The sequence below is a fragment of the Ranitomeya variabilis genome, chromosome 2, assembly GCF_051348905.1.
Source record: "Ranitomeya variabilis isolate aRanVar5 chromosome 2, aRanVar5.hap1, whole genome shotgun sequence".
NCBI classification, from domain to species: Eukaryota; Metazoa; Chordata; class Amphibia; order Anura; family Dendrobatidae; genus Ranitomeya; species Ranitomeya variabilis.
In genome coordinates, this window is record NC_135233.1 from 332,828,296 (window position 1) to 332,972,474 (window position 144,179).

Genomic DNA, 144,179 nt, shown 5'->3' on the forward strand with positions numbered 1-144,179 from the left:
CCCTGACAGGGACCCTCTGTCTGCAGCTCAGATGTTCCTCCTTTTCCCCCTGTCTGCCTGACAGGTCCTCCCTGGGTCAAACCCAGGCAGCTTCTAACTGACTTCCTATCCAACCCACCAGTTTTACCCGTGTGTGAGGAGTGCCCTAATAGATAGAAGCAAGGCTCCCCCTGGTGGACTGGAGTGTGAAGTGTAGTGTGTGACTTGTGATACCTGGCAAGGTGAACTCCTTTAATACCATCAGACGTAATATCACTCCCCCTGGAGGAAGAGCGACATTACTGCAGCAACCAGGACTCTGGGGCGCTGCATGTGCAAGCACCTAGACGAATTGATGCTGTTCTAAAGGCAAAGGCGGTCACGCCAAATATTGATTTAATGTAGATTTCTCTTTTTTTATTCACTTTGCAGTATGCTAATTGCTAGTAATACTTTTGCTATATATGTATATTTAATAAAAATGTTAATTTCTACCAAATTACATATATGTATGTATGCAGTTTATAAACTGTATATGTTGTAGGGGTTCACTCCCTCAGGCATTGGAGTTCACACAGGCCCCGGATTATTGTGCCAAAACAGAGTGAGGTTTATTGAACTCCATAAACTTGCACCGCTCTTTAAATGAAACAACAGCCTTTTCCCAGCACACACATCATTTTTCAATAATGAAAAATTAATCACAGTCTGACCCAGACAGGTCCTGCTTTAGGTTCAGTGTGCTCACCTTCACTGGTTACTCCCCAGCTCCAACATCTCACACTGCTTAGCTGCCCCAGCTGACAGCCACCAGTGAGCACTTGGACTGGGACTAGTTGCAGCTAGCCAGGTGCCTCTAATCAGAACCTCTAGTGCTAAGCTTTATCCCTATCCTACCATATATATATATTTGTGGTTAATTCACTAATGTTATATATTTAGATATGTGACATTCGTCATATGTGCACTTTATTCACGGAGGCAATGTTTATTTTTATATGAAGTTTATTCACACCTGGTATATCATTTTGTGTGTGGTTTATTTTCTAGCTTTATATATGTTTCCTAGAGAAGTGCATTTTGATATTGTACAGTATTTTTGTATGTACTTCTTACTATTTATTTTTATGGGTGGACCATTTTAAAGTCAGAGCTGAGGGCACGGTTACAGCTGCTGCATACAGCAGATGTATGGTATGGTTTTTTTCTAAGGGAGAAGTGTATTATGCTTGGAAACGCGTCGAATAAAACTGCATGTCTAATTAATTTTCTGAAATTGGTGTCTTCAATAATCAGCAGCGCGAATAAGTCCACAAATCTTTCCTGGTTTCTATTGAACTGGGCTTGGTATTGACATGACATATCAATTCTCAGCTGTATTCAGAGGCCAAACAGATTGTCTGGCTATAATGAGTCCACCCTATGGCATCTAAAAAAATTGAATGGAGCAGATTGGAAGGAAAGGTGCGAATGTATTTCCTAGTTTTCCCGTCCTACTGTATTAGTGCATTATTCTCAAGTCCACTGTTTTACAATCATACATATAAAGTTTGTATGAGGCTTTAAGTAACTAATTATTGACTATTTATGAAATTACGAACACTTTCATAATAATTTGTGTGGTACTGAGTACATAATGCTAGATGGTGTGGTAGGAATAAATCCAAGCTGACCTACAGCAAGATCCAAATTATTAGCCTTACATTCAGGCAATGTATGTAGGTGCACACTAATTGGAACAAGTGCCCTCTCCCATTTGTTTTATTGCTACATATGGCAGCACCTGAGTAATGGCCTCTGCCAAGTTGTCATAAAAATGTGTCATCCGTGCCTGAGATGAATTAGTTTTGTCGCTCTATTGGAAATATATATTGCACAGAATGCCCAAATAATGCATAATTATGATGCTTTTAGGGAATATTTTGTCATATACCGCAGTGGTGACACCTTCTATGTCTTGTAACTGAACATGGTGATACAGCAGGCTGCCTGTTCCCTGGGTCAGGATTACTGATGAGCGCACGAGATAAGATGTTATTCGAGTATTCTGGGTGTGCTCAAATCATATGTTCGAGTCTCCGTGGCTGCATGTCGACAGCTGCAACACAAGCAGGCATTGTCTAACAAACAGGTAATGCATACATGTGTTGAGGCTGTCGAACAGCCGCGCGCAGGTGCGGGGACTCAAACATAGTATTTGAGGACGCTGAAGACACTCGGCTAGCACCAAAGCATGCGAAAATAACACCTTATCCCAGCACCAGCACGTTCGCTCATCACTAGGCAGGATATATGAAAAAGTAAAGATAAGCAATACAGAGGAGGTGTTGTGAAACGCGTGGGAGCCAACATATTGCACCATGAATATCTTACAGGGATATTCTGAGGAGAAAAAATAACGTTGCTTGAAATATTTCAAGTTCTGAGACCTTGTCATCCTGCCATTAACACAGAATATGATCCAAAGATATGTTGGATTTCATCACTGGGTGCTGTATACCACATATATACTATAAGGACAGAAGTATTTGGACACACTTCAAAATCATTGAAATCAGGTTTTCCATTGATTTCCACAGATGTATAAAACCCAGCCAGTAGCCATACAGCCGGCCTTCACTAACAGTCGTGAATGTATAAGTCATTCTATAAAGGACACTGAATATGGTCTGTGACAGAATGCCGCTGTTATCACAAGCCAGTTGATAAAACTTCTTCCTTCCTAAATAGTCCTCATCCAGCTGTCACTAGCACAGTTGATCAGTAGTGATGAGTGAATATACTGGTTACTCGAGATTTCTCGAGCACGCTCGGGGGTCCTCCGAGTATTTTTTAGTGCTCGGAGATTTAGTTTTTCTTGCCGCAGCTGAATGATTTACAGCTACTAGCCAGCTTGATTACATGTGGTGATTCCCTATCAACCAGGCAACCCCCACATGTACTTATGCTGGCTAACAGATGTAAATCATCCAGCTGAGGCGATGAAAACTAAATCTCCGAGCACTAAAAAATACTCAGAGGACACCCGAGTGTGCTCAGGAAATCTCAAGTAACGAGAATATTCTCTCATCACTCTTGATCAGATTCAATGCGAATCAAATGTGAGTCAAATTTTAGGAAATTCAAACAATTTGCGAGTCCATTTTTGTGAATCACCCCCCCAAAAAATACCTGCCTTAACACATTGCAGAAGATTGTATCGGTCACTGAATGCTGACATGACCTCAAGCGCAACTTTGCGGGCTTCCCCATAATGCCTTGTAGCCATCACATCATTTGGTATGGCGGAGCTAATCAGCAGTTACATCAAATTGTCCATAAAAGCTTAAAGGAATCTATCACCAGATTTTTGTACCTAATGTGAAAGTAGCATGATGTTGGGGCAGAGACCTCGATTCCAGTTATGTGTCACTTACTGAACAGCTTGCTGTCATTTTGGTAAAATTACTATTTTATTTGCTGCAGATCTACCAATTATCAGACTGTTGATCTTTGTATAACTCCGCCTACATGATTGATTGGCAGCTTTTTGCTCATGTACAGTGCATACAGAAAGCTGCCATTGAGTGTCTTCTACTGATAATCTCCTGCTGATAAAACTCTGATTTTATGAAAACTTCTGCAAGCAGCCCAGTAAGTGACACATCACTGGAATCAGAATTTCTGTCTCTATGTCATGCTGATCTCAGATTACATGGAAGCAACCTGGGGACAGGTTCCCTTTAGTAAGAGAATGGAGCTTCCTATTCAGGGTTATTTTAAAATATTGAAAGATCGTAATAGCTCAAAGATCAGCAATAAACATAAGAAAAGCATTGAACTAATATTCCAAACAGTAATATGTCTGAAGACGACTAATGTAGTGGTTTGGGAATAATATAGAAATTCAATTGATAAGGGGAAAAAGAGATCGGCGAGTGGTACCAGTAGCAGTTTAAGACTCCGTGTGACTCATTAGTGATATGGTGTGTCTGGCATCTGCTTGGACGCATTTGAATTACAGTTAGATATTTTTTCTTCATTCTTCATGTACTAGAAAGCAGCAGCAAGACAGCACAACCGTTTTTACAGGAAAAATAACATCTTAAATTAGTGTCAGATGATGTTCTTGCTTGTCACTATCAACTGTAGTGTGTTTCTGCTTTAATTGTACAATTGTTTTTGTATAGCAGGAACTATTTTTTAAAAATGCAAAAGAAAATTCCCCAAAACTCCAAAGATTTAATTGCGGCTGTCTACCTCACAAGGTGTTCATGTTGCAAACAAATTTGGTATATCTGTTTTACTAGTGAAATTTTACATCCGTATACGCCTAACCAATATAGCACTCTGTTGCTAGTGCTGATGTTTCGGTACCTCCCTAACATTTATTATTTTGTCATTTTTGGGAAGGGGCTGAGCTTTGCTGAAAAAAAGAAAATAAATAAGTAAATAAAATTGTAGACATTTAACTCTGCGTGTCTGTTTTTGCACATTTGTTTTAGAAGTCCAATTTGACAACTTTGCACGCCAGTCCTATACTGACACATGTTGCCTTCTGTACATGTATCTACCTGCCTAGCTTTACTAACTGTGCACTTTTTGACTATGGTTGAATAATTGAGGATGAAAAGATTGTCAAAGGTTATTTATAGTTTTTTACACAAAATATGCTTAAAGAAAAAGTGGCAACGGCAGTGGATGGGATAGTGTAAAAGAAAAAAAAACATATCACGTCTAAGAATGTGGGAGCTGCTAGCAGGAGCAGAAGAATCACCAGCACCACTGACACCAGCCATCTGGGTGGTATTACTACCAAATGCAGACCCCAATTAACCTCCTTTTGCCTATAGCAAGTGTAATAGTTGAGAGGAAACAAAGGGCCAACTTGGTGGGAATAGTTTGGAGAAGGCTTTTTTTTTATTCCAGCATGCCTGTACCCAAGGGCAGAAAACAAGGGGCATAAAGGCATGTTTGGAGGACTTTGGTATGGAAGAACTAGGCCTGTCTGCACAGAACCAGGATCTCAACCCCATCCAACACCTTTGTGATAAACTAAAATGGAGATTGTGAGCCTGGCCCTCTTGTGCATCAACTGTGACTGACCTCACATATGCTGTTTTAGATGAATGGAAATAAATTCCAAACTCTTGTAGAAAGCCTTCCCTGAAGAATGGAAATGTTTTACGTATCTACAAAAGGGGACCAAGTCAATATATTAATGCCTGTGGATTTAGAATGCAATGTCATAAAAGCTCCTATAGGTGTAAAATCTAAATGTCCTAATGGTTTTGTCCATGTGATGTAAGACAGGATATAGAAACACAAAAATGTTTATAACAGTTGAATTTGCATGGTTAAGGTTTATTAATAAGCTGTCAATACTTACTTAAATTTAGTTCATAGTGACCTTATGTACAGCTGCATTTCCAAATGTGTTACACAGGGTTGAGATCAACTTCACATGCATACGATACAGCCACAGTGAACCCCCTGCCTGCTTTACCTTAGCTTGGAGAAGCCTATACCATGTTTACTCAGACCATGGCCAATGGGCCCTGACGTCTGATCAGATTTGCCTGGTGTTGTCTGGCACACTGTGGTTAGTCCATATGAAATAATGAAAAATGTTTGACCACTTGCAAGTTACTGCAGTCAGTTACTGCCGACCTAAAGCTACGAGTTGTAGTCACAATGGGATTGGCCCACAACCAGCATAAGACCAGACTGACAGTCAACAAATATAACGTCAACTAGTGAGTATAAGATTTGTATAGTAGAGGAATAGGTTGCTTTTTCTAGAAACAGGGACAGTTTTGTATATGGGCTGTGTGTAGTTTTGCATCTCAGCTACATTGACTTAGAGAAAGAAGCCATGTTCTCTTTAATTCCATTCATCCCCTTTAAAAGTATGGAGGCAAGCAAGAAGACAAATCACTTACAGTCCATAGATTACCTTCTCAATCATGAATGTATAAAGGTACTTAACACTTCAATTAATAAATAATTCTTGAATATTTTATTGGGAAGTTATCCAATAAGCATAATACCAATAGCGACTACTGACGCAATTCCAAAGTGCTACTTCAACTTCTTTACTCTACTCGGCTATAGTCCATGTCTGATGAAGGTCCATATTTTGTGACCGAAACGTTACTGTTTGTATTGTACTTATTATATTGCTTCACATTAAAATATCAATGCATCATCCATCAGTTTGAGTGCCGAGTACCTTTATACATTTATTAATACAGCATGAAACTCTTCTTAAGGACCCTTCTACTCACAGGAGTTCTAAACCAAGGCCCACAGAATAATAGTCATTACAAAAAAGTGGTCAGATGTTAAAATTATAGAAGTCTTACATTTTGAATTCTATAATTCATCTTAATTATGTATGTAACGGATTCTGTGTGTATTAAAATTTATTTTCCCCGATTTCCAGTGCCACTTCGGTAATTTTCTAGCTCACAAAACCTAAAATATGACTAGCTGGCTCATGTTGGTTTATGTAAGGACCGGAAGTCATTTTATCAATGTAAATCTTCGGATACTCATTCGGAGTCTCAGACTTAAACTGGGAAAGTAGCTGCAGCCCCACACAGTAGACCTTGTGTGAACCGGCAAAGATCATTTGCTGACTCAAAAAGATCATTTCAACTGATGTATGAACATTTTGCTAGTTTTTCACAGCGGTGCTTCAAAATTTGCAAATCGTTCACAATTTTCAATATTTCTGCACTTATATGATCTAAAAGTAGAGAGAGAACCAAATCAATCAGAACCATACAAAGTCCAAAATATTAGACTTTGTAATTTTTTTTAACTGAGGAAAAGGATCCAACATCACATGTCTTTGAGTGGTAAAAGCATGTGAACCTTTGGGATTAGTAGATAACTTGAAGGTGAAAAGAGTGTCTGGTGTTTTCAGTCAATGAGATGATAATCAGGTGTGAGTGGGCAACCTGTTTTATTTAAAGAACAGGGATCTATCAACGTCTGATCTTCGCAACACATTTGTGGAAGTGTATGATGGCACAAACAAAGGAGATTTCTGAGGACCTCAGAAGAAGAGTTATTGATTGTCATGAGGCTGTGAAAGATTAACAAACCATCTTTAAAGAGTTGTCATCCCAATGAAATGTCAGCGGTTCTTGAGTTTTTTGGGGAAGGATTTCATTATTAGTAAGAATCCCATTGTGTTTTTTCAACTATTACTTAGTTCAGTAAATGAAGAAGGTCCCTTTAAATTTGTATCATCATATTTACTAAAATATGTTGTTTAGTATATGGCAATAAATCTCCTAATAATGTCTTCATTATGGTGAATTGTTAGTTATTACTCATCTCTAGGCTTGACTCTAGAAATTCTGCAGATGCAGAATTTTTAAGGAAGATGCAAAATGCAGAGTCAGTAAAAATATATGTATGTCAATTATTAAAATCACGTGAGCATATTCAGGATCTATGATGTGTTTTTCTGGAATACGCTTCACATTGTAATCTATGGCCTCCTGCTGACACTAACAGTCTGCTGATGAGTATGAACATCACTACTTAGTATACTATAGGAAAGATCCCAGGAAGGAGTATGTGCACATGGCATCTTAAAGATGCTGGAACACCTGCTTAATTTTTCGAAGCGGAAGACACTTTATCATTATTTCTGCAGAGGCATTGCCACCAACGTCTTTTTTAAAAATGTTTAAGTCAATGTTTCAGACTTTTCCAACAAATTAAACTCCTTTTTAGTGAGGCAGCATCACTTCTTGGAAGTCAAACATGTCAAAGAGCTTGTTCATGGTGGGTTCTTTATTTTTTATGCATTTTGTTTCTGCAGACAAATAGAAGTATTTTACTATTGTTCCCACCTAGTGTAAATGCTGCTTTTTTTGCTGTGTTTATTCTGCAGGTATCCACACTAAAACACCCAATAGCAATCTACTCTGGTTGTTTCATTTTTGTTTTTAATACTTTTTTGGTGCAGATGAGAGACAGCATTTTTGTGATTTTTAAATGCAAAAACAGCAGATAAATGTGAATCAGATAAGCAAAGGGCAAAAATTCATAACAAGTTGGACACTTTGCAACATGCCATGGCAACAACAATGCGACTCCATTCACTTGCATCATGTTGTTGTCACTATTTCTCCCCTCAGTTTGTCATGGGCAGAGAGAATGACAGCTCAGTCATCCAATCAGAGACTGGGAAGTGCTGGGTTTCTAGCAGGTGCTCCCTGTTTCTAATTAATTCCTTGCTAGGTAGCGTAGCTCTTAATCCAGATCTCTGTCAATTATAGCATTCGCTCTATGGTGCTTCTCACCTGGTTCTGTGCTCTATTCATTGATTCATTGCTGTCTGACTTTGGACCTGGTTCTGACTATTCGCTTGCTCAACCTCTCTGCTCTGATATGCTTTTCTCCCGGTATTTTGACTTCGGATAGTGACCTGACTTTGTCTTTGCCCTTTTGCTTTTAACATGCTCTCTTGGTATCTGACCCCAGAATGTTTGACAATTCTGTGGGCTTGTGTCATGAGGGCTTGTCCGTGAATGGTGACTAGCGTTGCAGCTGTACCTGTTGTGAATTTGGATTCTGGGCTCCCCCGGTGGCCGCTTGTGGAATTGGACTTGTCATCCTCTTTCCTGTTTCACCTGATTCCATCAGTAGTGGGTGTCGCTATTTAAGCTCATTTCTCTGGTGGTTTCTTGCCGGTCAACAATGTTATCTGATGCCTCTCAGTGCTTGTTCCTGCTTCTAGACAACTACTGATAAGTTGGACTTTTGTCCATGTTTTGTTTTGCCTATTTGTTCCAGTTCGCAGCTGAAGTTTTGTTACTGTGTCTGGAAAGCTCTCGTCGATCAGGGATTGCTACTCTGGCGTTATGAGTTAATGCCAGAGTTTAAGGTAATCTCTGGATGGTGTTTTGTTAGTATTTTTCTGCTGACCATGAAAGTATACTATCTGTCTTCTGCTATCTAGTAAGCGGACCTCAAATTTGCTAAGACTATTTTCCTGCTGCGTTTGTTGTTTCATCTGAACTCACCGTCATTATATGTGGGGGGCTACTGTCTTCTTTGGAATATTTCTCTAGAGGTGAGCCAGGTCTTATATTTCCCTCTGCTAGCTATTTAGGTCTTAGGCCAGAGCTGGGCATCTAGCTATAAATAGGAAATGCTACCTGGCTATTTCTAGTTGCGCGGCAGGCTTAGTTCATGGTCAGTATAGTTCCATCTTCCGAGAGCTTGTCCCTCTATAGGCTTGCTATGATCTCTGCCTGCAGAGATCATGACAGTTTGACCGGCCGGTAAAGTGTTAAAGACCCAGGTTGAGAAAGGAGAGTTATAAGAAGTCTGCTGGAATTTTTTTTTTTTTTTTTTTTCCTCCAGTCTGCCTTGCTGCAGTCTTTTTTCTCTCTCTCCTCCTAATCTCTGTGTGCTCTGTGTGCACCTGACAATGGTGGATCTCCAGAGTGTAACTGCGGGTTTGAATAATCTCATCACGAAAGTACAAAATTTACAAGATTTTGTGGTACATGCTCCGGTATCTGAGCCGAGAATTCCTTTGCCGGAGTTCTTCACAGGGAATAGAGCTAGCTTCCAGAATTTCCGAAATAATTGTAAGCTTTATTTGTCCCTGAAGTCTCGTTCAGCTGGAGACCCTGCTCAGCAGGTTAGGATTGTGATTTCCTTGCTCAGGGGTGACCCTCAAGATTGGGCCTTCTCATTGCCAGCAGGGGATCCTGCGTTACGCGATGTGGATGCGTTTTTTCTGGCCTTGGGCTTGCTTTATGAGGAACCTCATTTGGAACTTCAGGCAGAAAAAACTTTGATGGCACTATCTCAGGGGCAAGACGAAGCTGAAGTTTTCTGCCAAAAATTCCGTAAATGGTCTGTGCTTACTCAGTGGAATGAGTGCGCCTTGGCGGCAACTTTCAGAGAAGGTCTCTCTGATGCCGTTAAGGATGTTATGGTGGGGTTCCCTTTGCCTGCAGGTCTGAATGAGTCCATGACAATGGCTATTCAGATTGATAGGCGTCTGCGGGAGCGCAAACCGATGCACCATCTGGCGGTGTCTATGGAAAAGACGCCAGAAAGTATGCAGTGTGATAGAATTCTGTCCAGGAGTGAGCGACAGAATTTTAGACGGAAGAATGGATTGTGTTTCTATTGTGGGGATTCTACTCATGTTATATCGGCATGCTCTAGGCGTACAAAGAAGCTTGATAAGTCTGTTTCCATTGGCACCATTCAGTCTAAGTTTATTTTGTCTGTAACCCTGATTTGCTCTTTGTCATCCATTGCCACGGACGCCTATATTGACTCTGGCGCCGCTCTGAGTCTTATGGATTGGTCCTTTGCCAATCGTTGTGGTTTTGATTTAGAGCCTTTGGAGACTCTTATTCCTCTGAAGGGGATTGACTCCACCCCATTGGCTAATAATAAACCACAATACTGGACACAAGTAACCATGCGTATCAATCCGGATCACCAGGAGATTATTCGTTTCCTGGTGCTGTATAATTTACATGACGATTTGGTACTGGGATTGCCATGGTTGCAGTCTCACAACCCAGTCTTGGACTGGAGAGCTATGTCTGTGTTGAGCTGGGGATGTAAGGGTATTCATGGGGACGTACCTTTGGTTTCTATTTCGTCGTCCATTCCCTCTGAAGTCCCTGAGTTCCTCTCTGATTATCAAGACGTCTTTGACGAACCCAAGCTTGGGTCGTTACCTCCGCACCGTGAGTGCGATTGTGCCATAGATTTGATACCGGGTTGTAAATATCCAAAGGGTCGTTTGTTTAATTTGTCTGTGCCGGAACATGCTGCTATGCGGGAATATATAAAGGAGTCTTTGGAAAAGGGACATATTCGTCCATCTTCTTCTCCCTTGGGAGCTGGGTTTTTCTTTGTCTCAAAAAAAGACGGCTCTTTGAGACCATGTATTGATTATCGGCTTCTGAATAAGATCACTGTTAAGTATCAATACCCATTGCCATTGCTTACTGATTTGTTTGCTCGTATAGAGGGTGCTAAGTGGTTCTCTAAAATTGATCTTCGTGGGGCGTATAATTTGGTGCGGATCAGGCAGGGGGATGAGTGGAAGACCGCATTTAATACGCCCGAGGGCCACTTTGAGTATTTGGTCATGCCTTTTGGTCTTTCTAATGCCCCTTCAGTTTTCCAGTCTTTTATGCATGATATTTTCCGCGATTTTCTGGATAAATTTATGATAATATATCTGGATGATATTCTGATTTTTTCTGATGACTGGGACTCTCATGTCCAGCAGGTCAGGAGAGTTTTTCAGGTTCTGCGGTCTAATTCTTTATGTGTGAAGGGGTCTAAGTGCGTTTTTGGGGTCCAGAAAATTTCCTTTTTGGGGTATATTTTTTCTCCCTCTTCCATTGAGATGGATCCCGTCAAGGTGCAAGCTATTTGTGACTGGACTCAGCCCTCCTCTCTTAAGGGTCTTCAGAGATTTTTGGGCTTTGCCAACTTTTACCGCCGATTTATTGCTGGTTTTTCGGATGTCGTTAAACCACTGACTGATTTGACCAGACAAGGCGCTGATGTTGCTAATTGGTCCCCTCATGCTGTAGAGGCCTTTCAGGAGCTTAAGCGCCGTTTTGCCTCTGCCCCTGTGTTGCGTCAGCCTGATGTGAATCTGCCTTTTCAGGTTGAGGTTGACGCTTCGGAGATCGGAGCTGGGGCAGTGTTGTCGCAGAAAGGTTCCGACTGCTCCGTCATTAGGCCTTGTGCCTTCTTTTCTCGCAAATTTTCGCCCGCAGAGCGGAATTATGATGTTGGGAATCGGGAGCTTTTGGCCATGAAGTGGGCGTTTGAGGAGTGGCGCCATTGGCTCGAGGGGGCTAGGCATCAGGTGGTGGTATTGACTGACCACAAAAATTTGATTTATCTTGAGACTGCCAGACGCCTGAATCCTAGACAGGCGCGCTGGTCTTTATTTTTTTCTCGCTTTAATTTTGTGGTGTCATACCTACCGGGTTCTAAGAATGTTAAGGCAGATGCCCTTTCTAGGAGTTTTGACCCGGACTCTCCTGGTAATTCTGAACCCACAGGTATCCTTAGGGAGGGAGTAATTTTGTCGGCCGTTTCTCCTGATCTGCGGCGGTCCTTGCAAGAGTTTCAGGCGGATAGACCGGATCGTTGTCCGCCTGATAGACTGTTTGTTCCGGATGATTGGACCAGCAGAGTCATCTCTGAGGTACATTCTTCTGCATTGGCAGGTCATCCCGGAATTTTTGGTACCAGGGATTTGGTGGCAAGATCCTTCTGGTGGCCTTCTCTGTCACGAGATGTGCGAGTCTTTGTGCAGTCATGTGACGTTTGTGCTCGGGCCAAGTCTTGTAGTTCTCGGGCTAGCGGACTGCTGTTGCCCTTGCCTATTCCTAAGAGGCCTTGGACACACATCTCGATGGATTTTATTTCAGATCTGCCTGTTTCCCAGAAGATGTCTGTCATCTGGGTGGTCTGTGACCGTTTCTCTAAAATGGTCCATTTGGTTCCTCTGCCCAAGTTGCCTTCTTCTTCTGAGTTGGTTCCTCTGTTTTTTCAGAATGTTGTCCGATTGCACGGTATTCCTGAGAATATTGTTTCTGACAGAGGTACCCAATTTGTGTCTAGATTTTGGCGGGCATTCTGTGCTAGGATGGGCATAGATTTGTCTTTTTCATCTGCTTTTCACCCTCAGACTAATGGCCAGACCGAGCGGACTAATCAGACCCTTGAGACATATCTGAGGTGTTTTGTCTCTGCTGACCAGGATGATTGGGTTGCTTTTTTGCCATTGGCAGAGTTCGCCCTCAATAATCGGGCCAGTTCTTCCACCTTGGTGTCCCCGTTTTTCTGTAATTCGGGGTTTCACCCTCGATTTTCCTCCGGTCAGGTGGAATCCTCGGATTGTCCTGGAGTGGATGCGGTGGTGGAGAGATTGCATCATATCTGGGGGCAGGTTATGGACAATTTGAAGTTGTCACAGGAGAAGACTCAGCGTTTTGCCAACCGTCATCGTCGTGTTGGTTCTCGGCTTTGTGTTGGAGATTTAGTGTGGTTGTCTTCTCGTTTTGTCCCTATGAGGGTCTCTTCTCCTAAGTTTAAACCTCGGTTCATCGGCCCTTATAGAATATTGGAGATTCTTAATCCTGTTTCTTTCCGTTTGGACCTCCCTGCGTCCTTTTCCATTCATAACGTTTTTCATCGGTCGTTATTGCGCAGGTATGAGGTACCTGTTGTACCTTCTCTTGAGCCTCCTGCTCCGGTGTTGGTTGAGGGTGAGTTGGAGTACGTTGTGGAGAAAATTTTGGACTCTCGTGTTTCCAGACGGAAACTCCAGTATCTGGTCAACTGGAAGGGTTACGGCCAGGAGGATAATTCTTGGGTCAATGCATCTGATGTTCATGCTTCTGATCTTGTTCGTGCCTTCCATAGGGCTCATCCTGGTCGCCCTGGTGGATCTGGTGAGGGTTCGGTGCCCCCTCCTTGAGGGGGGGGTACTGTTGTGAATTTGGATTCTGGGCTCCCCCGGTGGCCGCTTGTGGAATTGGACTTGTCATCCTCTTTCCTGTTTCACCTGATTCCATCAGTAGTGGGTGTCGCTATTTAAGCTCATTTCTCTGGTGGTTTCTTGCCGGTCAACAATGTTATCTGATGCCTCTCAGTGCTTGTTCCTGCTTCTAGACAACTACTGATAAGTTGGACTTTTGTCCATGTTTTGTTTTGCCTATTTGTTCCAGTTCGCAGCTGAAGTTTTGTTACTGTGTCTGGAAAGCTCTCGTCGATCAGGGATTGCTACTCTGGCGTTATGAGTTAATGCCAGAGTTTAAGGTAATCTCTGGATGGTGTTTTGTTAGTATTTTTCTGCTGACCATGAAAGTATACTATCTGTCTTCTGCTATCTAGTAAGCGGACCTCAAATTTGCTAAGACTATTTTCCTGCTGCGTTTGTTGTTTCATCTGAACTCACCGTCATTATATGTGGGGGGCTACTGTCTTCTTTGGAATATTTCTCTAGAGGTGAGCCAGGTCTTATATTTCCCTCTGCTAGCTATTTAGGTCTTAGGCCAGAGCTGGGCATCTAGCTATAAATAGGAAATGCTACCTGGCTATTTCTAGTTGCGCGGCAGGCTTAGTTCATGGTCAGTATAGTTCCATCTTCCGAGAGCTTGTCCCTCTATAGGCTTGCTATGATCTCTGCCTGCAGAGATCATGACATGTACCATTAATTGATCTTTCATTAAGTCATGGCCAAATTCACTGTGTGGCCCCAGCCATGGCACAAATGTTTTCTTTTTATTTGTCAATACTTTTTTATTGAGCATAATAAAAATATAACATACAAGTTGACCCGCAATCAGGGTCAGTGATACAAAGGATGCCAGCTCAGGTTGGCGAATTAGTACAAACCGGTAAAAACAACAAAATTATTACATTAATTTGAGTACAAACGTAAAGAAAAGTTTACTAGCATGTCGAGAAGGAGGATGTATGGAAGGGAAATAGTGATGGATTTGGAGAGGGACGTGTGGTGTAACATTAGGGAGAAGCAATTAATATCAAGTGGAAGGTGAAGAGGTCCAAAGATCCCAATTTCGAAGCACTTTGCTTTTTGACTACAGGTCGGGGGAAGGAAGGTATTCGTGTTAAAAGTGAGTATTTATTTTCTCACACATTTCCGACAGAGTGTATATGGGGGATTTCCATTTTGCAGCTAAGCACTGTGTAGCCAAGGTATGGCACAAATCTTTTGAGTGTTGAATATTTATTAAAACAGAGGCCCACAACCTTTTGAGAGCTGCATTCTGCTATTAAAGAGGGTCACGAGCCATATTCAGCTCTAATATAGGGCCGTGAGCCACATCCAGCGCGTGCCCCACTCACAGTAGTGACAAACAGAGCCCCCATTACTGGTATAATGACAGTCAAAGCTTTTCCACTGAAATCACACCAAGGCAGTATGCCAGTCTTCTGGGTTTCCTATCTTACCCCCACTGAGCTCTGCTCTTCTGTGCAGCGCTAAACACAAAAGTCACCATCTACAGTAGAGATCTGCTCCTAATATCTGTTTTTAGCTGGTGCTAATGCACCAAGCTGACAGCCAACCATGAGCCACACATCACGGGCCCGCGAGCCACAGGTGGCTCTCGAGTTACAGGTTGGGGATTCCTATATTAAAGTGTTCTCAGTGTCCCAATCTGAATTTTGTTATGAAGTCTTATGAGTTTTGTATGTACTTGGATCCAGTTGGATGAACACATGGGTGGGCTGCGCTGCTTAAGTGAATCAATTTTTCAGACATGTTGAGGAAAAGGCTTTTTATTCACAATGCATTTCAACAATGTATTGGCATCTTTTTCAAGTGAAAAAGTTGATTTTTTTTAAACTTGAAAAATATGCCACTACACGTTGTGAATAAAAAGTATTTTCCTAATTATGTCTGAAAAATTGATTCACTCCAGCAGCGCATTCCACCGACGTGTTCATCCAACTGGATCCAATATCTCCTGAAGGATTTATCCACCGGCCACGAGGCGGTAGCAGCTATTTTTCTTCATGCCTACATAGGAGTTGTACCTGTTACAACACCACCAGGTGAGCGTTACCTTCACTTACCCACTCTCCCTCCATAGGGTATTTCCCTACTGTGCGCTGTTTCCCACTTCTACATTTACACATTTTGTATGTACTTGACATAGAATCATGATGCTCACTTGATAACCTCCTCTACTAATCCACATATATAAAAGCTCTATTGACCAGTGTAAGTTTTTTTTCTCCCTAGAAAATTACTCAATGGGCAGATTTCTTATCGCAACAGATAATGTCCAACACAAGCTGCCATTTACCCACCGTGCCAGCCCACTCACATTAACTATATTATAGGACTGTTTAATTCCAAGATTTTGTAAGTGCCCTGAGCACACACGCAAGAGCCACGGGATGAGAATTTTAATGGTTCGTTTTTCAAATAAAACCTTTTACGTTAAACCCCATTCATCGCCTTACAGAACCGCCATTAACCAAATGGGCTAAAAAAAAAATTTTGCACCATAAAATAGATTAGAATTTTTTTCATTATGCGGTCTATTTGCTTTACTAGGTTTTATCTATCATGTTTAGATGGATACCTCATCTTCTGTGTTGCTGCATTGTGCTCCCTTTATGCAGAAGTGTCAAATGCATTTATGTAAAAAGTGGTGATAAACTCGTGGTAATAACCTACAGGAGAGGAGCTATAATCGCTTTGATGTCACAGTAATCTCTTGTGATCTGTGTTCAATGCAGACGAGAATCCATTCTCTGCAGAAACATATTAATCCGTTTCCTGCCAGAAGAGCCAATGCTGTATTACTCATACACATTTCTATGAGCTACTGCTTCAAGGCACAGGAAAAGCGCTAGTCTGGAGGAGGAAAACCTGGCCAAAGTATTCATTCCAGAGCATGATACATCGCACAGTACAGATAGCCATATAGCTGATGACTTACAATCAGGCCTTATGGCAAAAATTGTCGATAAGCATGAGATTAACTTAAACCTTGCATTCAATGTTTTTACCAATATTTTTTTTCATATACAAATAATACATTCAGAGTGCAATTAAAAAATTGCAGACAATGTTGTAATAACATCTTGCAAATTGCATCTAATGGAGGAAAACCTATTGTAATTAGGCCCGAACAAAGGATTAAAGAAGCTCAGCTAGAAAAGTAAAAAAGTGCAGCCAACAGATCTATGGATAGTACCAGATAAGTAATTCAATGTATTTACAAAGTTACTAATCTATTTCTGATGTAGATTTTGGATCTATGCAAAATTTTATTGAACATGGATAATGCCTATAAAGTGGATCTGTCACTAGATTTCATAATACAAACTGCCTTCATTACAAGGGTGTTCTCAAGTTATTAAATTGCCTTAGTTAGGCAGAATAAAAATAAGCAAGTTTGCTAATGACTTGCTTTTTTCCTAGCTGTTGCCATTCTCCTTCAATGAGAGCTTTTATCTTTCATAGTGTTCAGCTGGTTTTCACGGAGCTTGACTTCCAGACCCTGGCAGAGAATGTGCATTATGCCTCGTTCACATGTTCAGTATTTGGTCAGTATGTTACATCAGTATTTGTAAGTAGTGGAAAAATTGGAGGAAAGGTATAATAGAAACGAGCACAAATATTGCATTTTTCCACCACTTCTGATTTTGGCTTACAAATACTGATGTAAATTACTGACCAAATACTGAATATGTGAACGTGGCCTTTCTTGCATTCCAGGAAAAGGGTTAACTCTTCACATCCCAGGCACCTCTTTCCAGCCCATTGATTTCTATAAGGCAGTTAGCTGTTCACCTCCCTTCCCTAGCGTTTTACCTTCTGACAAGTTGATGTTAAAAGTCTTGCAAAATCCCCAGCCACTGGAACTTTCAGATCAGGTCTGCTAATCATGGGTTTCAGCTCTCGCTTTCCAGAGTGGTTTGCTTGTTCAAATGCCCCCTTGTTATCTTTATCTGTAAATACAGAGATAACAGTATACACACTAGAACAATCCACTGAGAGATGATTGTGTTATAGCAGAACTTGTGCTGAGTTTTATAGTTCTACTTATACAACAACTCTGCTACTCATCAGAACTGTCACTCAATGAGGAGAGCCCACCCTGACAGGAAGTAAGGAGACTGTATATCTCTGAGCAGCTCAAGAGACAATTTGAGAAGACCACAAAATTCAGACTTCTCAGAATCCAAATTTTTCTGTAATTTGTTTCAGGCAAATCCAGAAAAATACCTTTTGGCTGTCATTTTGCTAGGTTATTGAGGGCCAAAATGGGATTAAAAACCCTCCCTGTTTCTGTTCTGCTGCAGCCGGTCCTCAGATCTACTCATCTATCTTCTGTCTTCTATCTCCCTTAGAGCCTGGTCCTCCATTCGTTGTACCCCACAACATTACACCGAGGGTGACACACATCAGCGACATGCGTTATGCCACCTGCAGTCGCATGGGATGATTAGAAGTTACTGATGTGCATTATGCCCCACATGACGGTATTAGGACTACTAAGTGAAAGGCTTGGTCAGAAGAAAGATAGAAGAAAAAAAAATAAAAGACACATGGTAGAAAATAGATGATAAGAGATAATTGGTGGACCCAACTTGTTACCCCTTCCAGTCCAGTTCCATTGATCTAACTGATTCTATGCAAATGAAATTTCCACCATGAATTAAACAAGACTAGCTCAGTCGAATTTTCGTAGACTTGCTCAACTCTTTTATATAATTGTGATATTGAATTGAGCAGTTTATGAAAGAGTTAGAAAGCTCATGAGTCTGAATGTATGTAGCCTCTGCCCACCCAGCCTGACAGCTGAAGCTTGAACTGAGCGGTGTGAGTTCTCAGCAGGGAGGAGAGACTCTGAGGTGCTATCATTCAGGCTAAGTAGGTTATGTTGAAGGAGCTGTCAAGGTTGATGTGTGATGCCCCAGGGTCCTGGTCATCACAGTAGCATTGCTTTCCTCATGGGGAGGGTGATGTCACGCTTGGAAGCAATGAAGGATATCTTTTATAAGGTAATCACATACACACAACACGTTCATACTCCAGGCCAGAAGGGGGAGCTCTAAACCTGGTTTAGGGTGAACTCCCCTATAAATACATTCTGGTCTGGAGGGGAAGAGTCAGTTAGTGCCAGACAGGAGTCTGAGACAGACAGAGAAGAGAGCAGGCAGACATAGAGTGTCAGAAGGTCTGAAGGGGCCCTGCAGTCTGAGGTACTACAGCCCCTGGAGAAAGAGAACAGAAGGAAAGAACAACTTGTAGAAAGTGTGCAGGAGAGAAAAGGCACCGGAGAGTGACACCAGGGGAGCAGAGCAGTAATTTGGCTACCTTCCTGGCTAGCGCAGATTCTGGTAGCTGGAAGACCGAGGCCGTGTCGCACTCTAAGAGGCACAACAGAAACCGGCAGGACAGCTGAACTGCAAGTTACCTGTCCACCTTACACCCAGGAGGCACAGTGACACATAGAGCCCAGGTTGTGATAGAGACCCTATAAAAAGGCTTGAGTCACCTGTCATACGGGTTTGTGTCCGAACCTTTATGGGGGACAGAGAAGAACTGTGAGGACCTTTTCAGAAGCCATAGGCAGTAAGGGACTAAAACACCACCGCACTTTGAGGAAGGCTTTCATCTCCACCTGGTAAAGGGGACTCTGGATTCGCTTCCGAGCCGGCCGGACCCTGCCCGCCCTGTGATCTGGTGCCCTGGACAGCGGTTGCCTGAAGCTTCAGTAAACCAGGTAAAAGACTGCAAACCTGTGACCTCATTCTTCACTGCACCATTCACCATCTCCACCTACACACCGGGAGCCCTGGGGACCTATTTCACCTGTGGGAAGTTATACCATCTAGCTGCCACACCATCACCCAAGAGGACCCCTTTAAGCAGCGTCAGTCCCTACTGACCGAATACCACAGGTGGCATCATGAACATAAACTTTAATCAATATCCCTTTTACATGGGTGCCCAGGGCCACGGACCGGGTCGCCGCTGTGACACGTCCCCTTAAGTACTGGACCCAGTACCGAGTGCCCCACGGACCTGGTGGGTGTTCCAGATGACACACACCAGTGAGGAAGGCAGAGGACCTCATGTATAGCTCTCCTTTGGGAAGAAATAGACTGCACTGCAAGGATCCAGCCACCTCATAGAGAAATCGAAAGTGCCTTAGAGCCCACCCTAAGGCGAGAGATAAAGTGGCTGCCGAAGAAGGCTGACCAGCAACATGAAGGATCTTCCTGTGCCCTATGGATAAATGTTAAACATGTCCCCTTAAGTACTGGACCGGGATGGAGTGCCCCACGGCCCTGGTGGGCGTTCCATTTTGGCATCACGAACAGGATGGACTGACCCTGAGAATCAGGTCATGTGTGCCTAAGAGACTGTGATTTGTTGTGAGACTGTGGACTGTAAATTGCGCCCAAACCGCCGCCATTATTGCACCATGTGGCGTGCAGGAGTAAATGGGCGCGTTGTCGTGGGCAGCACCTGGAGGATTCCCCCAGCCGGAGACTGCAAGAGCTGTACCCGTCATCGATGCTGGATCCGGACCTCCTGCGGAGAGAGGTAGAAGAACTCACCTGGCAGCTCGTGCGGACACAGCTGGAAGGAGACCTTCATCGCAAGCCTTACCGGACGTTCATCTGCAGCCTCATCTGGTCTGGAGTGGGAAAGAAGATTTGATGCTCCAGAAGAGAAGGTAAGGGGCATGACCCTGACCCCACAAGCGGAAGGCCCGACAGCTAGGCCCGAGTCACCATCACCGTGGTACTCCCCTGATCAGGCCGGCAGCCCCGCAGCAATCCCTAGGCTAGATGACACCCTGCTGGGCCCCTTACCAACCCCGCCGACGCTGAGCCTCGCAGAGTAGGGTATGGTTGCACTCCAAGGGGAAATCCCTATGATAACCTGGAGGGAGCATTGTAGAAGGCGGGAGGAGAAAGAGAGACAGGAGTCCCGGGCCCGCAAAGAAAAGAACTTAGAAGGGAAGGCCCGAATGTGCAAACTCCCTCAGGCAGAAAGGGGACCACTGCGACAGGGGGAAGTAGTGGTCTTCACCCAGCGGAGAGGCTGGGGCTTCATAAAAGAAACTGCTATGATAAATGGGATCTATGTCAACCGGATGGATAAAGAATCCCATCTAATGGAGGGACACCCTGACAGGGACCTAAGCGCTGGTGACCAAGTAACCTATACCCGCCATATCGGCCAAAAGGGGTGGTATGCTCTGGACTGCAAAAGATGTGTACCAACCTCAGTCCCTGCAGCAGCAGCAGGCCAGGCCAACCCAACTACCAAATGCCACCAATCCACCCAGACACCAGTGGTGGAACCAGCCAGCAGGCCCTGGTATGCCATCCCAATGGAACATTATGATCCAAAGTTTTCCCAGTCAGGAAACAGTAGCCACCAGGACCTACCCTGGTCGTGATAGAGACCCTATAAAAAGGCTCGAGTCACCTGTCATACGGGTTTGTGTCCGAACCTTTATGGGGGACAGAGAAGAACTGTGAAGACCTTATCAGAAGCCATAGGCAGTAAGGGACTAAAACACCACCGCGCTTTGAGGAAGGCTTTCATATCCACCTGGTAAAGGGGCTCTGGCTTCACTTCCGAGCCAGCCAGACCCTGCCTGCCCTGTGATCTGGTGCCCTGGACTGCGGTTGCCTGAAGCTTCAGCAAACCAGGTAAAAGACTGCAAACCTGTGTCCTCGTTCTTCACTGCACCATTCACCATCTCCACCTACACACCGGGAGCCCTGGGGACCTACTGTACTTTACCTGTGGGAAGTTATGCCATCTAGCTGCCATACCATCACCCCAGAGGACCCCTTTAAGCACACAAGTGGCGTCACGAACATAAACTTTAATCAATATCCCTTTTACATGGGCGCCCAGGGCCACAGACCAGGTCGCCGCCGTGACACGTCACCTTAAGTACTGGACCCGGTACCGAGTTCCCCATGGCCCTGGTGGGCATTCCAGATGACACACACCAGTGAGGAAGGCAGAGGACCTCATGTATAGCTCTTCTTTGGGAAGAATTAGACTGCACTGCAAGGATCCAGCCAACTCATGAAGAAATCGAAAGTGCCTTAGAGCCCACCCTAAGGCGAGAGATAAAGTGACTGCTGAAGAAGGCTGACCAGCAGCATGAAGGATCTTCCTGTGCCCTATGGATAAATGTTAAGGGGTTTGACCACTACTCAGACGACCCCTTCTTAATTACTATGTTCCCTCATATAAAATAAAAACAGCCTGCACTCAATTCCAGTGTTGGCACCGTTCCAGCGGCCCAGGTTTCCCAAGGCTCGTATGACATTATGTACCATGAGCCCTTCAACTAATCTAATAGACTGCTTCACACTCATTTCCTTTGGACGAAACTGATATGTCGAAAGGTGAGAGCTGCTATTGCTTCCTAAGTCTTTCCGGATACGTCCGAAGGAAGTGAGAGAGAAACATTATAAAGTTTTATTCACCTGTTATGTCCCCTTCTGTCCCAGCTTTGCTGATTCAGTGCCTCCCTATCAGTTTTTATTTTCTTGGCTGCACAGTCATATCTGGAGAAGGGGAAGTCAGTCTTACAAACAAGTATCCAAAAATGGTGCGGGCACTGAAGCAACAGGGCTGGAGCAAAGTGGAATATAATGGGTCAGTATTTGTTTGTGATTTGACTTGACCAAGGCGTAAGGTCAGGGATTTAACGGTCTTGAACTATACTCCACTGAGGCCAGCAATTGGCTGCAGCCATCAAAATTATGGATGGCATGACATTTTTTGCAGCAAAGTTAACAAAGACTAGAAACAATGAATACTGTTATCCAGTATAATAGAGATACTGCATATAAAATTGCCAGCTGATTCTTCTTCTTTTTATAATATTGTTTTTGATGGACGACTGTTAAGTCATGCAGAAATATTGGAATTTCAAGGAACCGAGGATTGGCATGGGCCCCGAATAAAGAACCTTCCTAGCGCTTTTTGTGAATTCTTCAAATTTTGCTTTCGTTGTTATTTTCTGACCTGGTCACGAGAGCTGCTGTTAATAAACTGGATGTGAGCATTGAATAATATGTCCTGATAAATGCCAGCGTCCGTGTATGAATTTATTAGACTTTTTTTATGTTGCGCTGGACAACAGAGAACAACAGACTCAGGTCACGCAGCTCTCGCCTGCTGTCACTCATACCGATGAGAAAAGGAAGATTGACTTTTTAAGAGACCCTTGGTGCCCGTGGTTTGCAAAAATACCCAACCTCTTAGGTGTGTAGCCATGATGATGTCCTCCCGCAAAGGACATTTCTTTGAAGTGGCATAGTTAAACTAATGTAAAATTTTGCATCTGAAGGACAGTCTGTGATCCACTCCATTGACTCCTGATTTCATTTAAACTGCAATTCATTATTTTCTTCCTGTGCTCATTCAAGAATCCATTGTTCATTACTCTTTCATCACTATATGATTGGAACGATTTGTATCTGTCGTTTCAGCGCTGATCAGATAATGAAATAATCATCTGTGCATCTGCGCAGTGCGTTATATTGGTTTCACGCTGTTGTACACCACGCTGGGTCATTTTGTCATTCAGGAGGAAGGCAGCTTTTAACCCTTTAAACAACGTCTCAGAGCCGTTTTGCAGCAAAAAGAGTTAATTTCATTTGGTAGCGGTATTTGCCAATGTCAATATGAAGAGGCTTTAAAAGAACATCACTTCTCAGGAAATTAACTGGTGTAATTTAGTTGATTTAATTAAAAATTGATTATCAGGCAGAGATAACAGTTTGCTTTGCAGATATTGTAACCTCTTCTCCTCCGGCGTAGGGGGGGATTGGGTGGTGGTAAATAGGGGCTGTACATGTAAGAGAAATAATGATGCTGGTATAATTTGTAATTTAAATTAATATTGAAAAATGTTGCATATCCGAGTTACATGTTATGTATCATTGACATACTGGGCACAGTTTGCAACTTTTTAGGAATTGTCTCATCTCACCAATGCTTTTAATAGTAGGGCAAGATCATATACTCTTATTAGAGAAGCTCTTGCCCTAGTGGGCTTGGTTCTTCCATATATTACATGGATGGCAATTTATCTGAATGGTTCCATGTAATACTGAATTCTCTCTATGGTAGCCATTGGAGGTAAAATGAGCAAACTTTAAGGCTACGTTCACACGATCCGTTTTTTGCTGCGGATCCGTAGCGGAATTGCAGCTACGGATCCGCAGCCGTTTTCCATGCAGGGTACAGTACAATGTTACCCTATGGAAAACAAAACCCGCTGTGCCGACGATCCTTTTTTTCGCTGGAAAATCCGCGCGGATTTGCCAACGGAAAAAAGAAGTACCATGTCAATTCTTTCAGCGGATTCCGCTGCGGGTTTCCAACAGCACCAATAGGAAACTGCAGTTGGAAACCCGCAGTGGAATCCGCAGAAGAAAAAGGACACAAATCCGCCGAGAGAAGCACCGCCGTTTTCCACTGCGGATTTCCCCGAAAAAGGACCGGAAAAATCCGCAGTGAAAAACGGATCGTGTGAACGTAGCCTAAGGATTAGTGCACACATTGAACAAACTGAGATTGGCAAGCAGAAGACTTTAAGAAAATGTTGTTTGTGTTTTTCCTACAACGCTTTTTTTGGCATCTTTTTGGTTGTCTTCTGTTGAGTCGCTGGCTTTTATTTTTATACCTGCATGTATAAAACAGTGAGCGGTCTCCAAGCAGAAACTGCCTGAAGAATGACCAGGTAAATTTTAAGTGTGAAGCAGTCAATAGAAGCTCACAAGATGGAACATATGCACAGCAGGTGATTTTTAGAGCAAAAAAAGGATCCATCCTTGTTCCTGGCTACGCTTCTGAGAAGCAACCGTCCATTCATCACTCGGCAAGGCTTATTTCCTAACTTCTACTTTTTTCTTTAGATCATTTTTACATTTCAATACATATGTTAATTTTTTAGCTTATTCAGTGTTTTTGTCAGGCGGATTAGGAAGCAGACCTACTCAAAAAAGATGCTGTGCACATATACCCTAATCGTCAAGGGAAATGGACCCATGGTTCTCGTATTAGAGGAGTTGTATGTGATGCTGGTTACAGAAGATACTCATGTCTATGGAATGAGGCTCCTTCCCGTACAGAACAGCATTGTCATCTCCCTTCTTCTACTATTGGAAAGTCCATGTTTAGTTTTCAGTCCAGGAGTTTCCCTACCACTGCCCCAGAATCACCTGCTTTTTTGGTGCTGTGAGACTAATCAGCCTTGTAACACTTCCAATCTCTAGATGTGAACAGTTTTCCATACAGTTGCATTGGGAAAGGTGTTGGCATAGTCCGATGGAGGCCCACTTGGAAGTGATGGCCTGACTTGGCTTTCAACATTTTCAGTACATGTCACTCCATGGTTTAAGCTAGTCATCTGTACTTCTTAATTCATGAAATTTGGAAGGAACTTAAAAACCAAGTCATTTTTTGGTATATTTTTAAAGGGGATATTAGCTAAAAAAAACAAACCCTTAACTGTGTTTTAGAATACAAAATTATGCAACTTGCCATTATTGTTAATTTGTGAAAGATGCTACAATTTGCAGTTACCCAGTCCTGGCTCCCAGTAGGTCTACTTCTTGCTTGTGCAGATGAGAGCATTTCTCCTGCCAGCATGCCATCAGTGCTATGTTAGAAGAAGACTGGCTAATTTCAGTAGCTAAGACAACCTCATTCCCTGTCTATACATCCAGGGAGATAGCTTCTGTAAGGAAATTAGGCAGTCAATCTGCCCACTTCATAAGCATTAAGTATTTCACGATTGATTGTGAATGGTAATATTGAAAAGTGTAAGAATTTTGGAACTGCAGCAAATTAGCCACGATGTGTCCACCACATAAATATACAGAGCAATTTCACCAAATGCTGCAGAAAGAGTGCATAAAAGTCACCAACGCACTGTTGACTCCATAACTGCTGAGTCCACACCTCCTCTGGCATTAACATCGGTACAATAATTGTACGACAGGAGCTTCATGGAATGGGTTATGGAATTTCATTGGTTTCCATGATAGCTGCATGCAAGAAATCCCAATTGATCAGTATACCAAGACATTTTGGACAAATATAATTCCCACTTTGTAGGAACAGTTTGGGGAAGGCTCTTTTCAGTTCTTCATGACAGAGCCCGGTTCAAGGTCCATAAAGGCATGGTTGGGGGAGTTTGCTGTGGAAGACCATGACAGGCCTCACAGAACCCTGATGTCAGCCCCATCCAGCACCTTTGAGATGAAATAGAATGGATATTGAAGGTCCTCTCCTTCAACACCAGTGTCTGACCTCACAAATGCTCTTCTGGATGAATGAGCAAACAAATTCCACAACCAACTATAAAATCTTGTAGAAGTTTTCCCAAAAGAGTGGAAGCTGTTATACAGTAATTGAAAAGGGGAAACCAAATCCATATTAAAGGGAACCTGTCACCAAGTTTTCCCAATATAAAGTAGAGCCACCACCTTTGAGGCCTCTTTTAAAGTATTTTAGTAAGCTGTGTGTATGTTCCCAATCCTCTTTATATAGCACAAAAAATACCTTTCATTACACTCACAGACTGGGATCCGGTCTGATGGGTGTTTCTGGTCTTGATTTGCACCTCCTTTTTTACAATCATCGTCATCCATCCCTGCTTCATATGTTTGATGCCTCCTACGTCAACCACCCTGTGTGCAGTTCTCTCTGCTCTACTGAGGACAGAGCAGATCACTGTAGTGTGCATACGCCGGCTTTACTTCCAGGTGATTGGCGTTCTTTGCCTTTCCTGGGCATGTGCACTACAGTACTTTGCTGTGTTCTCGGCAGCGCAGAGAGAAGTGGGCTTGCGGTCTTTTTTGTGCTATGCAGAGGGGATTGTGGACATAAAAACAGCATACTAGAATGCTGTAAAATAGGCATTAAATGTGTTGGCCATATTTTATATTGGGAAGACCTGGTGACAGATTCTCTTTAATATCTCTGGATTTGGAACAGAATGTCATAAAAGCTCTTGCAGGTGGGTTATGGAGGGGACACAATACTCATGCCCATAGGGAGTATGTATGTGTGTTTATAGATACCATTATACTATTCAAGATTGGACCATGTGATGCTAACTATGTTTCCATATGTTCAGTCATTTTCTTTGTCTTATTGATATGTCAGCTACGTCATTAAGCAGAGAGAAAGATCATTAGCATCCTTTGGGTCTCTTGGTGAAAAGCTGCTATTGACCTACTGTAGGTGGTCAAGGCTTCAGGCTAGAGCCGTGCTTAAATAGTCAATCAATGACACCATGTATTTCATAAGTTTCTTTTACAAATAGTGATGATTAGCACATTCATCTTCCCCTTCTCATACAATAATAACGCTGTGAAGAATTGATGTCAGTAATCTCTAGTGTAATAGCTATAGGTTAATGGTTAAGGCTACCAATTGTGGGGTTTCTTAATAAAAGATCCAACAGATTGAACAACTGATGCATAAAATGTACTCCTACAACTTGTCCTTGTAAATTATGGATTTTGTTGAGGAATTGTGATAAAGAAGGAAATAGAATAACCATAAAAACACCGAAACTGGTTCCTCAGTTGATGTTGACAGAGCCAAAAGCAAAAGAAAAAAGTTAAATCCATTCATAAATCAATTCCTCATAATTACAATAAATGCTAAAGAATGTCACAAAGGTAATTCAAGGCGTGGACTTAATTACTAAATGTTTTGGTGGATTTCCATTGCAATCTTCTAAGATTAAAAAGAAATGTAGAATGCAAACAGAAAACTTACCAGTATGTCTCCATTGACAAAATAGGGATATTTGCTCCCTGCCCAGGAAAGCCAATAAACCGTGTGAGAACATCCAGATTTTGGTAGTAGACTCCATCCCTTATGACCCAAAATTCAGGACAATCCCAACAAATTTAGGACTATCGAAAACTGTGAAATAGCTGAACTAATGGTTATATTTTTGTATCAGCCATACTTCACTCCTCATTTCATGCACCAAAAGGTGTATGAAAGGTATGAACCACTGAGGCAATACCCCTAGATCATAAGAGGCCAAAGTGGTTATCTTCCTGTGCAGGAAATAAGTATGAAATTAGATGTTTTTAATGTAAAGTAACCTCCGACATTGCACAAGAAGTTTGATCGACAGGCCCATGCTATAGAGGAGACACTGAGCAGATTGATATATGATTTTGTGGGGAAAGATTTGGTACAACTTGTATTTTATTCATTGAAATCCCTGCTCATTCTTGGCTCAGAGGTCCAGTGGGCGGTCCAACTCAGTGACTTACCGATATCTCTATATACATGCTCACACGGGGATCCCTGTCAATCACTGATAGGACTTAGCAAAATACAAGACATAGTGAATCTTTTCCTACAAACCTAAATATCAATCTGCTCTGCTCTTCCTCCTGTATAACATGATGCCAGAATATTAGACAGCATTTCTTGGCTACAGATTCATATTAATAATTACAGCACATAGGGGGCTGGAGGTTAAGAGCAAAAATAAGATGTTCCCGATTACTTATATTGGGCAGAATGCCAATGAGTGTGCTTTTGATATCCATTTTGGTTTGACTGTATAGAAATAAAGCAGAAAACTATGCTCACTAAAAAGGGAACCTACCAAAAAGTATATGGCATGGTTTGAATGGTTTTACAATACTAGGTATTTGGGCCTCTAATGTTAGTGAACATACATTAGACTAATGTTGGCTAGACCCGCTGATATCATCGGGTTCAGATGACACCCTAATGTGCACGGGGCACCAGAAATGTTATTGTAGGGCGAGTTAAGTTCCTATTTTGAACTGCTGATCCTTTTGTTCTCCTGGAGATAAGCCACTGCCAGATATGACTGGTGGCAGCTCTCTCATAGACCAGGGGAGCACCTCCTGTGTAGTTGAGAACCACCCAAGATGACTACCAGCTGAACGATCGGATGATAGCCACCATCTAATGTGTATGGGGGCTTTAGGACTATATGTTTGGGAGATGTGTTTCAGTGTATAAACTAAATATGGTGTGAACAGAACCTAAACTGAGATAATGCAGAATGTCGAATAACTATTAAAGACTAATAAGGATAATGAGGTCAGCCATTTTTTTGATTAGTGCAGAATTCCTCACATACTGACGAGCACTTCTGGCCACACATTGGCTGCTTCTGGAGGAGCATGTGGATTTTTCAGTCCATCAGCTTCCTCCAATGTAAACCATCTCACATGGGAAAGTTCCTTTTTTATTGGAGGAGACTGGATTGGTCAGTTGCTCCTTCATCGGCAATCATTGTATGGCCAGTGGTGCTGGTCAGTGTGTGAGGAAAGCTGCACCAACAAGAGAAAGTGGACATCCCCTTTAAGGGGATTACTTACATTACATTTCCTAGCATACTCCATACTAAACATATTAAAAGGGGTTTCCATTTTCAATTTGTTTCACTACATCGGCTTGCCTTATGTGAAAATAACAAAATCAGTTATACTCACCTTCCTCTGCTCTATTGCTGACTCTCCTCCACTGTTCCTGACGGTTGTTTATAGGCTGAAACGGTGATGTCACGACTATAGCACACATGACCGCTGCAGCCAATTACTGATCTCAGTAGTTTTGCTGATGTAGATGGCACAAGCCAGTGATTGGATGCAGTGGTCATGTGTGTTGTAATTGGGAGAAATCGATGCAGAAGCAAGGGAGGACAAGTGCAGCTGATTTTATTATTTTTACATAGGGCAAGCTGATACGGCAAAACATTTTAAAGACAGATCTCCCCTTTAAGAGACCTATAGGGAGAGGGAGAGTATTGTGCAAATAAGATATAATGTTTTCTAATGATGGAATAGTGAAAACAGAATTGTCCTCCTTTTTTCACACCATGGGATGAATGTAATGTTCATGGGGATGACTTATGTTTTTTACAGCTTCACCACCATCATATAAGGGTGACTTTAAGGTCTCATTAATCTACCGTTCAGTTATTGGACAAGTTGTATTAAGGGATAGTTTCTTAAGCCAGCACCAATCTTCCTGTATTAAATTATTCAAGCTACCATTTGCTCCACTGTATAAGTTAATTAATGATCTCTTAGGTTGGCTTTTCCTGGCATAGGCTGTCATATCTTCAGCTGTGAATTTAATTTCTACTTAGGCATATAGAATTTTTTTTTAATCTGAACGTATCAGGTTCAGCCTTGGCTCTCCATTCTGGTCAGAATTTGCAGTGTAAATTAGTTTCTAATGAGCGTTTCCTGTAAAGCCAGAAATATGATCTAATTGACGTCGTGTTATATGTCTTTAAGAAGAGTTATTGCTCTACTGCCTGTCGGATATCAGTTTCTTTATCTTTGCCCATTCATTCCAATAGCAGAAAATGCAGATAGCAAAAAATATATATATATTTATGAGTGTTTTCATCTCTGCTGCACAATTACATTCTCATGATGTGTAATAAATATCCCGTCGTGCAATTCCTCATGTGTAAAAACACCATGTATTATTTTCCCCAATATCATTATTATCTCCCGTGTCACTTGCTCATTAACGGTTCTTGGGTCAGTAGTACATTTCCTAAATTCATTTTCTGGATCAATAAAGAACATCAGCTCCTGTTTATCATGATCTTTGCAGAGTGGAGCTTCGCTAATTGGCAAACAGTGATCTATAGCGCCATTTCGGGTCTGGTCATGTTTATTATGCAGAAGGCGTCTACAGAAAAAAAACACAGGGCATTGGTTGATATAGTAAGAAATAGCCCTATTTTTTCATCTCAGTATTGGCTAAGTTTGGACTTCAGCCACCATGCTTTATGTTGAGTCGATAAAGCTTGTTAAATAGGATTAAATATCAGCTAAAAATTTGGCGACACCCTGGTCCAGTAGTCCAGTTTATACTTTAATTGGAACATCTGGCACCGGTGACTCCTCCTTTGACTAGTTGGCCCACTGCAACTTTGTGAGTGAGATATACCGCAATAATGATGTCACTCCAGAGGAACTGGAGATACCGGCACGAAGGAGCCAGTTTCCAGGGCTCAGGACCAGCGGCCACAAAATATTGACCTGGCCGCTGGACCAGGGTTCTGTGAATTGATTCACTCATCTCTGCCTAGAATCCTTCTAGAGGCTGAGGATTGTAGCTGTCCTCGTCACTGGAAGTTTACAAGATCACGCAATATAATGAAGGAATTTGGAGGAGTACAAACACAGTCTTTGATGTGTCAATGATTGCTCTCTTCAATTCCAGAGAGGGTTAATTATGTATATCATGGCTACCGAAACTGGAAACCAATATAAAGATTTGTCTGATTTTATTGAAAATTTGACAGAAGGTCCAAATAAATTGTAATTTTCAGCTAAATGGAGAGTACTCACAGTTAGCCGTATGGTTATCTACTGAAAGGATAAGAAATAACTTCTACCTTTCGTCTCGGCTCAATGCTCTCTCTTTTCCAAAGACTTTGGGAGGGAAGGAAGGAGAACCAAGCTATGAGAAATTGTTATTCAAATGGTACTGTGAAGGATGGTATTGGAAACTCTATGTACATTAGCTGTCGGTGAATGATTGCTATCTCCCCTGAATCACTGATACACAGGAACTCAGCTTGGTTGCGCTGTCCTGTGTTACTAGTGCTGTACTCTAGGATCTCATCTTCACAGTGCCCACTCACACAACCGGATGGTTCCCTCCTGGTCACTGGTGCTTTATTCTAGGCTCTCCTCCTCTGAGTGACCACTCACAAAATTGGAAATCCTCTCCTGGTCTCTAATGTTGTATTCTACTTTCTCGTCCTCATAGTACCCATTAACACAACCGGATGTCCCCTCCTGGTCTCTAATTCTATATTCTAGGTTCCCATCCCCACAGTGCCCACTTACACAATCAGATATCCCTCCTGGTCTCTCTTTTTGTATTCTAGGTTGTCGTCCTCATATTAACCAGTAACACAACCGGATGTCCCCTCCTGGTCTGGGTTTCTAATTTTGTATTCTCTGTTCTTGTCCTCACAGTACCCAGTCACAGAACTGGATGTCCCCTCCTGGTTTACTGTGTTGCATTTGGTTAACCCCACACTTGCTATATTTTCACTGAAAATCAGGCACTGGTGGCATGTAAAGACATACCTAATTCATAGATGTAAATCTGAGCATGGAAAGTGCATAGTGAAGCATAAATGACAGTGCAAATAAGCAGTCATCCATACCTTTATGTGCTCTCTCAATGAAAAATCACTATCTTTATACATATGCAAATGAAGGTTAAGTTCTCTGTGAGTGTGAAAGCACTTACCAACTTTCAGCCTTCTTGGTTCTATTTCGCACCCAACCGCACCTTTGTTCACTTGATTGTATAGTGAAGCCAACAAGCTGTCGGTCAAGCATCGGAAAGTGGGTCATGGTGGGGAATAAAGCCAGGGAGGCTGGGGTTTTGGAAGTGCTTTGAGCATGTCCTTTAAGATCTAAACCATATGACAATAATGGCAAGTTCATGTGAAATACTTGATATGTGTTATAGGTGGAAGCTGTGCCACTTTGGATTTCCAACGAGTGGCCCAAACCATATTGGGACAGAGTACAGCCGCTTTAATTAGCCTCCTCGGTCCATTATTGGATTGTCTATCGTAATGCCGTTAGTAACCCAACCAAAGTGTTACATAACTTTAATAGCCTTCATTTCCTGGAGGTGCAGCCCACCCTCAGAATTGCTCTGCCTTAGAGGCATAAGCAATAGGCATAATCCCTAATTTTCCCGAGTCACCTGCTAAATCTGAGATTTCTAACAGAAATATATATGTAAATTGTTCCCTTGAACATAAAAAAAATGTGCATGCGAAAATGTAATTTCTCCGGTAGGGTCATTGCGTCACTTAATAGTTTTATAACCCTAGACAGCGGCATTTTGCTCTCCACCCCTGCACACATACACAGGTATAGAAACCCCTGTAGAGTAGAACACGTTTTGTCATCCTATTTCAGTGTAATAGAAGGTTGATTTTATCTGATTGGATGGCTCTTGTGTGTTTTTTTTTCTTGCATAAGACAGAATGCAAATCCCCGTACTTGGCAAGAGAAAAAAAAATACAAAAAACGAGCACCACTTCAAATGAATTGAATTCCTTTCCTTGTTTCATTAAGTAAGAAGTATAGTGAGGGCTAAAAATGATTTATGTGATACATTTTTTACAGTAATGTGAGTTTTTAGAGATATTGATTCCTGCTTATGCTTTAGAATAATCACAGGATAAATCCACACTGAAAAATGTTTTCACTGAAGCTGAAGAAATAAAAAGAAGGCAAACAAGCTGCATTTATTTATTGCATTTGGTATTTCCCGTGAATCTGGAGACGCCCGTCTAGGGGAGAATTCCAATGAGAAGATTCTTGATAAGGAGAGGCTTTAACAGAACTCGGGCTTTGTCTTCTATTTGACGTACAAATGACCGTGATGAAGCCTCATCGAATTCATGAAGCTTTGCCTTATTTTATATCATTTTATGCATCATTCTCAATGAAATAAAAGAAGAAAAATGAAAATGAACGATAACATGATTCTATCACATCGTTGAAAAAAAAAAAAAATCAATACCAACCAAGGTGATGGGTTACGTCATGGAGCACCAAGTTATTTAAACCCAGTCCGAGCTGACATTTACTGCCTAAATGTCAATGTTTTCTGATTGACCCGTTGTAATGTCCATTCAAATGTTTCCAATTTGGATCTATCCTTTGGCTTCAAATTCCAACTCTTGATTTTTTTTCTGTCTCGAACTTTATAAAGCTAAATATTTACCAACTAGTGTAGGATATATCTATTTTTTTTCCCTGTAGAAAAATATGGTCTTGGTGCCAATGTCTCCCACATCAAGTCAGAAGTGTTCTGTACATAAACAAGTCTAATATGTCCAAATTGTCCAATTTCTCTTGTTCTATAACTTGTTACTCACAGTGAATGGATTCCTTTCCTTTGCATTCTGCCAGCATCATATGTACTGGGACTTTCTTCTTCTTCCCTTCCCAGGACGCATTGTGCCTGCAATTTTCCAATGGCTTCCCTTCATCCAAACTGAAAGCCCGCCTCTCTGTCATGCCTGTTTGCAGTTTAACAGACAGAAAATCAGGCCTGAAAAAAAAACTTCTCACTTCTTGTAATCCGCTTTGATATCTCAAGCGCTTGAGATGGATTACACTTTACGACAGGCAGTGTTTTACAGAGAAGGCAGACATTTAGTTTTGAGTAAAGTCAACATAATTTTTTAAATAAAGTGATTTTTTTAAATTTTCCATAATCTGAAAGTACCGTGGTCATTTTAGTCCATACAACGCTAGTTTCTGGTTCCAACTTTACAGCTTGACTATGCCTACTGTCCCATTTCTAGCTGACTTGCGTCCCCAGGCAGCTAGTGCATAATTTGTGAATACCCATACAATGTACTTTTTTGCAGTGTGATGCCCAAGGAGTCTTTCAGAATGGCCACTTAGCATGAAGTTTAGCAAACTCTATATTTATTATTGAATGGTGTGTAGATCTAGAGCTGGCAATTGTTAAAATTAGGTTAATTAACTCTTAGGTGGACACATCGTGCAAATGTTCTAGTTTAGTATTATGTAAACCAGAGCTGATCAACCTTTTATAGCCAATTTCCAAAAGGAATCGAATTGCTAACAATAGTATCTATCTACAGCTGCCAAAAGCCATATGCAGGAGATCGGATGGAGAACACTGACATAAGGGATGGATTGTGTATTATAATTAGTGTCCATCAAATATGTCCATGGATACAAATATAGTAGAAATATCAAGCAAGCACCACATTGGTGTCAGAATATCAAATGTTAATCAGCACACTGCATATGTTCTGTAGAGTAAGTGATGGCCTCCACCTCCTCCCACTAAGTCTATATATATGTTATAAACAGATGGTCACGAGGTTTATATGTGAAGTGAAGCATGCCTTACATATACAAGAAAGCAATATTTTTATTCCTGTGCAAAACTGTTTTTTTAATCTATTGAGAAATGTTTTGTCCTGCTTTGCTCATTAACATAATGCTAGTCTGTACAATTTGTGGAAATGGATCATGTTCACTTCAAATGGGTTCCAAAATAACGTATATTCCATACATAATCAGTGATTATTCCTCAGGTTCTTTAAAGGGTTAGATATTACATTTCTCTTTTAGATCACGCAGGACAACAATTTTCAATGGGCAAAATGCTAAACAAATACTCCTATGTCTATATATTGCTGTTATGTAATTGCTATGGTGCCCCTTTGTTTCTCTATCAAAACGTCCACCCAATGTGTCTAGTGTTGGTAGTCACATGTACCCAAAAGCTCAGCTCCACCACCTACATCCTCTTATACATAAAGGATGATTCCTGCTATTGCCCAGGCCACCCAGAGAGGAAATCGGTGTCAGATTGGTGGGCCTCTGAAATATGGCACCTCCGTCGTTCAGCTCTTACTAAGTCCCAAGACCACCACATCAAAGGTTCCCAGTCTACAGAGTAGAAACACACAGATCTGTATGGTATAGTGGCCACGCTCAGATACTGCACATTAACTCCACTTCAATAAATGTTGAGTTGCAATAGTGCAGAACAAACACTACACAGTGAATGAAGCTGTGGGGGTCCAACTCTGTACACTATGTACTTCCAGTGGCCCTTGTAAGAACTGAATGGTGACGACGCTGCTATGGACTGACCTGGGTTGGAGTAGTGGTATTGCAACCACTAGGGGCAGCACCGGCAGGTAGCGTAGTCAGGGATAGCCAAGCAGTTGGTACACAGGAACAGCAATGTAGTTTAAAGGAGCAGCACGAACATAGTCAGGGATTGCCAAGGAGTCAGTACACAAGAGCAGCAATGTAGCGTAAAGGAGCAGCACGTAGCATAGTCGCGGATAGCCAAGGAGGCAGTACAAAAGAGCAGCAATGTCATCTTAGAATGATGTAGCAGGTGACAGGAAGCTTGACTAGAGGCTGGTAGCTCAATAATCTTGCAAGGAAGGGATTGCTATACCAGGTTTAAATAAGGAGTTCAATCAGGGTGGAGCCAATCAGGAACTCAGGGTGAAGCCAATCAGAAACTCAGGGTGGAGCCAATGAGAAACAATACAGGTACAAGTATCTGGGTTAGCACAGAACTGTCCAGCTAGCTAAGTAGCTCGGAGGGAAGAGCTACTGCCTGGTGCTCAAGAGTTGCTGGGTTCGAGTTTTGACAGATGCCCAGTGTCAGAGCTGTAACTGTTCTAGAAATGAGCGGATCAGGCAAAATTTGATTTCTCCTGTTCACATGTTTTTTTCCAGATACATTTTTATTTGCGGGCAGGTTATACTCCATGAATTTAATAGTACTTTTCCATCATCTAGATTCCAGAACAAAATAAACATAAAATGTAAAAAAACAAACACTAATATTCACTTCACTGTTCACCTCTCTGTTCTCTATGGTCACCATCACCCTTCCAGTTCTCACCACATCATCAGGTCACCAATTTTGCGCATTTATGCAGAACTATGAAGGGCTCACATCAAAGCTGGAAGTATCAATCTGGCATGAAGGGCCCCGCGAATGACGAATTAAAGATGTGGCAAGGGCAGGATGGGTGATGGTCAGGAGCGAAAGGGCCAGAGAGGCCAGACATAAGGTATTTACAAGGATGGTTTTTTTACCATTTTAATGATCCTTTATGGTAGAGAAAAATGGTAGCCAGCAGCAGGCATTTTTTTAATCCGAGTGCAAGCGAATTGGTCCACATTATGGTGAACATAGATTTTTGTAAAATTCAAGTAGCACTCAAATTTATTTGCTCATCTCTTCTGATGACCTATACTTGTGTACAATTAATGCCATTAGAGCTTTAATACATACAGCATATATGCCATACACTAGAACGTTTTGGGGGTATAACACTGTTTCAACCACAGAACTCGTCTCGGAATTTCAATCTCCAATTGATTTTCAGCGGCATAATAATGTTTCCCCTAGTGCACAAATACAGGGCTGTACATTTATGGCTCTGCAAAGCAGAAGGAGAATCAGTAATCATGTATTTGTAGCCACAGGGCTTGAGGCATCTTTCCTATATTTTAGATAGCGGGGCATGCTTTTTTCATCAGCGTGAAGCTGCATGATGTTTTTCCCACTCTTGAGTTTACAATTAAATAGATTAACACATAAAACATCTATATCATCTTTCAGTTATTTATTAATGCCAAAATTGAGTCAACAACCAATGCAAATATTCTCCCAGCGGATGAAATATAGTTTTAATATTTGTGATAAATGGATGTCCCCAATGGTCTATGTATTTCATCTGTCTGCGCCCTATTTTTTAGCATGAACAATTTTGTAATGAAATTACTAATTTATGTAGTGATTAGTCATGGTAGCCACCACGAATAATTAAATTATATGAGCATTTCAAATTAAAAAATGTTATTAGGTGGATATCCAACTCCGTTAACTTTATAATGGAGTTTTAGGCAGTGATGCATTTAAGGATTTTAGCATCTATGTTAATGTTAGGCTCTACTTTTAGAGTAACTTTATGAAAGCTGTCCTTTTTAGACGATCCTGTTAAAAACTCACCAGCCTCTGATTCAGGGTTGATTGACAATGTCAAGTGCTGCCATTTTGCTCCCAGGGGTGGTGCTTATAAATATGCACAAATGGCCGATCAGGTGGTTTGGCTGACTGCACAATCAAGTGACAAGTTGTCACGTTACTGGTGGAATCCAATGGCCGGAGGAACACAAGCAGGGAACAGCAAGTGGTAGTTGGAGTTCTTCGTAATAGCAATAGGAATCATAGGAACAATCCAGAGAGGAGTGAGAACAAGGTGAGTAAGACAGTTCCCAAGAGCAGGAGACTGGAACTAGTAACCAAGGACGAAATGCGGGATTTGCAGTATTAGCATGCGCTGTGTACCAGTGGGCTAACTCTGGTAGACATTTGGTATTTTCTTGTGGGCCAACTAATTATACTGCATGCCAGTTTGGGTGCCCGGTGTTTGACATCTATGAACTTGACAAACAGCTAAACACAATGCTCAAGCAATGAGTGGGTGTTCCATGTGGTTTTGAGTAGGCCCAAACAGGAAACAAGATGGCTTCCACAGATTCAGAATCTGCCATCTTACTAAAGAGCAATTGCAGAATGCAACCGCAGCCTCCAGTGGTAAGGAGTGGAAATGCAGCACAATTTTCAAAATAAAGTAATGACAGCCGCAAGTGGTCAATTTGCAGAAGAACAACAGAATCCTGATACTGCTACCCTAAAATTAGCGGGCATGTTCCTGCTGTCTTTTAAATATATATGATAGCACTAGTACATTTCATAGCTCACATTTACTGGTGGATTGGTAGAGAGACATAAGGAGGGCATGCTATGATAAGCTATTTTAAGATCATGGGCCCTCTTACTGTTTATGCATCAGGGCCTGTTTTTAACATTGTCCTTTCCTGGTTGGAACCTCATAAACAGAAAAAGGGCTTTCTCACATGAGCGTATAACATGCTCGAGTGGTATCCGATGTTTTATCACATAACAATTGGCCTAGTGGGGCAGCTTAGATCTGCAATTTTTTTCTCATGTCGATTCGGCTGCGAGATTCAACTCACACGCACCCATACAAGTCTACAGGTGCATGTGAAACATCGAACTGCATTCGCATGTCATCCGACCGCAGTCTGATAACCATGGGCACAGACAATGGAGAAGATGGAGAAATAACTTTTTCCGCTTTCTCCGCACCTGTGCTGCGATTGTCTCATGTGCGAGAATCAGAGCACAGTGTACTGACACTCGGATCAAACTCTAACAGAGTTTGATCCGAGAGTATTTGCATAATCGGCGCCAATTCTCTCACAAGTGAGAATTGATGGTCATAGGACCCTGATCTAACAGAAGCAACTGGAAGTGATGAAAAATCAGTTTGAAGCCAGTGACTGGATATCATATGTATAATACCAGCACGGTAGAGGCCACATAATCTGGAGGTCATTGGCTCTATATCTATCCTTGTATAGCCGGTGTCCTTTTTTTCCTCACATTCCTAGAGAAAGCAGATACAAGCAGTAAGCTCTTTACATCCACTCTCTTGGATGGCAGCCATTGTTCCTTATCTCGGCCTACAATCTGACAGTGATTCCTAAGCTGACGAGCTGATTGTTATCTTCTCCTGCAGCTCTCGCAGCCCCGTTTCAGCCTATATCTGCAAGTGCTGGTAAACCCATGTACACGCTGAGTGTGCACAGGCAATGTTAGATCATTAAATCAATGACACCGAGGATATTAGTCACACTCGTCTACCTGACACTGTAATGATATTCTATTTTTACATCTATCCTGTTATTTCCACCAAGGGTAAGGAAATTATGCACAGAATATTAATATCTTTGAAATTTTAACGAGAAAAAGACAATGGAAAAAAATTAGAAATAACGCCCTCTATAAATCTATGATTCCTTTAGATAGAATAGCGCAAAATGAGCTTTAACTCTTAACTGTCCTGTAGTGTCTTCCAAGATATGAAAAAGAAAATGTTCACACTTTAAAGAGTTTTCTGGAATCAAGGAATATGTCCTAAATTCCTTATCCTCATCATTCATAGGCTTTTTCAAATGTACTTGCTACGGTGATTCTCCTTGGTTCTGTGGCTGCAGAAATGCCGGTGATGATCCGATCTCACACTGTGTAATAAGCTATGGCCTGGATATACCAAGCCGTATTGCCAACTCTTAGGGATTATTAACAATTATCAGCTGGAAGAGTGTATCCCAATTAGTTAAAACATAACTTTTACTGAGGAGTATTAAAATATGAACAAACCATAACAAACAAATAAAGTGCTCACGCCGAAAACTGTGCTCAAGATAAAAAACTGGTTTGGTCTCACCAATTATGGACAAGGGATCTCCAGAACGGTGAATCGGATGATCCCAGGGAGGGTCCACACAGTAGAGTAGTGAAGGGGACAGGAACCTATTACCCTGTCGTGCCCCAGTATCAGACTCCTGTCCTTACAAGGACAGGCCCAAGTATGCTCTACTCTGGACACCCCCCACCAAATGTATATGACGCCTCCCTACGCGTTTCTTCACCAATAGCGGAGATTCATCAGGGGAGATATTTTGGCCTTTCAGGCCTGGACCTCGGTTTCAGAGTCCATAGATAAAGTCCACTCAAGCATTCAAGAATACAGGGTATACGCAGTGGCTGTATAGCATCCTGAAGATAAACGATATGGCACTCCACCCTGGTAAGTGAGTCAGCCCAGAGTGGTAAAAACCATCCCTTTATATATACAACATCTTTACAAGATCCCTCCTCCACCAGGCAAATGTATGGCAACCAATGCCCACCCCCATCCGGTTCTGCTGCTTACCGGGTATTCCTATGCACCATTATTAGAACGCACGCCGTCTGACCATGTGTTCAATGGTCGCCGGTCTTCTCCCAGTGCATATCGCGCAACCGGAAGTGCCGACGCCATATTGGGTGCCTCACTTCCGGTGCGCGGTTGCAGCTATGCGCTTCAACATGGAACGCAAGCTGCTGCAGACAGCCTGGCGACGGTCACCTCCCAATGCACGTCGCGCAGCCGGAAGTACCGACGCCATCATAGGTGCCTCACTTCTGGTGCGTCGTTACCGCTGTGCGCTTCAGTGTGGAACGCAAGCCGCTCCACACAGCCTAGCGCAACAAGGTGACATAGTCCTGTATATGAAACCAAGCTGGACCAAAGCACTCAGGACCCATGGCACCTGTGTAGTTCATAAATATATATATATCTACGGCAAGTAAACCATGTTAGGCAGGTGGTTATTATTCAGGCAAGTGCACCCCAAATCACTAGGTATCTAATAAATAGACTACTAGAGTAAAAACATAGTCCATTTACATGAGCTGGAAGTGTCCAGACAATATGATAGATTATAGGTGCATTCCTTGTTATACAGAGAAGTGTCCCAACATAACGGCAAATATATCAGAAATAATAAATATTACCATGCCTCATGTAAAATAAAATAGCCGCAGAAGATGGTGTGCTGCCAAAACGTCGCTTCATATAGGGAAGGGTGCAAACAAAGAGGCACAACCCCCCATATGGTGCTCCCAGATGGAAAATACAAGAAGGCACCATATGGAGACAGAGCATGCTGCATTCTGAGAACCAGGGGGTCTATAGTGGGGAGATTTAAGGGATGGTCACTTAATCAACTTCTGTGCCACATGCATGTGTATTTAGTTTGTTCAAAATAAGATTGTAGTTCCCCTAATCTCTGGAACCTAACCAAGTTTCCAGATAAGGTCCTAATCTGGCGAGACCAGAGATATAGTAACAAATAGGGAACCCTAAACAGGGTAATAGCCCTGCGCGTGAATATGCAAATGTTTTGTTTATTATAGCTGGTTTATTGGACCGGAAGTCCAAGACAATTATCGAGAGATACCCCAATTTCAAAGGTTAGAACCGACAGAAAATACAACAGAAAAAAGGACCAAAGACAATTATAAGGAGGGAGGGGAGTCCAAAGTAGAGACATTATATTTATATATGCAGGGAACAGCCCTGCTTGGCGTGTGAGTGAGTCCCACTAGGGAGTACCAAACACTACAGGAAGCAGCTAAAGTTCAATTGTTCATTGAGTCCATGGGGATGACAGGTGTCCAACATAAAGATCCACCTGGTTTCCCTTTGTAATAGGGCTTTATCAAAGTTACCTCCTCTGGGGGATGGAGATACCTTGTCAATCCCCATGAAACTCATGACATCCACATTGCCTCCATGGTTAGTTACCACATGTCTGGCAATTGGGGTATCCCTCTCATTACGGATATCCCCCAAATGTTCTCCCACTCGTCTTCTGAGTTCTCTGACAAGGCAATGGACCTGAGATCTAGGTTTTTGGATAGGGGGTACCCTGACCGGGTGCTGAGGGAGGCCTACCATCATGCTAGGGCCCAGGTTAGAAATAGCCTGTTGGTACCGCATAAAAAGGAGAGTGGTAACCAGAATCTTATCAGAATGATTTGTGCATTTGACAATGGCGCCTCCTCGGTGAGGACGATTCTTGAGAAACACTGGGGCATCCTCAGTATGGATGAGGATCTCAGGGAGGTTGTGGGCACACGCCCTCAGATAACATATAGGAAATGTAAGACCTTGGGAGATCGACTAGTGCATAGTCATCTTACCGTACCCATTAAAACAACCTGGTTACCACAGAGACCGAGAGGATGCTACAGATGTGGAGGATGTGTTGCTTGTGAGTCAATACGGGTGGGTAAGGATTTCTTTGATGTCCACACTCAAAGAACATATACCATCAAGGAATTTATTAACTGTAAATCAAAAGGGGTGGTATACAGAGCAGCATGTATTTGCGGTATGACATATATCGGCAAAACTGTCAGAGAACTCAGAAGACGAGTGGGAGAACATTTGGGGGATATCCGTAATGAGAGGGATACCCCAATTGCCAGACATGTGGTAACTAACCATGGAGGCAATGTGGATGTCATGAGTTTCATGGGGATTGACAAGGTATCTCCATCCCCCAGAGGAGGTAACTTTGATAAAGCCCTATTACAAAGGGAAACCAGGTGGATCTTTATGTTGGACACCTGTCATCCCCATGGACTCAATGAACAATTGAACTTTAGCTGCTTCCTGTAGTGTTTGGTACTCCCTAGTGGGACTCACTCACACGCCAAGCAGGGCTGTTCCCTGCATATATAAATATAATATCTCTACTTTGGACTCCCCTCCCTCCTTATAATTGTCTTTGGTCCTTTTTTCTGTTGTATTTTCTGTCGGTTCTAACCTTTGAAATTGGGGTATCTCTCGATAATTGTCTTGGACTTCCGGTCCAATAAACCAGCTATAATAAACAAAACATTTGCATATTCACGCGCAGGGCTATTACCCTGTTTAGGGTTCCCTATTTGTTACTATATCTCTGGTCTCGCCAGATTAGGACCTTATCTGGAAACTTGGTTAGGTTCCAGAGATTAGGGGAACTACAATCTTATTTTGAACAAACTAAATACACATGCATGTGGCACAGAAGTTGATTAAGTGACCATCCCTTAAATCTCCCCACTATAGACCCCCTGGTTCTCAGAATGCAGCATGCTCTGTCTCCATATGGTGCCTTCTTGTATTTTCCATCTGGGAGCACCATATGGGGGGTTGTGCCTCTTTGTTTGCACCCTTCCCTATATGAAGCGACGTTTTGGCAGCACACCATCTTCTGCGGCTATTTTATTTTACATGAGGCATGGTAATATTTATTATTTCTGATATATTTGCCGTTATGTTGGGACACTTCTCTGTATAACAAGGAATGCACCTATAATCTATCATATTGTCTGGACACTTCCAGCTCATGTAAATGGACTATGTTTTTACTCTAGTAGTCTATTTATTAGATACCTAGTGATTTGGGGTGCACTTGCCTGAATAATATCCACCTGCCTAACATGGTTTACTTGCCGTAGATATATATATATTTATGAACTACACAGGTGCCATGGGTCCTGAGTGCTTTGGTCCAGCTTGGTTTCATATACAGGACTATGTCACCTTGTTGCGCTAGGCTGTGTGGAGCGGCTTGCGTTCCACACTGAAGCGCACAGCGGTAACGACGCACCAGAAGTGAGGCACCTATGATGGCGTCGGTACTTCCGGCTGCGCGACGTGCATTGGGAGGTGACCGTCGCCAGGCTGTCTGCAGCAGCTTGCGTTCCATGTTGAAGCGCATAGCTGCAACCGCGCACCGGAAGTGAGGCACCCAATATGGCGTCGGCACTTCCGGTTGCGCGATATGCACTGGGAGAAGACCGGCGACCATTGAACACATGGTCAGACGGCGTGCGTTCTAATAATGGTGCATAGGAATACCCGGTAAGCAGCAGAACCGGATGGGGGTGGGCATTGGTTGCCATACATTTGCCTGGTGGAGGAGGGATCTTGTAAAGATGTTGTATATATAAAGGGATGGTTTTTACCACTCTGGGCTGACTCACTTACCAGGGTGGAGTGCCATATCGTTTATCTTCAGGATGCTATACAGCCACTGCGTATACCCTGTATTCTTGAATGCTTGAGTGGACTTTATCTATGGACTCTGAAACCGAGGTCCAGGCCTGAAAGGCCAAAATATCTCCCCTGATGAATCTCCGCTATTGGTGAAGAAACGCGTAGGGAGGCGTCATATACATTTGGTGGGGGGTGTCCAGAGTAGAGCATACTTGGGCCTGTCCTTGTAAGGACAGGAGTCTGATACTGGGGCACGACAGGGTAATAGGTTCCTGTCCCCTTCACTACTCTACTGTGTGGACCCTCCCTGGGATCATCCGATTCACCGTTCTGGAGATCCCTTGTCCATAATTGGTGAGACCAAACCAGTTTTTTATCTTGAGCACAGTTTTCGGCGTGAGCACTTTATTTGTTTGTTATGGTTTGTTCATATTTTAATACTCCTCAGTAAAAGTTATGTTTTAACTAATTGGGATACACTCTTCCAGCTGATAATTGATCTCACACTGTGCCCTGTATTTCTGTCCAGACCTTGGATTGGCATGTCACAAGTCACGTGCACACGCTGCTTTACTGAAGGAGATCTAGAGCAGCTCAGCGCTGGTGCAGGAGAAGTCAATCATCTAAGGGAGTGTTACCAGTGGGTGATCAAGCCCAGTATCCCAGGAGCATTTCCAGTGGTCAGTATGGCCCATCACTGTGCTACAGACATCAGTCTTCATGGGGGATGGTTATAAGACCAGCAAGTCTCCCTGTGTATTGTAGCATGAATGGGTGTGCTAGGGAAGAATAATCCATGATAGGTTGGAGTGTAGCCATTGTCTTAGGCTAGTTTCACATTTGCGGTTGAATCTGCAGCATATCTTCCACAACCTGAAACGCACGATGAACCGCATGCAAACGCGTGCAAATGCAGCGGTTTTTAGACGCATAAGCTTACGCATGCAGTCAAAAAAATGCAGCTTTTGCATGCTTTTTCATGCGTTTTGCATGAGTTTTCGTTTTTTGTGTGCTTGGTGGAAAATGTTACAGAAGAAAAATCTAGATAAACATACACCGCCAATGGGACAACAGTGGGAGTGTGTTATGGGATATCTTTATATAATCCCTTGGTCAGCTGAAATCTTCAGATTTTGCTACGGTATCCTGTGTCACGATGGATTTTCGCATGGAGAGCTTTTATTTCAACCTGGATTTAAGTATAAAGCTGTTTTTTGCCTATGTGTTTGCTTGTGAGCAACAAAGAAATAGAGAAAGACAGAGAAGAACATGGCATCGGCGTTATTGGAGACACTCCATTATTGAAGTCCCGCAGAGCCGTGGAGCCTACCACCACCTATACAGCGAGCTGAATGCCAACCCAGACAAATTTCCGGAATATACCAGGATGTCTCAAGAGACCTTTCAGGATTTGCTTGGTCGTGTCCAAGGAGCCATCCGGAGACAGGACACCCAGCTCCGTAGAGCGATTCCTGCAGAGGAACGTCTCTTGGTCACATTAACGTACGTAATAATTCTAAACAAATGCCTGTCATAATTATTGTTGTTCTGTCATGTATTATTTGTTTCTCCTTTGTGTGTTTAGCAAAACCCCATCATAAATATAATTGTTTGTAATTTGTTTATTTATTTTTTGGGGAGTTTCCTGGCTACCGGAGAGAGCTTATCATCGCTCCATTTTCAGCACCGGCTTGTCTGGAATAGTTGCGGACACCTGCCAGGCTTTGTGGAACGTTCTCCGGGATGAATTTATCCCCTACCCACAGTGGAAATGTGGCTGGAAATTGCCGACAAATTTTGGAGAGTGTGTAATTTCCCCAACTGTTTGGGAGCAGTGGATGGAAAGCACTTATGGATTACCAAACCCGCCAGGTCTGGATCCGAGTACTTTAACCACAAGAAGTCCAACAGCACTTGGCATGGTGGTGGTGCTGTACTGGTGTCCGGCAGTGCTTGGAATGGTGGTGGCCGTGCAGTGGTATGCAGCAGAGTTCGGCATTGAGGTCAAGCGTGCCAGTGTTGGCACAGGTGGAAATGCCACCACTGACTGCTGAAAATACCGAGTCTGCTGCATAGCATTGATCAATAATACACACCCACTATACGAGCTGTTCTTGAAGTAGAAGAGCACATTCAGCAGCCGCCTAATCCTACTAAGGTGTAAGAAGGAAAAATTCAGGAAATCATTTGTACTTACTGCTATGGGGATGTATAATAATTTCCTAAGGGTGGTAGACAACAATGACTGATTACTGGTGCACTAATGTTAATTAACAGTGACTTATATACCTGAACTACCCACATTTATTTGTTATGTAATGTTGGCATACTTGTACAAGATTTGTGTCCTAATATTTTATGTACTGCTGTTTGTATTGCTGCTGCAATAACGTAATTTCCCCCGGGATCAATAAACTGTATCGTATCGTAATACAACACAATCCAATACACCACAAAAATACTTACATTCTCTGGGCAAGGACCGGTCTCAAAAATGCCAGCATGCAGTAATATTTATATTTTCTGATCCTTGCTCCAGAACCACTGGGAACCCGGCTCTCTTGGCGAAGGTCCTTGTTGAAGCGATCCTTCATTGAACGCCAACTTGTTCTGACTTTGAGCACTGTTTTTTTAAAAAAAAAAAATGGTTAGACAATGCAATTTTGGCTGGGATCACACAACTGTGTGTGATGAGAGAAACTCTCAGGAGTTTCTCTCACCACACACAGTTGTGTGATCCCGGCCAAGAACACTGCTGCATCACACCGCATTGCAATACTTACTAAATGCCTTGCGGACCCGAGCTGGGGTGTCATCCCAGCCATCCATCATCGCTTGGGCCACCTCATTCCATAGTCACCGGATCGTCACGTTGTCTGAGTGCTGCGGAATCTGGGTGTCCCACAACGGGACTCGCTCATGGACCAGGGAGATGAGGATATCATTATCAATGAGGTCCTCATCACGTTTCTGGAACCTAGAAAAGAAAGAAATACATTAATGTTGGAGAGATTAAAATAAGGAAAAGAAAGAAAAGAACAGAGACATAAAACAGGCAAGAATAATTGAAGTCAAGAAAAAAAAAGGAGTCAAGAACAAAAAGGTAAAGAAATAAGCAAAGTGAAGAAATGAACAGTCAAGAATAGTACGGTCAGGATACAATAAACAGAGTTCAATCAGTCAGGTATACTTACACGCCGCCTTGCCACATGACTTGTGCATGCTGCTCCTGCACTGCCTCAGCTGCAGTTGAAGAACTGTTCTGAAAAAGAAAAAAACTGTCACATGTGTAGATGTGACAGAGAATACTTACCAATCTGAAGAGGTGAGTACTCACTTCAATTTCGTTTTCACCATGTTCAGGGCCAAGACGCTCCTTGGAAGAAGACGACGACATTCTGATGAATGCAGCAAGAAAAAAAGAGACAGAATTTATTAGTACATATAAATAGAGAAAAAATTTACAGACATTGGCTTTTATACTCACATTGTCCAAAGTGGAGATTCCTCACAGGTTCTTTCCAGCATCTGATCTTCTTCCCAGTCTGCAGAGTTGTGGACTGCAAATGCCCACTCCCTCTTTTTATCAGTTTGTATGTGGGGGGTGGCTAATCAGTGTTTAGACAGGTTTACTGTGGAAAAACACATGCGTTCACATAGACTGAAATGCATTTTTTTACGCATTCCTTCCGCAAACAACCGCACACGTTTCTAGGTGGCAAATTCACGCCTCCCTAATTGCAACATGTTGCATTTACCACGCCAAGACACAGACAACGAAACGACGCATGCGTCATCAATTGCGGCAAAAAGCTTCCAATCACATGTACCTGTGTCACTAATGTTAAAGATAAGAATAAACAATGCATGCAGAAGTATGCGGCATAAACGCTGCGGACACAACCGCAAATGTGAAACCAGCCTTAGATGTAGACGTTGTACTGCAGGCTGGAGCTCAGAGAGATGGTAACGGCACTGTCTATGAGGTGAGCACTATGAATTATGGAACATATCCTTTTTAGCTTCAGACCAGAAGTACTCACTACATTTCAACAAACTAGGCAACTGGAAGTGGCTTCAGAACGCCATGACGGGACTGAAAAACTGTCTAAATTGTATAAGGGTGGCTTTGTGGGCACAGCACAAAAGGGTGTTTTTGTTTATTTTATTTTGATAATGAGCTCGGAAAACCTATTTATGGGGTTATTCAATTCTTACAGGCCTTCCATATGAGATTGTAGGCCGGTGCGAATGCTTTTTCTCTTCATGTAATCCCAAACAGACTGGATGATGCTGAGATCAGGGCACTTACAAGTCTCCATTTCCTTATTTATGCTGAAGATATTTCTTAATGACCTTGATTGTGTGAGGGGTCATATCATCATTAGTGATGAGCGAATATACTCATTACTCGAGATTTCCCGAGCACGCTCAGGTGTCCTCCGAGTATTTTTTAGTGCCCGCAGATTTAGTTTTTTTCGCCGCAGCTGGATGATTTACAGCTACTAGCCAGCTTGATTATGTGTGGGGATTCCCTAGCAACCAGGCAACCCCCACATCTACTTAGCCTGGCTAATAGCTGTAAATCATTCAGCTGAGGCGATGAAAACTAAATCTCCGAGCAGAAAAAAATACTTGGGAAATCTCGAGTAACGAGTATATTCGCTCATCACTAATCATCATGATTAGTGATGAGCGAATATACTCGTTACTTGAGATTTCCTGAGCACGCTCGGGTGTCCTCCGAGCATTTTTTAGTGCTCGGAGATTTAGTTTTCATCGCAGCAGCTGAATGATTTACATCTGTTAACCAGCATAAGTACATGTGGGGGTTGCCTGGTTGGTAAGGAATCATTCACCACATGTAATCAAGCTGGCTAACAGATGTAAATCATTCAGCTGAGGGGAGGAAAACTAAATCTCCAAGCACTAAAAGATACTCGGAGGTCACCCGAGTGTGCTCGGGAAATCTCGAGTAATGAGTATATTCGCTCATCACTAATCATGATGCTTCTTCATTAGTTGTACTAAGTGTCCTTGGTCATCAGTGTTGCTCATTTCTCTGTAATCTTAAAGTCACCAGGGGAACAGCGCAGATCGCGCTCTTTTTCCTGTCCAGTGGATTCGGCAGTTGGGCATGCGCAAACCACTACGCCACCAACGGAAAAATAAGCAAGATCTGGGGGAAGAAACAGAGATATCACCACGCCCATTTGACCTGACCAGCCTGATTGACAGGCGAAAACGGCGACTTTGGTAACGTATTTCGGCAGCATAGGTGGGGAATCAGGGTACACAAAATACACTATTGTAATGCACAGCTCAGGCCCTATTTAACGGTATTTTTATCTCATACGGAAAAAACGGGGTGACAGGTTCCCTTTAAGTATTTGACTTGTCAGGATGATCAACACAATCATTAATTAACTTCTTTCTGGTGCTCATCCCCAATTTTGTATATCTATGCTTGTTCTGTTAGATTTTTACTCTCCTACTTTAATCGCATTCATCAATAAAGACTTCTACTATTTGTATTAAGAGTATATTTCCTTTTTTTTGGTTCTCTTAAATATTACAAAAGGAAAACAATATGAAACATATGATCTAGTGAGGAATTATACCTCTGCACTGAGCACTAGAAGTGGTAGGTTGGATAGGAGTAGCGGATGCACGTATTTAAATCTGCCAATATCTGAGGAACTCTATGCAAGTCCCTGAGAGCCACAATTGGCCTTTAAGCTTCCGGTTGGGGACACACGACCATGAGGCAGCCGATACAATTCTAGAATATTTATTGTTTTATGGCATTAAATAGTTTGACCCAGTCTCCTGATTAATGTCTGCAGTCACGCTATGTCACTGCAGACTCCTGAAGACAACCTATTTAAAGAAAAGAAAAACATATACCTACTACTACTAATAATGAATGTATGGTGATAACCTTGAGGCGTACTACATTATTTTGGTTAACACAGTGCATAATCTATAAAATGCATTAAATTCAGATACACTCGATTAAATCTATCTACGTAATTGTATAATAAATACACTAAAGAACATTATGTATATATGGCTCTCCTTCACGCATGGCATTATACAATCTAATATTATAATAATTTCACTTTTATGTTGTTTTTTTACAGTTTAATAGAAGCCTAGCCGGCCCATCTGTGGTTGACAATTACAATTATTGCACGCCATCATCACCATTTACAGTTTGTCTCATACGTGCGTTTGATGTATTACCGGTGATTTCATTTACTGTTCTAACTTCATTACCATTAACCTCATTTTAGGATATATTGACGTCTTGTAACTCACGGCCTCAATTCATTCTCATTTTGATGTCATTATGTTATCAATAATCCATATTTCCTAATGCAATTTACAATAAACGTGCATGTTATATTGCTCTTTTCTTCTCGCCCACATCTTTGAAATTTTACTTTACAATTCTTGATCTTCACACTTACAGTTAACACTTTGACTACGCTGACAAACTACAGGAAATAGAGTTATTTTGCAGTAGGCTACGTTCTCATGATGAGCTTTTGGTGAGTTTTTGATATTACAGATTTTCTGCAGCATTTCTGTACCAATTAGGTAAATTAGGTTATTTGTGTTTTTTTATCATTGCTTTTTTAAGTGTTTTTATCTTATTTTTAACACTGCAGATATTTTGAGTATGTCTTGTTTTAAATAAAGCTGCTTTGCTTTTAATACCCCCCTGACAATTGACTTTGACAAATTACACACTCTTTCAGTGCATTTCCGCACCAGAAACACACTAAAAATACATATGCATTTTTGTGGACTTTCTAATGGAATTCTATGGGGGAAAGTCTGCACGTTAAACTCAGCGCACTCTGCAGAGAAATTAAAATGTTGCGGATTCCAAACGTACAGCCGGTCATTTCAAGCAGCATGAAAAAAAAACAGTGGGCATGAGGTCACTATAAATCCCATGGTAAAAAACACAGTGGGCATGAGATCACTATAAATCCCATCATAAAAAAGCACAGTGGGTATGTGATCACTATAAATCCCTTTGTAAAAAAAATTAAAAAGTGGGTATGAGTGTCACGACCCACAAAGGTCGGTCCACCGGATGGCGCAACGAACACCAACAACGGGGATGGAAAAAGGAGAGGAAGGCCCTAACAATAGGGAAAGAGGGATGGGGCACCTCCTAACACAGCCTGTGCCTATCCCTAAGCTCCCCAAAATCCCTATGGGGGTCCTTTCCCCCTCCGCCATCACATGCCTAGTCCGTAGCTGTCACCTCACTATACCCTGGCTAGTGCACTGGCCGGCAAGGATGCTAGCCTCACCACTGCAAATGGTGTAAACACAGGGGGTAAAGACAAGCACGAGACAAAGACAGGGAACAAAAAACTTAGCTTTCAGGCTTCTGCTGCAAGCTCTACACAGCAGAGGATACAAAACCAGGACCTCAAGCAGCTGATACATGCTGGCACTGGAGAGCTCCCAACTCCTTGGCTGGTCTCCAGAGAAAAACTCTATTACCAACAATCAGCTGATGCATCAGGTGACTATTTAAAGGATGGTGGAAGTGGTCACCAACCTCATCACCTGACCAGCAAACACAGCAGCTGCGAGCAAGGAAATTGACATTAACCTTTGCTGGCCCAAAAGGAAAAACCACATTTAAATTAAAGCAGAACCAGAGCTGTCATGACTTCCACAAAATGAATCGTGACAATGAGATCACTATAAATCCCATCGTAAAAAAAACCTAACACAGTAGGCATGAGATCACTATAAAGCCCATTGTAAAAAAAAACCAAAACAAAACACAGTGAGCATGAGATGACTATAAAGCCCATTTTAAAGCCCACTATAAATCCATATAAAGATGTTTTTTGTTCAACACACAGCATTAAAAGCTCACCAAAACTCATTGTGGGAACTTAGCCTTACAAAGACCCCTTCTATCTATCTTTTAAAAGATTATCATTGACAAAAAAACCAACATAAAACTAAAAACCCTGTGTAAGGTCTGAGTATGGCTATGAGCAGGGCTGGCTCCAGGTTTTTGAGGGCCCCGGGCAAAAGAGTCTCAGTGGGCCCCCCTTTAAAACATACCATGATTCATGAGGCACAGATACAGCAGAGAAATATAGCACAGCCACGTAGCATATAAAACAGCCCACATAGTATATAACACAGCCCACGTAGCATATAGCACAGCCACATAGCATATAACACAGCCACGTAGTATATAACACAGCCACGTAGTATATAACACAGCCCACGCAGTATATAACACAGCCACGTAGTATATAACAGCCCATGTAGTATATAACAGCCCACGTAGTATATAACAGGCCACGTAGTATGTAACACAGCCCAAGTAGTATATCACACAGCCCATGTAGTATATAGCACAGCCCCGTGATGTAGTATATAAAACAGCCCTGTATAGCACAGACAGCCCATGCAGTATATAGCACAGCCAGCCATGCAGTATATAGTCTATAAGTTCCACCCACACCCAGCTTCACTGAGATGCCATACTGTAGGTCTGTGGTGGCCCCGTACAGTCGCACCTTGTCCCAGGCTGCATCCCCCAGCAATGCTTTGGTTTGGGACCAGCCTGCAACTTGGAAGGAAGACTCACTGCTTTCACCGTCACGCCATCGCCCCCGTTGTGGACACAGGGACGGCCCGGGTGCACCTTTCACTGGCTGCTCGTCGTCGTCTTTCTGTTGGCGCTGGACCTGGCTGGACGGTGGACGTGGATGATCTCTGAGCTCACCTGGAAGTAATGACACAGACGACCGCCGGCCCAGAAGTGACCCTTCGTATCCATGGTGACGGTGTGGTGAGTATTCCAGCAGCTGCGCAGTGAAACTCAGTCACAGAGAGAGCTCTGTGCCGCGCCTGCTGCCGGGGATGGCTCCACCTCAGAGTCCTGGCTGGGAGACGGAGATCACGGAGTTGATGTAATACTAATACACACAGCTGAGCCGGATGTAGTCCGGCTGCGAGGCCCCCCCCAGGAGCGCATCAGTGTAGTATAGTACCGTACCGTTACTACCTTAAATGGGCCCCCTGTCTTGCCAGGGCTATGAGACTGTTGAGTTTGGTTCAGGAGAATTTACCCAGAACTTTAACTTTTCTGTAGCATATTTATACTTTTGAGCATAATTTTAACAGTAAAATACACAATCTCTATAAGACCACTTTGTATTCCATTTGGGCTCCCTACCAGTAGAATCCAAAGCTCAGCATTTTACTGTTGACTTCATATTATTTGCGCGGATGCCCAGACATTACAAATGCTCCTAAGCAACGGGTTCCTTGTGTACTCTGACCTACATTACACACTGACCCCAAGACTATGAGTGCTCGCTGCACAATCACCTAAGGTGATGGTGGGTAGGTACAAGCCCGGGCTTACAAACCCATCTTGAAGTTTTTGCACTAGGAAGTTCCACGTTTTTCTTTTTTCTTTCCCTAACCCAACTTACCATATACACATTCTATAGCTGATAGCAGATTGTCCACTTGTCTGACAGCTATGTCCTTTGACACCTCTATACAGAAAGATGCTGCCGAATTCTTCTGTCTCCTGCCAGATTAAATCACGAGGCCACCGGGGAAATGAAATGGCTGGTTGGACCCCCCCAAAAATTGAGGGATTTAAATTTTAATTTCAAGTGCAAGAGTGCCTTAAAAGGAATATGTCATCAGAAAATGACATATATATGGAAACTAGCATATATGCATATATATATATATATATATATATATATATATACACTATATATATATATATATATATATATATATATATATATATATATATATATATATATATATATATATATATACATACAGTGGGGCAAAAAAGTATTTAGTCAGTCAGCAATAGTGCAAGTTCCACCACTTAAAAGGATGAGAGGCGTCTGTAATTTACATCATAGGTAGACCTCAACTATGGGAGACAAACTGAGACAAAAAAATCCAGAAAATCACATTGTCTGTTTTTTTATCATTTTATTTGCATATTATGGTGGAAAATAAGTATTTGGTCAGAAACAAAATTTCATCTCAATACTTTGTAATATATCCTTTGTTGGCAATGACAGAGGTCAAACGTTTTCTGTAAGTCTTCACAAGGTTGCCACACACTGTTGTTGGTATGTTGGCCCATTCCTCCATGCAGATCTCCTCTAGAGCAGTGATGTTTTTGGCTTTTCGCTTGGCAACACGGACTTTCAACTCCCTCCAAAGGTTTTCTATAGGGTTGAGATCTGGAGACTGGCTAGGCCACTCCAGGACCTTGAAATGCTTCTTACGAAGCCACTCCTTCATTGCCCTCGCGGTGTGCTTTGGATCATTGTCATGTTGAAAGACCCAGCCACGTTTCATCTTCAATGCCCTTGCTGATGGAAGGAGGTTTGCACTCAAAATCTCACGATACATGGCCCCATTCATTCTTTCATGTACCCGGATCAGTCGTCCTGGCCCCTTTGCAGAGAAACAGCCCCAAAGCATGATGTTTCCACCACCATGCATTACAGTAGGTATGGTGTTGGATGGATGCAACTCAGTATTCTTTTTCCTCCAAACACGACAAGTTGTGTTTCTACCAAACAGTTCCAGTTTGGTTTCATCAGACCATAGGACATTCTCCCCAAACTCCTCTGGATCATCCAAATGCTCTCTAGCAAACTTCAGACGGGCCCGGACATGTACTGGCTTAAGCAGTGGGACACGTCTGGCACTGCAGGATCTGAGTCCATGGTGGCGTAGTGTGTTACTTATGGTAGGCCTTGTTACATTGGTCGCAGCTCTCTGCAGTTCATTCACTAGGTCCCCCCGCGTGGTTCTGGGATTTTTGCTCACCGTTCTTGTGATCATTCTGAATCCCACGGGGTGGGATTTTGCGTGGAGCCCCAGATCAAGGAAGATTATCAGTGGTCTTGAATGTCTTCCATTTTCTAATTATTGCTCCCACTGTTGATTTCTTCACTCCAAGCTGGTTGGCTATTGCAGATTCACTCTTCCCAGCCTGGTGCAGGGCTACAATTTTGTTTCTGGTGTCCTTTGACAGCTCTTTGGTCTTCACCATAGTGGAGTTTGGAGTCAGACTGTTTGAGGGTGTGCACAGGTGTCTTTTTATACTGATAACAAGTTTAAACAGGTGCCATTACTACAGGTAATGAGTGGAGGAAAGAGGAGACTCTTAAAGAAGAAGTTACAGGTCTGTGAGAGCCAGAAATCTTGATTGTTTGTTTCTGACCAAATACTTATTTTCCACCATAATATGCAAATAAAATGATAAAAAAACAGACAATGTGATTTTCTGGATTTTTTTTTCTCAGTTTGTCTCCCATAGTTGAGGTCAACCTATGATGTAAATTACAGACGCCTCTCATCTTTTTAAGTGGTGGAACTTGCACTATTGCTGACTGACTAAATACTTTTTTGCCCCACTGTATATACACACAGTATACACATAATTTTCATTGTTGTTTTTTAAAAAATTGGCAATCTTTTTTTCCCAGATCGCAATCTTTAATACAAATAGAAAAATATAGAAATCTTACAGTTTTTACACTGGCCAATGAGGCTGCTTTTTTATAAAGTAACTTCCTGTTGCTTCAGGAAATTCACATGTATTTTTGAAGCACTAAACAGACTCAATCCCTGTTTTTAGTAATGACATTTAATGGGCGTGTGTAAAGGGCATTGTGAAGGGAGGAGGAGCAGGGTCTGCTTTGTTATCCCCTATTATGATTGGTCGATGTGGTGTTATCAGCTGTGTATAGAAATGTTACCTTTCTGTTACCTCTGATGATAGGGAAACTGCTGAAAACTCTCTCTGAAAGGACAGGCAGTATCTTTCTAAAATAGTCCCAGTGGCCAGTGTGAGAATTGCAAGATTATTAATTTTATTTTTTTCATAAATTATGTAATATGAATAAAATGATTGCCATTTTCTTAAACACATGGAACACAAAACATTATTTAAACAATAGGTCATTTTCTGATGGCACATTCCCTTTAAGTCTACATTGAAAACAAATGTCATGATTTGCTTGTGGTCACTTTCAGAATTCCATTTGTTCGTGACAATAGATCATTATTGTGAACTGATTGGCTCAATACGGGTGTACAAATAAGCAAGGCATAATTTACTATGTAGAACAATATACAGTTATAAAATTAGACAGTAGTAAAACATTTTATAACATCAATGAACAGGAGTTCAGTTTCAAACTCTTGTCTCCCAGACTGCAAAATCGATCACAAGCCCCTCCACCTGTAACTGTAACATGCAATGACGTCAGACTATATAAGAGATTATTCATAATTTGCATTGCAATATATCTATTGAGCAATTCTCATGACATACCGATCACACCTGTATAATGCCTAGAGCAATGCTGTAAAATTTGGTTTCAATGATATGAAACAATATGATATCAAACAGCACAATGACTACTTTTCACTCTTCAAATAGGCAGCCTAACGAATTACAAGTTTGTAGACACAATTCATGCTAATTACAGGATACACCTTAGTTTAACATGTTCGTATTGTCAAATTATTTTCAATCTTTTCTCATAGTACTATCACTTTTGTCCTGGGGCCATTTTAATTGTTTTATTTTCTTTTTCTGTTGAACCACAATTGAAAAGCAATGTCTGATTTTCATTAGTTGATTTTAAAGGGCACCTGTCACCCCGTTTTTTCCGTATGAGATAAAAATACTGTTAAATAGGGCCTGAGCTGTGCATTACAACAGTGTATTTTGTGGACCCCGATTCCCCACCTATGCTGCCAAAATACGTTACCAAAGTAGCCGTTTTCGCCTGTCAATCAGGCTGGTCTGGTCAAAAGGGTGTGGTGTCTTCCCCCAGATCTTGCTTAGTTTTCCGTTGGTGGCGTAGTGGTTTGCGCATGCCCAAGGTCCCGAATCCACTGCACAGGGGAGTTAAAAGAGCGCGATGTGCACTATTTCATAGGTCATCGGTGGGGGCGGCCATCTTCCTTTGGCCGCGCGTGCGCAGAAGCGGCGCTCTGCTGGCCGCGGCTTCAGGAAAATGGCCGCGGGATGCCGCTCGTGCGCAGATGGAGATCGCGGCGGCCATTTTCCTGAAGCAGAGATGCGAACTCTGCTTCAGGAAAATGGCCGCCGCGATCTCCATCTGCGCACGCGCGGCATCCCACGGCCATTTTCCTGAAGCCGCGGCCAGCAGAGCGCCGCTTCTGCGCACGCGCGGCCAAAGGAAGATGGCCGCGCCCACCGATTACCAATGAAATACAGCACATCGCGATCTTTTCACTCCCCTGTGACGTGGATTTGGGACCTTGGGCATGCGCACACCACTACGCCACCAACGGAAAACTAAGCAAGATCTGGGGGAAGACACCACGCCCTTTTGACCAGACCAGCCTGATTGACAGGCGAAAACGACTACTTTGGTAACGTATTTCGGCAGCATAGGTGGGGAATCGGGGTCCACAAAATACACTATTGTAATGCACAGCTCAGGCCCTATTTAACAGTATTTTTATCTCATACTGAAAAAACGAGGTGACAGGTGCCCTTTAAGTAAATTTAAATAGAAAATTGCTTTTGTCATTTTCAAGTTATTTCAGTGAACATTGTGAGTTTTCCTTACTTTAACAGAAGGTATTTAATACTACAATCATGAAGCACCAATATACTTTGTATATATGAGCGGATAATACCAGCTCTCTCTAGGCACCCCACAGGTGCCCCTCCAGGACTACTCCAAAACGTTAATACCACAAGAAAACGGAGAAAAAACGTCCACTTACTCATAATTAAAAAATATTCAAAATGTTTATTAATCCATAACAATCACATACATGTATAAATACATAGCGTACAAAATATGGGTGTGTAGTCCACACAACCATGTAGCAGGAGACACAAAAAGGAGAAATGTGGCACTGACCAGGCTAGAGGGAAAATACTCAAATATACCTTTTGGGTGTCAGCATAAATTCAACTCTAACGTATGGTATGTGACCATATATCATTATTATATCCCATGCTGGTATTTCACAGTTAACCTATATTTACAGACTCATACTAATATCTGTTTGCTGCTTACCCATTGGGGGTCAGGGCTGGTATCCCCTCCTCGCCTGGTCCCCCCGGACGCGCGTTTCACGTGGCTTTTTCAACAGGGTATGTATGTTAGCACGTCTCATTGTGCTTATATATCGTTAAAACCGGAAGTGGCACCGGTGAAAGCGGCGCATGCGCGGCGGCGCCCAGAGCGCATCATCCAGTGGGGCCGTCACAGCTGGGCGTGTATAGAGGCGGAGCTCTGCCACATCAACACTAGAGTGTGCACGCTCAGCTGTAGATGATAGTCCCACTAGAAGATAGCGACAATGGACGACACCGGGCATGCGCACCACCGGCGCCCATTTTCTAAAAGACCATGGCAGCGGCCATTTTCAAGGTGACAAAATGAAAAAGATCACCGCAGCGTACCAGATAATAACACAGGTCAACAAAAAAAATTTTTTTTTCTGGTGTCCAAAATATTTTAATGAATTTGGGGTATTTTTGGGGTGCTGATTCTGAATATGTCATCAGTTTTGCCAGATTGGCTCAAGTTTTTGAGATTTTTGGTATCTTATTTATAGCACTTGTTGGTAAATGCGACGCATCATCTCATTAATTTCTTTGGATTAGTACTTGAACTGAGCAGTTCTCAATATAGTTTTGTGTTAATTAGTGTTCTAAAAGTTTGTTTATAGCTTGATTTTTGCACTAACTTTATGTTGTTGTCTGTTTTCCAGTGAAAAGCATGAACTCATCAAGAAGAAGTTGTCTTAACGATCCAGATTCATTCTGTTACATTTGTGGTGAATACACACTGCCAAAACATAGAAGAAACATAACAGACTTCGTAAAAAAAGTGTATTTTGCCTATTTTGGGGTTATGCTTGGGGACCAAGACAAGTTTTGGGCACCACACATAGTGTGCAAAGCATGTATCGAATTATTACGAAAATGGAGCAAAGGACAAAGAAAAAGCTTCAAATTTGGTGTTCCAATGGTGTGGAGAGAGCCAAAAAATCATCATGATGACTGTTATTTCTGTGCAGTGCAAGTGCAAGGATTCAATAAGCATAAGAAACGAAAATGGGAGTAACATGGAATCTGCAAGAAGGCCTGTCCCTCATTGTGAAGATGTGCCTGTACCTGTGTTTACCATAAATAACAGTCATCATGATGATTTTTTGGCTCTCTCCACACCATTGGAACACCAAATTTGAAGCTTTTTCTTTGTCCTTTGCTCCATTTTCGTAATAATTCAATACATGCTTTGCACACTATGTGTGGTGCCCAAAACTTGTCTTGGTCCCCAAGCATAACCCCAAAATAGGCAAAATACACTTTTTTTACGAAGTCTGTTATGTTTCTTCTATGTTTTGGCAGTGTGTATTCACCACAAATGTAACAGAATGAGTCTGGATCGTTAAGACAACTTCTTCTTGATGAGTTCATGCTTTTCACTGGAAAACAGACAACAACATAAAGTTAGTGCAAAAATCAAGCTATGAACAAACTTTTAGAACACTAATTAACACAAAACTATATTGAGAACTGCTCAGTTCAAGTACTAATCCAAAGAAATTAATGAGATGATGCGTCACATTTACCAACAAGTGCTATAAATAAGATACCAAAAATCTCAAAAACTTGAACCAATCTGGCAAAACTGATGACATATTCAGAATCAGCACCCCAAAAATACCCTAAATTCGATGAAATATCTTTGGCACCAAAAATGCTGTTGACCAGTGTAATCAGTACGGAGAATCAAGAGGACCCACAGTGCTGTATAGTATGAATGTTTACAATATATAGATAAGTGTAATTAGAAAAAAGTCAGTTAGAAAGTGACGTGAACAAGAAACAGCAATAGTAATAATACAATATCGCGGCGTTTAAACAGAAAGAAAACGCCCGATAAGATACGTATACAAAGTACCTGCTGTGTAAAGTGTATTTATACATATTAAGAAGAACCCCCATACCCACAGGCCATACCATATAGTAAAGGACCATTAAGATCCCAACACCCATTTTTCAGGGGACCATTACAATGGCCGTTCTTATGTAGACCCAGATGGTCAAATCATCATACACTCCTACATGTCCCCATATTATGGGGCGCACTAAATAGTGATATAATAAGAAATAGTGATCCCTATTACCACTAAGAAAATAATGCCCATTGCATCATAATAACAAGACATATGTATCCTTAAGACAATATATACAATAGAATAGCACAAAAAGTGACACGTGCAGTGGTGTGAATATCACACAAATATATGCATATTCAACAGACAAAAAACGGCAGCACTTCTTTCCTCCCGTTCTCCGTGAAGCTGAAAGGGTCCCGCTGCGGCACCGTAATATATGTGTAGCCATGGAAAAATAATACAGTTACTAAAGGGAAAAAACACAAACAAGACTGTCATAAAACATAGTATTAAAAGACGAATGGTGGGTTAGTCACATTGGAGAGGACAGCCAGATCAAAGACATACTCATATATTCACTTCCATTGCTGCATGCATTTATCAAAGTCAATAATATAAGTGGGGAATAGGGCAAAAAGGTCAAAATATTGCAAGGGCAATACACGTGTCTCACAAAAAAGGAGCAAAACTCAGTTGTTCATTGAGTCCCCTAGGGGCAAGGGTATCCAGGGTGACAATCCATTTGCACTCGCATTGTGCGAGTATCTTGGTCATATTGCCACCTCTGATTCCTCCATGTACTTTGTCAATCCCTCTTACTTTTAAGCCCCTAGGGTCTGATCCGTGAAACAACCGAAAGTGCCTTGGTATGGTTTTTAAACCTGACGGATCCTCTTCTTCTTTAGCGGCCAAAATATCTCTCACGTGTTCGCGTGTCCGAACCTTCAATTCTCTAGATGTGAGACCAATATAGATCAGGGAGCAGGGACAGGTGGCGTAATACACCACAAAAGTAGTGTTACATGAGATAAAATCTCTTATTTTAAATTCCCTGCTCCCGTCTGAGTTCTTGAAGGTCCCACATCTGAGAATGTTCGGACACGCGACACACGAGCCACAGGGAAAACATCCCTGTCTTGGGCTTCTCAAATCAAGAAATGTTTTATTTTTTGCCGCTACGTAGTGGCTTCTCACTAGTGTATCCTTCAAGTTTTTACCCCTTCTTTGTGTCATTAGGGGAGATTTTGTCAGGTATGAAGCCAAGGCACTGTCAGTCTGTAACACGGACCAGTGTTTGTTAAGCACCTCACGAATGCGTTGCCATTGGCAGTTTGAGGTAGAAATAAATCTAACTGCCATCTCATCATTTGCTCTAGATTTGTTTGACTCCAGAAGTAGGTCCTCTCTCCGTGTTGATCTAGCCCGTCCATACCCTGCCCTGATGCTACGACGGCTGTAACCCCGGGCCCTAAAACGCTCAGTGAGGATGGCGGACTGTCTCTCAAAGCGGGCGTCCGTGGAGCATACCCGCCTGTTCCTCAGGAATTGCCCAACCGGGATGGCCTTAATAACGGAATAATTGTGTGCCGAGGAGGCATGTAGCAAGGAATTCACTGACGATTCCTTGCGATATAAATCAGTTTCGATGGAGCCATCCTCGACAACACATAAAGTAATGTCCAAAAAATTAATTATTTTAGAATGCCAAGTATATGTAAATTTTAAATTAAAGTTGTTGGTATTCAGGGCCTGCATAAATCTGGATAGGCTGGCCTCGCCACCATTCCACACCATCAGAATGTCATCAATGTAGCGAAACCAGCCTACCACTGGGTCCGCGGCATGTGCGCCATCACCCTGGAAAACAAACCTTTCCCAGTAACCCAAAAATAAATTAGCATATGATGGCGCACACGCCGCGCCCATTGCAGTGCCCTGCAACTGTAAATAAAACCTATCTTTGAAGACAAAATAATTATGAGTAAGAATAAATTCAAGTAGTTCCAAAATGAATTCAGAAAAATGGCCATCCCAGTTGGCAGTCTCGAGGAAGAAGCGGGCAGCCCTCAGAGCATCTTCATGTCTAATTGATGTGTACAATGATTCGACATCGATGGTAACCAAAATCATACCCGCCTCGAGAGACAGTCCATCCGCCCTCCTCAGTACATCAGTAGTGTCTCTGACATAAGAGGGAAGCGTCTCCACCAAAGGTTTTAAGTAAAAATCCACAAATTTACAGATGTTCTCACACAACCCCCCTATGCCAGAGACAATAGGCCGCCCGGGTGGGTTAACAGCGTATTTATGCACCTTGGGCAGGGCATAGAACGTGGCCACCTTCGGGGACCTCGGCATAAGTCCATCAAGGACCTTTTTAGGGACAGTACCTGACTCGCTCGCCATACCCAAGATATACTCCAATTTCCCGGAAAAAAACGTGGTAGGATTTTGGGGTAAACACCGATAAGTCTCTTTATTCTTTAATTGTCGAAATATCTCTCTTTCGTATTTTTCAATTGGCCAGATCACCACGTTCCCCCCCTTGTTTGCAGGCTTTATGACCACTGTGTCCAATGCCTGCAATTCCCTTAGTGCATTTCTTTGATCCAATGTTAGGTTGTCATTATATAGTCCTCTCTGTATTTTCATTAGATCCTCAATGACAAGTTTACAGAAAATGTCAATCTGTGGGCACAGAGACAAGGGGGGGAAAGTGGACGATCTGGGCAAAATTGAAGAAGGGAATTTACCTACTAAATCTGATTCTTGTTCCTCGAGTAGATCTTCCAGGGCCGATAAAGCAACGGCTTCCACATCACTGGGAGATTGATCATCTGAGCTTTTGGGGGTATGTAGCTTCCTCAATAATAATTTGCGACAAAATAAATGAGTATCCTTTACCGCTGTAAAAAAATTAAATTGATTAGATGGAACAAAATTAAGACCAAGTTTAAGAACTTCTAACTGTGTTTCAGAAAGAGTATGGGTAGACAAATTAATCACCTCTAGGTTGTTATTTTTCGCCTTCCGCTCATACGTCGGAGGGGAGGTGAATTTTCTCTTTTGAGATATATATCTTCCTTTAGCAGCCCTATTCGGCTGTATTTTTCTCCCTCTGTCGCTATATGTTGTCTTGGATTGATCCGATGTCTCACTTATTTCATCCACAGAGGTTGCGGACGATATTGAGCCCGACCTTATCTGTGACACTGGACGAGTTCTCATTTTACCTGTCCTCCAACGATACACATGATTATCTCGATAGTCTGAATTGTCTCTTTGTAGTTTTTTTGTCTTAACAGCACAGATCTCTTGTTCCCATTTAAGGAAATCACTCTCAAGATCACCATTCAATTTCTCCAGTGCTTCAGATGTCAATTCCTCTTTTATGACTATTTGAATAGCGTCAATTTCCTTCTCTATTTCACCCAATTTAGTTTCATCTAATTTCATGAGCAAATTGATGAAACCCCTGGAGCACATAGTGGCAACATTCTCCCACTCTGACTTGAATATTTCATCCTCAATAGGGTAAGAGGGGAAAATTTGAACACGTAGGCCCCGTGGGATCAGGTTCCGAGTCAGGTACTGCCCCAACGTAGCCCTATTCCACCATAGCTTTGTCCGCTTATACAGCAATGATTTTAATCTGGCAATCCTCTCCTTGGAATCACCACCACTCGTAGTAACAGAACCAACACTATCCTCCTTAAAGGCCTGCTGCAATCGAGACAACCAGGTCTGGTCCCGAGTGCGAAAATCCATAGGCTTCTGACTAACTGCTGTGGAAAACACAGAAAAGCAACATTTAATACTACAATCATGAAGCACCAATATACTTTGTATATATGAGCGGATAGTAATAATAGGTTAACTGTGAAATACCAGCATGGGATATAATAATGATATATGGTCACATACCATACGTTAGAGTTGAATTTATGCTGACACCCAAAAGGTATATTTGAGTATTCCCCCTCTAGCCTGGTCAGTGCCACGTTTCTCCTTTTTGTGTCTCCTGCTACATGGTTGTGTGGACTACACACCCATATTTTGTAGGCTATGTATTTATACATGTATGTGATTGTTATGGATTAATAAACATTTTGAATATTTTTTAATTATGAGTAAGTGGACGTTTTTTCTCCGTTTTCTTGTGGTTTTAACAGAAGGTAGCAAAATGTTTGTCCATGTGTGATGAGAGCCAGCATTCTATTTTTAACAGTATTTTCCATTGCATGTGATTGGGTATCGTGTGTTCCCAATCTAATCAGTGTGATAATCAAGTGTGGATTTGTCTCCCATTTTCATAAAAGGTAAAAGTGTGACTATAACGAATATTTATTTCTATTATTTTAAATATTAATAAATATAATAAATAATAGAGTCTAAAGATTTAGTAACAGCCAAAAGCAATATGCAGCAAATTTCCATGTCACGTCTGGATATTAATGCCAGTTTCTGGATTTCTGCAGTTAAGTATTGAAGAACTAGTATTACTTACATGTAAAACAAAGGACGTTCATGTAACAATTTAATTTTGCATCTGATTAAACTCACTTTTAATGGTGCTAGCTTCTATGGATATTTAATAGCGGTTCACTATAATTGTATTTAATGACACCTAATGTCTGCCATTATTTATGTAAATGTCTCCTACCTAAGCAATTCATAATACTTGATTGACAAAAAAAGATTAAATTGCTTTTCATATCACTTCACAACCTGCGTGGGAGAATGCAGACCATGTCCTCTAGTCAGTAACCTACAGCTAGAATCAATATAACATACGGTGAAACCAGAATCAAATGTGACAAACAGAGTTGAGGGAATTTCGTTGCTCGGTTCAGGATTTGCTGCTGACAAAGTGCATAACTAACCAGATAATAAGGTGTTGGGTCACATGGAAAAACCCTCTATATAATTCAGAACAGTGCCTAGCAAAAAAAAATCAGGTGCAAAATTGATCTGCTATTGGCAAAGTTGGCATTGTAAAAGATAGTTGTCACGACTCTGTTGTCGGGTGACCCGGGACCAGGGGCTCCTTCCCTGTCCCTAATGGTAGGGGTGCCATAGCTTGCCATGTTCCCAGAGTTATTTCTGAAGGTGAAGATGCCGGGGCCACATACCTTGCCTTATCTCCTAGGGCACCTTGCCTAATCTCCTTATCTTGCCCTCTGTCTGTACCCTTTCCCCACCTGGGGAAAAGGGGAGTAGCAGTGCACCGTAGTACACCAATCAGACGAACAAGGTAACATGAACAGAGGACACGGAAAGTATCAGACATACAGATATACACCCACACATAACATAGGAATGCACCGTGGAGTGGAGGATGGGGAAAAACCAAAGTAGGAAAAGAAAGGGAATTATCACACTCACTAAACCAAACAACAGTCATAGATAAATCCACCAACTGCCTACTCTTATAACCACCAACTCCTATCCTCCCAGCCATGCAACATAAGCTAGCTCTGACAATGTGTGTCAGTCAGGACCCAGATTATATAGAGGATATGAGTGGCTAACTGTGCTCCTCTGAGACCCCTAACTCCCAGAGCTCCCAACATGGCAGACTATCCCCTGAACTGCCAAAATAAATTTACACCGTTTATAAAGAAGGTGAAGTGCTTCTATTCAGCGCATGAGTAGGAGAAATCAGATGCTGTGGTCATCTGGCTTCTCTCTATCGTGGTAATCCCGTTATTTATCTACCCCTTGATTTTAAATCAGGACCAACATAGCTATTACTATGTCCTAGGGTGGGGAAGTGGCAAGACAAGTATGACATTTTATATAGGAGCTCTGACCTGGTTCTAATGTCTTATGCCTGCTTTGCTTTATTAGATGATATCACCCTCCTGTGGCTCGGTGATGTCATCAGTCTCAGCTTTCAGACTGCAGTGTTGGCTTACATCATAAGTTCCTGGTAGAGCCCCTTAATGGGGACATGCAGGATTTCTCTGGCACTGTAAAAATAGATTATAGCTAGTACTGTAAATGAACAGAAAAGACAAAAAGCCACAGGCAATGTACACAGGGATCACCTAATATAGATAAATATTATATTTGGTACTATAGGAAACTGAAAAAACACAAAAACATTTAAGTCATGAAATCACAGGGGCCATTTAGGGTGGTGACAGGAGTCGGGCATCTCTTCAGCTCTCTTCATGTGACTTTTTTGCTAGGCAGGACTACAGTGCCCACTCATGTTTCGTGAGGAATCTCAGATTTGATGCATTTCATCTCTTATTCAGGCAGGATTATGTTTTCATTCGTGCCTCCTGGGACGCTCCTTGTCTAAAAGGCACTTTATGCTCCATGGGACATTCTTTATCTAAATGCACTTTATCCTTTGTCCCTCCATTTCTTTCCATTTGTCTGTGCCACACTATTGGAGTGTGTATTCACAGTGTCTTCATATATCGGAATGATGTTTTTTTCAATATTCCATTGTGCTTGACCATTTGCATGTATCCTTATGATTTTTTTTGTCTTCTGAGGGTGTTTACACACAACGGTCATACCTCAGTTGGGCTGTGATTAGTGTTATGAGCTGGTGGTTTAGGAGCAACATGGGACGTGCTCTGGAGGAGGTGGTACCTGTACTGACCGCAGATCCTGAGCTTAACACAACACTAGAAGTAGCCGTGGGATGTTCCTGTCACTCCCTAGACACCTCGTCACAGCCGGAGGACTAACTACCCCTAAAGATAGAAACAGGAAAGCTATCTTGCCTCAGAGAAAATCCCCAAAGGATAGGACAGCCCCCCACAAATATTGACTGTGAGTGGAGAGGGAAATGACATACGCAGAATGAAACCAGGATGTAGCAAAGGAGGCCAGTCTAACTAGATAAATAGAACAGGAAAGAATACTGTGCGGTCAGTATTAAAAACTAGAAAAATCCACCACAGAGTTTACAAAAATCTCCACACCTGACTAAAGGTGTGGAGGGTAAATCTGCTTCCCAGAGCTTCCAGCTTAACTGAATAAATCCATACTGACAAGCTGGACTAGAAAAAACATAGAAAGTGCAGAAAGATTAAGTCCACAACAAGAGGACTGCAAAAGAACAAAGCAAGGACTTATCTTTGCTGAACTGGTCAGAATATCAGGGAAATCCAAGCAGAGATGTGAATCCAACCAGGAACCATTGACAACTGGCACAGGCTGAAGGATAGAACCAGGCTAAATAGTCGAGCCAGAAAGACAATCAGTGGAAGCAGCTGCTGACTACTAAATCCAAGGAGCAGCAGTACCACTTAAAACCACCGGAGGGAGCCCAAGAGCAGAACTCGCAAAAATGCCACTTACAACCACCGGAGGGAGCCCAAGAGCGGAATTCACAACAGTATCCCCCCTTGAGGAGGGGTCACCGAACCCTCACCAGAGCCCCCAGGCCGATCAGGACGAGCCAAGTGAAAAGCACGAACCAAATCGGCGGCATGGACATCGGAGGCAACAACCCAAGAATTATCCTCCTGGCCATAACCCTTCCACTTGACAAGATACTGAAGCCTCCGCCTCGAAAAACGAGAATCCAAAATTTTCTCCACCACATATTCCAACTCCCCATCAACCAACACCGGGGCAGGAGGATCAACAGAGGGAACAACGGGCACCACATATCTCCACAACAAAGATCTATGGAAAACATTATGGATGGCAAAAGAGGCTGGAAGGGCCAAACGAAAAGATACCGGTTTGATAATCTCAGAAATCTTATAAGGACCACTAAACCGAGGCTTGAACTTAGGGGAAGAAACCTTCATAGGAACATGATGAGAAGATAACCAGACTAAATCCCCCACCCGAAGCCGGGGACCAACACACCGACGGCGGATAACAAAACGTTGAGCCTTTTCCTGAGACAACGTCAAATTGTCTACCACATGAGTCCAAATCTGCTGTCCACCACAGAATCCACACCAGGACAATCAGACGGCTCAACTTGCCCCAAAGAAAAACGAGGATGAAAACCAAAATTACAAAAGAAAGGCGAAACCAAAGTAGCCGAACTAGCCCGATTATTAAGGGCAAACTCGGCCAACGGCAAGAAAGCCACCCAATCATCCTGGTCAGCAGACACAAAGCATCTCAAATAGGTTTCCAAGGTCTGATTAGTTCGCTCAGTTTGGCCATTTGTCTGAGGATGAAATGCCGAAGAAAAAGACAAATCAATGCCCATCCTAGCACAAAAGGCCCGCCAAAACCTAGAAACAAACTGGGAACCTCTGTCAGACACAATATTCTCCGGAATGCCATGCAAACAAACCACATGCTGAAAAAACAATGGAACCAAGTCAGAGGAGGAAGGCAATTTAGGCAAAGGTACCAAATGGACCATTTTAGAGAACCGGTCACAAACCACCCAGATAACAGACATCTTCTGGGAAACAGGAAGATCCAAAATAAAATCCATGGAAATATGCGTCCAGGGCCTCTCAGTGACCGGCAAAGGCAAAAGCAACCCACTAGCGCGGGAACAGCAAGGCTTGGCCCGGGCACAAGTCCCACAGGACTGCACAAAAGAACGCACATCCCGCGACAAGGAAGGCCACAAAAAGGACCTAGCAACCAAATCTCTGGTACCAAAAATCCCAGGATGACCAGCCAACACCGAACAATGAACTCAGAAATTACCTTACTTGTCCATCTATCAGGAACAAACAGCTTCCCCACATGACAGTGGTCAGGTTTATCAGCCTGAAATTCCTGAAGCACCCGCCGTAAATCAGGGGAGATAGCAGAAAGAATCACCCCTTCCTTAAGAATGCCAACCGGCTCAAGGACTCCAGGAGAATCAGGCAAAAAACTCCTTAAGAGGGCATCAGCCTTAACATTCTTAGATCCCGGAAGATACGAGACCACAAAATCAAAACGGGAGAAAAACAGGGACCATCGAGCCTGTCTAGGGTTCAGCCGTTTGGCCGACTCGAGGTAAATCAGATTCTTATGATCGGTCAAGACCAAAACGCGGTGCTTGGCTCCCTCAAGCCAATGTCGCCACTCCTCAAATGCCCACTTCATGGCCAACAACTCCCGATTGCCGACATCATAATTGCGCTCCGCAGGCGAAAACTTTCTGGAAAAAAAGGCACACGGTTTCATCAAAGAACCATCAGAACTCCTCTGAGACAAAACGGCCCCTGCCCCAATCTCAGAAGCGTCAACCTCAACCTGAAAAGGAAGAGAAACATCCGGCTGACGCAACACAGGGGCAGAAGTAAATCGGCGTTTAAGCTCCTGAAAGGCCTCAACAGCCGCAGAGGACCAATTCGTCACATCAGCGCCTTTCTTCGTCAAATCGGTCAGGGGCTTAACCACACTGGAAAAGTTGGCAATGAAACGGCGATAAAAATTAGCAAAGCCCAAAAATTTCTGAAGACTCTTCACAGATGTGGGTTGAATCCAGTCATGAATGCCTTGGACCTTAATAGGATCCATTTCTATAGACGAGGGAGAAAAAATAAAACCCAAAAAAGAGACTTTCTGAACTCCAAATAGGCACTTAGACCCCTTCACAAATAAAGCATTATCACGAAGGATCTGGAATACCATCCTGACCTGCTTCACATGAGACTCCCAATCATCGGAAAAAATCAAAATATCATCCAAATACACAATCATGAATTTATCAAGATAATTGCGGAAAATATCATGCATGAAGGACTGAAATACAGAAGGAGCATTAGAAAGCCCGAAAGGCATCACAAGGTATTCAAAATGGCCTTCGGGCATATTAAATGCAGTTTTCCATTCGTCACCCTGTTTAATACGAACAAGATTATATGCCCCTCGAAGGTCAATCTTAGTAAACCAACTAGCCCCCTTGATCCGAGCAAACAAATCAGAAAGCAAAGGTAAAGGGTATTGGAATTTGACTGTGATCTTATTAAGAAGGCGATAATCAATACAGGGTCTCAAGGAGCCATCCTTCTTGGCAACAAAAAACAATCCCGCTCCCAATGGTGACGAAGACGGCTGAATATGCCCCTTCTCTAAAGACTCCTTAACATAACTCCGCATAGCGGCATGCTCTGGCACAGACAGATTGAAAAGTCGGCCCTTAGGGAACTTACAGCCAGGAATCAAGTTAATAGCACAATCACAGTCCCTATGTGGAGGAAGGGAACTGGACTTGGGCTCATCAAATACATCCTGGAAATCCGACAAAAACTCAGGAACTTCAGAAGAGGGGGAAGAGGAAATTGACATCAAAGGAACGTCATTATGTACCCCTTGACAACCCCAACTAGTCACAGACATAGATTTCCAATCCAGCACAGGATTATGTCCCTGTAACCATGGAAAACCCAGTACAACAACATCATGCAAGTTATATTTATTAATGACCTTGTAGGGGGCATTCAGAGTAGAATTTCAATATTTGCAGATGACACTAAACTCTGCAGGGTAATCAATACAGGGGAGGACAATTTTATATTACAGGATGATTTATGTAAACTAGAAGCTTGGGCTGATAAATGGCAAATGAGCTTTAATGGGGATAAATGTAAAGTCATGCACTTGGGTAGAAGTAATAAGATGTATAACTATATGCTTAATTCTAAAACTCTGGGCAAAACCGTCAATGAAAAAGACCTGGGAGTATGGGTGGATGACAAACTCATATTCAGTGGCCAGTGTCAGGCCGCTTCTACAAAGGCAAATAAAATAATGGGATGCAGTAAAAGAGGCATAGATGCTCATGAGGAGAACATAATTTTACCTCTATACAAGTCACTAGTGCGACCACACTTAGAATACTGTGCACAGTTCTGGTCTCCGGTGTATAAGAAAGACATAGCTGAACTGGAGCGGGTGCAGAGAAGAGCGACCAAGGTTATTAGAGGACTGGGGGGTCTGCAATACCAAGATAGGTTATTACACTTGGGGCTATTTAGTTTGGAAAAACGAAGACTAAGGGGTGATCTTATTTTAATGTATAAATATATGAGGGGACAGTACAAAGACCTTTCTGGTGATCTTTTTAATCATAGACCGGTGACAGGGACAAGGGGGCATCCTCTACGTCTGGAGGAAAGAAGGTTTAAGCATAATAACAGACGCGGATTCTTTACTGTAAGAGCAGTGAGACTATGGAACTCTCTGCCGTATGATGTTGTAATGAGTGATTCATTACTTACATTTAAGAGGGGACTGGATGCCTTTCTGGAAAAGTATAATGTTACAGGGTATATATATTAGATTCCTTGATAAGGCGTTGATCCAGGGAACTAATCTGATTGCTGTATGTGGGGTCGGGAAGGAATTTTTTTCCCCAATGTGGAGCTTACTCTTACCACATGGGGTTTTTTTTGCCTTCCCCTGGATCAACATGTTAGGGCATGTTAGGTTAGGCTATGGGTTGAACTAGATGGACTTAAAGTCTTCCTTCAACCTTAATAACTATGTAACTATGTAACTATGTAACTATGTTATGCAACACCTGAAAACGGCAATCTTCCTGATGTGCTGGAGCCATGCACATGGTCAGCTGAGTCCAATACTGAGGTTTATCCTTGGCCAATGGCGTAGCATCAATGCCCCTCAAAGGAATAGGGCTCTGCAAAGGCTGCAAGGAAAAACCACAGCGCCTGGCGAATTCCAAGTCCATCAAGTTCAGGGAAGCGCCTGAATCCACAAATGCCATGACAGAAAAGGATGATAATGAGCAAATCAAGGTCACAGATAAGAGACATTTAGGCTGTACAGTACTGATGGTAACAGACCTAGCGACCCTCTTAGTACGCTTAGGGCAATCAGAAATAACATGAGAAGAATCACCACAGTAAAAACACAGCCTATTCTGGCGTCTGAATCCCTGCCGTTCTGCTCTAGTCAAATTCCTATCACATTGCATAGGCTCAGGACTCTGCTCAGAGGACACTGCCATATGGTGCACAACTTTGCGCTCGCGCAGGCGCCGATCAATCTGAATGGCTAGAGACATAGATTCGCTCAAACCAGCAGGTGTGGGGAACCCCACCATAACATCTTTAAGGGCATCAGAAAGACCCTTTCTGAAAATTGCTGCCAGAGCCTCCTCATTCCATTTAGTGAGCACAGACCATTTTCTAAATTTCTGGCAGTATACTTCTGCCGCTTCCTGACCCTGACACAGGGCCAACAAGGTCTTTTATGCATGATCCACAGAATTAGGTTCGTCATACAATAATCCGAGCGCTTGAAAAAATGCATCTACATTAAGCAATGCCGGATCCCCTGATTCAAGGGAGAATGCCCAGTCCTGAGGGTCACCACGCAGCAGAGAGATGACAATTTTAACCTGCTGAATGGAATCACCAGAGGAACGGGGTTTCAAGGCAAAAAACAATTTGCAGTTATTTTTAAAGTTCAAAAACTTGGATCTGTCCCCAAAAAACAAATCAGGGGTTGGAATTCTAGGCTCTAAAGGCGGAGTCTGGACAACATAATCTTGGATACTCTGTACTCTTGCAGCAAGTTGATCCACACGAGAAAACAAACCCTGAACATCCATGCCAGCGCCAAAATCCTGAACCACCCAGAGATTAAGAGGAAAAAAAGACAAAACAGACTGCAGAGAAAAAAAAATGGCTCAGAACTTCCTTTTCCTTCTTTTGAGATGCATTTAATTCATTTTTGGCAAGTTGTACTGTTATGAGCTGGTGGTTTAGGAGCAACATGGGACGTGCTCTGGAGGAGGTGGTACCTGTACTGATCGCAGTTCCTGAGCTTAACACAACACTAGAAGTAGCCGTGGGATGTTCCTGTCACTCCCTAGACACCTCGTCACAGCCGGAGGACTAACTACCCCTAAAGATAGAAACAGGAAAGCTATCTTGCCTCAGAGAAAATCCCCAAAGGATAGGACAGCCCCCCACAAATATTGACTGTGAGTGGAGAGGGAAATGACATACGCAGAATGAAACCAGGATGTAGCAAAGGAGGCCAGTCTAACTAGATAAATAGAACAGGAAAGAATACTGTGCGGTCAGTATTAAAAACTAGAAAAATCCACCACAGAGTTTACAAAAATCTCCACACCTGACTAAAGGTGTGGAGGGTAAATCTGCTTCCCAGAGCTTCCAGCTTAACTGAATAAATCCATACTGACAAGCTGGACTAGAAAAAACATAGAAAGTGCAGAAAGATTAAGTCCACAACAAGAGGACTGCAAAAGAACAAAGCAAGGACTTATCTTTGCTGAACTGGTCAGAATATCAGGGAAATCCAAGCAGAGATGTGAATCCAACCAGGAACCATTGACAACTGGCACAGGCTGAAGGATAGAACCAGGCTAAATAGTCGAGCCAGAAAGACAATCAGTGGAAGCAGCTGCTGACTACTAAATCCAAGGAGCAGCAGTACCACTTAAAACCACCGGAGGGAGCCCAAGAGCAGAACTCGCAAAAATGCCACTTACAACCACCGGAGGGAGCCCAAGAGCGGAATTCACAACAGATTAGTGTGCAGGTTATCATATTTTTGTGTGTGTCTTTCCTTGTCCTTGATTGCCTCATATCATTATTATATACCCACAGAAACAAATGGGTTTTTTCCATCATATATGACTTTTACACTATAATATATTTTTTAGTTTTTTTTCGGTGTGCCGACCATATATGTTCATATTGACATTATTGTATCTTCGCATATCCATATTTGCACCAATTACTTATGTCATGTCACTTGTTTGAGGGCTGCAGTTCTATTGTGAGCAACTCTGTATAACATTCGTGTTATTTTATGACTTTTAAATGTTTTGTGTGTTTTTATTCAGTTTTCTATACTATCAACTAAAATATTTGTCTATTTTAAGTGATCCCTGAGTACATGGCCTTTGGCTTTTTGTCTTTTCTTTTCAGTTCTGGTTTTTAACAGGCCTTAGGTGTTTCCCTGTTATTTTGTGGTTCTCTTCTTTATCATATCTAGACTTAGCTAGTACTGTAAATATATCCATGTGGATAGCACTTTTATAGGGTAGTGTAGAAGGAGCTGTAATCTGGCATTGTGGCTGCGATGGGGACTCTGTTATAGAGAGCAATATGAATTGCAAGATAATGGAGGAACTATGGCTGGCACTGCTATCTGCACATTATTGGGAACAACTGTGGCTGTCACTATTACGGGGGATCTGTGGTGATCACTGTTAAGACAGTACTATAACTAAAGGTCCTTTTCAGTGAACTGAATGACCCCTAATCAGCAAATATTATTGTTTAATAGCCTATTTACTCAAGCAGACAGCTCTTTAATATGAGCACTGAATGATGTGTAATACATCATTCAGTGCACATAGGCTGCCATTGTTCTCGGCAGCTCAAGCCTTGGTTACACAGAACGTCGTGCTGCTGAGAACGATGATTTATAAGCCTGCTTAAAAATCATTTCATCAGATGATGTGAAGGCTCTTTACGTGCCAGACTTTTTTATTTTAGTGCTAGAGTGGTGCTACTGATCTATGTTCCTTGCCCGTAGTCTCATACATACCAGCCGCCACCTTCAGCTCTTCCTGGCATCGCGCTGATCCCTTGCTGCTATCTTATGTCCACAACCTCTTACTGACCAAAAGTCACAATTTCTCAATGTAAGTCTATGAGAGTCTTGTTCTGGCTTTGCTCTGGCTCTCACAGATTTACAATGAGTTTGCTGGAGCGATCCGGCAGGTCACAAATTGATAGAGACTGATCAGAGCGGCACTGGAAACAGCTGAAGACGGCACCTGATAAGTGTGAGAAGAGGGACAGGGAACTTAGATTAGCATCACCACTCCTACACCACAATAATAATAAAAAAGTTGGAGTAGTGCTTTATGAATGTTAGACTCTACTGGATTCTACAAACTTATCGTGTTTCACGTTGTCAACCTCACCACAATGAATACCAGGTCACACACGTTTCATTTTGGATGCCAAGTAACTGTGATTACTATGATCCTCTACTTACTCAAGTACTAAGAAATATACCAAAAACACTATGAAATAAAATGATTTGATTCTTTACGAATAAATAATACATCATTTATGAGCTTATTGTGCCCAGGGAATGTCCACTGAATGTTTACTTCTACTATCTTCATGTATCAAAGTAAGTCCAGCTCTAGTTCAATCCTGCATTGTGTTATGTGCAGGAATAACTACTCTGTAGCGACTCGCATTGGACCAGCAAAAGCTGTCACTGATGCACTGTGCAAGCCACCACTGCTAGGCAAGTCCTTATTGGATGGGATATTCTTCACCCTCTCCCGAAGTTGAGAGGGGCTTCCAGAGCTCTTTGCAGGATAGCTGGCATCTGATGACACGGACGATTTAAAGTCTGGTAACAAGAGTAAATCCAAATCCAGTAGCATAATACCCAACTGAAAACCAAAAGGAAATCATAAGTTAATGGCTAATAAAAAAAGAACCAGTAAAGGCCATTAGCAACTGCTTGAGAAGCAACCAGAACCCAACCAGGAAGTACTCACCATCCACTAACAAGGGAACTGAACTGAACTGGATAGTAGCAGGCTTTAAACAGCCAGCCCATTGGTAATGATAAAACTCAGGTGATGCATTCCTCCCACTTCCTGCTCACCTGAACTGCAGGGTGCACATATTCCCACCACTGGTTTACACCAGACAAGGCAGCGTCCCGTGTGGCCTGGCAAACAGGGGATACAGCATCCAATGTCTCCCGGGCCACGAAACAAGTGGGAAGCGTGGTGTCCTGCGTTCCCACATCACTCACAATTTCCATATGCAGCGCCCCAGAGTCCTGGCCGTTGCAGTACTGTGGCTCCGCCGCTAAGGGGGGCTATGGTACGTCTGATGGCACTGAAGGAGTTCATCTGACCAGGTATCACATACACCAATACATTTCACAGTCGGGCCTCCAGGGGGAGCTAAGGGTGCTATTTATTAGGCCACTCCTCACCGTGTGGGTAAACTGGGGGTCAGGCAGGAAGTTAGTTCAGAAAGCTGACTGGGTTGGAACCAGGCAACACCTTGTGGCAGGAGGTGTTGTGGGGGGGGAAGATTCGGTAGGGTCCCTGTCAGGTTTGGGACCCTGACAGAGGCCTGGCAACAAGAAAGAATGTCACGGGACCGTGCCTGCTCAGCATAGCGGCGGTGTCCTAAGAAAGGATCAGAAGCGAGATATATTGTGCTGAGTGAGAAACGAGATCAAAGCAAGAAGGAGAATACCAGTAGGAGTCGTGCTGTAAGACCGAGGCAACATCCTACTGAGGCGCACAACCGGCGGCCTGAACGCCGAGGAAGTATTCATATATCTAGCTCCAAACAATACTTCAAACCAACGGCAGGACAGTCAGTCACAGGCGGGCTGTCTCACCTAAATCACCTATGCAGACTTGGGGGGCAACCTGTGGAGAGGGGCGACTCTAGGGTCCCGGAAGAGCTCCGAGCCTACCCGTCATACGGGTGCGTCCCAACCATAACACCGGGAGGGACGGAGGATTAGCAGAACATCATCTAATCGAGTTGTTGTGAGGGAACACGAGAAACAGACACAACAGTTGTGGGGACTATCCCGTAAGCACAGCAGGGGAGGACCACAACACATAGCGCAAGCAGGAAGGCACAGATTTCCACCTGCAAAGAGAACTCTGGAGGTGCCATCGGACCGGCCGGACTTGCGCAGCCTGGTGAACCGTATTCCGGACTGAGGACCCAGAGACCTTCAGTAAAGAGGTAAAGAGACTGCAACCTGGTGTCCTCGTTATTTACTGCACCGCACCACCACCACCATCCACATCCATCATATCTATCACTGTACGCCCCTCAGCAGGGTCACGGACCAGGCCTAGCCACCGTGACAACCCCAGAGCAGAGACTCAGAGGCCCGGTACCGGGTACCCCTCGGCCCTGCGGCAGTGGGGGCGCTACAACTTGGCGTCACGAACAGGATCTACTTAAGCCTGAAGAATCAGGTCATGTGTGCCTTGGAACTGTGATTTACTGTGTTTGGACTGTACTTTATTGCAAAGACTGCCGCGCCATTTACCGCCAAAATCTGCCGCCATTACAGCGCTGAGGAGAGCGCAGGAGAAGAAGAGGGGTGTGGAGTAGGCGTGGACAAGCTGAAGAGCGCGAACGACAATGGCCGCCCAGTCTAAATATTTCTGCACCGTGAGGACGTGCCCGTCAGCAGCAGAGATCCGCCTCCTGATCCTCAACGGAGGGCGGAGACCGAGAAGACGACACCGCCCACGAAGGAGAGAGCGGGAAAAGGACCAGGAAGTGGCCCACGTGGAGGACGCAATGGCCAGCAGCTCCGAACCCGAAAGTGGGGTTGAAGCGGAAGTCTCCCCCAACTACCCGGATGAGCGCAACAGCCAGTTCTCCGCGGACAGCACCGAACTCCTGCAGGTCGAGATGGAGAGCTTGCTCGACCAGCTCCTTCAGCTGAACGTGAAGGCCCAGGCTCCGCACCAGGCGGCGCCGGACAGCAGTTTTCCAGCATCGGATCTTATACTGCTGCCGAGGTCCTCGCCGACACCGCCAGAGGGACCCGCCGCGGAGGAAGAGCCTGCATCGGTTGGTGAGTTTGCCGACCCCGTCCCGCCGACCGAGGGCCTGCTAGTAGGCCCCGTTGCGGCACCCCCTCTCCCTGGAACCCATAGACTTCAGCGCCTGTTGCCATGGGAGGATCCCACGGGTATGGAACACCACCTGGAAGCCCCGCTTAGACCCACTGCTTTGCTGTGTGAAGTCCGCGCCGAGCGCACAGTGTGCCGCTGGGTGAACCCACGATCTAACCTCATGGGGTTCCCCGGGGTGAAGACCCAAGAGGGGGAGATGGTACAGGCCCTAAGCTGGGAGGAATACCAGGTTCAGCTAGAGCAGCAGTGGGGGAAGCAACGGAAAGAATACCAGGCCGGGCTAGAGGTCTACCACCAGAAAGATTTGGCGGTCAAGGATCGGGCCCGCAAGGACCCCACCGCTCACCAGGCCCCGCGCAGGCAGGGCGTTATCACCACCTTCAAGCTCCGCGGAGGCTGGGGCTTCATTAAAGAGCCGGGCCTGTATGCGGAAGTGTTTGTTAACCGGAGGGATGTCGAGTCTCACTTGAGGGAGGGTCACCCGGACCGGGACCTCTACCCAGGGGATGAAGTGACCTACACCCGGCACTTTGGAAAGAAGGGGTGGTTCGCTTTAAATGTCTGCAAGCGGAAGTCGATGGAACCCCCGACTAAGGTGCCAGAGAAGCTGGCCCCCGTGGCCAAGGTGCTCCCTTGTGGTCGGCCTACGATCACCACTGAGGCCACGGTGGTCACCCCAACATGCACCATTGTAAAGACCACGACTCGCAGCATTGTGACCTCCACCGCTGTCGTGGCCAAGGAAGCACCTCCTCAGGTGACCGGTGTTCCTGCTGCCCCAGAATTGAAGACTGTGAGTACACAGACCCCCAGATGGGACAATAGATCCCCTTATGCAGTACCGGGCGGCTCGCAATACCCAAAGGGGTTGCCTCCGCCGGTGCTGCCTCCTGAATGGTTCAAATAAATGTCTTAATTTTCTGAACATGTAAATATTTCTTCAAACTGTTTGTTTTCTGCTATGTTGCTGCTAAAACCCGTCCAGGGTTAACTCTTAAAGGGATCCCTTTGTTGACCCGGGATCCCTATTGCTCTTTGTTTGTTTTTCTACTTTTTGCTCCGTTACTAAGAAACTGCTGAATCATGAACAATGCATGATACAAACTTCTTGTACATAGTTGCACCTTCTTAAAGGTGCTCCCTACTGGTTTTATATAAAAGACGGACTCTTTGCGAAGATACGGTTATTGGAACTTGTACCGGAGTCCTACGGTGTACGGACTGGTAGCTGAAGAAGCTGCGCTACCTCATAAAGACTTGGTCCCCTCTTAAAGGGGATGTTTACCTGTGCACTTATGAGTAGTACTGTCTTAAAACAGTAAAGTGATAATGATGTCTTGAAAGAAAGTAATAATGCTGATATGAAAACGTTAAATGTAACTACCTAGTTAATTGTGAGAAATGGTTGATAATGTTGATGAAAGGATGAGGACAGGGAGTGAACCCGGATGGGGTTAGTTGGTGAGTCCTCCTAGGAGCCATACAGAGAAGGCTCAGTAGTTTTAAACTGAAGGAAAAATGTTATGTTCTATACTGTGTATAGTGGTGGAAGGGCAGTAGGCCCGGACTGAACAGAGCGGTCCTGCATAGAAAGGAGAGGCAGTAGGTCTGGAGCCGTTAGGACAGGCGGTCCTGCAGAAATAAAGTAGGAGAATGTAGCACAGTTGCTTAAGCCTTATAACGTGTTATAAGAAGGTCTTTAGTGGATTTAGAGTGTACATCCTTAAAGGCAATGTTAAATTATTGTTCAGAAATTTGCACTAAATAGAATACCCGGTTGGGTAAGAAAAGTTATTTATAGTAAAGTTAATTAAAGGTATTTAACCATGTTTGTAACGTTCAAGTGTTCTCACCTCCCATAAAGGGAAGCTCTGTTCAAGTATGCTTATTGTTATTGCACTCACAAAAATTGTATGTCTTTTTGCTGACATGTATTGTTGTTTTCTTCCCAGTCCCGGAGTACTGGATTTAACCGGGGGGAAGTGCAGAGCCCCAGAGTCCTGGTCATTGCAGTACTGTGGCTCCGCCGCTAAGGGGGGCTATGGTACGTCTGATTGCACTGAAGGAGTTCATCTGACCAGGTATCACATACACCAATACATTTCACAGTCGGGCCTCCAGGGGGAGCTAAGGGTGCTATTTATTAGGCCACTCCTCACCGTGTGGGTAAACTGGGGGTCAGGCAGGAAGTTAGTTCAGAAAGCTGACTGGGTTGGAACCAGGCAACACCTTGTGGCAGGAGGTGTTGTGGGGGGAAGATTCGGTAGGGTCCCTGTCAGGTTTGGGACCCTGACAGAGGCCTGGCAACAAGAAAGAACGTCACGGGACCGTGCCTGCTCAGCATAGCGGCGGTGCCCTAAGAAAGGATCAGAAGCGAGATATATTGTGCTGAGTGAGAAACGAGATCAAAGCAAGAAGGAGAATACCAGTAGGAGTCGTGCTGTAAGACCGAGGCAACATCCTACTGAGGCGCACAACCGGCGGCCGGAACGCCGAGGAAGTATTCATATATCTAGCTCCAAGCAATACTTCAAACCAACGGCAGGACAGTCAGTCACAGGCGGGCTGTCTCACCTAAATCACCTATGCAGACTTGGGGGGCAACCTGTGGAGAGGGGCGACTCTAGGGTCCCGGAAGAGCTCCGAGCCTACCCGTCATACGGGAGCGTCCCAACCATAACACCGGGAGGGACGGAGGATTAGCAGAACATCATCTAATCGAGTTGTTGTGAGGGAACACGAGAAACAGACACAACAGTTGTGGGGACTATCCCGTAAGCACAGCAGGGGAGGACCACAACACATAGCGCAAGCAGGAAGGCACAGATTTCCACCTGCAAAGAGAACTCTGGAGGTGCCATCGGACCGGCCGGACTTGCGCAGCCTGGTGAACCGTATTCCGGACTGAGGACCCAGAGACCTTCAGTAAAGAGGTAAAGAGACTGCAACCTGGTGTCCTCGTTATTTACTGCACCGCACCACCACCACCATCCACATCCATCATATCTATCACTGTACGCCCCTCAGCAGGGTCACGGACCAGGCCTAGCCACCGTGACAACCCCAGAGCAGAGACTCAGAGGCCCGGTACCGGGTACCCCTCGGCCCTGCGGCAGTGGGGGCGCTACACATACACAAAGCACTACCTTGTGTAGTCGCACCACCCAAATGTGATGTGCGATAACTCTGCCCCCAGCGAGGACAGACCGGCAGAGCATGATTGCATCCACAGCAGGTATTCTTAACACTAGGGAATAGGGATCGATAGGAAGGAGCCCATTATTGCCCCCAGCAAAAAAATAAAAAAAACCAGAAGAGTAATGTCAAAATCCTTGGGTGTCTTCTCTCTAGTAATTGGTTAATTTAATTTGCTGACGTTTCCATCCGCAAAAGATGCCCCACCCTGGAGTTGTGAGCAAAGTTACCGAAGTGGGTGGATGCCATTTGGCGGATGTATACTTTTAAGATACCAATAAAAGTGATGCAACCATCATATCTGGATTTAAAGAATTTCAGAAACATTGAATTCTTTCTTGTTTTGATCGGGTCAAGCAGTGAACGTTACAAGTTGCTTGCAAAATATTAAAGAGTTTCTATTAACGTTCTAGTAAAGGATGAGATGGGAGTATATAAATATTTTCACGGGGTATTGCAGCAGGTTAACATGCCTCTTCTTTTAAGTATGTCTTAATCTCATGTCATCCAGCATCGTCAAAGAGAGTTCAGCGTCTGAGAGCATGCGGCGCTGACATGGTTTACTGCTATAGAACTCAGGAGGAGAAATAAGGTAGGAAATGCTGCCGAGAATAATTTTATAGCTATTTTACTTACTGTGGGTTGTACCTTTAAGCAAGTTTCCAACATTAAGTGCTGAATTTGTTGAGGCAGATAGATTTAGACTTAAGTAATATCTGGGCAATAAAATCGAATCATGCCGCATGAAAAACAAATTCCCAAGCAATGCAGGCCGGATCATGTAAATACATTTCGGAAGACAGAACAAATAAAGACACAGAGCTTTCAGAGACAATTTAAAGACCCTTTCTCTACTATTTTCTTTCAGACTTGCAGCAACATTAACAATGAACAAAAAGTGATTTACCAACCATAGTCTGTGCAACATTATATCCCACTAGTTACTGACGCGGGGGAAAAAAACCACCTCCCTGGTCTTTTTGAAGTGCACTAAAAGTAATTCAGGGCACGATTTAATACTTGACTGGAACAGCATCAGTTTTTATTGAAGTGTTTACCAGCAACAGCACAATAAAATAATATAACCAAGGAATGGAGCAGAGGATTAACTACATCAAAATCAATTATAATTCTAAATAGGTCAATACAATGCAGGGAGTGAAATGAAAGGAGATCCTTGACTGCAAACGATACACTAATCTAAATGGAAGTTGGACTTTATTGTTTATTTGAAATTAAAGTAAAATTATGACAACAGGTCAATAATTCATAGAATGTTATTGAGCTTTCAAAAAAATTTAATGGTGAATTGTTTCTGGGAAATGACATTTACATAAATGTTTATTCGGTTGTTGCCGGAGGCAAAAAGTTTGTAGAGTTACAGGAGAATATCAACAAACTTTTTCACCCATTCTAAGGCTCATTAGCCTGGGGCCATTGTTTTATGGCTAAGAAATGAAAGAGTATAGCAGGCCCAACACTGAAATAATGAGCAATAAATGTATTTATACTGGTGTCAGACTTTTTATGGGTGCAAACAACTAACTTGAAGTATAAAAGTTCATGCACACATGGCCGCATACTTAAACATGTGGTATGTATCCAATTTTACATTGCTCCAATGAAGGACAGAGGCACCACAGAATCCTACAACCACAGTAAAGTCTTTCATCTCCAAATAGGGAGAACTAAACACTTATCTTCTGTGGATGTTGCTTGCATAAATCCTTGTGTCTGTTTATGTGATCCGGTCATCGTTCCACCCTTCCGTGTGTCTGAGATGCAGTTATTGACAGCTCAACCATCCAATACGGTACAGGGGTAGCTGAAGCTGTTGCTGGTTCGATTGACAGCTCAATCATCCAGTCTGGTGCTGGGGTGTGCTGAGCTGTCAGTGTGTTGATTGACAGCTCTGCTGTCCAATCTGAAAGTGGGTGGATCTGGCTGTCTCCAAGTGTTCATTATCTCTGGTGATTGCCAGGCTGCTTAGCTGAGCTGTTTCTCCCAGACCTCTGCCAGATGTACAGTACATTCAGCTAAGTGTGGTTTGTTCCCTCTGTACCTTGCATTTTTTATTTTGATCTTTTGTTGCCTGACCTTGGACTTCATTCTGACCATCCTTCTGTTTAACCCCTACTGATCTGCTCCACTATCCTCCTGGTATTCTGACCTCGGAAGGTTACCTGACTAAACTTTTGTCTCTTCCTTCAGTTTATGATTCACCCTCCTGGCTTCTGACCTTGGACTCCTTGACTATCATGACTCACGGCTTGGCCATGAGAAGTGACTAACATCACAGATCCCATACAGACCTAAAGATGTTGAGATCAATGTTCTGTGAGAGCCATATCATGACTTCCAGGACTCCTTGTTCTTCTTTACATTGGCTGTATGTTTAGGGTAGTTGTCTTGCGGCAGGATAAAGTGGGAACCTATCAGACGCCTCTTTGATGGTATTGCTTGGTTGTATGGTATTGCTTGGGAAGTATATGCCCTTATTTCTCAGCATTGAGGACATCATTAATCCTGACCAAATTCCCAACTCCATTTTATTAATTTGCAGCCATGAAATTTCAAGGAGCCTCCACCATGTTTCAATGAACAAATTGCCTTCTGTTGCAGCCAAACATTTCACATTTTGACTCATCAGTCCTGAACACCTGCTGCCATTTTTCTGGATCCCAGTTGCTATGTTTTTGTGCATAGTTGAGTTGCTTGGCCTTGTTTCCATGTGGAAGGTATGTTCACCAGTGTTTCCATGTGGAAGGTATGTGCACCAGTGCAGTAGTGCTTAATCTTCAAGTTTCACAGTCAACAAAATTAGAATAAAATGCTCAAATCACTTATACAACAAAAGTCCAATTTACTGACTCTTTGCTGATACTTTTCTTATGACTGTTCTTGGTTCCATCATTCTTGTCACCAACTTGCTGTGTTCTCTGCTCATATACTTCAGTTACAATGAACAACCATGGCTTTAAACTTACACCTCGTCTTCAAACATATGTCAGCTCCTACTATAGAAGGATATTCTGGGATAATGACCTTGAAATCCCTCTGGGAAAGTCCATGTCTTTGTAATAGAGTTGATATTAAGGAATAGTCAATCCCTTAGACTCTACTTCGCAGTCAAACCCTAAGGCTACAATGACATCCTTTTTCCAGTACAGTTTTTAATGAAGAGAATAGAAGTATAATTTAAATTTTTTCTTTTTACTCTACTTTCTATATTTACTCATTTGTGACTTTGATTCAAAAAGCTTTTGGCAGATAGACCAAGAGGGCAGTGTGTATAGTACATAATATAGACACACAACCTGTTCATTTCTATCAGGTTAGTAGGGCTTTCTCTTACATTTCAAGGGAGTTAGTTAGGTATTACTGAGCCTTATGCTACAGTCACACTAGCACTATTTGGTCAGTATTTTATATCAGTATTTGTATGCCAAAACCAGGAGTGGGTCAAAAATGCACAATTGGTGCACTTGTTTCTATTATACTTTTCCTCTGATTGTTCCTCTTCTGGTTTTGGCTTATAAATACTGAGAAAAAATACTCACCAAATACTGAACATGTGAATGTGGTCTTAAGGTTTGTTTACATGGCTTAATCCAGGCTTTTAAATGACCATCAGTCATTTATTGGCCTGGTCACTTAAGACAACAAATGTTCTATACAGAATGTCATTATTACAATCATTTTGTGCCCATAGAATATCATGCCATCAGCAGCTCAGCAGCTCATGTGCTGCCAATGGCAATAATTTTTATTCCTTTAAGGACCTTCATTTTTTATTTTGGACTTTCTTTTTTTCCGCCCCGTCTTCCATTAGTTTGTCATTCTTTTTGTCAAAATAGCCATAAAATAGCATGATTTTTGTGGGGCAAGTTTTAGCTTTGCATGACGCAATTTATTTTACCATACAATGCAATGGAAAATGATAAAAATATTACAACTGCTGTGCAAATATAAAAACAACCTTCACAATACTGCCATTGTTTTTTGTGGCTTGTTTTTACAGCACTCATTGTCTCATAATTATGATCTGGAAACATGATTTTCCCCAGTCAGTAAGATTAGGGCGGTATCAAACTTGCCCATTTCTTTTTATTATTTTAGTGGTAATAAAAAAATTTTGAGATTTGAAATAAAATAAATAAATCTATAAAAAAGTACAAGATATATAAAATTGCAGTTCTCATTTGAGCTTCACAGGAGGACCACAATAGGCATGATAGGCCTCTATCTGCTATGGTAACCACATGATCACGTTATTGCAGAATTGATGGGATCCAGTGCACACAAATTGGCATTGATATTATATAACGACATAAGTGATTGATCTGGGCTTCATTTTTCCTTAGTGGCCTATAATGATAAAACAATACGACATAGGTTGTTAAGGCGATAAGTCAGCTTAGATATCATTGCCCTTGAAAGAATGGACATTTGTTGGGTGTTTGCTGACCTGGCCTGTTTAAATATGAGGTACTTGGTTTATTCAATTTCATTTTTATCACAAAACAGAATTAAACACTATAGTTTCCAGGTAATACATTACCTTTATAAAGTATTTTGTAATAGTTAACAATAGATAGTGAAATAGAAGATGGTCTTATACATGGCTGTCCGCCAAATGATGGTTCATCCTATTGTTCAGCCAACAGATATCTCAGACAACTCTGCCATACACAGAAGCGCTTGATCTTCCGAGCACTCATGTGTCTTCTATGAAAAAGCCATCGCCTCACATGCCTGGTGGCAGCTTATTTCTGGGAAAACAAAGTGATTGGCAGTCCAAAATTTGACATACCTGATTGACATCTCCCCCACCTATCAGTTCTCCAGGCCGTTGATACCGATTCATTCAGCTATTAGTGCATGGGGGAATTCATTCTTTTTGAGTTTTACCTTCTGATAGTAGATGTTGTTATTTTACTTTCTATTAACAGGTTCTGACTCATTGACAATTGACACATTGGAGTGCTGTCTAAGCATGCTTTGTGATCTGTGCAGAGGTCATGGTGCAGGGAGAGGTGGGCGAGCTGTGAAATCAGTGTTATTTTTCATTGTGATCCTGTCTATGATGATTATAAGAGAACTACAGATACTGTAAGTGATCTCTAGAGAATAGAAAGTATGTCTAATATAAGCCTTAGCAGCCAAAGTAAAAATTAAAACGTTTAATTTTTTTTTTTAGGTATAGATAATGATGCGAAAATTAAAAAAACTTGATTTAAATATTATGTAATTTTCTGAGGACACTTCCCTTGTGATAAAGTTATTTGTTGACCAAGTGAAATAGTTTTTGAGGCCTATTGAATCCTGGAATATAAGAAATTATGACTAAACATATTAATATAGAATAGCAAAATTTGTTACACATTTCCCCAAAATTGTGGATTCTAGGGAGTCCAGGATTTTCAAAATGAATATGATATGTATTGCTCCACCTCATGACAACTTGAGGCAAACTACTGGTCCTATTGCCAGAAGAGCTGAAGACAGGCATGGAGGACAAGTTAGCTGTGGTAATGGTGGCGGTGTAAAGACCAGTGAGTGTTAAGGACAGATGAATATAATGTGTTTTATAAATTTTTAACCCCTTCAATACCGTCCATTTATTATGGTAAGGTGTCTGGAGAGACCTCGTAGCCTAATACATCTCTTTTCAAGTCAATCGGGTCACTTTCAATGTGGCCTAATTTTATTTAAAGTGAAATTGAGATAATAAGCAAGAAGTTAATTTCCAGATATTTGCTCCTCTCTATATACAGTATAACCTGTGTTATAAGGAAGCCTGTTTCATTTTACTTATTTTACTTTTATTTTACTCACTTATATAGTGACATTAATTGCATAGCGCTTTGTAGACAAAGACCAGCACACCCTTTGGAGGAACATTTGGCACAGAAGCTCATGATCAACGCCACTGCTCAGCTCCTAGTATAGGAGAAGAAAGAAGGATCCAGTTTCCGATCCAGATATATGTAAAATTAATTCTTTAGTAGCACAAAGTTAAAATATTTCACAAAAAAACAAACAAATGTACACCAATAATCTATGAGGTAAGGTGTGAGGGGGGCACTTGGGGGTTTCATCATCAGACTCGTTTCGAGTGCTACCTGCTTTCTTAAACGTGGTTTGAATGAGTGCCGGAGACAGGGAAGAAGCTTAAAAACAACGTGAATTGATTAAACATACTAAAGGTGTGCGTGGTCAAGGCTAAAATCACATACAAAACTACAATAAAGAGAATTACCAGCAAGTTTACAACAACAAAAAAGAAGCTGGATGAATACCAGCAATCGGAATCTATGCAATAAAAAATGCCAAATATATGCAATATTGCACAAAGAAAAACCTGGTAACAGTGCTGTAAAACATACAAGTATGTCAGAAAATTCTTAGTAAACCAAAGTACAACAGTCTAAAATTATTTCTCTTCTAAGATTTAATCCTGTGGAGACCCTAGTATTTAGAGAAAAAATCCAATATGCTTCCTTGCTATGGAGCGTTCTTTCCAATCAACACCCCGAATGTGTTCTGGGACCTATAAAATAGCATACACAGAAACACTGGAAATTTGGCTGTTATGGCTGTTAGCAAAATGTCAGTCCAGAAAACAGCAATGAAAAACTGTAAAATATATATATATATTTCCTCAACTTGAGGGTCATACATAGGTGAGAACAAGAGAAATTCCAAAAAGTTATGTATTGCTAGAATCATTATGTAGGATAGAAGAGCACAGAACTATTATGATTGTTCAGTCCAAGGGGTGAGATTGTACTTAATCTTTATATCCATTTTGCCTTCTGTTCCAATAAACATTTCCAATTTCCCCCTCGGGGACTAATGAAGACTCTGTCAATGCCTTTGACCCCTAATCCTGTGGGGTCACAATTGTGGGTCATTTTGAAATGGCAGGGGATGGGTTTCAATTTTAAAGGGTCTTTCTCCAGACTCTCCCCTTTACGTCCAAGACATGTTCCCACACTCGTCTCTTAAATTTGCGTGTGCTCATATCTATATATATGAGGCCAAAAGGGTAGGTAGCGTGGTGTACAACAGCTTTGGTGGTACAGTTTATACTATGTGTAATAGTGTAGATCTTGCTGTTTTTCAAGTTAGTAAACTCTTTTGTGGTACAAATGTTTGTACATGCCACGTATTTACCACATGTAGAATATCCCCATGCTGGGCCTTTAGAGCCAAAAAAAGGCATCTTGGGGTCTCACCCCTGTGATAACTATGGTCAAGTTGGTCTTTTAAGTTTTGTGACCTTCTGAAGGCTATGGCTGGTGAAGGTCTAGCAAAGTAACAATACTGGCCAATGTTTCATGAGAATCTTATTGATTTTGTCACTTCTCGAATTGAAGTCCAATATGCAACGCACCCTAGATTACAGGTGATTGTCTATAATCTTGCTCTTGAGGAGTTTAGACCCATCAATTTGTTGTGCTCTGGTGTAGGCATGACATATTTCTTTCTACCATATCCTCGATCTCTGAAGCACATACGCAAGTCATTGGCCTGCTTTTCAAAGGAAGAGTCATTTGAGCATATCCTTCTGGCTTTCAAGAACTGTCCGGTCAGGATGTTTCTGACTAAATGTTTTGGATTTTGGGAGGTAGCATGTAGCAAGGTGTTGGCCAAGATACTTTTTCAAAATAAGTCAGTTTGTAATGAGCCAAAGTCGTCAACTTGAATGGAGATATCCAAGAAATCAATCATATGTTTACTCGTTTGGAATGTCAGTCTAATATTGCAATTGTTGGTGTTCAAATCATTTATAAAGGATTACAAATTTTCTTGTGTCCCCTGCTAAATCATGAGGACTTCATCTATGTACCTTCACCATGAGATGACCCTATCACTAAGAATTGATCAATCTGAAAGATGTGACCTTCCCATAGCCCCAGGAATAAGTTTGCATATGAGGGCGCACATGAGGCCCTCAATGTTGTTTCTTGGAGCTGTAGGTAGAAGACTTCACGGAACATGAAAAAGTTGTGCGTGAGACCAAAGGTCAAAGCTTTGACCAAACAATCAAAGAAATCTTTCTCCAAACCACTTGATCTCAGAAAAAAGTCAGCTGCCTTAATCCTATCTTGGTGACAGATCAAGGTGTACAGTGACTCAGAGTCACATATCATTAGGTACATATTTGTTTCTAACTGAATACCATCAAGTTTTCTAAAGGTACAGTCACACTAAGCGACGCTGCAGCGATAACGACAACGATGCCGATCGCTGCAGCGTTGCTGTGTGGTCGCTGGAGAGCTGTCACACAGACAGCTCTCCAGCGACCAACGATGCCGAAGTCCCCGGGTAACCAAGGTAAACATCGGGTTACTAAGCGCAGGGCCGCGCTTAGTAACCCGATGTTTACCCTGGTTACCAGTGTAAAAGTAAAAAAAACAAACACTACATACTCACCTTCTGCTGTCTGTCACATGTCCCCCGGTGTCTGCTTCCTGCACTGACTGTGATTGCCGGCCGTAAGGCACAGCACAGCGGTGACGTCACCGCTGTGCTCTGCTTTTACTTTACGGCCGGCAATCACAGTCAGTGCGGGAAGCCCCCGGCGAGGGACGTGTGACAGACAGCAGAAGGTGAGTATGTACTGTTTGTTTTTTTTACTTTTACACTGATAACCAGGGTAAACATCAGAAGAACCAAACAGAGAACAAAGATATGCACAACAGTGGGATCAACCATCAATATTAAATTTTATTACATATAATCAAAAAGGACGACGACAAGGACATATAATATAAAAACATTTAAAAGAAAAGACCAACCCAGGTCCCCCCTGAATAGTCCTATATAACAAAACACCAGATCAGCATAATGGTATACAAGATAAATACAGGTATGTATAGGCAATACATAAAAATCAAGTAATTAACAGCCTATACTGCCAGCCAACCTCAGCCTTGAACTACCAATGTGCATGGATGATAGTAAACCACCAACATTTTAAACATTTTAAGCAGGAACAGACCATATATCAAAGAAATATATGCAAGGGGAGAGAAAAAATCCTAAACCCTATGGTGTATTGCAGGTCTGCCCCAATCCCAATACATTCAGTAACTTGAGATGTTTGCCCTAAGCCTTGTGCAGATAAGCATGGCCAGGAAAATGTCTAGATTGTGCAAATAGCAAAGCTAAGGTGCATATGGATATTACCAAAAGGAGTCCATAAAGGGGGGGGGAACCGAGGCCCCACGCGTATCGACGCTGCTAGAGCGTCTTCATCAGGGGAAGGTTGTAAGGGATATGCCCAAAGTGCGTCCCTTATATACACATATAAACAAAAGATATGAGTCACCTGTGAAGAGACCGTGGCGTGCATAATCAGTCCACCATGCGACGGGTCGTGTGGACTTCCGGGTGTATGATAGGGTCATTACAGAGTGCGCAGCTGCACACAGAGATAACTATAAAAACAACAGTGAGGCTATGCGCAAGCGCGAGAGTCACCATAGAAACATGGACGCCTGAAATCTTACGGCGCATCAATTGCGCATGCGTACTGGTTAGCTATGGAGGCATAGACACCCGGCGAATCAGCAATAAGTAAGTGTGCCACGCGAAAATCACCATGGAGACATAAGCCCCTAGTAGTTTATGGCACATAAAGGCACAAAATGAATCCATAACAGATTAATGCGCAAGCATAGGGGTTTGCCAAGGGGCATAAAACCAAATCTTTTAACAAGGTTGCCATAGAAATGTGCACGCCTGATGGTTAATAGCGCACCATATGCGCATACGTATCAGTATCGTAAAGTGCGCAGCTGCACACAGAGATAACTATAAAAACAGCAGTGAAGCTATGCGCAAGCGCGAGGATCACCACAGAAACATGGACGCCTGAGGTTTTACGACGCACCCATTGCGCATGCGTACTGGTTAACTATAAAGGCATAGACACCCGGCAAATCAACAATAAGTCAGTGTGCCATGCGAAAATCACCATGGAGACATAAGCCCCTAGTGGTTTATGGCGCATAAAGGCACAAAATGGATCCATCACAAATTAATGCGCAAGCATCGGGGTTTGCCAAGGGGCATAAACACCAAATATTTTAATATTTTAGAGTGCACTACTCACGCAAGCATCTGAGTAGGTGGTGCTTATAGACCGATTGCTTTGCATAGAATAAGGGAAACATGATACGAAATAGATAGATAACGACGCAAAATATATATGCACTGTCCGACGGATATATTAAGTAAAATAGATGCCAATTTTCATGCAGTACAGATATAACAAGGTTGCCATAGAAATGTGCACGCCTGATGGTTAATAGCGCACCATATGCGCATAAGTGTCATGGACTCATGAATAGACAGCAAGTCGATATGCTGTTCAAAAGCTACCATACAAATATGTGAGCGCCTGATGGTTTAAGGCGCACAAGGACACCAAGCGAATCCAACACTAGCTAATAATCCTCCACGGTGGTAGATTTCTTGGATTTAAGGATTACCCTGAGGGACAATTGTGTCATCACAAAACTGTACAGGAAAGAGACTGCTACTAACAGTTTACTCCACTATGGTAGTGCGCATCCAGCCCACTTACGTAATAGTATACCCAAGGGCCAATTTTTGCGAGCACGAAGAAATTGTTCAACGTATGAGGACTTTCGGGTCGAATCCAGGAGGTTAACAGAGAGATTCCAAGACAGGGGGTACCCACGTGGGGTTATATCACAAGCATTTCAACACTCCCGGCAATGTAAGCGAGATGATATCCTAAAACCCAGAGTAAAGAGTTCTGCACGGACGGTGGACTTGATCACTATGTACCACAATCAGTGGGGGGATGTTTATAATATTCTTAAGAAAAACTGGGATATTTTATTAACAGAACCCAAACTTCTGCCGTGGTTGTCGACTACCCCAAGGATGATAGCGAGGAGATCACGCAATCTAAAGGACGTATTGGTTTCTAGCCACTTTAGGCGTGCAACCACCAAAAGCAATACCAGTGGTCGGATTGTGGGTACCTACCCTTGCGGTGGGTGTAATGTTTGTGCTTACATGCTTTCGGAACAAGGATGTTCTCTTCCACAGATACCAAGGAGGATTCAACCACCTGCGTACTTCAATTGTCGCACAAAGAATCTTGTGTATGCCTTGATCTGTAGCTGCCCAAAACTGTATGTGGGATACACCACACAAGAACTAAGACGTCGGGTACAGCAGCACCTTTCTAATATCAGGACGGCCCCAAAGGACTTGGAAAAGGGTAAGAAACTTTCATCAGTAGCAACACATTTCTTGCAAATACATGATGGTTCCATGGAGGGTATTAGGGTTATGGGCTTAGAAGGGGTGAAACCTGACATTAGGGGTGGTAACATCACCTTAGACCTATTAAGGAGGGAATCAAAGTGGATCTATAACTTAAATAGTCGAGCTCCGGTGGGCATCAATGAGGAACTTCTTTTTACAGGGTTCTATAAACAGACGTAAGGTTTGTCCTTATTGTATAATAATGGTATTTATAGTATTTGTCTTCATAGGTGCTCCAAGCTTGATGGGCCAATTGCTTACATCGCGTATATATAGTTGGAGGAAGACAAGGACTCTGTGGACTCATGGATTGATAAGAAGCATCTCCTCTCTTTTTTCAAACCTTACCTTGCTGCCAGCCGTACCTAGCCTTTCGCCAGAATTAGCCTCATCTCGACTGCTTTATTTGTATGCTTTGTACCTTGAATTTGGATGCTGTTTGAGGGGGGTGGATTGGGGAATGTATTTGTTTGGCAATTATTCCTGTTCTTCCTACTTGGGGTTATTACCCCCTTTTCTCTTCAAGGTTTATCCGTTTGGCCCTCCTCTCCCCCCCCCCCCCCCCCCCCCCTTTCCCCCCCTTTTTTTTTTTTTTTTTTTTTCCCTTCCAAATGTAGTTGGATACGTTACCCAGTTGCTCACATTTTGGATTATTACCCCTTTCTGAATAAAATACAGTATGTATTGCAATCTTTCCATATGTGATTTATAGTATGAGGTGTGCAATCATGGTGGAAATGGTGGATATACTTATGTACCCCCCTAGTATAGCTTTCAAATATGGTAAAAAGCGATATCTTGGGGTTTATAGTAGTCTGAATGGTTTGGCCATCCTATTACTATACAAACAGTGACATTTATTCACTCAACATATTCGCCTGTTGGTACATATACTTTGAGTTCTTAGTTCCCAGCATTTCCTTGTTTTACTATTGAGCATCTATGCCTTTGTGGTAACTTTTACACTTGCATATTAGCTAGTGTTGGATTCGCTTGGTGTCCTTGTGCGCCTTAAACCATCAGGCGCTCACATATTTGTATGGTAGCTTTTGAACAGCATATCGACTTGCTGTCTATTCATGAGTCCATGACACTTATGCGCATATGGTGCGCTATTAACCATCAGGCGTGCACATTTCTATGGCAACCTTGTTATATCTGTACTGCATGAAAATTGGCATCTATTTTACTTAATATATCCGTCGGACAGTGCATATATATTTTGCGTCGTTATCTATCTATTTCGTATCATGTTTCCCTTATTCTATGCAAAGCAATCGGTCTATAAGCACCACCTACTCAGATGCTTGCGTGAGTAGTGCACTCTAAAATATTAAAATATTTGGTGTTTATGCCCCTTGGCAAACCCCGATGCTTGCGCATTAATTTGTGATGGATCCATTTTGTGCCTTTATGCGCCATAAACCACTAGGGGCTTATGTCTCCATGGTGATTTTCGCATGGCACACTGACTTATTGTTGATTTGCCGGGTGTCTATGCCTTTATAGTTAACCAGTACGCATGCGCAATGGGTGCGTCGTAAAACCTCAGGCGTCCATGTTTCTGTGGTGATCCTCGCGCTTGCGCATAGCTTCACTGCTGTTTTTATAGTTATCTCTGTGTGCAGCTGCGCACTTTACGATACTGATACGTATGCGCATATGGTGCGCTATTAACCATCAGGCGTGCACATTTCTATGGCAACCTTGTTAAAAGATTTGGTTTTATGCCCCTTGGCAAACCCCTATGCTTGCGCATTAATCTGTTATGGATTCATTTTGTGCCTTTATGTGCCATAAACTACTAGGGGCTTATGTCTCCATGGTGATTTTCGCGTGGCACACTTACTTATTGCTGATTCGCCGGGTGTCTATGCCTCCATAGCTAACCAGTACGCATGCGCAATTGATGCGCCGTAAGATTTCAGGCGTCCATGTTTCTATGGTGACTCTCGCGCTTGCGCATAGCCTCACTGTTGTTTTTATAGTTATCTCTGTGTGCAGCTGCGCACTCTGTAATGACCCTATCATACACCCGGAAGTCCACACGACCCGTCGCATGGTGGACTGATTATGCACGCCACGGTCTCTTCACAGGTGACTCATATCTTTTGTTTATATGTGTATATAAGGGACGCACTTTGGGCATATCCCTTACAACCTTCCCCTGATGAAGACGCTCTAGCAGCGTCGATACGCGTGGGGCCTCGGTTCCCCCCCCCTTTATGGACTCCTTTTGGTAATATCCATATGCACCTTAGCTTTGCTATTTGCACAATCTAGACATTTTCCTGGCCATGCTTATCTGCACAAGGCTTAGGGCAAACATCTCAAGTTACTGAATGTATTGGGATTGGGGCAGACCTGCAATACACCATAGGGTTTAGGATTTTTTCTCTCCCCTTGCATATATTTCTTTGATATATGGTCTGTTCCTGCTTAAAATGTTTAAAATGTTGGTGGTTTACTATCATCCATGCACATTGGTAGTTCAAGGCTGAGGTTGGCTGGCAGTATAGGCTGTTAATTACTTGATTTTTATGTATTGCCTATACATACCTGTATTTATCTTGTATACCATTATGCTGATCTGGTGTTTTGTTATATAGGACTATTCAGGGGGGACCTGGGTTGGTCTTTTCTTTTAAATGTTTTTATATTATATGTCCTTGTCGTCGTCCTTTTTGATTATATGTAATAAAATTTAATATTGATGGTTGATCCCACTGTTGTGCATATCTTTGTTCTCTGTTTGGTTCTTCTATATTGTTATATGCACGTGGTTGATCCCTGACTTACTATTGCTGTGTGGTGCCCGCCACTCTTCCTTTTTTGTTCAGGGTAAACATCAGGTTACTAAGCGCGGCCCTGCGCTTAGTAACCCGATGTTTACCCTGGTTACCTTTGTAAAACATTGCTGGCATCGTTGCTTTTGGTGTCAAACACGACGATACACGCCGATCTGATGACCAAATAAAGTTCTGAACTTTCAGCAACGACCAGCGATATCACAGCAGGATCCAGATCGCTGCTGCGTGTCAAACACAACGATATCGCTATCCAGGACGCTGCAACGTCACGGATCGCTATTGTTATCGTTGCAAAGTCGCTTAGTGTGAAGGTACCTTTAGCGTGTCAGTAGTGTCTTTTAAATAAGAGCAGAGAGTCTCAACGAGAAGTTTAAGATAGTGGTCTATCAATCTGTAAAGAGGGTCAAATTGTTGATACCTGACACGATGGGCCTACCTGGTGGTACTTCTGGGTCCTTGTGTATTTTGGGTATTTTGCTTGCCACAGTTGGGTCTTCGATCCATAGACCTTCCATTTGTTTTGTTGTCAACACATCTTGTGAGACTGCATCTGACAGTAATTGTTACAGTTCACTCCTAAATTTTGACAAAGGATTAAATGTTAGTCTATGATAAAAATCAGGATTTCTCAGTTGTTTCATAGTTTCTTATTCATGTGCCTCAATAGGCCAGATGACAATGTTACCCCCATTGTCAGACGGCTTAATAATCACCCCTTTCAGACATTGAAGATCCTTAAAGAAGTTATCCACTACTTGAACAACTTCTTCTTATACCCCTCACTTGGCCCCCATAAAAGCTACTCCCCTCCCGTGCTAGTGCAGTTCCTGCGGTGTAGGCACTCATTCTCAGGGGGCTCCCGTGCTGTTGCTGTGACACTTGATGCCTGCGCCCAACCAAACTGAGCAAGGAAGAGGAAGTTCAAGATCAGCTGCAGCCCAGACTTCCTCTTAATGTTCAATTTGTCAGAAGGCAGAGAAAGTGACGCTAGCGCTGATTGGGTGCCGGCGTCACATGTCACAACAAAAGCACAGCAGATCAGGTAGAACGACTGTCAACACCGCGAGAACAGCGCAAGTATGGTTTCTGGAATCTGTTGGATATCCTGCATAACCAGATGTTTAAATAAGTCTACCTCAGGGAATGCCAAGATTTGTGGGGTGGGAATTTTTTGAACCTATGAAGGAGTTGTTGTGGGATACTTACCTCTGTCCGATTCATAAGCGAGTTGTTCTAGAATTTGAAGTGCTTCCTTCTCCACTGTTGTGTGGAATAAAGAGTCTGTTGATTGGTGGTAGTGCAATTTTTTGAAAATAAGTTTCTGGACAAACAAATGTAAGTCTTTCATGACTTTGCTTAAAACCGAAATTTAGGACGAGGACAGTGGTACATTGGACAGGTGAATTATCTTAAGTCACTTCATTGGTTGAGTACCCTCCGGAACTTTGTTGGTATCTATGCATCTTCTTCCATTAAATCGCCATTAATGGTCTACTTTTCGTTTACTATATTTTAGGGGATATCTCTCGCTATTTGTTGATGATGTGGTCGATGTCCCTGCTGTTGAAAGATCATCAGATTCCGATGTGGGGAATCTCTGTTTTACACGAGTTTTTTTTTACTCCATCTAAACATCTTATTTTGTTTCTAGTCTTGTAAGTCTCATTGCAATTTTCTGATTTTAGTTATGGAAATTTGATTTTGCCATTCCACACAACTTTTATCAACTTCTTTTTAAAAAACTTCCAGCTCTTCCGGGGAACACTCTTTTTGTAATTTTTTTATGCATCTCATCCATTTCTAGATCTAAGTCTGATAAGTGTTTCCCCATTCATTTCGATGAGAATCTCCATGAATGTTGTGGAGCATGTGTCACATGTTGTTTCCCATCGAAGGCGAAGAGTCCTCTCGTGGTCAAGACCACGTGGTCGTGGTTTATTCCACCAAATACGTGTGCGACAGTTGAGTATGTTTTTAACAGTCTTTTTAATGCTGTTTTGTGGACTGAGTCTTGTACCTTTTGTGGTGTCTCACTTGCAAATACATTTTGAGCACATATGAGCCAGGACGCATCTCAGCTTCTGTAATCCATAGTAGGATGGGATGAGGATTCACTGAAAGAATCAGAAAGAGATACATCTAATGAATAATCCCATAAAGAAATAGGCTGTAAAGCAATACACAATGCAAGTTCCAAAAAAATATGCTTTACATAGGGGCCAAAGTTAACCTCTTTACCCCTGAAGGCGGTTTGAATGTTAATGATCAGGCCAATTTTTTACAATTCTGACCACTGTTACTTTATGAGATAATAACTGTGCAATGCTTCAACGGATCCCAGTGATTCTTAGATTTTTTTTTCATGACATATTGTAATTCATGACAGTGGTAACATTTCTTTGATATGACTTGTATTTATTTGTGAAAAATAAAACAGAAATTTGGGAAAAGTTTTGCAATTTTCAAACTTTGAATTTACATGCCCTTAAATCTGAGATATGTCATACAAAATAGTTAATAAGTAACATTTTTCACATGTCTACTTTACATCAGCACAATTTTGCAACACATCTTTTTGTTAGGAAGTTATAAGGGTTAAAAGTTGACCAGCAATTTCTAATTTTTACAACAAAATGTACAAAACCATTTTTTAGGGACAATCTCACATTTGAAGTACCATTGAGGGATCTATATGATAGAAGATACCCCAAAGTGACACCATTCTAAAAACTGCACCCCTCTAGGTGCTCAAAACCGAATTCAAAAAGTTTATTAACCCTTTAGGTGGTTCATGGGAATTTTTGAAATGTGGGAAAAAATAATGAACATTTAACTTTTTTCTCAAAAAAATTACTTCAGATATTAGGGGGAAAACTACTGTTTGGGCGCACAGCAATGGTTATTTTAGCCTCAAATTTTGAATTTTCATAAGGGTAACAGGAGAAATTGCACCATACTTTTTGTAGTGCGATTTCTCCAGAGTACGCTGATACCCCATATGAGGAAGAAAACTACTGTTTGGGCGCACGGCAGGATTTGGAAGGGAAGGAGCGTCATTTGGCTTTTTGAAAGTAACATTTCCTGGAATCGTTAGCAGACATCATGTCCCATTTGGAGAACCCCTGAGATGCCTAAACAGTAGAAGCCACCCACAAGTGACCCCATTTTGGAAACTAGACCCCTCAAAGAATGTACTTAGATGTATGGTGAGCACCTCGAACCCCCACATGCTTCATAGAAGTTTATAATGTTGAGCCATGAAAATAAAAAAAAAATCACATTTTCCCTACAAAAATGTTATTTGACCCCAAATGTTTCATTTTCATAAGGGTAACATGAGAAATTGCACCATAAAATTTGTTGTGCAATTTCTCCTGAGAACGCCAATACCCCATATGTGGGGGAATACTACTTTTCAAGCACAGTGCAAAGCTCAGAAAGGAAAAAGCGCCATATTGGAGTTCAGCTTTTGCTGGAATGGTGTGAGGGTGCCATGTCACATTGGCAGAGCCCCTGAGGTGCCAGAACAACAGAAACAACCTATTGTGAACCCATTTTACAAACTACACTCCCCAATGAATTCATCTAGTAGTACAGTGATCAGAATTTTATACCACTGAGCGACGAAGAAAGAATAAATTACATTTTTACCACTAAAATGTTTTTAGCCCCAAGTTTTAAATTTTTCTAAGAGCTAATAGGATTTTTTTTGCAACAAACTGAGGTCCATTTTTTCATGAGTGTGCCAATATGCTACATGTAATCAGGAAATATTTTTCAAGCACAGTACGAAGCTCAGAAGGCAAGGAGCGCCAGATTTTACTGTTATGGCTTGCAGGTGCAATGACCCAGTGGGAGAACCCATAAGGTACCAGAGCTGCAGAACCCCCATTTTACAAACTACACCTCTCAATGAATTAATCTAGGAGTGCAGTGATCAAATTAACACCATGGTTGTGTCACAGAATTTTATACCATTGGGCAGTGATGAAAAAATGACTACATTTACGTTTCTTTATTTATGATAGGATTTACAACGCTTTTATACTCTTTGTATCTATGAAAAAGTTTTTAAAAGGAATCACATCAATCAAAGCCAGAGGACAATGATTATCAGAGGAGAGGAGAGACAGATGCCTATTGGACTGGACCTTCCAGATTTGCATACAGCGTGGGAGCAATTCTAAAGGTTTTTGGGGGTTATACAGAGAGAATCTGCACAGTTGCTGATGAAGGTGATGCTATTTATTAATACACAAAAAAAACTAGACAGGTTCACTTTAATATATAGTTTTTTGTCTTATGTGTGGTTTTATTAACTGACTAAAGGTTCTCAATGTGCGAGCAAATAAGAAGACCAATCACTGATAACTATCGATGAGCGAGTGTGCTCGTTGCTTGGGTGGTCTCCAAGTATTTATGACTGCTCGGAGATTACATTTTCATCGCCTCAGCAGCATAATTTACAGCTATTAGCCAGCTTGATTACATGTAGGGATTCCCTAGCAACCAGGCAACCCCCACATGTACTCGGCCTGGCTAATAGCTGTAAATCATTCAGCTACCGTGATGAAAACCAAATCTCCAAACACTAACAAATACTCGGAGATCACCCAAGCGTGCTCGGGATGGGTACTGTTGTGAATTCTGCTCTTGGGCTCCCTCCGGTGGTTGTAAGTGGTAGCGCTGCTGTCTCTGAATCACAGCATTTATCAGGTGTTTTCACTTTTTGCAATTTGGACAGGGCTATTTAGTCTTGCTTCACCCTTTAGTCAGTGCCAGTTGTCCATTGTTCCTGGAGGATTCACATCCCTGCCTGGTCTCTTCTGCTTTGCAGTTCTTTTCAACAAAGATAAGTTCTGGCCTTGATTTTGCTGTCCACATGCTGTGGTCTTATTGTTCAGTTATTTTCCATGTTTTGTCTTGTCCAGCTTGGTCTGTATAAGGATTTGTTTAGCCAAGCTGGTATCTCTGGAGATGCAGATATACCCTCCATGTCTTTAGTTAGCTGTGGAGTTTTTGTATTTTCTGTGGTGGATATTTTCTAGTATTTTAATACTGACCGCATAGTACTCTGTCCTGTCCTTTCTATTTAGCTAGAAGTGGCCTCCTTTGCTAAATTCTCATTTCAGTCTGTGTATGTTTTTTCCCTCTCCTCTCACAGTCAATATTTGTGGGGGGGCTGCCTGTTCTTTGGGGATTTTCTCTGAGGCAAGATAGAAAAGGGAAAACTATCTCTAGGGGTAATTAGTCCTCCGGCTGTGTCGAGATGTCTAGGGAGCGCTAGGTACATTCCACGGCTACTTCTAGTTGCGGTGTTAGGTTCTGGGTCTGCGGTCAGTACAGGTACCACCTTCTCCAGAGTACGTCCCATGCTGCTCTTAGGCCACCAGATCATAACAGTACAACTGGCCAACAATGAGTTAACCGCATCTCAGAAGAAGGGAAGGAAAGTGCTGAGCCATTTTTTTTTCTGTAGTCTGTTGTGTTTTTTTTTTCTCTTTCATCTTTGCCTCTGGGTGGCTCAGGAGTTCGGCGCTGGTATGGAGGTTCAAAGATTGGCTTCTCGTGTGGATCAACTTGCTGCTAGAGTACAGGGTATTTCCGATTATATCGTTCAGACTCCAGTTTTAGAGCCTAGAATTCCAACTCCTGATTTGTTTTTTGGGGATAGGTCCAAATTTCTGAGCTTTAAAAATAACTGTAAACTGTTTTTTTCTCTGAAACCCCGTTCCTCTGGTGATCCCATCCTGCAGGTTAAAATTATTATATCTCTGCTGCGTGGTGACCCCCAGGATTGGGCATTTGCCCTGGAACCTGGGAATCCGGCGTTGTTTAATGTAGACACCTTTTTTCAGGCGCTTGGGTTATTGTATGATGAACCTAATTCAGTGGATATTGCTGAGAAGACCTTGTTGGCCCTGTCTCAGGGTCAAGAAGTGGCAGAATCATATTGCCAGAAGTTTAGAAAATGGTCTGTACTGACTAAATGGAATGAGGATGCCTTGGCGGCAATCTTCAGAAAGGGTCTTTCTGAATCCGTTAAAGATGTTATGGTGGGGTTCCCCACGCCTGCATGTCTGAGTGATTCTATGTCTCTGGCCATTCAGATTGATCGGCGCTTGCGCGAGCGCAGAGTTGTGCACACTATGGCATTGTCTTCCGAGCACAGTCCTGAGCCTATGCAGTGTGATAGGATTGTGTCTAGAGCTGAACGACAAGGATTCAGACGTCAGAATAGGTTGTGTTTTTACTGCGGCGATTCTGCTCATGTTATTTCTGATTGCCCTAACCGTACCAAGAGAATCGCTGGTTCTGTTACCATCAGTACTGTACAACCTAAATTTCTGTTATCTGTGACCCTGATCTGCTCATTATCGTCATTTTCTGTCATGGCATTTGTGGATTCAGGCACCGCTCTAAATTTAATGGACTTAGAATTTGCCAGATGTTGTGGTTTCCCCTTGCAGCCTTTGCAGAGTCCTATTCCTTTGAGGGGCATTGATGCTACACCGTTGGCTAAAAATAAACCTCAGTTTTGGACACAGCTGACCATGTGCATGGCGCCAGCCCATCAGGAAGATTGTCGTTTTCTGGTGTTGCATAATTTGCATGATGCTATTGTGCTGGGTTTCCCATGGTTACAGGTGCATAATCCGGTATTAGATTGGAAATCTATGTCTGTGACTAGTTGGGGTTGTCAGGGGGTTCATGGTGACGTTCCTGTGATGTCAATTGCCTCCTCCCCCTCTTCTGAAATTCCTGAGTTTTTGTCAGAATTCCAGGATGTATTCAATGAGCCCAAGTCCAGTTCCCTTCCACCGCATAGGGACTGTGATTGTGCTATTGAATTGATTCCAGGCTGTAAGTTCCCTAAAGGCCGACTTTTCAACCTGTCTGTGCCAGAACATACCACCATGCGGAGCTATGTGAAGGAGTCCTTGGAGAAGGGGCATATTCGGCCATCTTCTTCACCATTGGGAGCAGGTTTTTTCTTTGTTGCCAAAAAAGATGGCTCCTTGAGACCCTGTATTGATTATCGCCTCTTGAATAAGATCATGGTCAAATTCCAATACCCTTTGCCTTTGCTTTCTGATCTGTTTGCTAGGATTAAGGGGGCTAGTTGGTTTACTAAGATTGACCTTCGAGGGGCATATAATCTGGTTCGTATTAAGCAGGGGGACGAATTTAAAACTGCGTTTAATACGCCCGAAGGCCATTTTGAATACCTTGTGATGCCATTCGGACTCTCTAATGCTCCATCTGTGTTTCAGTCCTTCATGCATGATATATTTCGGAATTATCTTGATAAATTCATGATTGTATATTTGGATGATATTTTGATTTTTTCAGATGATTGGGAGTCTCATGTGAAACAAGTCAGGATGGTATTTCAGATCCTTCGTGATAATGCCTTGTTTGTGAAGGGGTCTAAGTGCCTCTTTGGAGTACAGAAGATTTATTTTTTGGGCTTCATTTTTTCTCCCTCATCTATAGAAATGGATCCGGTTAAGGTTCAGGCCATTCATGATTGGATCCAGCCCACATCCGTGAAGAGCCTTCAGAAATTTTTGGGCTTTGCTAATTTTTATCGCCGTTTCATTGCCAACTTCTCCAGTGTGGTTAAACCCCTGACCGATTTGACGAAGAAAGGCGCTGATGTTACGAATTGGTCCTCTGCGGCTGTTTCTGCCTTTCAGGAGCTTAAACGCCGATTTACTTCTGCCCCTGTGTTGCGTCAGCCGGATGTTTCTCTTCCTTTTCAGGTTGAGTTTGACGCTTCTGAGATTGGGGCAGGGGCCGTTTTGTCTCAGAGGAATTCTGATGGTTCCTTGATGAAACCGTGTGCCTTCTTTTCTCGAAAGTTTTCGCCTGCGGAACGCAATTATGATGTCGGCAATTGTGAGTTGTTGGCTATGAAGTGGGCATTTGAGGAGTGGCGACATTGGCTTGAGTGGGCCAAGCACCATATTGTGGCCTTGACCGATCATAAGAATCTGATTTATCTCGAGTCTGCCATACGGCTGAATCCTAGACAGGCCCGATGGTCCCTGTTTTTCTCCCGTTTTGATTTTGTGGTCTCGTATCTTCCGGGTTCTAAGAATGTTAAGGCTGATGCCCTCTCTAGGAGCTTTTTGCTTGATTCTCCTGGGGTCCTTGAGCCGGTCGGTATTCTGAAGGAAGGGGTGTTTCTTTCTGCCATCTCCCCTGATTTACGACGGGTTCTTCAGAAATTTCAGGCTGATAAACCTGACCGCTGTCCAGTGGGGAAATTGTTTGTTCCTGACAGATGGACTAGTAAAGTGATTTCGGAGGTTCATTGTTCTGTGTTGGCCGGTCATCCTGGGATTTTTGGTACCAGAGATTTGGTTGGTAGGTCCTTTTGGTGGCCTTCTTTGTCACGGGATGTGCGTTCTTTTGTGCAGTCCTGTGGGACTTGTGCGCGGGCCAAGCCTTGCTGTTCCCGCGCTAGTGGGTTGCTTTTGCCTTTGCCGGTCCCTGAGAGGCCTTGGACGCATATTTCTATGGATTTTATTTCAGATCTTCCGGTTTCCCAGAGGATGTCAGTTATCTGGGTGGTTTGTGACTGGTTTTCTAAGATGGTTCATTTGGTACCTTTGCCTAAGTTGCCTTCCTCTTCTGATTTGGTTCCGTTGTTTTTTCAGCATGTGGTTCGTTTGCATGGCATTCCGGAGAACATTGTGTCCGATAGAGGTTCCCAGTTTGTTTCTAGGTTTGTCTCAGGAAGGGGCTCAGCGTTTTGCTAACCGTCATCGCTGTGTTGGTTCCCTGCTTCGGGTTGGGGATTTGGTCTGGTTGTCTTCCCATCATGTCCCTATGAAGGTTTCTTCCCCTAAGTTTAAGCCTCGGTTTATTGGCCCTTATAGGATTTCTGAGATTATCAATCCAGTGTCTTTTCGTTTGGCCCTTCCAGCCTCTTTTACCATCCATAATGTTTTTCATAGATCTTTGTTGCGGAAATATGTGGTGCCCGTTGTTCCCTCTGTTGATCCTCCTGCCCCGGTGTTGATTGATGGGGAGTTGGAGTATGTGGTTGAGAAGATTTTGGATTCTCGTTTTTCGAGGTGGAGGCTTCAGTATCTTGTCAAATGGAACGGTTATGGCCAGGAGGATAATTCTTGGGTTGTTGCCTCCGATGTTCATGCTGATGATTTGGTTCTTGCCTTTCATTTGGCTCGTCCATATCGGCCTGGGGGCTCTGGTGAGGGTTTGGTGACCCCTCCTCAAGGGGGGGTACTGTTGTGAATTCTGCTCTTGGGCTCCCTCTGGTGGTTGTAAGTGGTAGCGCTGCTGTCTCTGAATCACAGCATTTATCAGGTGTTTTCACTTTTTGCAATTTGGACAGGGCTATTTAATCTTGCTTCACCCTTTAGTCAGTGCCAGTTGTCCATTGTTCCTGGAGGATTCACATCCCTGCCTGGTCTCTTCTGCTTTGCAGTTCTTTTCAACAAAGATAAGTTCTGGCCTTGATTTTGCTGTCCACATGCTGTGGTCTTATTGTTCAGTTATTTTCCATGTTTTGTCTTGTCCAGCTTGGTCTGTATAAGGATTTGTTTAGCCAAGCTGGTATCTCTGGAGATGCAGATATACCCTCCATGTCTTTAGTTAGCTGTGGAGTTTTTGCATTTTCTGTGGTGGATATTTTCTAGTATGTTAATACCGACCGCATAGTACTCTGTCCTGTCCTTTCTATTTAGCTAGAAGTGGCCTCCTTTGCTAAATTCTCATTTCAGTCTGTGTATGTTTTTTCCCTCTCCTCTCACAGTCAATATTTGTGGGGGGGCTGCCTGTTCTTTGGGGATTTTCTCTGAGGCAAGATAGTTTTCCCTTTTCTATCTCTAGGGGTAATTAGTCCTCCGGCTGTGTCGAGATGTCTAGGGAGCACTAGGTACATTCCACGGCTACTTCTAGTTGCGGTGTTAGGTTCTGGGTCTGTGGTCAGTACAGGTACCACCTTCTCCAGAGTACGTCCCATGCTGCTCTTAGGCCACCAGATCATAACAGGGTACACTCGCTTATCACTACTGATAACACCTGCCACTGGACTCCTAAGCCCAAGTAAGAATCAAGTCAAATGATTGAATTACAATTTATACTAATTTTTTTCCCCACAATACTATATATCAACTTAGTTCCTCCTGCTCCTTGACCGGCTACCTACAAATTCAACTGCATATTAATATGACAGTTTCCCATTACATTTACATAATACATTGTAATGTTTATTGTTGAGAGATGAGGGTAATTGGATGCTCTTGTCCACTTACCTGGCTGTCTTTATAAAGACCACATAGACCAGGGTTTATCCCAGTGAATGCGCATACTCCTTTCTCTTGGGCAGAGTACTACTCAGACAACACTGGTTGAGGGTAAAACAGTGTGGAAATAATTTATTGAACCACCACCAGACACTAACATATAGAACAATCCCAGCAAAATCAAAAAAAATGGTGCAAATCACAGAGTTTCACCATTCCGCTGGCTCCACAGGTCAGGGGGATAGAGGGATGAGGTCAATTCTCATTGTTCAAGTATTCAATCAATCTGCATAGTTTATGCGATGCTAGTCACTTCTCACGGCCAAGCTGTGAGTCAGAATGGTCAAGGAGTCCAAGGTCAGTAGCCAGGAGAGTCCATAAACAGAAGGAAGAGACAAAAGCATGGTAAGGTAACGTTCCGAGGTCAGAATACCAAGAGGATAACAAATCACAGCAGAAGGGGTTAAACAGATGGATGGTCAAAATGAAAATGAAGTCCAAGGTCAGGCAGCAAATGATCAAGCATACAGAACTCAAGGCACAGGGAGCACAAACCTCACAAGCTGAATATACATCTGACAGAGGTCTGGGAGAAACAGTTCAGTTAAGTAGCATGGCAATCACCCGGGACAGTAAACACTTGGAGGACAGCCGACGCCTCCCAGTCACAGATTGGATTGTTGAGCTGTCAATCAACACACTGACAGCTCAGCACTCTCCTGTAGCAGATTGGATGGACAAGCTGTCTATCAAAGTACTGACAACTTCAGCATGCCCCTGTACCGGATTGGACGGCCAAGCTGTCAGTAGCTGCATCTCAGACACACTTAGGGATGGAACCATGACAGTTTATTCTTCGAAGCAAACAGCAATTGTTCAATGATCTTGTGTCCCTGTCCCTCAATGATAGTAAGACAATAAGCTGCAAGGACTGATTCAATAGGTAAACAGCAGTCGTGCAACAATTAGCAAACATCAATTCAATCTACAACAAGAGTCAACCTTCAGACTCATATAAACAATAGCTCATGTCCCTGGGCCTATTGATATGATACTTCTGGCATAATTAAGGATAAATTCTGTGATGTCACATTTACATTTCAAAACTGCTCTCCCTCAGGACATGGCTATTGCAATATCAGCCCAACAACTTTCCGATTTTGCTGCCCAAATGCCTTATGATTTTGTGTGTGCTTACTTTTTTCTGGAATTCTCTTATAACTCATTTTTGCTCAAACTACAGCACTATACCAATAACCTTCATGGTTGCCCACTTTTCTCTTGTTGCATTTCAAAATTACTAGCATATAAATTACTCCGCTCCAATCTTGACAGATTCCCTTGTGGGTTAAGAATTGGCAAGACTTTGAAAGTGTGTTTCAACTCAAATACTGTATGCAAATATATTGTAGTTTACTCTCTGTAAAATGTAATATATCATCCACTTTTATACGTACTCTGTGCAGTGTGACCCTCAGATATTATACCCGTTACAGCATCTTTTATTGTAGTATATTACAGCTATAAAACATGCTGAGATGAGAAGGCCTAGGTTTTAAATAGGAAAACTAACTATTACATGATACAAGAAATTCTATTGCAAAGATTATATGTGTTCTCTATATTAAATTGAATTACCAGTGCTTCTTTATCTCCTCAAAAGACTTTTCCCATTGATTCAGTTTTTTTTTCCTTATCAGTGTATTTTGACCATAAAATATTATGTTCATGTGTTACTCACCTCTCATGAATTCGTCATTCCCTGCTGCCAGGTTCTTCAACTCCTCTGTACATTGGGATGCATTGGCAACCAACTAGATTTCCTGTAATGTCACTCTCCCCAGCAATATAACCGGGACCAGGTGGCAGGAAGCTCCATGAGTATTCCGGTGGTTGGGGTTGGTGTTCAGCCACTATTTGTGTTAGTAATTATCTAAGCTTTCCTACATCAAGCTCTGCTCTACAACTATTCTATTCCATGTTGCAAACTCAATGATTCCTTTAACGGATGGTCTTCCACAATCATCCACAATGACTATATACCTCTCTCCACTTGACCAAAAAAGGAGAAGGCTTCTTCCAAAAGTTCATTCGACACAAAGTGAGGAAGGTCTCATATAGGCAATTCAGCGCTGTGGCAGGCGAAGCGAACCCGCAACTGATTTCCACGGAGGAAGATTATCAAGCTTGGCCTTACAAATCTCTGCCAGTATCCATGTTTCCAGCCGGAAGAATCCAAAGCCCTTGTCTTTGTGGATGAAGATTTTGCCTGCTTTTCCATATCACTCAAACATTTTCCGCATCTCCTCTTCTGTAACATCGGAGGGCAAGTTACTCACAAAGAGGCAGTTGTGCTGAATATGTCTTTTCTCATGGTTGCCAGAAACTCTGCAAATCTATGGGGACTCCTTCATTTGGCTTTGCGGGCTGCTGTCCATTGGTGGGGAAAGGCGCTTCTCATGCTTGCTGCATATAATGGGCTGGTTATGCTATGGCTTCCTATGAGCATGGTCCTGATGGTCCATTTTAAAGTCTCTGTTTCCCTGCATTGTAACCATAGTGCAGAGTGAGTGTGTGACACCCCAGGAGTTCGGGTACCACAGTGGTGCTACCTTCCTCTCCGGGAGGGTAATGCCATGCCTGGAGACAGGAGGGATCCCTTTGGCAGGTAATCTTGCATGCAACAATTTCTGCCTCCAGGCCAGAAGGGGGAGCTCTAAACCCGGTATAAGGGGAACGTCCCTATATACATCCTGGTCTGGAGGAGGAGTTAGACAGCTGGTAGCAGACGGTGAACGAGCACAGAAGGACCTAAGAGCTAGAGGAGAGCGCAGGAACCGGGCACCAGGAACCCGAGGCTATGTGGAACTGCAAGTCCCACAGCAGAAGCGGAGAACCGGAAGCAAAAAGTGACTTGCCCACAGAATACCTGAGGTGCAGCAACAATTAGAGCACGGAGTCACCGTGTACAGAGACCTCAAAGGAACGGCTCAAGTTGCCTACCATGCAAGGACTGTCCAAGGACAGAGAGTAACCGAGGACCTTGTCAGGACACTACAGGCAGCAAGGGACTAGTAATTAGTGCAAAGTGGAAGGCTCCCAAACTGACCTAGCAAAGGGATTTCCTCTTGGCTGCCTGGACTCTATCAACACCTGTTGCCGGTACTCTGGACTGAGGCTGACTACAACATCAGTAAACCAGGTAAAGACTGCAGCCCTGTGTCCTCGATTTATTTTCCGGCATTCATCATCCCTGCCAAACACACCGGGAGCCCTGGAGACCTCGCTTTACCTGTCGGAAGTGTCACCATCTTTGCAGCAGTAACATCGCCCCAGAGGACCCCTTTAAGCAGCGTCGGTCCCCTCTGACCGAGAAACACAGGTGGCATCACGAATACAAACTTTATTCCTACAACTCCCTTAAAAGACCTTTCCCCTTTTACTTGGGTGCCCAGGGCCACGGACTGGGTTGCTGCCACCGTGACCACCCCTTTAATTGCGACCGGACCCCGTCCCGAGTACCCCAGACCCTGGCGGGTGACAACTTCAGTCCTCATCCACTGCACATAAGGCCTAGGCCTGTAATCCAGCACTGATCTGGCAGGAAATGGTCAGGAAACAAAGAGCTACGTGCCACCACCATTTCTCCCCCGAACGGATAAGGGCTCCTAGGTCTATTCTATTCCATGTTCCCTGCATTGCTACTTAAAACTCTGCTGTACAGTTAAACTATTCTGCGGTTCCAGCACTGTCACAAAACTCACATCAAACATCAAACAAAAATGAACGACTCCTCTATTCTGTATTTCCATGTTGTGCTGTATCGTGCCATACTCTGCCAGCTGTGCTACACTGTGTCGCCTGGTAAACCCAGATCTGCTACACTGATTCTGTATTACTAATTCTCTGATACATTGCTGTTTCAGGTCTGCTGCATCGAGCCTCTTTGCAAAAAGCCCTGTGACTAGTGTTGAGCATTCCGATACCGCAAGTATCGGGTATCGGCCGATATTTGCTGTATTGGAATTCCGATACCGGTATTCCGATACTTTTGTGGTATCGGGTATCGGTATCGAAACAACATTAATGTGTAAAATAAAGAATTAAAATAAAAAATATTGCTATACTCACCTCTCCGACGCAGCCTGCACCTTACCGAGGGAACCGGCAGCGTTGTTTGCTTAAAATTCGCGCTTTAACTTCATTACGCGAAGTCCCGGCTTGTGATTGGTCGCGCGCCGCCCATGTGGCCGGGACGCAACCAATCACAGCAAGCCGTGACGTAATTTCAGGTCCTTCAGGATTTTAAAATTACGTTCCGGCGTTGTGATTGGTTGCGTCGCGGTCACATGGGCGACGCAACCAATCACAAGCCGTGACGTCACGGGAGGCTGGACACGCGCGCATTTTAAAATGCGCGCGTCTCCTGCCTCCCGTGACGTCACGGCTTGTGATTGGTTGCGTCGCCCATGTGACCGCGACGCAACCAATCACAACGCCGGAACGTAATTTTAAAATCCTGAAGGACCTGAAATTACGTCACGGCTTGCTGTGATTGGTTGCGTCCCGGCCACATGGGCGGCGCGCGACCAATCACAAGCCGGGACTTCGCGTAAGGAAGTTAAAGCGCGAATTTTAAGCAAACAACGCTGCCGGTTCCCTCGGTAAGGTGCAGGCTGCGTCGGAGAGGTGAGTATAGCAATATTTTTTATTTTAATTCTTTATTTTACACATTAATATGGTTCCCAGGGCCTGAAGGAGAGTTTCCTCTCCTTCAGACCCTGGGAACCATCAGGGATACCGTCCGATACATGAGTCCCATTGACTTGTATTGGTATCGGGTATCGGTATCGGATTGGATCCGATACTTTGCCGGTATCGGCCGATACTTTCCGATACCGATACTTTCAAGTATCGGACGGTATCGCTCAACACTACCTGTGACCCAATATCCTCGTCTCTGAATCAACTCTGCTACATCGCTGTGCCACCTCTGCTGCATTGAGTCTCCATTTCAGCTCAGCTCTTTTACACTGGTTCCTCATCTCTGAGTCAACCCTGCTACATCACTGTTCTACTGCTGCTGTTCCTGTTCAGCTACATCCGTTGTGCCCTGTCAGATTGCCTTGCACCAGCATCTTCTGTCCATGCTGAATTAAATCTGCTCATCGTGACCAAGGGTTTCAAGGATCCACCACTGCAGGTGAGATGTGACTGTGTACATGTCTATATTGAGCGTGTATAGAGTATATACGCGTGATATGTAGCAAGCGTGCATGTTTCTTCAGCACCTCTCTACTGTTATGTGTGCATAAAGATGTTTAGGGAGTGTGCATTAATGTAGGGACTATACATGTGTAGTATTTTAGCATTTTATTGCACTATTATATCAGTACTAAACATTGGACAGTGCAAAATAGTATTAACGATTTTATGTTACTATTATTTTTGTATTGGACAGTACAGAATCATATGTATAGAACTTTGTCACACTATTATTTAATTTTTATGTGCCTCCACACTGATGAGCTTGTGTCATTTACACATAGTACTTTTATGTTGTCTTTGTGCTACTCTATTTCTATGTTACATTTTATGAACTAAAAGTAAAAAGTGCAATATGTTGACTGAAGGAGGATGTTCAGTCTCAACCTTGGGAGCTGACCTTGAGATGGGACTAAATTTACCCAGGGCTAAATTCCAAGTTTCAAACTATTAAAAGCCAACTAAATTGAATTATATTTTAGGTTGTGCTTTGTATAATAGGACTGTTCACAGTCGGCCCTAAAAATGTAATCTCTCCGGGCACGTGAGCTGGCCCATCAGCTGGAAACATGAAACATTCAAGCCATGTCTCTCCATTGAGGATCTCGACTTATGGAGTTATTATATATTAGTCATAATAGTTTATCATTAAAAGCATTTTTTTCAGAATCTTGAACGTAAGCACAAACCCCCCCCCCCCCCAACCAAAAAGTGACCCACAAAAACACTCACAGCTTCAGATGCATTCTTACCACTGATTGCCAAGTGTGTTCAAAAAGTAAGGTTTATTTTATTTACCCCTCCAAAGATTTACAAGCTTCAGCTACGGGAAAAAGTGATATTGTCAAGCTCTATGGATGGAGCAAGTGTGGAGATAGGAATAATATTTGTATTTTAAGTTTGTTTTAATAAAAGGGTTCTCATTATAAGAGTAGGTGCACACGACTCATTTCTCTCCATCCGAGAAAAAAAATGGTTCAATTTTTCTGATCAGAGTTTGATCCAAGTGGGATTAGTTTTTCTCGGAGGTGAAGAGAATAAAAAAGTTTCTCCACTGTCTCCATTATGTCAGTCCGTGATGTTTTCCATGGATCCAAAGATACGCATTGCCAATTTTGATCCAACCCTTAAATCGAAATTGGACATGTCCCGATTTTTTTCCTCGAACCACTCTGTCCGAAGAAAAAAAAAATTGACATGTGTAAAGCCCCACAGAATAACATGAGTACAAGTGCTATCTACGAAAACCACTGATATCTCTCGTCTGATGTCCTCATACGATATGATCCTATTTATAGGAAATCTACAGATTTAGTGACCCCTTTTCTGTTGTTATACTCAACCTACTATATTAAATAGTTAAAGGCTAACTAATATTGTTCCCATATACTAACAGCTACTGGAAATGATGTACACTAACAGCTTGGAGCTACTTTGGCTTTGTCATGATGGAACCAGTAATATGTCCATTTCTTCAAAGTGTCCCGCATGTTGCTGGTTCTACTGTAAGCTGCCTGCATGACTTAAATGTGCCACCATGGCCTGCAGAGTCTCCGAATTTGTCTCCCATCTAGCCCATCTGGGACATCATGGTCGGTAATAGCAAAGGAGCTGTCAGCAGCGGATCTTGATGATTTTTTGTGCCCAAATGCATTTAGCGCAGCAGAACATTCCTCAGGCAACCATGAATAATCTCAATAGCAGCAAGGTTGTAAGTGTGGGGACTTCTGAGCATCACGCTCGTATTTAATGATGAATAATAAAAAAAGTTTTTATTTTTTCATTATTTGCATATTATTAACATGTGATTTTCATAATTCCACAACTTTTTCCTTCTTGGTGTTGCAGTTTTAATGTTCATGAGAGGATTTCTACTTCCACCTACAGTATTTGTCCTTTTTTATGATAGAAAAGAAAGATTAATCACAATTATATTTGGAAAATGTTAAATGGTTGAACTTTCAGTACATCCATTCAAATGATTAAAAATGTGCAAAGTGAATGTGTTAGATCATATAAAGAGGAAAGAAGCATTCATAGATGCATTGTGCGCAGGCTACTTTTTATTTTGTGGCACTTGCATCCACGTACATGTGGCAATCTGTCGTAGAGCAACTAGTCTGAGAATAACCATGGGTTATAAGTGTTGCTTTATTAGCTTTACCTTAAAAAAATTCATTAAAAAAAAAAATGAAATTTCTTTTTTTTTCTTTTTTAACTGCAATGCAGCAAAATAAATATTCTAAACAAAGAATAATGGTAAAGGTAAACTTTTAGATGTTTTCTCTGGTGTTACTTTCATCTGCTCTCCATAGGTAAAATGTCAAAGAAATCACAGGCAAAATGTTTGTGCTAAATCAGTCCAGTTAGGAAATCTTCAGGGTGTTCTGCATGACACTAATGTCAGCGATTTAACACAAACCCACCTAGTGCTTTCTCTGTAATGACCTCTTGCACTGACAGCTAAGTGACCAATACATGCTGGCAGACTCCATCCTTCAGGGGCATTGCTGCAACCACTCTCCTTACTTAGCCTCATCACGCTGGTCTGTCCTAGAAATATTGATCATAAAGACAGTAAATCTCCTAAAAACTTCTTTTTCAACTTTGAACAACCAGTAATAAAAAATATATGTTAAGCGTGAAACTTTTTTAAACGTAGGTGCCTTTGGCTGATGAATGCCATCCATCCATCATAGCCATCCAGTAAAAAAAAAGTATAAGTGAAACTTAGCATTTTTTCTTTTTAAGATCTCCATCAAACATCCATGTTCTCTACATATAGAATATGCACCCATTATAGTCTCTGGGGCTGTTCACATGTCCATATTTTTTCACGGACCATGTGTCAATGCAAACCACACAGAGACGTGTCTATTTTTTCCGGTCTCGTGGATAAAAAGAACCAATACAAGTCTATGGGTCTGAGAAAAACACATACAGCATTCATATGCCATCACTGTATATGTCCATATTTAACATAGCAATGTATAGAAGAACTGGCTACATGCTAGGAAACAAAGAGTCGTCGTAAATGGTACGTTCTCTAAATGGTATATGGTCAGCAATTGGGACTGCAGGGATCTGTACTAGGACCGATTTTTTTTAACATCTTTATTAATGACCTTGTGGATGGGATTGACAGTAAAGTGGCAGTCTTTGCTGACGACATCAAACTATGTAGGATACTAAAATCTGACCTTGACATTACAATAATACAGAACGATCTGGATAAGATGGCTGAATGGGGAAACACTTGGCAAATGAGATTTAATGTTAATAATTGTAGAGTAATGGACCTACTCGGGACTACAGAACCGGAGAAGGACTTGGGAATTTTGGCTACAAGTCAGCCGAGCAGCAGCACTCATGTTATCACAAGCCCCAATCCCAAATGCCCAGAACATCTTCCAACATGGAATGAAACAGACACCAGAGTTGTGGATTCAATGGGCCACAATGTTTATTGATGAGATTATGATAAAAACCTGGCATATTCATATCTTATTTATTGATCTATTGCAGCTAAACAAAAATTCATAAAACTAAACATGAGGATATTAACATTCTGATCGGACTGTATGGAGCCCACTGCCACACGTAAGGGCAAACTTCATTGTGCATTCCTGGCCGTAATGGTGGGACACAATACGCCGAACACTGCCGAAGCAATATCGCAACAGCAGCGGCAACGACTCAGGTGCGCCACAGGCCCCATACTGAAAAGCAAAACCCTTGCGGCTCCAGATCACACCATCTCTCAGACACAGCCCCACAGCAACGATGGCCACTACACAACACCAACACCAACTGAAAGAGCTGTAAAACTTACTTCAATGTGATCTCAGACAAAAAGCTGCTGTAGGCGGCACCCCTCTTGCAGTCTCCCGGACCAAATGAGAAAAGTGATGGTACCAAGTACATAAAAAAACAGAGGGGACAGTATGCAACAGGCTATAACTGTAGAAAAAGTATAAACCTATAAACAATATGCTGGGTTACAAGATGGAAAGACCACTTATGAATAACAGAAAAGCAACCAAGCAAAGAGAGGTACCAAAACCAAAATAAATTTTATTTAAATGTCAAATACACAAAAAGGCAATATTTAAACCTGGACAAAAACAGTGAGAGGGAAAAAGAAACATGCCAATGAATGCCAACAGCCAATGAGATGTAAATGAATGGCTGGGGAAGGATACAACAAGTCCAGATGACCTGGACACACCACTGTCGGAAAAAGCCCAAAGATTTCTGATGGCAATCAAAATAAATACTGAATTTGCACACTGAGCAAGGAAAAATGCCCAGAAAAAGGCAGGGTGGTGATGGTGTCAACACCCGCTCAGGAGCACCTCCAAAAGGGTAAAATTAATGCTAAAATAGCAAATAAATCCAGGGAGCAGCTCCAACAAATCGAGTGCCATGAAAGCTTGTGCAGATTCAGAATAGGGCAAGCAGATATAGCCGGCGCCTAACCACCAGTCCTAGGCATAAGGTGTATGTGCTAGGCAAATAGTCAATATGTTACCTTGAGACATGGCGGGCACCGGGCTCCGGCGATGTGGTGTGGACAGGAAGAGCCTCGACGCACGTTTCGCCGAGCAGGCTTCGTCAGGAGGCGTGGCTAAGTCTTAGAAGGGTTGGGCAATATATATGGGTAAATATAAGTGTAAAGGCCAATCGGCGCGCATCCATCATGATGCGGAAGCACCCGGCCACCGGATGCAGCGGCGCACCACGGAGTATGGGCGGGAGGACAAGACGTCATCTCCGCCCATCGCCGCGGCAACGCCGCAAACATCCAGCGAAGCCGGGCGCACCACAGCGCATGCGTGGAGCGCGCACAGGCCTGAGGAATAGGCAGTGGTAAGATATGGGATCTGATGGGCAGAACACCCGGCGTGTGTCCGCGGTGGTGCGGAAGTCCCCGAACGGCGCGTGCGCGTGCGCAGCACGGAGTACAGGCGGACGTGATATCCGCCCGTCTCCCCGGCAACGCCGCAAACACCCAGACTGGACGGGCAGACACCGCACCAACACAGGACAAAACACCAAGAGGACGGCCGCCGCAGCGGTAATGTAATGGAATGAGACTGCACTGAATAATGATGTCAGATCGCAAAAAAGCTATGGAATGGGCCAACATATTGTTACCAAATAGAGAACTCCTGAATAAGGTACATTACAGAGTAATTAGATTGCTATAAATTTGATGGAAAGAAATATAACTGTAGAAAAAGACCTGAACCGCACATCCAAGCACATCCAAGCACTCATATATTGATCTATTGCAGCTAAACAAAATTTTTTAAAGCTGAACACCAAATTCTTAGTTATAATTCTGATCTGTATGAAGTCCACTGCCAAGTCACAGTGAACCTACTGATGTGGCATCACTTGGGTGCTGGTCGCCACTTGACGTCACACAGCTAGGGTAGTGGGCTTCATACCGTCTGATCAGAATTTGTCATCGTGTTCATTTGAATCGTGTTCATTTTTGTACATTTTTGCAATTGATCAATATACAAGTTTTAGATGTGCGGTCAAGGTCTTTCTTCTGCAGATATAACACTTGGTTTTAGTCACTTAAGCTCAAATGCAGAAATACCATAATATCAAATTAGTAGCTGGAAATCAAGGAGCTCATGTACTAGACTTGCACATGGGCCTCATTTAATGGCTTTTATTTCCTGAATTGCCCACAACACCAACATACATGACAAGACGTGATAGCTTGTTGTGATTGCTCAGGTGCTACGATCCAAGGTCAGTGAATGGATTGTTATCCGTACTTCTATGATTATAAAGGAGCAATACTATCAGCTAAAATGCCTAGACCATATCTGCCATGAAAGAAGGATGGTTGATTATGGTCATGCACAAACATCTTCCATACTCTTAAGAAACACTTGAGTTGCAAGTGAAGACACCATTTAGCTACTCACTTGTGCATTGAGCATCTTCATGTAATCCACTCCTAATAAGAGACGGCTCAGTGTGGATTTAGCTGATTGGCCATTCACACATTCAAGTAGTGTTCTGGTAGTGTGCTAAATTATCAGCAAATTGCCTAACTTTTCCTGTGTTTTTTCTAAAATACATTACGGTGAGAAAAGTATAAAAAACAGTAGTAAAAACATACATGAATTTGTTTCACAGTTATGTGATCTTGCTTTGCATTACAGCAACACAAGAAACAACTGTGACTACAGCATTGATGTGTAATATAGTTACAAAATGCATAAATAAATGTACAGTGATCCATATGGAAGATGCAAACAATAGCTCCTACAATAAGTGTCGAATTGGAATACTTTGGGCCCATTGTGTTTACGAGGAGGCTAGACTGAGACTGCACAGCCTGCACAGCCTGCCCTGACCCTTACTGTGACTCCCTACCCATGTCTATTAAGAGCGCTCTCCATAGTAACCCTAACTAATGCTCATTTAGATAAGCCAATACTAATTTCCAACTATTATTATTATTATTATTATTATTATTTATTGTTATAGCGCCATTTATTCCATGGCGCTTTACAAGTGAGGAGGGGTATACATAATAACAAGTACAATAATCTTGAACAATACAAGTCATAACTGGTACAGTAGGAGAGAGGACCCTGCCCGCGAAGGCTCACAATCTACAAGGGATGGGTGAGAATACAGTAGGTGAGGGTAGAGCTGGTCATGCAGCGGTTTGGTCGATCGGTGGTTACTGCAGGTTGTAGGCTTGTCGGAAGAGGTGGGTCTTCAGATTCTTTTTGAAGGTTTCGATGGTGGGCGAGAGTCTGATGTGTTGTGGTAGAGGGTTCCAGAGTAGGGGTGATACGCGAGAGAAATCTTGTATGCGATTGTGGGAAGAGGAGATAAGAGGGGAGTAGAGAAGGAGATCTTGTGAGGATCGGAGGTTGCGTGTAGGAAAGTACCGGGAGATGAGGTCGCAGATGTAAGGAGGAGACAGGTTGTGGATGGCTTTGTACGTCATGGTTAGGGTTTTGTACTGGAGTCTCTGGGCAATGGGGAGCCAGTGAAGGGATTGACAGAGGGGAGAGGCCGGAGAATAGCGGGGGGACAGGTGGATTAGTCGGGCAGCAGAGTTTAGAATAGATTGGAGGGGTGCGAGAGTGTTTGAGGGGAGGCCACAGAGCAGAAGGTTGCAGTAGTCAAGGCGAGAGATGATGAGGGCATGGACTAGGGTTTTTGCAGATTCTTGGTTGAGGAATGAACGGATTCGTGCAATATTTTTGAGTTGAAGTCGGCAGGAAGTGGAAAGGGCTTGGATATGTGGTTTGAAGGAGAGATCAGCGTCAAGGATTACCCCGAGGCAGCGAGCTTGTGGGACTGGGGAGAGTGGGCAGCCATTTACTGTAATGGATAGGTTCGTTGGGGGGGTCACGTGAGATGGGGGAAAGATGATGAATTCTGTTTTGTCCATGTTAAGTTTCAGAAATCTAGCGGAGAAGAAGGATGAAATAGTGGACAGACATTGAGGGATTCTGGTTAGTAGGGAGATGATATCTGGTCCAGAGATGTAGATCTGTGTGTCATCAGCATAGAGGTGATACTGAAAGCCATGAGATTCTATGAGCTGTCCCAGGCCAAAGGTGTAAATGGAGAAGAGCAGGGGCCCAAGGACTGAACCTTGTGGGACTCCGACAGATAGGGGGCGAGGTGAGGAGGTGGTGTGTGAGTGGGAGACGCTGAATGTCCGGTCTGTTAGGTATGATGAGATCCAGGATAGGGCCAAGTCTGTGATGCCAAGGGATGAGAGGGTCTGTAATAATAGGGAATGGTCCACTGTGTCAAAGGCAGCCGACAGGTCGAGGAGGAGGAGGACAGAGTAGTGTCGCTTGCTCTTGGCGGTTAAGAGGTCATTGGTGACCTTAGTTAGGGCAGTTTCAGTGGAATGGTGTGACCGGAAGCCAGATTGTAAGCGGTCAAAGAGGGAGCAAGAAGAGAGATGGGAGGACAGTTCAAGGTAGACGTGTTGTTCCAGTAGTTTTGAGGCATAGGGGAGAAGTGATATAGGGCGATAGCTAGATACAGAGGATGGGTCAAGAGAGGGCTTTTTGAGGATAGGTGTGATGGAGGCATGTTTAAAGCTTGAGGGGAAAACACCAGTTGTTAGTGATAGGTTGAAGAGATGGGTTAGGGTTGGGATGAAGATTGTGGTGAGGTTTGGGATGAGGTGGGATGGGAGCGGGTCAAGTGCACAGGTGGTGAGATGCGATCTTGAGAGTAGAGTGGCGAGTTGATCTTCTGTAATGGTGGAGTAGTTGGTTTTGGAGGTGGAGGGTAGGGAAGTTGGGAGGAAGGGCTCTGGGGCTTGTTGACCAAAACTGTCTCTGATGTTATCAATCTTCTGCTTGAAGAATGAGGCAAAGTCTTCAGCAGAGATAAGTGGGGAGAGAGGAGGTGCTGGGGGACGGAGGAGAGAATTGAAGGTGTTGAATAACTGTTTAGGGTTGTGAGACAGGGAGGATATGAGAGATGAGAAGTAGGTTTGTTTAGCTGTGGCGAGTGCGGTCTTGAAAGTAGTGAGGGACTGTTTGAATGCGATTAAGTGGTCGTTGGAGTGGGATCTTTTCCATCTGCGCTCAGCAGCCCTGGAAGCTCGCCTCAGTTCCTTGGTCAGGCTGGTGTGCCAGGGCTGTCTGTTGATTTTGCGAGCTTTGGTATGTGTAAGTGGGGCAGCAGATTCCAAAGCTACAGCTATTGTGGTGTTATATAGAGCGGCAGCGTCATCCGCATTGTGTATGGAACTTATGTCAGTGAGAGGTAGGAGGGATTCAGAGAATGAATGTAGGTCAAGATGTTTAAGATTTCTGCGAGGGTGTGAAAGTTTGTGGGGTGGGGACTCTAGACATGGAGTGGAGAGAGATGAGAATGTGAGAAGGTTGTGGTCAGAGAGAGGAAGAGGTGAGTTAGAGAGGTTAGATAGGGAGCAGAGGCGGGTGAAGATGAGGTCCAGGTCTATTAGACTGTCTAAACTTGCAAGCAATTGTTAAATGAATGTGCAAAGCTCTCATTGGTTGGGTGTGATTATTTTTAGGCAGCTTAAAAATAATCATTATCGGCAGGACATCGCCAATATGGTACCGATATGGGTAGTGAAAAAGGGGGGCCATCTGTCACCCTGACTGACTGAGAGTCCCTCCAAAACCATTCATATCACCTATGCCCTTCTCCCCAACCAACCATATCACTACTGACTAAAGGTCCCCATCCTCACTATTTCTGATAGTATTGGGGGTTAGGAGGGCCCTCAGTCAGTTAAGGGTGATATTGGTGCCTGGGCCTGCCTCTGCGAACATTTAACTCAATGATATTGTGACTTAGGTCAAAGAATGGATGCAGTAAGACACTCTTCTGTCTCTTTCTACTCCTCCTTCTTGCTTCTGTGCAGTCCACTAAGCACAGCACAGGACATGAGCTGTTCTCTTGAATTGAGAAAGGGATGCAGCCGATGGGCAAAAAAGAAGGTTGTTTTTTGCTCTACAGTCAATCAAGGTTAGGCTTAATAACAGCATCTGCATTGTTCTTTGGATTGTCAGATTCATGGAAGAGCGGTGCTGATGAATAGGGTTGAGCGACTTTCATTTTTTTAAGATCGAGTAGGGTTTTGGGAAACCCGATTTTGTCCAGAGTCGAGTCGAGTGCAGTCGGCCGATTATCGCTAAAAGTCGGGGATCGACCGAAACACGAAACCCAATGCAAGTCAATGGGGAAGCATAGTCGGCAGTGAGTGGAGGCCAGGAAAACACCTACAGTGCCCATTTTAATGCCAAAAACATCCATTCTTGTTTCTGAAGCTTGCCAATCTTAATTAACTGTATAATAATAGTTGGGCATAAGGAATTGGGGGAAAGTTGTGGGGGGAGTAGGGCTGGCTCAAGTTTTTCGTGGGCCCAGGAAATGCGGACTACGTCACGGCGGTGTTGCAGGGAAAGGTAAGTATTTAAAAGTTGCAAGTGCTGTGATCCTGAGCAAGCAGGGGGGGCCCACTCGTTCGCATTGCCACTGGCACAGGGCCCCTCAAAGTACGGCGGTGTGTTTGCATGGCGGGGGCGCCTCCCACCAGCAGCGACACTTTTGCGTACTCTGAGGGGCCCTGTGCCAGTGACGTCGCCAACGAGTATGCCCCCCCACCTGATGAAGGAACCTGCACTTTCATCTGCACCTTCCTCTTTGTCCCTGTGTAAGGTGGTATAACATGCGGGAAGGGGAACCTTACTTTCAGCAGGGTCAGATTCTGGCTGTGTAGAGTACAAGGGGAATGTAGTGGTCTAGGTCAATGTACCAGCAGACTCATTTAGCAGTGGCTGGGCAATGGGCAGGATGAGGAGGAAACAGATATAGGGCCAAAGAATAAAGTAGGCTACATGCAGTTCAAAATTGGTAACAGGACTAAACAGGCGGCATTGCTTTGTTCAGTGGAGTAGCAAACCCAAGAGCAGCAGACACTGTTTCAAGGGCCTAACCACACTAGTAGGCCAAATGCAGTTTAATATCTGATAGTATAGGGCGAAAGCCAGAATGTGGAAGCTCAGCTTTGTTCAGTTGAGGACAACACCAGGGAGGGGCAGACACCTTTAGTAGGCCGGAAAAGCCTATTGCATTTTTTAAAATGGTAATTTGGAGCAGAAGGTTGAAGCTCAGCTTTATTTAGTTGAGGGCAACACCAGGGAGGGGCAGAAGCCGTTAGTAGGCCCTAACCACCATTTTTTTTTTAAAACCACTTAATGAGAGCCGGAAGGTTGAAGCTCAGCTTTATTTAGTTGAGGACAACACCAGGGAGGGGCAGAAGCCGTTAGTAGGCCCTAACCACCATTTTTTTTTTTTTTAAAACCACATAATGAGAGCCGGAAGGTTGAAGCTCAGCTTTATTTAGTTGAGGACAACACCAGGGAGGGGCAGAAGCCGTTAGTAGGCCCTAACCACCATTTTTTTTTTAAAACCACTTAATGAGAGCCGGAAGGTTGAAGCTCAGCTTTATTTAGTTGAGGACAACACCAGGGAGGGGCAGAAGCCGTTAGTAGGCCCTAACCACCATTTTTTTTTTTTAAACCACATAATGAGAGCCGGAAGGTTGAAGCTCAGCTTTATTTAGTTGAGGACAACACCAGGGAGGGGCAGAAGCCGTTAGTAGGCCCTAACCACCAATTTTTTTTTTTTTAAAACCACTTAATGAGAGCCGGAAGGTTGAAGCTCAGCTTTATTTAGTTGAGGACAACACCAGGGAGGGGCAGAAGCCGTTAGTAGGCCCTAACCACCATTTTTTTTTTTTAAACCACATAATGAGAGCCGGAAGGTTGAAGCTCAGCTTTATTTAGTTGAGGACAACACCAGGGAGGGGCAGAAGCCGTTAGTAGGCCCTAACCACCAATTTTTTTTTTTTTAAAACCACTTAATGAGAGCCGGAAGGTTGAAGCTCAGCTTTATTTAGTTGAGGACAACACCAGGGAGGGGCAGAAGCCGTTAGTAGGCCCTAACCACCATTTTTTTTTAAAAACCACTTAATGAGAGCCGGAAGGTTGAAGCTCAGCTTTATTTAGTTGAGGACAACACCAGGGAGGGGCAGAAGCCGTTAGTAGGCCCTAACCACCATTTTTTTTTTTAAAACCACATAATGAGAGCCGGAAGGTTGAAGCTCAGCTTTATTTAGTTGAGGACAACACCAGGGAGGGGCAGAAGCCGTTAGTAGGCCCTAACCACCATTTTTTTTTTTTTTAAAACCACTTAATGAGAGCCGGAAGGTTGAAGCTCAGCTTTATTTAGTTGAGGACAACACCAGGGAGGGGCAGAAGCCGTTAGTAGGCCCTAACCACCATTTTTTTTTAAAAACCACTTAATGAGAGCCGGAAGGTTGAAGCTCAGCTTTATTTAGTTGAGGACAACACCAGGGAGGGGCAGAAGCCGTTAGTAGGCCCTAACCACCATTTTTTTTTTAAAACCACTTAATGAGAGCCGGAAGGTTGAAGCTCAGCTTTATTTAGTTGAGGACAACACCAGGGAGGGGCAGAAGCCGTTAGTAGGCCCTAACCACCATTTTTTTTTTTTAAACCACATAATGAGAGCCGGAAGGTTGAAGCTCAGCTTTATTTAGTTGAGGACAACACCAGGGAGGGGCAGAAGCCGTTAGTAGGCCCTAACCACCAATTTTTTTTTTTTTAAAACCACTTAATGAGAGCCGGAAGGTTGAAGCTCAGCTTTATTTAGTTGAGGACAACACCAGGGAGGGGCAGAAGCCGTTAGTAGGCCCTAACCAAAGTTGAAGGCCAAATGCAGTTTAATTTCTGATACTATAGGCCGAAAGCCAGAAGGTGGAAGTTCCGATTTAGACAGTGGAGGACAATTTGAATTAGGGACTGCAGACAGACTTAGTAGGCTGTCCCCTGTGGACCATGCATCCACCACATTAACCCATTGCGCCGTAATGGACACGTAATCTTCCGTGGCCATGCCTACAGGTCCATGCGTCTGTTGTCAGGTGCACCTTTGTACTCACAGATTGCCAGAGTGCATGGACAATGCGGTCTTCTACATGCTGGTGGAGGGTTGGGATGGCTTTTCTCGCAAAAGAAGTGTCGACTGGTTAGCTTGTAGCGTGGTACAGCGTAGTCCATCATGGCCTTATTAATAGTAAATAAAATATATAACTAGGCTCTATGAACTTTTAAATAGGTTCCAGGGGTACACGGGCAGCATTGGTGTGGTCAGTGGAGGAGTATTGCAAGTAGGGGCTGCAGACAGGCTATCAAAGGCCTAAAATAACAAACAGTAGGCAGTCATGGCAGTTTTACATCGGTTACATGGATACACAGGCAGGCACTCCAGGCAGCATTGTGCTCAGTGGAGGAGTATTGCAAGTAGGGGCCGCAGACAGGCTATCAAAGGCCTAAAATAACAAACAGTAGGCAGTCATGGCAGTTTTACATCGGTTACATGGATACACAGGCAGGCACTCCAGGCAGCATTGTGGTCAGTGGAGGAGTATTGCAAGTAGGGGCCGCAGACAGGCTATCAAAGGCCTAAAATAACAAACAGTAGGCAGTCATGGCAGTTTTACATCGGTTACATGGATACACAGGCAGCTAGGTGGTGAGTGGAGGAGTATTTAAAGTAAGGACCGCAGACAGGCTATCAAAGGCCTAACATAACAAACAATAGGCTCATGGCAGTTTTACAGCGGTTACATGGATACACGGGCAGGCAGCTTGGTGGTGAGTGGAGGAGTATTTAAAGTATGGACCGCAGACAGGCTTCGAAGGCCTAACACAATAAAATGGGCTGGCTGTAGGCACTTTAAAATTGGTTCCAGGGGTACACGGGCAGCAGTGGTCTGGTCAGTGGAGGCCTAGTGGAAGGAGGGACCGCAGACAGGCTTCGAAGGCCTAACACAATAAAATGGGCTGGCTGTAGGCACTTTAAAATTGGTTCCAGGGGTACACGGGCAGCAGTGGTCTGGTCAGTGGAGGCCTAGTGGAAGGAGGGACCGCAGACAGGCTTCGAAGGCCTAACACAATAAAATGGGCTGGCTGTAGGCACTTTAAAATTGGTTCCAGGGGTACACGGGCAGCAGTGGTCTGGTCAGTGGAGGCCTAGTGGAAGGAGGGACCGCAGACAGGCTTCGAAGGCCTAACACAATAAAATGGGCTGGCTGTAGGCACTTTAAAATTGGTTCCAGGGGTACACGGGCAGCAGTGGTCTGGTCAGTGGAGGCCTAGTGGAAGGAGGGACCGCAGACAGGCTTCGAAGGCCTAACACAATAAAATGGGCTGGCTGTAGGCACTTTAAAATTGGTTCCAGGGGTACACGGGCAGCAGTGGTCTGGTCAGTGGAGGCCTAGTGGAAGGAGGGACCGCAGACAGGCTTCGAAGGCCTAACACAATAAAATGGGCTGGCTGTAGGCACTTTAAAATTGGTTCCAGGGGTACACGGGCAGCAGTGGTCTGGTCAGTGGAGGCCTAGTGGAAGTATGGACCGCAGACAGGCTTCGAAGGCCTAACACAATAAAATGGGCTGGCTGTAGGCACTTTAAAATTGGTTCCAGGGGTACACGGGCAGCAGTGGTCTGGTCAGTGGAGGACTAGTGGAAGTATGGACCGCAGACAGGCTTCGAAGGCCTAACACAATAAAATGGGCTGGCTGTAGGCACTTTAAAATTGGTTCCAGGGGTACACGGGCAGCAGTGGTCTGGTCAGTGGAGGACTAGTGGAAGGAGGGAGCGCAGAAAGGCTTCAAAGGCCTAAAATAACAAACAATAGGCTCATGGCAGTTTTACAGCGGTTACATGGATACACGGGCAGGCAGCTTGGTGGTCAGTGGAGGAGTAGGGACCGCAGACAGGCTATCAAAGGCCTAAAATAACAAACAATAGGCTCATGGCAGTTTTACAGCGGTTACATGGATACACGGGCAGGCAGCTTGGTGCTGAGTGGAGGAGTAGTGCAAGGAGTGTCTGTCCCAGTACTCCCAAAATATAAATAGATGTTAATGTCTCGCAAAACAACCAAAACAAAAAAAAAGATGGCATACTTAGGTACAGGGGTGGGCTCATCTGCTGTGTTTCTGACATAGTAATTTGGCAGTAACTATTTAATGGTGCCAATATAGGACACAGACACAGACTACTTTAAGTTGCATCATAGATGTCTACAAATTTGTATTGTCAGTGCCAGACATTGAATGATGTCAGCGAATAGACTAAAGATTGGTGGAGCTGTGCGACATAATTTTGCACGTAGTACAGCCCAGTTTGAGCTGGGGTAGGGGGGAACTCTCTTGAGGCCGGCGGGACCGCCCCAGGGCCACTCATGTTACAACGGTGTGTCTGACGTTGGGTGCGCACCACCACCGCCAGAGACACTACATTGTACTATGAGGGACCCAGTAGCAATGCCGTCAACCAAAAGCGAGCACACCCACCTCTTCAGACAAACAGCAGTCTCACGGGTGCTTGCGCCAAGTCGCGATACCACGGCCCCGTGTGGGGAGTTTGGCCATTTAGGGAGGTGTAAACATGTCGTATGCTGTACAATCTGCAGCAGCAAATTAGACATTAGAAAAGTAATTCACAGGCAAGAGCTTTTCATAGGAAAGCTAGGTGTCGGCCGGGCAAGGTGGGGCAAAAGATTTTGAAATCCAGTTGTGGTTCATTTTAATGAATGTTAGATCGTCAACATTTTGGGTAGCCAGACGAGTCCTTTTTTCGGTTAATATTGACCCTGCAGCACTGAATACTCTTTCTGATAGGACACTTGCTGCCGGGCAAGCAAGCTCCTGCAATGCATATTCTGCCAATTCTGGCCAGGTGTCTAATTTGGAGGCCCAGTAATCAAATGGGAATGACGGTTGAGGGAGAACATCGATAAGGGATGAAAAATAGTTAGTAACCATACTGGACAAATGTTGTCTCCTGTCACTTTCAATTGATGCAGCAGTACCTGTCCTGTCTGCGGTCATAGCAAAATCACTCCACAACCTGGTCAGAAAACCCCTCTGTCCAACGCCACTTCTGATGTGTGCACCCCTAACACTCCTAGTCTGCTGCCCCCTGGAGCTCGTGTGAGAACGATCACGTGCGCTGTGTGCTGGGAATGCCTGAAGCAAACGGTCAACAAGAGTTGATTGTTTGGTTGCTAATATTAGTTCCAAGTTCTCATGTGGCATAACATTTTGCAATTTGCCTTTATAGCGTGGATCAAGGAGGCAGGCCAACCAGTAATCGTCATCGTTCATCATTTTCGTAATGCGTGTGTCCCTTTGTAGGATACGTAAGGCATAATCCGCCATGTGGGCCAAAGTTCCACTTGTCAAATCTCCGGTTGTGATTGGTTGAGGGGCAGTTGCAGGCAAATCTACGTCACTTGTGTCCCTCAAAAAACCAGAACCCGGCCGTGACACGCAACCAATTTCCTGTGCCCCCGTGAAAGTTTCCGCATTAAAAATATACTCATCCCCATCATCCTCCTCGTCCTCCACCTCCTCTTCGCCCGCTACCTCGTCCTGTACACTGCCCTGACCAGACAATGGCTGACTGTCATCAAGGCTTCCCTCTTCCTCTGGTGCAGACGCCTGCTCCTTTATGTGCGTCAAACTTTGCATCAGCAGACGCATTAGGGGGATGCTCATGCTTATTACGGCGTTGTCTGCACTAACCAGCCGTGTGCATTCCTCAAAACACTGAAGGACTTGACACATGTCTTGTATCTTCGACCACTGCACACCTGACAACTCCATGTCTGCCATCCTACTGCCTGCCCGTGTATCCTCCCACAAATAAATAACAGCACGCCTCTGTTCGCACAGTCTCTGAAGCATGTGCAGTGTTGAGTTCCACCTTGTTGCAACGTCTATGATTAGGCGATGCTGGGGAAGGTTCAAAGACCGCTGATAGGTCTGCATACGGCTGGCGTGTACAGGCGAACGTCGGATATGTGAGCAAAGTGCACGCACTTTGAGGAGCAGGTCGGAGAACCCAGGATAAGTTTTCAATAAGCACTGCACCACCAGGTTTAAGGTGTGAGCCAGGCAAGGAATGTGTTTCAGTTGGGAAAGGGAGATGGCAGCCATGAAATTCCTTCCGTTATCACTCACTACCTTGCCTGCCTCAAGATCTACTGTGCCCAGCCACGACTGCGTTTCTTGTTGCAAGAACTCGGACAGAACTTCCGCGGTGTGTCTGTTGTCGCCCAAACACTTCATAGCCAATACAGCCTGCTGACGCTTGGCAGTAGCTGGCCCATAATGGGACAACTGGTGTGCAACAGTGTCATCTGCCGATGGAGTGGTTGGCCGACTGCGTTCTGTGGAAGAGCTGTAGCTTCTGCAGGAGGACGAGGAGGAGGAGGAGGGGGTGCGAACGCCTACAGCCAACTGTTTCCTAGACCGTGGGCTAGGCACAACTGTCCCTAAATTGATGTCGCCTGTGGACCCTGCATCCACCACATTCACCCAGTGTGCCGTGATGGACACATAACGTCCCTGGCCATGCCTACTGGTCCATGCATCTGTAGTCAGGTGCACCTTTGTACTCACAGATTGCCTGAGTGCATGGACGATGCGCTGTTTAACATGCTGGTGCAGGGCTGGGATGGCTTTTCTGGAAAAAAAGTGTCGACTGGGTAGCTCGTATCGTGGTTCAGCGTACTCCATCAGGGCTTTGAAAGCTTCGCTTTCAACTAACCGGTAGGGCATCATCTCTAACGAGATTAGTCTAGCTATGTGGGCGTTAAAACCCTGTGTACGCGGATGCGAGGATAAGTACTTCCTTTTTCTAACCAGAGTCTCATGTAGGGTGAGCTGGACTGGAGAGCTGTAGATCGTGGAACTTTCGGGTGTGCCGGTGGACATGGCAGACTGAGAGACGGTTGGAGACGGTATTGTTTCCGCCGGTGCCCTACATGCAATATTTCCTCCTACAAAACTGGTGATTCCCTGACCCTGACTGCTTTTGGCTGGCAAAGAAACCTGCACAGATACTGCCGGTGGTGCGGAAAATGGTGGCCTTACAGTGACGGAAGGGATGTTGCGTTGCTGACTAGCTTCATTGGCCGAGGGTGCTACAACCTTGAGGGACGTTTGGTAGTTAGTCCAGGCTTGAGAATGCATGGTGGTTAAGTGTCTATGCATGCAACTAGTATTTAGACTTTTCAGATTCTGACCTCTGCTTAAGCTAGTTGAACATTTTTGACAGATGACTTTGCGCTGATCAGTTGGATGTTGTTTAAAAAAATGCCAGACTGCACTCTTCCTAGACTCTGATCCCTTTTCAGGGATTGCAGACTGAGCTTTAACCGGATGGCAACGCTGTGCTCCAACAGGTTTTGGCTTTGACACGCGTTTTGGTCCAGATACGGGCCCGGCAGATGGAACCTGTTGCGATGTTGATGCCTGCTGCGGCCCCTCCTCCACCTCCGCTTCTGAACTACTGCCGCCTGCACCCTGTTCCCCCAATGGCTGCCAATCGGGGTCAATAACTGGGTCATCTATTACCTCCTCTTCGAGCTCGTGTGCAACTTCGTCTGTGTCACTGTGTCGGTCGGTGGTATAGCGTTCGTGGCGGGGCAACATAGTCTCATCAGGGTCTGATTGTGGATCTGTACCCTGAGAGGGCAATGTGGTGGTCTGAGTCAAAGGAGCAGCATAGTACTCTGGCTGTGGCTGTGCATCAGTGCACTCCATGTCAGAATATACTTGTAATGGGCATGGCCTGTTAAATGTTTCACTTTCTAAGCCAGGGACGGTATGTGTAAAGAGCTCCATGGAGTGACCCGTTGTGTCGCCTGCTGCATCCTTCTCTCTTGTTGTAGTTTTTGCTGAGGAGGACAAGGAAGCGACTTGTCCCTGACCGTGAACATCCACAAGCGACGCGCTGCTTTTACATTTACCAGTTTCGGAAGAGGAGGCAAAAGAGCTAGAGGCTGAGTCTGCAATGTAAGCCAAAACTTGCTGTTGCTGCTCCGCCTTTAAAAGCGGTTTTCCTACTCCCAGAAAAGAGAGCGTTCGAGGCCTTGTGTAGCCTGACGACGAAACTGGCTCCACAGCTCCAGACTTAGGTGGAATATTTTTATCCCCACGACCACCTGATGCTCCACTACCACTACCATCATTACCAGCTGACAATGAACGCCCACGACGACCTCTTGCACCAGACTTCCTCATTGTTTTAAAATCTTAACCAAAGTAACTTTATTTGTTGCTATCAAACAACTTACACGGTGAGCTATAACTTCAGTATGATTTCAATATCCCTTAACAGGTTGGTGAGACCACAAGGAAAATCAGGCACAATGTTACACACTCTGTTTTCTGTGGCACAAAATCACAGAGATGACACACACGCAGGACTGTCACTCAAGCACTAATGTCAATATTAATCTCCCACCTAATTTATTTATTTTTTTTTCTCAGGGAGACTTTAGAAACCAAATAATATTAAAAAAAAAAAAAAAAAGGCTTTCTATGGCCCACAATTAGAGAGAGAGAGGTGGCACAACCAGGAGTCAAGACTGGCGCACAAGCTGAAAGGGCAATATTACTCTCCCACTGTTTTTTATGTTTTTTTTGTTTTTTTCAGGGAGACTTTAGAAACCAAATAATATTAAAAAAACCAAAAAAAAAAAAGGCTTTCTATGGCCCACTGAATGAAAGGGAGAGAGGTGGCACACCCAGGAGTCAAGACTGGCACACAAGCTGAAAGGGCAATATTACTCTCCCACTGTTTTTTTAGGTTTTTTTTTTTTTTTCAGGGAGAATTAGAAACCAAATAATATTAAAAAAAAAAAAAATAGGCTTTCTATGGCCCACTGAATGAAAGGGAGAGAGGTGGCACACCCAGGAGTCAAGACTGGCACACAAGCTGAAAGGGCAATATTACTCTCCCACTGTTTTTTTATGTATTTTTTGTTTTTTCAGGGAGACTTTAGAAACCCAATAATATTTTAAAAAAAAAATAAATAGGCTTTCTATGGCCCACTGAATGAGAGGGAGAGAGGTGGCACACCCAGGAGTCAAGACTGGCACACAAGCTGAAAGGGCAATATTACTCTCCCACTGTTTTTTTAGGTTTTTTTTTTTTTTTCAGGGAGAATTAGAAACCAAATAATATTAAAAAAAAAAAAAAAAAAAAAAAAAATAGGCTTGCTATAGCCCACTGAATGAGAGATAGCACACACAGCAGTGGCACACAAGCCCTTACTGAGGCCAATATTTTTCTCCCACTGATTGATGTAGTGTTTTTGTGTTGAGGTAGAATTTAGAACACAAATCACGGAAAAAATAAATAGGCTTTCTATGGCCCACTGAATGAAAGGGAGAGAGGTGGCACACCCAGGAGTCAAGACTGGCACACAAGCTGAAAGGGCAATATTACTCTCCCACTGTTTTTTTATGTATTTTTTGTTTTTTCAGGGAGACTTTAGAAACCCAATAATATTTAAAAAAAAAAATAAATAGGCTTTCTATGGCCCACTGAATGAGAGGGAGAGAGGTGGCACACCCAGGAGTCAAGACTGGCACACAAGCTGAAAGGGCAATATTACTCTCCCACTGTTTTTTTAGGTTTTTTTTTTTTTTTCAGGGAGAATTAGAAACCAAATAATATTAAAAAAAAAAAAATAGGCTTTCTATGGCCCACTGAATGAAAGGGAGAGAGGTGGCACACCCAGGAGTCAAGACTGGCACACAAGCTGAAAGGGCAATATTACTCTCCCACTGTTTTTTTATGTATTTTTTGTTTTTTTCAGGGAGACTTTAGAAACCCAATAATATTTAAAAAAAAAAATAAATAGGCTTTCTATGGCCCACTGAATGAGAGGGAGAGAGGTGGCACACCCAGGAGTCAAGACTGGCACACAAGCTGAAAGGGCAATATTACTCTCCCACTGTTTTTTTATGTATTTTTTGTTTTTTTCAGGGAGACTTTAGAAACCCAATAATATTTAAAAAAAAAAATAAATAGGCTTTCTATGGCCCACTGAATGAGAGGGAGAGAGGTGGCACACCCAGGAGTCAAGACTGGCACACAAGCTGAAAGGGCAATATTACTCTCCCACTGTTTTTTTAGGTTTTTTTTTTTTTTCAGGGAGACTTTAGAAACCAAATAATATTAAAAAAAAAAAAAAAAAAATAGGCTTGCTATAGCCCACTGAATGAGAGATAGCACACACAGCAGTGGCACACAAGCCCTTACTGAGGCCAATATTTTTCTCCCACTGATTGATGTAGTGTTTTTGTGTTGAGGTAGAATTTAGAACACAAATCACGGAAAAAATAAATAGGCTTTCTATGGCCCACTGAATGAAAGGGAGAGAGGTGGCACACCCAGGAGTCAAGACTGGCACACAAGCTGAAAGGGCAATATTACTCTCCCACTGTTTTTTTATGTATTTTTTGTTTTTTCAGGGAGACTTTAGAAACCCAATAATATTTAAAAAAAAAAATAAATAGGCTTTCTATGGCCCACTGAATGAGAGGGAGAGAGGTGGCACACCCAGGAGTCAAGACTGGCACACAAGCTGAAAGGGCAATATTACTCTCCCACTGTTTTTTTAGGTTTTTTTTTTTTTTTCAGGGAGAATTAGAAACCAAATAATATTAAAAAAAAAAAAATAGGCTTTCTATGGCCCACTGAATGAAAGGGAGAGAGGTGGCACACCCAGGAGTCAAGACTGGCACACAAGCTGAAAGGGCAATATTACTCTCCCACTGTTTTTTTATGTATTTTTTGTTTTTTTCAGGGAGACTTTAGAAACCAAATAATATTAAAAAAAAAAAAAAAAAAAAAATATAGGCTTGCTATAGCCCACTGAATGATAGCGCACACACAGCAGTGGCACACAAGCCCTGACTGAGGCCAATATTTTTCTCCCACTGATTGATGTAGTGTTTCTGTGTTGAGGTAGATTTTAGAACACAAATCACGGAAAAAATAAATAGGCTTTCTATGGCCCACTCAGTGAGAGATGGCACACACAGGGATGGCACTGTAGCAGAAATGCCAATCTTAATCTCCCACAAAAAAAAAACAAAAAAAAAAAAAAACTGTCCTACAATTACTATCTCCCTGCAGTAATGTAAGCCAGGTATGGCAGGCAGCAATAGGAGTGGACTGATGCACAAATTAAATAAAAAGTGTGGACAAACAAAAAAGATAGCTGTGCAGAAAGGAAGGAACAAGAGGATATGTGCTTTGAAAAAAGCAGTTGGTTTCCACAGTGGCGTACACACAGCAATACAGCTATCACGGAGCCTTCTAGGGCAGCCCAATGAGCTACAGCGCTGAGGGGAAAAAAAAAAAAAAATAGCTTCCACTGTTCCTGCACACCGAAGGTGGTGTTGGACAGTGGAAATCGCTGCAGCACAAGCGGTTTGGTGGTTAGTGGACCCTGCCTAACGCTCTCCCTGCTTCTGACGAAGCGGCAGCAACCTGTCCCTAAGCTCAGATCAGCAGCAGTAAGATGGCGGTCGGCGGGAACGCCCCTTTATAGCCCCTGTGACGCCGCAGACAGCAAGCCAATCACTGCAATGCCCTTCTCTAAGATGGTGGGGACCAGGATCTATGTCATCACGCTGCCCACACTCTGCGTTCACCTTCATTGGCTGAGAAATGGCGCTTTTCGCGTCATTGAAACGCGACTTTGGCGCGAAAGTCGCGTACCGCATGGCCGACAAGCACAGGGGTCGGATCGGGTTTCATGAGACGCCGACTTAGCCAAAAGTCGGCGACTTTTGAAAATGATCGACCCGTTTCGCTCAACCCTACTGATGAACATTCGGTTGACTGGAACTGGCAGCTTTCTGGTCAGTCCTCGAAGTGAGCTGCAGCAGTACTAGGTTTAAAGCGGTTAAATACATTTTTTTCAGCCATAAATGGTTTTAGAATAATAGACAGCAGTATACTCCCCTTCCAGCACCGTTGCAAATGCAATGCAAGCTGCTTTGGAGGTCTGTGCTGGCTCCAGAGTCGGTTTTTGCTCTGTTCTGAAGACACAGGACCACAGCGGCAGTTAGGAGACTAGAATAGCATAACAGAGAAATATACGATGATGCACTCTTCTAATAGTCTGTAATTGCCTGAAGCAGTCCTGCAACTTTCAAACTGAGCAGACACCGCTTCAAGAGCACAAAACTCCAGAGTGGCCTGCAGGGTGTACTACAATGTAAGTATGCCTCCGTTATTAGTTTAAAATAATTTCACTGACATTTTACTGCCGGATGTTATACCCAATGGTGTCCGCACATGGATTTGTGGAAGCACTGTGCCACAGGACAGGGCCTGCCTAGGAAAGGGAGTAGCTAAGCGGCTACCAGGTGTTCAATGGAGCTCCTGATAGTGAAGACAGACTGGGCTGCAGGTAATCTCCAGGTACCACTTATAGCTGATCCTGGAACTACAATTGCTGACACCAGGGGTCAGGTTTGCTGACAGGCACGGACCAGGGAACAATGTTCAGCACTGGCTGCACTGGGATCAGAGCAGGGGTGGATTAAGGGTAGCCAGGGCCCCGGGCTGTTCAGACACTGTGGGCCCCTTGGTCATGTGACGGGTTATGTGACGGGGTCATGTGACGGGGTCATCATATACCTGAACCAGATTATTCCAGAAAAATAGTGCTGTGTGAAACTATAACCTGTCAAACATCCATTGATCTAGTCAATTTACCCTTCAGTTCAGTATATAGTATACAGTGTATAGTATCAGTGTATAGGTAACACTAAATCACCAGTGACGTCTCTAGGTGAAGTCCTTCATCTTTCATCCAGCACAGACCGCCATCACTTCATTCAGCCAGGACTCGTCTCTGCAGGAAATAAAGGTACCTTCACACGAAACGACATCGCTAGCGATCCGTGACGTTGCAGCGTCCTGGCTAGCGATATCGTTTCGTTTGACACGCAGCAGCGATCAGGATCCTGCTGTGATGTCGCTGGTCACTGAATAAAGTCCAGAACTTTATTTGGTCGTCCGATCGCTGTGTATCGTTGTGTTTGAAAGCAAAAGCAACGATACCAGCGATGTTTTACACTGGTAACCAGGGTAAACATCGGGTTACCAAGCGCAGGGCCGCGCTTAGTAACCCGATGTTTACCCTGGTTACCAGCGTAAAAGTAAAAAAAACAAACAGTACATGCTCACCTGCGCGTCCCCCAGCGTCTGCTTCCTGACACTTACTGAGCGCCGGCCCTAAAGTGAAAGTGAAAGCACAGCGGTGACGTCACCGCTCTGCTGTTAGGGCCGGAGCTCAGTCAGTGTCAGGAAGCAGACGCTGGGGGACGCGCAGGTGAGCATGTACTGTTTGTTTTTTTTACTTTTACGCTGGTAACCAGGGTAAACATCGGGTTACTAAGCGCGGCCCTGCGCTTAGCAACCCGATGTTTACCCTGGTTACCCGGGGACCTCGGCATCGTTGGTCGCTGGAGAGCGGTCTGTGTGACAGCTCTCCAGCGATCAAACAGCGACGCTGCAGCGATCGGCATCGTTGTCGCTATCGCTGCAGCGTCGCTTCGTGTGAAGGTACCTTAACACAGTTATCTTGAGCTCCGCTTGCAGAACACATTACTTAATTTTTGCCAACTTCTACATTACACCACATGAAGAAAAAGAGGCGACATAGAGTCACTCTACACAGTAACAGGACCGCCCCCCCCATTTAAAACAGAATACTCAAAAAATAAAATAAATACATCACTGCAGTAATAATATCCCTTAATTAGCCCCTATGGTAATAATAATATCCCCCATCCTGGCCCCGTGTATCTCATTCCTGGCTCCAGCCATATGTTCTCCCATCCTGCCCTCATGAGTATCCATCCTGCCCCATATGATCTCCCCCTCCTGCCCCATCAGTCTCCATCGTATCCATCCTGCCCCATGATCCTGCACGATCTGTCTCCAATCCTGCCCCATGTCTTTCATTCTGCCCCGTGTCTCCAATCATGCCCCGTATCTACATTGTGCCCATGTCTCCAGCATCTCTGCCCCCAGTGTCCAGCATCTCTGCCCCCAATGTGTCCAGCATCCTTCCCCCAGTGTGTCCAGCATATTGCCCCAGTGTGTCCAGCAATCTGCCCCAGTGTCTCCAGCATATTGCCCCCAGTGTGTCCAGCAATCTGCCCCAGTGTCTCCAGCATATTGCCCCCAGTGTGTCCAGCATCCTGCCCCCAGTGTGTCCAGCATTCTGCCCCAGTGTGTCCAGCATCCTGCCCCCAGTGTCTCAAACATATTGCCCCCAGTGTGTCCAGCAATCTGCCCTAGTGTGTCCAGCAATCTGCCCCAGTGTGTCCAGCATCCTGCCCCCAGTGTCTCCAGCATATTGCCCCCAGTGTCTCCAGCATATGGCCCCCAGTGTCTCCAGCATTCTGCCCCAGTGTGTCCAGCATCCTGCCCCCAGTGTGTCCAGCAATCTGCCCCAGTGTGTCCAGCAATCTGCCCCAGTGTGTCCAGCATCCTGCCCCCAGTGTGTCCAGCATCCTGCCCCCAGTATGTCCAGCATATTATCCCAGTGTCTCCAGCATTCTGCCCTCAGTGTGTCCAGCAATCTGCCCTAGTGTGTCCAGCAATCTGCCCCAGTGTCTCCAGCATATTGCCCCCAGTGTGTCCAGCATCCTGCCCCCAGTGTGTCCAGCCTTCTGCCCCAGTGTGTCCAGCATCCTGCCCCCAGTGTCTCAAACATATTGCCCCCAGTGTGTCCAGCAATCTGCCCTAGTGTGTCCAGCAATCTGCCCCAGTGTGTCCAGCATCCTGCCCCCAGTGTCTCCAGCATATTGCCCCCAGTGTCTCCAGCATATGGCCCCCAGTGTCTCCAGCATCCTGCCCCCAGTGTGTCCAGCAATCTGCCCCAGTGTGTCCAGCAATCTGCCCCAGTGTGTCCAGTATCCTGCCCCCAGTGTGTCCAGCATCCTGCCCCCAGTGTGTCCAGCATATTACCCCAGTGTCTCCAGCATTCTGCCCTCAGTGTGTCCAGCAATCTGCCCTAGTGTGTCCAGCAATCTGCCTCAGTGTGTCCAGCATCCTGCCACCAGTGTGTCTAGCAATCTGCCCAATGTGTGTCCAGCATCTTGCCCCCAGTGTGTCCATCATATTGTCCCCAGTGTCTCCAGCATTCTGCTCCCAGTGTGTCCAGCATCCTTCCCCCAGTGTGTCCAGCAATCTGCCCCAGTGTGTCCAGCAATCTGCCCCAGTGTCTCCAGCAATCTGCCCCAGTGTGTCCAGCAATCTGCCCCAGTGTGTCCAGCAATCTGCCCTAGTGTGTCCAGCATCCTGCCCCCAGGGTCTCCAGCATATTGCCCCCAGTGTCTCCAGCATATTGCCTCCAGTGTCTCCAGCATATTGCCCTCAGCTTGTCCAGCATTTCTGCCCCCAGTGTGTCCAGCATTTCTGCCCCCAGTGTCTCCAGCATTCTGCTCCGGGATCGCCGCTCTAAAAAAAAAAACCAAACAAAAAAAACCACGAGTTCTTACTTACCAAGCCGCGCTCCTGCGGCGGCCGGCCGGCGAAGCTTCCTCCCTCCACTCAGGTGAAGTGTGCACTCGCCGGCGGCTGACAATGACGTCAGACGCCGGCGACGTGCACCCTGCGGCACACGTCAGCTGCCAGCCTCTGATTGGCTGGCGGCTGTTAACTATTGACGTGCGGGCCGACCCCCCCACACCACTGGGCCCTGGGTTACCACCCAGATTGACCCTATTATAATCCGTCCCTGGATCAGAGGACTTCAGGAACAGGACTAGGACTTCGAATACAGGAATGGCCACACCAGGACCAGGAGACAACATTCAGGCACTCGCCACACCGGGAGCAGGAGAGTTCGGGACCAGAACTGGCTGCACCAGTACCAGGGCACAATGTTCAGGCTCTGGCCGAACCAGGAGACAATGTTCAGACACTTTCCACATCGGGACCAGGACACTACGGGAACAGGACTGGCTGTAATGGGATTTGTGGACAACATTCAGGACACTGGCTGCATCGGGACCAGGGATTTGGGTTCAGGAAAGGCCGAACTGAGAACAGGAGACCTCACAACTGCACTGGTAGAAAACTAAGCACCTAATAATTCAACTCGTTGCTTTGTGAGTGGGACTCTTTTATACAGGATGGCTCCCAGCAATTGGCTGGGAGCCATATTGCAGGTGTACACAATTATACTAAACTAGATGGTAGCCCGATTCTAACGCATCGGGTATTCTAGAATATGTATGTAGTTTATTTATGAAGATTTTAGAATAATACATTGAATACACAGGATACACAGGACTGCGCCTGCCGCTGATTGTTTGCGGCCGGCCATGTAGTATATAGCACAGTCATGTAGTATATAACAGCCCACGTAGTAAATAGCACAGCCACATAGTACATAGCACAGCCACGTAGTATATTGCACAGCCACGTAGTATATAGCACAGCCACGTTGTATATAGCACAGCCACGTAGTATATAGCACAGCCCACGGAGTATATAGCACAGCCACATAGTATATAACACAGCCCACGGAGTATATAGCACAGCCACGTAGTATATAGCACAGCCCACATAGTATATTGCACAGCCACGTAGTATATAGCACAGCCATGTAGTATATTGCACAGCCCACGTAGTATATACCACAGCCCACGTAGTATATTGCACAGCCCAAGTTGTATATTGCACAGCCACGTAGTATATTGCACAGCCCACGTAGTATATTGCACAGCCCACGTAGTATTGTTGAGGAGAGCCATAAGATCAAATACTTAATTAACCTCAACACATAAGGTAATTGAGGGAAGCAACCTATAACATGTATTGTTTAACCTTACATAAGTTTTCCTCAGACAAAGTAAGACACTTAAGATGGCTGCCATCTCCTATACCAGAGCCATGTGCTCTGGTATCCAAGAAGAACAATGAAGACACTGAAGATGGCCGCCATTTCCTGTTTTAGCATGCCGCATGGTCTGGTATCCAAGATGACGCCCATCCTGATGACCTCATGGATCCACCCACAGCGACGCCCATCCTGATGACCTCACGGACCAACCCACCTTGATGACCTCATGGATCCGCCCATGGACTTGCTCATGCCCAACCCACTAACCAATGGAATACATCCGATCACTCCCATTTTAGAGCTAACCGAGCCCCCTTACAGGAGATATATAACATTGTGTTTGACTAATAAATCTCTTCTTGGAGCTGAGCCACACATTGATCAAGGAGAGTTACAGCTGACTGTGTCTGGTGTATTTCTTTAGTGCACATGATCAATATCCATTAGGCCAGGAGTAGGCAACTAGAGAATTGAACATTTATATTAATTGTTCAACCCTAATATTTGGCCGCCCAACCTGGGGCCAGCAGAGGAGAGCCCTGAACCCTGAAAACCGGCGGGTGGAACGGCTGGATGCACTGAGTACCCCGAATCTGGAGACTGATCACCTCTTTAACAGAACACGGTAAGTCTGCTGATTTTTTTATAATCTGTAGTCTTTACCTGTGTCTTTCGGGGTATCCTGTGCAGATTGCCTGACCATGTCCGGTTTTCTTGGTATCTGTAAGACGGCAGAAAGGGTCTCTCCGCTGCTGGTCATTTAATTGCAAGAACCGTCACGTTTTAGTTGCCTACTGCCTGTTACATGTTGTGAAGAGGGGAGATGACTTAAAAGTTAAAAAGATGCAAGTTTTTTTTCTCTACAGAGGGCTATAGGCAAGTGATAAAACAGGTTTTTACAGAAGGAGATGGCTGGTAGTTAGGAAAAGCATTGTGTTTGGAGCAGGAAAAACAGGTTTCTAGGAAAGAAAGAATAAGCAAGTGTTTACAGAAGGAGAAGCATTGTGTTTGGAACAGGATGAGCAAGAAAAGCATGTGGAGAACGGGATAAGCAGGTTTTTTTTATAGAGAAGGAAAGCAAGCAAGTGTAGAAAAATAATTTTTGTCTGTGGTATACGGTTGTCGCCTGTGATAAGATTTTCAGTTCTGTACAAGAGAGACTAGGACCTGGAGTGAATTGACTCGGCCTAGGGGGGCCCGGTAAATCTTGGAGCGAATTGGCTCAGTTCGGGCATAATAAATTGTGTAGCGGCTCATTGAAACTTGGAGCGAATTGGCTCAGTTTGGGCCAATTAAATTTATAGTTTTTCTTTTTTTTTGCCCCGTGACATCGAGTGAGTTGACTCTGCACGGGGACCGGTAAGTTAGGGAGCAATTTGACAAAGTAGGGAATAATTGGTTTGTAAAGTACGGAGCACGGAAGTCAGACAGGGACCACGTGACAAGAAGCAATAGGAACTGGGTACTGCAGACTCAGTTCCCTTTAGAATCTCAGGTTTGAGTCATCTCCCCCGTCTTATTGTTTGTTTGGTGTTTGTTATCTTGATAGATAGATATATATACTGTGTATCTATAGAAAGATGGAGAAAGTAATGCAGTTCTGCCGTATGGGCACTAAGCCAAATTCAGATGGCAAGTTAGACTCATGCACATTAGTGGAAATTGTGTGGAATGCCAGAAGGGGGGATGGTTACAGCCCCTGGAGTGGAAGCTTGTCTTGAAAGAAAGAAAAGGTATCCTAGAAGATAATGGATTGTTGTCTATTGCTAGGGCAGGAGAAAGAGTCGCTGAAAGTCTGTATAAAAAAAAAAAAAAAAAAAAGGAAAAATTGGAAATTGGGTAGAAGAGAAAAGGAATAGAAAGAATAGAGTTTTGAGTTGTGTATTACAAAACCATTTTGTTAATGGCGAATGTGTTAAATGTGATAGCAGCCAAAATGGTGGCCCAGAGCCATGTGGTAAATGTAATGGTGGCCATTTTGTTAATGGCCAATGTGTTAAATGTAAGAGCAGCCAAAATGGTGGCCCAGAGCCATGTGGTAAATGTAATGGTGGCCATTTTGTTAATGGCCAATGTGTTAAATGTAATAGCAGCCAAAATGGTGGCCCAGAGCCATGTGGTAAATGTAATGGTGGCCATTTTGTTAATGGCCAATGTGTTAAATGTAAGAGCAGCCAAAATGGTGGCCCAGAGCCATGTGGTAAATGTAATGGTGGCCATTTTGTTAACGGCCAATGTGTTAAATGTAATAGCAGCCAAAATGGTGGCCCAGAGCCAGGTGCTAAATATAATTCTGACGGCAGCCATTTTGTTGGTGGTAAATATAATTCTGATGGCGGCCATCTTGTTGGTGGTAAATACAATTCTGATGGCGGCCATCTTGTTGGTGGTAAATATAATTCTGATGGCGGCCATCTTGTTGGTGGTAAATACAATTCTGATGGCGGCCATCTTGTTGGTGGTAAATATAATTCTGATGGCGGCCATCTTGTTGGTGGTAAATATAATTCTGACGGCGGCCATGTTGTGGATGGCGAATGTGCTGGTTCTGGTGGTGAACATCTCAGACTAAGGCTACACGCCACATCACCAAATCCTTGTTACCCAGTAATGACCACTAACGGCCAATACTATATTCCTTCGGGAAGTGAACAGGCTTTACCCATGTTTCCTATCTCAGTTGTTTCCAATGGGGCACCAACCCTTTCCCCTATCACTCCTGTTGTGAATCCAGCAGTCCTCCCACCTGGATCGTCCCCAGCACCTACCCTTTCTACTGTCACTTCCACTGCCAATTTAGCCGCACACCCACATGAGATGCTCCAAGCAGCGGCCTCTCCTCCCAATGCTTCCACAACAGCACTCTCACGCAGCCTACATAACCCTATACCCAGTACCTCACAGGCTGTCTCGCAGCCAAGCGCACACCTGTATGGGACGGTGGTGACTGTATCAAGGGGGGGCTCAATGTGGGAGGGGGATACCAATAGCACAGGAAGCACAAAGGGGAGGGAATGTTGGCAACCTATTTTTGAAAAAGAACTTCCTGAGGGACCCTTGTTAGTGGTGGGAAAGGGTGACATAACAACAATGGAGACAGACGCTATTGTTAATGCTGCCAATTCTCGGTTAGAGCACAATGGAGGTGTAGCTAGAGCTATAGTGGAAGCAGGAGGGGCGACTATTCAAGCTGACAGTCATATCATTGTTGAGTCACGTGGTCAGATAGCTGTTGGGGACATAGCGGTGACTAAAGCTGGTAATCTTCCATGTAGAATGATCATACATGCTGTGACCCCTACTTATGACCCTATTCATCCAGACGTTAGTGCTCAACAACTTCGTGCAGCAATAACTCGCATTTTAGAGTATGCAAATATTAGTGAGCACATTGAGACCTTGACAATTCCCGCCATTGGTGTTGGCATTTTCGGTTTCCCTGTTCATGCATGTACAAGGGAAATTGTTGAAATTATAATAAACAAGTGTAGCCCCCCAAGCATTTGCTGCCTCTCTGAAATTAGGTTAATTAGTAATGAGGACAGGACTGTTAAAGCTTTTAAGACTGCCTGCATCACCTGGACCCCACACCATGATACTGGAGCTGCCCAAATAGGGCCCCTCATTCCAGGACTGTTACCTCCTCCTGCTCCTCATAAACAAGGGATTACATCTGTACTCGCGGTGCCATCTCTACTCCCGCCTCAGGTGCCACCACCAACAGTGCCAATGCTCATGTCTGAAGAGCCCACCCTCTATGTCAAGTTTACACCCCAGCGAGCTGCTACTCTGTTGAACCAGCTTCCAGATCCAGAAAAACAGCCGATGCCTTTCTACAGGAGCATGCTTCAAATACAAAGGAATTACTCAGCCACGTGGCAAGATCTCATTACCCTGGCAAATCTTAAAGCGGGTGATGCATATTGGCCTGTTATGGAGGCCGCATTCAATGATGCCTCACTTGCCAGTGACACCACATGGGACTCTGGTATTTTGTTCTGCCAAGAACCTAAGACAAGGGCCTCAGATGAGTTGGCTGACCTATCAATTATTATTGTCGCAAAAGGTTTCCAGATGCCTCAAAGCTGATGCAGCCATTGTACGATGACCTCAAGACGTCAGTGTTTCCACTATGAACAAAATCCGTGGAAGCTTTCTACGCTCTTAAACAGGCCATACAGTCTGCACCAGCTCTTGGAATCCCAAATCCTGATATCATATGAGGACATCCAGTTCTCTTAATGGCTCCACACGACATAATTGCTATTGTTGGAACCTAAACATCTGTTGGTGCAGCATCATATGAGACTCCAATGTTGACTCTTGGTTCCGGATAATGTCACTCTTGTCCGCTGCAGCATCTTCAAACTGTCCACGCTGCTTCCTCTTTCCAGGGGGGATGTGGATGATACTGATGCTCTCGGAGAAGATGCCTCTACACACTCAGAGGATTATGACTGTCTTGAACAAATGCATGAAGAAGTAGCCTCCCAGAAAAACGTGTCTGAAGACCCACTCCCACATGCTGACGTGACGTTCTTCACTGATGGTTCCAGATTTGCAGATAAAACAGGAAGGTTCCATACGGGATATGTCGTGGTTACACATGACCTGATCATCTCAGCTGGATCGCTACCACCGCACATGTCTGCACAAGAAGCGGAACTTAAAGCTTTGACGCTGGCTTGTCAGGAAGCGACGGAGAAGGTGGTCAACATCTACACGGATTCAAGATACGCTTTTCAAGTGGCTCATGACTTCGGCAGTATCTGGACAGCCAGAGGATACCTAACGTCCAGTGGAACTCCTGTAAAACATGCTGCTACCATGCAAGAACTTGTGGTCGCTCTGAATCTACCTTCAGAGGTTGCAGTGATCGAGATCAAAGCTCACGGGAGACTGGATTCTCCAGAAGCAAGGGGGAACTTCTTTGCTGACAAAACAGCAAAGACCTATGCTGTGCATCCATTCGGGAAAGAAAAAGCAGCGGTGTACGTGTCACAAGACACTGAAGAAGGGACTAAAGCCTCTCTTATGAGGATTATCCATCTACATCAAGACAAGACATCAGATGATGAAAAGAAGTCATGGCAAGAAGGAGGAGCTAAAAAGGATGAAGATGGAGTCTGGAGGATGAACAAAAAGGTCTGTCTACCCCGTAATCTGTACCCCTCAGTGACAGAATGGGCACACGGTATCACCCACAGAGGCAAGAATCAGATGAGTGACCTAATTTGGAAGACTTATATGGCACTTGGGATCTCTACAGTCACCCAAAATTATTTCAAGTCCTGCCTTGTGTGTGCAACATGCAATCCAGCACCACCTCAGAAAGTTACTCAGAAACATTTGGCTAAACCACTCTATCCCTTTCAGAGAATTCAGATCGCTCGTATTCAAATGCCAAAAGTAGGGAAGTGCGAGTATGTACTGGTAGTGACTGACATGTTCTCAGGATAGCCCGAAGCCTATCCAGTAACCAACATGACTGCCAGAGTGACTGTTAAGAGACTGATGACTGAAGTAGTCTGCAGATATGGGGTCCCAGAGTAATTGAGAGTGACCAAGTACCCGTATTCATTGCTGCTCTGACTAAGGAACTATGGACATTGGTGGGAGCTGATTTGGGTTTACATACTCCATATCACCCACAGAGCAGTGGGAAAGTAGAAAGACTGAATGACGCCTTCAAAAATAAAATACTGAAAGCCAGTTAGGAGGTCAGACTTGGACAGACATTTTGCCTGTTGCCTTATACTCAGTCATAAACACTCCAAGGGGTCCCACCAAACTCACACCATACGAGATTCTTTTTAGGGGGCCTCCAAGATTGGGTCAATATTTTCCATAACAGCTAGCCTTAGGAAGTGATACTCTTGTAAATTATGTAATTGTTGTTACTAAAGAACTGTCAGTAACACATGTACAAGTTTTATCATCCATTCCAGGTCCAGATTCCAGTGAAGGTACCCATGCTTTCTAACCTGGTGACTACGAGCTTGTAAAGAAGTTCATCAGAAAGACATCCCTGGAGTCGAGATTTGAGGGCCCCTACCAAGTGCTCCTGACTCCTCATACTTCAGTCAGGGTTGCTGAGCGCCTCCTGGATCCATCTCTCACATTGTAAATTTGTTAGACAGTTAGGGACAGAGTAGGATCTGACCTGCTTGTCAAAGTCCAGCTACAAAGGGAGGTTTTCCACAAGGGAAAACTTGTCTCAAACTGGTGAAAACTCCAATTTCCCCTCCCGGGCAAGACGGTCAGATCTAGGATGTGTACATCAGGGTTAGTCACATGTGTATTTTACTGTAAGTAACCATGGAGATGGGAGATTGGAGAGTAATAGATCCAGCAGGTTGGGAAGTCCAGAGGACACTGGTAACACGCTCCGATATACCTCCGCAGTATACCCATAATCGGTCACACATTCTCTGGTGTCTATAGCATCCATATTGTCATGAAGCCTCTGATGTCATAATAACACTTAACATCGATGGGTTAGGGAACCACGGTGGGATCAAGATAAAAGAAAAGGTTAATAAAGTATTTAGGGGGGACTGTTGAGGAGAGCCATAAGATCAAATACTTAATTAACCTCAACACATAAGGTAATTGAGGGAAGCAACCTATAACATGTATTGTTTAACCTTACATAAGTTTTCCTCAGACAAAGTAAGACACTTAAGATGGCTGCCATCTCCTATACCAGAGCCATGTGCTCTGGTATCCAAGAAGAACAATGAAGACACTGAAGATGGCCGCCATTTCCTGTTTTA